This window comes from Cervus canadensis, chromosome 33, assembly GCF_019320065.1.
Source record: "Cervus canadensis isolate Bull #8, Minnesota chromosome 33, ASM1932006v1, whole genome shotgun sequence".
NCBI lineage: Eukaryota > Metazoa > Chordata > Mammalia > Artiodactyla > Cervidae > Cervus > Cervus canadensis.
Window position 1 is genome coordinate 30,011,161 of NC_057418.1, and position 113,641 is coordinate 30,124,801.

Genomic DNA, 113,641 nt, shown 5'->3' on the forward strand with positions numbered 1-113,641 from the left:
TCTGGGTGGAAGTTCTTGTGGGCATTTTTCATTCTGAAACGCTTGAGGTATCAAATGGACGAGTCATGCTGGCGGTTTAGACGTGTGTCTGGAGTTGGGTGGAAAGGTTGGAGCTAGAGGTAAGAATCTGGTACTGATGAGAGTTCAGAGGGCTTTAGAGACATTAAAACTAAAAAGGAAAGAGTGTGGTCTTGGTGAAACCAAAACTTTCAGGAGCGGTGGAGTCAGCCTGGTTATTACAAGAAGTTGTGTAAGATGAGAACTGAGAAGTAACCATTGGGTTTGCCAGCATGGAAGTTGTCTGTGAACTTCACAAAAATAGCAGTTTCTGTGAAGTGGTGGGAACTGAGCCCAAGTGGAACAAAGGGAGGACAGTTTTAGTTGTGAGATGCGGAGTCTGTAACCACAGATTATCCTTTCCAGATGTTTTGCTATTGTCTTAACTACTTAGTTCAGTGCATGAGGGCTTTGGATGGTCGTAGCTCATGAATTAATAAGTTTTTGCCACAAGGTGTCACTAATTCTTCATTAGCTTCTTCTGGCAAATAGAATAGTTGGAGCACAAGCATACCTGTATTAAGAAAATACTTTTTTTTAAAAATCACTTTAAAAATAGACTGACTAGAAGGTAATTGTTTACATTGTGGAAAGTTTTCTGTTTAAGTTCTCTCTAGAATATTTGAATAACTGACTCATTGGAAAAGACCCTAATGCTGGGAAAGATTGAAGGCAGGAGGAGAAGGGGATGACAGAGGATGAGATGGCTGGATGGCACCACAGATTGGATGAACATGAGTTTGAGCGAGCTCTGGGAGTTGGTGATGGACAGGGAAGCCTGGCGTGCTGCAGTCCATGGAGTTGCAAAGAGTTGGACATGACTGAGCAACTAACTGAAGCAAGAGTATTTTGACATCTGTGCACAGGCCTAAAAGAACATATTGAAACGCAAGGCTGGGAATCAGCAGGCTAGGGTTCTGGAGTTAGGGCTCTGGATTGGGAGTTAGAAGACTGGGATTCAACTCCAGTTTTACACTCACTAGCTGTGTGACCTCAGGCAAAATTTAGGTGATTCTTCATCTTACTGATTTTTTAAAATCTTTCATTATTATTTTAAAGTAACAGTAAATGCCACTTTACTCATCTCACTCAATTATTTTTGCATGTCAAAACAGATGTGTATAACAGAGATGTTTAGAAAATGGTGAAGTGCGATGTAAATACAAGATTTAAAACAACTTTTATAAAAATCACTTATGCCCAAGTTTGTAGCAGTATAATATTAAGCAGTTGTATTAGTGAAGATTATCATTTGCAATGGTAGGAATCCCAGTTTCTTGCTTGGCTAGAAGGACATGTTTTGAAGTTTATAAGGGGAGTTCAGGTGACTTCAGGAATGGCAGTGCTATAGGATGGAAGGGTTATGATTCAAATTTGATTCAAATCCCTGGGGGTTGAATGGTTGAATGACAGCAAAGTGTGCACCCCTACTTCCCTCTGTTCTTCCCTCTGATGTCTTTATCTCTTTGGTTCCAACTTGCTTCTTCCACCTAATAGGGAGCATTGTGATATTATAAAGGTTGTAGGACATCCACAATACAGCATCCTAGTAGCTTGAGAAGGTGAGAAGATGGAGCTGAAGAAGTAGATGCTATGAATTACCTTGATTTTGGTGAGGAGAATATGAATTTCAAATTGATGAAGACCATTGTCAACTAATACTGACTTTCAAATTAAAGAAAAAAAGCAAACGTTCTGGAACAGTCTAATCTTTGGATCTACATGTCTTTATTAAAAAAATTTAGTCTTGCATTGTTATTTTATCTTCAATAAGTTCACATTTTAAAGAGTTAAGATAGTGGGATCAATGTACCTAATTTAAAGAAATTGAAAAAAAATTTTGTTTTAATTACCAAAAAAAGAGATAGGTATAATTTTTAAAAAGAAATCTTCATTTTAAACATTTCAGAATGGTATTCTTTAAAAAGGCATTCTGATCTGGAATATATGTTAATGAAAACCTAGTTTTACTTAACTCTTCAGGAACATATGTATCAATATTATGAGGTGCATTTGCTAATCATAAAATATTTAATTTCTTTTAACCCCCCCAAATAAGTGAATTGTTTTTAACCAAAAAATCTTGAACAATTAATGAATTTTTCCTTGCACATGTATTCATTATCAGATATCTTTTAAATTATCTTTGAAATTTGATCTGGAAAAAATTATCCTGACCTGAGTTTTCTTAGAACCAGAAGCAAGTTTTATAAACTTTCCTATATAAAATGAATGGAATTTTATATATAATCTGTTTAGAAGAGCACAGTAGGTGTCAGTGAGGGGAGTGGGGTGAAAGTTGTGCAAAACACAGTCTGTTTCAGCTTGAGAAGGGGATTTAAAATGCACACAGGAGTGAGGCTGGGGGCAGTTATGATGTCGTTGGTTGGCAGACACCCAGTCTTAATTCCCTTATTGGAAGAGGAGCAGGAGGAAGAGGAGAAAGCTAAAGCCTCTGGAAAAAGTGCTGTCAAACAAGGGAAAGAAAATATGCCTTAGTTTTTTAAAATGTTTCTCTTTTATTTTTTAAATTATGAAAGTATGATAAGACATTTACAGGAGACTTGGAAAATACAGAACAAGGTTACATATAGTTCTACTATATATCACAATTATTTTTTAAGTAGATAAATTAAAATTTTAGTTGGGAGTTTCAATATCAAACTCCCCAAAATTAATAGAATGACCATATGGAGAAGTAGAAGGATATAGTAGACCTGAAAAGCACTATGAACCAACTCAACATAATTAAGATTTATACAGTTTTCACACAATAGTAGGATACAAATTCTATTCAAGTTCCCATAGACTATAAACTGAGAGACGCTGGACCATATCCAGGGTCATAAGGTGCAAGAATTTCATGGTCTAAAGGGCATAAACTGTTAACTTGGGACAAATTGTTAACTTGGAAGAAATCCAGTTCGTATAATAACTGTGGAAAGACTTGGGTTTTTCCACGTCGCATTGGAACTATGTGAGAACTCACAGTGGGTGAGAAAACGTGTATCTGAGGTGTGAGGAAGCCCATCAGTGTACACATAGCTCTCAACAAACGGGAACTTGGAGAGGGAACCCCTAACCTGGTATTTAATGTCAGAATGACTTTAGTACCACCTTGTACCTTCTGGGTACAAGAACAAGTTCATCCTGGAGGATCTCTGCAAATTCCATGACTGGACAAGCCTTTCCTGGTCTGACTGTATCCTTTATGAGAGAAATCACACTAAAGAGAAAAATCTATGAAATAAGGACCACGGGGAAGCCAGTAATAGGTTGGCAAGCTATAGCCAGCTGTCTTCGGAGAAGGCAATGGCAACCCACTCCAGTACTCTTGCCTGGAAAATCCCATGGACGGAGGAGCCTGGTAGGCTGCCATCCATGGGGTCATGAAGAGTCAGACACGACTGAGCGACTTCACTTTGACTTTTCACTTTCATGCGTTGGAGGAGGAAATGGCAACCCACTCCTGTGTTCTTGCCTGGAGAATCCCAGGGATGGGGGAGCCTGGTGGGCTGCTGTCTATGGGGTTGCACAGAGTCAGACACAATTGAAGCGATTTAGCAGCAGCAGCAAAGGTATTGAAATCATAGAGTCTGTTCTCTTATCACTGTGGAATTATGTTAGAAATAAATATCAAAAGATATTTGAAAATAACGCACATATTTTCAAGTGCAATGTGACATTTACTAAGATCTTTGACTTAACCATTGAAAGCCTCAATAAAGTTAGGAGATTGAAAAAATCCAGAGGGCGATTGCCAAGAAAGAAAGCATTTAAATGAGGAATTACTATCAAAATAAGAAAAAAATGAAAGATACTTTTAAATATCCCATGTATTGGAAATTAAATGTCCATTTTTAAATGATGGGTGTATCTAAGGGGCCATAACAGGGAAGATTAGAAAATGTAATAGAATAAAAATGGAAAGAGAATTTACCAGAATTTGTTGCACGCAGCTGAAGCTGCTCAATGCAATTAAATACAATGTGGAGTCTTGAATAAGACATGAAATCAAATAATGGACACTAGCATAAAATTTTGTGAAATTTAAAGTCTGTACTTTAGTTAATAATACTGCACCATGTTAATTTCCTGTCTTTTTTTTTTTTTAACAGCATAGTATTTCTTTATATTCTCAGAATTGGATTATATATGCCTTTGAACTATGCCTTTGAATAGTCAGAGGAAGCTGAATCTCTAGAAGTGAGACTGTTTGGCATCCTTAAAAATACTGGCACCACCTATGAATAAGACAGGAAACCACAAGAAAAAGAACACTTGAAAGACAGCCAGATGCGATTGAAAGGGAGTGATACTATAGGCAAAAATACTTTCTGAGTGCCAGTGATTGTGCTAGGGTGCTGAGAATAAGATGATGAATAGAACTGTCCTCACGGACCTAGTGGAGGTAATCAGGGGAATAGAAACTTAAACTCTTGTGTGAGATGTGTGATAACAGGGTGGGACAGGGTGCAATAGGAGCACAGGGACCCCTCACCCATGCTGGGGGGTCATGGCAAGCTTCCTGCGTGAAAGGACACTGGAGATCAGGTCATATGAACTTGCAGGAGTTTGCCGGATGAAATAAGGGGGGAAAGAATACCATGTGTGAAGCCCAAGAGGTGAGAGAAGCCTAGAACTTTGAGGATCTTGAGAGCTTGCTGTGTCTGAATCAACATGAAGTAGGGGGTATTAGGAAATATGTGATTCAAAGGAGAATGATGATGCAATAACAATTCATATCCACATTATGGAGAAGGTTGTTGAGTATCACATCAGTGATTTAGAGAACCATCCTGAAAAATGTTCCCAGAACTAGAGGAAAGGATTAAAAATATTGATCCTACTGGGGTTTCCCAGATGGCTCAGATGGTAAAGAACCAACCTGCAACACAGGAAACCTGGGTTTGATCCTGGGTCTGGAGGATCCCTTGGAGAAGGGAGTGGCTAGCCACTCCAGTATTCTTACCTGGGGAAATCCCATGGACAGAAGAGCCTGGTAGGCTATGGTCCATGGAGTCATAACTGAGTGACTACCACACACACGTTGAGATAGATGATTGGTATATGGCAGGGCAGATAATTCAAGACTCCTATTCCTATGGTGCAGTAGAAATAACAACTGGACTTAATTTAACAACTGTTTCCTGAGTTAAGTATTGGTACTTGAATACACAGATCAAGAGGGTTCTCCACAATCCAAGAAAAACTAATGGCAACGTTTTTACATTACAGGAATATAGAAGACAGATCTCGTGAAAATTCAGGCAAAAAGAAGCAAATCCTCTTGCGAGAATGAAAATCCCACTGACCTTAGGCTTTTCTGCAACACTCAAGATCAGAAGACAGTTAAACAACATCTATTAGAGTTTTCGGAAAATGTTGGGAACAACCTCACACTCCAAAAGTCCATTATTTTTCAAGGCAATGGCATTTACTTTCAAATTTGCAGCCTTGCACCAGACATTCCTGAAAGAAGTGAAAGTGAAAGTCGCTCAGTCGTGTCCGACTCTTTGCCACCCCATGGACTATACAGTGCATGGAATTCTCCAGGCCAGAATACTGGAGTGGGTGGCTTTTCCCCTCCCCAGGGGTTCCCCAACCCAGGGATCGAACCCAGGTCTCCTGCATTGCAGGCAGATTCTTTACCAACTGAGCTATCAGGTAAGCCCATTGATCATCCTGTCCCTCATTAAAAAAAAAAAAAAAACTTACAAAAATGCTAACAAAAGAGAAGTCAAAATGAAAGCTCAGTAATGAGGGAATCACGATTCAGAAGGACTCATGAGACCAGCCTTACTTTGGACCACAATGTAGCTACTTGGTTGACCTCCGTGTGGTCTGGTCAGTTCTGGGGCCTGAGGGTGAAACTTGGCCTGTGAAGCTTCCCTGAACTGTTCCTCCTGAGATAACTCCCATTTCCCAGAAAATGTATTTCTCTTCCCACATGCTTTACCCCTTGTTTCAGAAGGAATGTCAAGTTTGATGACTGCTTAAAACTGATTTGGTTTCCAACAGCTGGTAATATTGTCTTAGCTACTTACCTGGTTGAGATACAGTCTCGAGAGGAACTGAACACTCCTTTTCTCAGGACAGACCTGAATGCAACGTACTGATCAGTTTCATGTCCAAGAGCCTCTCATGCTTTCTGCATCTTTCAAACTTGGATGCTTGTCTGGCTTGTGGTACTCCGAATTGGGCAAGACTAGCAAAGGGTGTGTTAGCAGCCATCGCAGCCTGAAGCTTTGCTTTATCTCATCTGGGACTTGTGAATGTCCCCTTGTTACCTATGGTTGGAACCAGCACGTTCATCATATACATATGATGCTGATGTTTAGAAATGTAGCTTATCTCTTTTTCTATTTCTTAAAGAAAATCTCAGAAGCAGATACACAATTTATCATTTCCTTTTCATCAAGGAAGTGACTCAGTTCAGCAGGAGCCATATTCATAAAGGAACAGGAAAAAGGCTGAGAATCATAACATTTCTAGTTACTATTGCCGTGTAACCAGTTCCCCCAGAAACGAGTGGCTTCAATAATAACAATTTTCTCAGGCTTCCACATCCTGTGGGCTAGGAATTGGAACAGGGTGCAGTGGGGGTGGTTTGTCTTTATCCCGTGAAGCCTGGAACCCCTGTTGGTAAGACTCATATTGGGGATGATTTGATAGTAGAGGCTGGAAACTTCTGGAGGTTCTTCCACTCTCCTGTCTGGTGCCTGGTTTGTGATGACTTGGGCACTAGGGTCACTGCTCAAAGCAGTTGCTAACTTGCCCACACTCAAGGAAAGGGGCCATACATACCACTTTCAGTGGGAGGAGTGTCAAAAAAATTTGTGGTTGTATTTTAGAAACTGCTAAACTGCTTCCCTGGTGGCTCAGATGTCTGCCTGCAATGAGGGAGACCCAGGTTCGTTCCCTGGGTCAAGAAGATCCCCTGGAGAAGGAAATGGCAACCCACTCCAGTACTCTTGCCTGGAAAATTCCATGGATGGAGGAGCCTGGTAGGTTATAGTCCATGGGGTCGCAAAGAGTCGGACATGACTGAGAGACTTCACTTCAAACTGCTAACATTGGTTTTCTTTGGCTCATGGAATGGTGTTCTGGATTGAATTTTGTCCCCCCCAAAATTCATGTTAAAGTCCTAACCTTCAAAACCTTGGAGATAGGGTCTTTGCAGGTATAGTTAGTTGAATTAGAACTATGTCATATAGGAATATAGTGGACTCCTAGTCCAATATGATTGGTGTCATTTTAAGAAGGGGAATTTAGGCACAGACCCTCACAGGCAGGAAATCTCATGAAGATAAAGACAGTGGTGTGGTGTTTCTGCAAGCCTAGAGAGCTACCAGAAGCTAGGGGAGAAGCCGGAAGAGACTTCCTTACTGCCTCAGAAGGACCCAGCCTGAGTCACACCGTGATCTTGGACTTCTAGATCCCACAGCTAGGAGACCATCAATTTCTAGTGTGTAAGCCATCCGCTTTGTTATAGCAGTCCTAGAAAACTAATACAGATGTGGTTTAGTTTGTTTATAATTTTTAATATTTTTCATATTTTTGACAAGGAACATATGTTTCTTTAAAAATGGGGAAAATACATTTATTTAATATAATAATTTCAATTTCTAGGTTCCATAAAACAAGGAAATATACCAAAATCTTAACTATGGTTATATCTGTATAAGACAAGTATTGTTGTTGTTCAGTTGCCCAGTCATGTCCAACTCTTTGCAACCACAGGAACTGCAGCCCGCCAGCCTTCCCTGTCCTTCACGGTCTCCCAGAATTTGCTAAAACTCATGTCTATTGAATCAGTGATGCTATCTAACCATCTCATCCTCCGCCACCCTCTTCTCCTTTTGTCTTCAATCTTTCCCAGCATCAGGGTCTTTTCCAGTGAGTTGGGTCTTCGCATCATGTGGCCAAAGTACTGGAGCTTCAGCTTCAACATCAATCCCTCCAATGAATAGTCAGAGTTGATTTCCTTTAGGATTGATGAGTTCTATCTCTCTGAAGTCCAAGGGACTCTCAAGAGTCCCCTCTAGCACCACAGTTCAAAAGCATCAATTCTTCAGCACTCAGCCTTCTTTATGGCCCAGCTCTCACATCCATACCTGACTACTGGAAAAATCATAGCTTTGACTACATGGACCTTTGTCAGCAAAATGATGTCTCTGCTTTTTAATACACTGACTAGGTTTGTCATAGCTTTTCTTCCAAGGAGCAAGAGTCTTTTAATTTCATGGCTTCAGTCAACCGTAATTACAGTATAGGTATTTACAATTATAAACCATTACAAGTATAGGTAAATAAAAAAAGTTCCTTCTGTTTCTCTGTGCTGAAAATGTCTTCTGTTATAAGTGTGTGTCGCTTTATTGTGGGAGGGAAAAGAGACCTCAGGAGACGGCATTACAGTAGAAAGAGTAAGAGCTTCAGGGAGCTGGCCCTGGGCCCTGCTCTGCTACTTGGTAATTCTGAGCCTGCTTCCTAATCTGAACGTGGGAGGAGTATTTCTCAGTGTTGCTGTGATGTGTCGATGAATGAACATACCTGAAGCACCTGACCTGGTGCCTTATGAGCTCAGCCTTCACTCTCTATAACTTAACTGATGACTTCTGTGACTGTGATTATGGGGTGGGTGCAAGACTGAAGTAATTTAAGAGTCGTGAATGATTTTCCCTGATAGTGAAAGTCTAAAGGTGTGAAAAGCTAGGACACAGAGGGGTGGCCCTTACTGAGAAGCAAAGGCCGTTTGAGCTAAGAGCCTCTACTTACTCAGGTTCCCCCTAAGGTTTTTAGGAAAGGTCAGGGGCAAAAATGGATCAAATGGTCATGTGGCTTTGAAAAAATTTGCAAAAGATATTTTAAAATGCAATCAGTTAAGACTGCTGTCTCCTTCCACTCTGACCCCCACACTCTCCCTGCCCTTGGATGGCCGTGGAGTGGCCATGGGGCTTTGGGGGTTGGGATATGGGAAAGTTGACTATGGATACATTTACTTCGGGTTCAGTGAGATGTATTTATGCAGTGTGCGGTCACCTTCTTGAAGAGATCAGCCATTGATAGCTGATCCGGGGTACTAGGGCCTGGCAGAGAAATTCCCACTGGCCACTATGCCTGCTCACCCAGCTTGAGATGAATAAGAACACGTGTAAGAACAGTTAAAAAAAATTATTTATCCGGGTTTTGGCTATGCTGGGTCTTCATCCCTCTGCGCGGCCTTTCTCTAGTTGCGGCGAGGAGGGTCTGCTCTTGTCTGCCGTGGCTCGTCTTGCTGTGGAACAGGCTCTAGGCACTCGGGTTCAGTAGTTGCGGCTCGCAGGAGTGGTTGTGGTGAACAGGCTTAGTTGCTCTGTGGCATGTGGAATCTTCCTGGACCAGGGATTGAACCCGTGTCCCCTGCATTGGCAGGCAGAGTCTTATCCACTGGGCCACCAGGGAAGTCCCTGTAAGAACAGTTTTTACAGGGCCTTGTGCTGACAGTATGTGGGTACCTGAGGAGAGAAAAGGTTTGAAATATATGGAGCCAGAAAGTGTCTGTGGAGAGATTTTCCAGATTTTCCAACTTCTGTATGAAAGAAATCTCTCTAAATTTGACAAAAATCTTAAAAATGTATATGACATGACCGATAATGAGTTGGAGTGAAGTGAAGTCGCTCAGTCGTGTCCAACTCCTTGTGACCCCGTGGACTGTAACCTACCAGACTCCTCTGTCCATGGGATTCTCCAAGTAAGTGGGTTGCCATTTCCTTCTCCAGGGGATCTTCCTGACCCAGGGATTGAACCCGGGTCTCCCACATTGCAGGCAGACACTTTACCCTCTGAACCACCAGGGAAGTCTGATGATGAGTTGAGAAGCGGAAAAAAAAGTATTCTAAACTATAAATGTTGACGAGAACACCATTTTAATAAAGTAAGCTAAAAAAGAACCCAGATATAACTTTTATTCTTTCTTCAGAAAATGTTTATTTATTTTATATAAATGTGTATTTATTTTACAAAATCTTTCTTTATAGGAAGAAGCAATTTAAAAGGGTGTGTAGACAAAATCTTTTTAAAAAGTGATTAAAACGGGTATGCAGAAAAAGGAACAGTAATGAAATGTGTCTAGAGGTTGTTAATGAAAATATTACATAATTTTGAGGGGGGGATTTTGTTTGTTGTCAAACAAACCACTGCTTCATTCAACTGATAACTTGTCTAATGTGAACATTAAATTTATAATTTGTGATTTGTTTCTCTACATAAATATTTTTGTTTGCTTTTAAGTTTGTGTTTGTGAGTTTGCATCCTTGTTCTCCAAAATCACGGAAGGCCCCTCAATACACGGGTCCAACTTAAGAGAGCCCAGCTTTCAGATTAATCCTTGTTCTTCTCAGAAGTTGTTATTGAATCTGGTGCTAATACTGAGTATTGTAGCTTCTGCTTTTCCATCTCCTACAGAAGGACTGAAAAGTGGAGCAGCTGTTTACCGACCATTGCCTTTTGATCTGGAAGGTTTCAGTAGGTCTGTCTAGTAAGACCTTGGGGATGCTGTTCACCTAGTCAGAGTAAAACCATGAGTCAGAGTGTGAGAAAATGGCTCTCAGTTTCCTAGGAAGTTTTAAATATAAAAACATGCTGTGCTTTTGAATAAAAAAGTACAATTTAAAGCCAGTGGATGGAAATTTCCTATAAAAAGATACCAAAACCCCCTCACTCTTCCTATTCTTGAAAATAAAAGTTGTTTTTGTCAGAGGATCTGAGACCCAAATACATTTTTTGAAATGCATTTGGCAGACTGTGATAAGGCCCGTGGGTCCAGGTTTCTTGCCTTGGGGCAGCCCCTCCACCGTGCTCCTTCTGTAACCACGTGCTTGGGTGTCTTACAGTTTCAAAACACAGGGAAGAAAATAGACTTGCATGACAAAATCGCTTTTACATAGATGCGATTTTAATTTGAATCCAGGAATTACTCTGTGGTTCTAAAAATATTTCAGGTCTGTGAAGCTCTATTACAGATTATTTATAGCAGGTTTATGACAGAAAGAACATAAAACTAGTATCCAGCCTAGAGTATTTACTCCTCACACCTCCCCCCTCCCCCTGCCGGCCAATGCTGATATGAAGAAAAAGGGCATGTCTTCAGAATATCTGTGTTCAAATGCCGACTTCATTCTTCGGCAAGTAACTTAATTTTCTTATCTATAAAATATAGATGCTAATATTCACCACGAACTTCCCTGCTGGGTCAGCAGGTAATGGAACTACCCCCAATGGAGGAGATGCATGAGATGTAGGTTCAATCCCTGGGTCAGGAAGATTCCTTGGAGGAGGGCATGGCAACCCACTCTAGTATTCTTGTCTGGAGAATCTCCATGGACAGAGGAGCCTGGCGGGCTACAGTCCATGGGGTCTTAAAGAGTACTGGACATGACTTAGGGACTGAGCAATTTGAAAATTTAGCTCTCCAGGGCCAGTATCATGCTTTTCTCTACCTTAAATGCCTTCAGGGTGCATATTTGTGGGTGGCTGCTGGCTTGCTGGCCACAACATCCTTTGTTGAATGATATGGCAAGCAACATTTTTTCATCCACAGAGGCAAAGGTATTTAATAAGATGACATTTTTAAAGCCTGGGCATTTGATAATATGAGCAGGGGGCCAGCAGATGGTAGTTTAAATTTTGCCTCTTTTCTAACTCTTTAATCTCTGGGAATGGCCAGAAATTTTGAAAAATTACTATCTCCACTATGGGGTTGCATAGTCAGACATAAACGTTCATAAATTACACCAACATTCACAAATTAGATTTGAAACATGACTCAATTTGTTTAAATGCTAATGTAACAAGAGGAATTGCATACATGCAAATGAACACCTGTGAAAATTCTTAGGCAAGAGCTGCTAAGTTTAGCAACATTGGTTTAGCAGTTTGAGAGCGGGGATCTCTTTTGGGGCCAGATGTCCAATTTTGAAAGCTGCACTGTGTCGGACACTGGGAAAGCAAAGAGGCTTCCTGACTGCTCCTTGTATGAGCAGAAGAACCCAACGCAGTGAACAGTGGCCTAAAGCAGGTCAGGCTCCTTCGCCTGTGACTTGTGTGTGTGTGTACGTGTGTGTGCGCGTGGTCTGTTATGTCTGACTCTTTTCCACCCCATCGACTGTAGCCCATCAGACTCTTTTGTCCTTGGAATTTTCTAGGCAAGAATACTGGAGTGGGTTGCCATTTCCTCCTCTGGGGCATCTTCCCAAGCCAGGGATCAAACCTGTATCTCCTGCATTGGTAGGCAGATTCTTTACCATTGAGCCACCTGGCAAGACCAGTTTTGCAGATTGCATTATTGCTTGGCTCTGATGTAATGTTTGTTGAACAAACAATTCCTATCTTTAAAGGGGTTTTTGAACTTTATAATTAAAAATCCCAGAAGGAATACATTAAGGTCTCAGTATGTTTTGAGTACTGTGGATGTTTACTGTACTTTTCAGGATTTGCCATAGAATATGTTTCTTAAAAAAAAAAAAAAAAAGAAAATGTTTCTTAGCAATTAAATGCATGCTATCCAAGTGTTGTATCACCTACAATTCTGCCAGAAACCAAGCTATACTTTTTCTCATTTCCAGTTACAATGAAAACTCTGTCACTTTTTGAGAAAATAAAAGGGAATACCTTCATATCCATTAGGTGAGGACCTCCACTTGGTTCTGGTTCCTTAAGACTTTAACATATTTTTCTTAAAGTTTGTTTGGACTACATTGCCTTTTTACAGGCTGGTCAATTTTTATGTGTGTAAATATGTGCCTCCATATATTTTAAATATGGAACATGCTGAAAGATCACATCTTATCCCTTCAATAAGCCTACTGGGGGTGTGTTGTCAGGGACACCAGCCCAAGGCTGAGAGCTCTTTATTAGGTATGCACACACATTGGAGAAGACACATGCCCAGTTGTATGGTGGAGTGGGCGCTGAATGGGCCAAACCCCCCAGCATATTGCAACTCTAAACTCCAGACAATCCACAAAGATCAACAAAGGGATATGGAGAGTGAACAAAAGGATATGAAGGCAGAGGGGAGTTGAACGGCAGAGGAAGGTGTCTATTTCCTGGCATCCGCTCTGACTGGAGGATGGGACATGGTCACGTGTGTGACAGGCTGAAACTCCAATGGAAGGTCGATTGTATTCTGGCCCAAGGAAGCAGAGAGTGTAGCCTGGGGCAATCAGAGAAATGAGAAAGTGAGGGATTACCCAGAAGAGAGGTGACCTGAATTCTGTGTTTGAACACTGCACAAGGCAGACTTGGGTTTGGAGTACAGCTGGTTCTCCGTGGGTTACACCCTGAGAACAGGAGGGTCAACTAAGGGTTGTGAGCATCTAGGGGTCTTGATGGAGGAGGTGGGGATTCCAGAGTCAATCCCCCAAGGATCCTGAGGGACAACCTGATATCTGCATTGCCACCCACCACAGGTGAGACAGAGCTTGCCGTTTCAATTTAATCAAGTCAACTGCCTGTTAGAAAAAGTATCAACAATGTTGGGATGAATACAACAGAACTCAGTCTTGACTACAAAACATTCACAATGTCCAGGTTATAATCCCAAACTATTCAAGACAAGAAGAACCAGAAAAAAGTGGCCTGTTTGTTGTCAAGAGAGAAGACAAGGAAGTGGAGGAGAAGGAAGGAAGAGAAGAGGAGGAGGAGATGGAGAAAGAGAATAAAAACGTTCCAGAGAGCCGTCCGGGATGTGTGGGACAATATCAAAAAGGCTAACATATAGATAGTTGAAGTTCCAGAAGAAGAGGATAAAGAGAATGAGATGGAAAATATCTGAAGGAGTAACAACAGAAAACTTCCCAAGTTTAAAGGAATACTTAAATTTACTGATTCAACAGGCTTATGGGAAATCATATGAGAATTTGGAGAGAATTCCCTGGTTGTTCAGTGGTTAGGACTCTGCGCTTCCACTGCAGGGGGCACGAGTTTGATCCCTGGTTGGGGAAACTTGATAAACTGTGGGGCTCCTGGGCACAGAGCCTTTCTGTGTCCCCCGTTTCTTTGATTGTAGGAAACAGCCTTCATTCAGCCTCCATGACCCTCCCTGAGTTCCAGTGAGCAGATTCAGTGAAAGTGTTAGTCACTTGGCCATGTCCAACTCTTTGTGATCCCATGGACTGTAGCCCACCAGGCTTCTCTGTCCATGGGGATTCTGCAGGCAAGGATATGAGTTGGTTTACATTTTCTCCTCCAGGGGATCTTCCCAACCCAGGGATCGGGCAGAAGCATGCAGTTGTAAATTAAGGAAGGGAGGGGATGTGAGACTTGGGAGAAACTGTCAAGAGCAGCCTTGGGGCAAGGTCCTATTTCTCCATCAGCAGATGTGATAGTATCTTTGAGCTGTTTTGCAAATACTGAAACTCTCTCTAGATGGGAGAAGTTAATGATGGTAAGCTGCCCACAAGCATATAGACCCCAGACCAGTTGGACCTGAAGGCTGATGATGCTGACTCCTACTTACCTCACCACCAATCCGTCAGAAGAATGTCCACAAGCTGATCATGCCCTCTTTGAAAAGTACTATAAAACTTCTCCCTATCTTTCCCGAGTTGGGACACATGATTTTGAGGGCATGAGCCCGTTTTGCCCTCTGTGCCTGGCTAAGCAATAGAGCTATCTCCTTTTCTGCTTCACCCAGAACTCTGTCTCTGAAGATTTGATTCCGCATCTGTGTACAGAGAAGCTGGGCTTTCCACAACAAACCAAGGTCCCGATGCCACACAGTGTTGTTGTTGTCATCCAGTGGCTAAGTCTTTGTCTGACTCTTTGCGACCCCATGGACTGCAGCACGCCAGGCTTCCCTGTCCTTCACTATCTCCCAGAGTTTGCTCAAACTCATGTCCATTGAGTCAATGATGCCATCCAACATCTCATCCTCTGTCACTCCCTTCTCCTCTTGCTCTCAATCTTCCTCTGCATCAGGTCTTTACAGTAAGTCGGCTTTTCACATCTGGAGGCCAAAGTATTAGAGCTTTAGCTTCAACATCAGTCCTTCCAATGAATATTCAGGACTGATTTCCTTTAGGATGGACTGGTTGGATCTCCTTGTTGTCCAAGGGACTGTCAAGAGTTTTCTCCAGCACCACAGTTTGAAAGCATCGATTGTTTGGTGCTCAGCTTTCTTTATGGTCCAGCTCTCACATCCGTACAGTGTGGTACCCCCCCCAAAAAACCCCCCAAACTAGTTTCTCATTAGTCATCAAAAGTTTTTTTAAAAGTAGTCTTTCCATATGGAAAGAAATTACATTAATTTTTTCCTCACATCATACACAGAGATTAACTTATAATGGGTCATAGACTTAAATGCATTAATAAAATCTCTATTTTTACATTTAGATCTATAAATGCAGACTCTTAAAAAGGTATACAACTTACAGCAGATAACAGAATAAAAGATCTTTGTGACACTTGGAGAGGAAAAATTTTTTTAAACAGAACATTAAAAGCACTAAAACATATTAAAATGGACTGTCAATAAAATATATAAAGTATGCTGAAAACTTAGTACTTAAACACTTAATTAAAAAAAATAGGCATAGATTGAGTACTTCACAAATGGCCAATAAACATGTGAAAAGATTTTCAACACTGTTAGCCAATGTAAAATAAAAATTAAAGCCACAGTGAGATAACAGGGAGGCCTGGCGTGCTGCGGTTCATGGGGTTGCAAAGAGTCGGACATGACTGAGCGACTGAACTGAACTGAACTGAACTGAGATACTATTTCATACCCGCTAGAATGGGTAAAACAAAATGAACAAATATGACAATACCAATATTACCCATGTGTTTCATATTTTGATGATGGTGGTGGTTTCATGAGTATATGTATCAGGCAAAATTGATCAAATTGAACATTTTTGAGTGGATGCAGTTTACAATATGTGAATTATATCTCAGTGAAGCTGATTTTTAAAGAGGCTGATGGAAGAATAAAATTGTTTATCATCCTGATGAGGGACCAAAGATACAAAGATGCTCAGGCACTTGCTCAAGATGATATTCTTGTAGTAAGTGTAGCTAGGATCGGACTTTCATCCAGGTTATTTTCTCTTCCAATTAGATCATACTGCTGTGCATCGAATTTAGGAATGAAGAAGAGGGAAAATCAAGAAGAGAAACAAGAGTCCTGAGAATCGATCTGTTGTAACTCAGACCCTTAGTCTTGTCCCAACTGGTGGCGTCAAAACACTTCCCTACAGTAGTTAAGTCACGTCTTGTTTTCACCTGTGAGAAGTTTCAATCTTTCAAAATAGCTTCCTTGTTTTCCTTTCTCTTCCCTAATTGTAACAGGCTCAATTTGAATTATAGACATTGAAATAGAAAGTTCAAGTGACCTACACCATATACCGTTAGGATATGTGAACGAGGAACTTTGGGGGCATGCTTTCGATCAGTTTCTGAGATCACCAGTGAACATCCTTCAGAACGTTTAAGTTCTACTTAAGTTATGTAGATGCATCAAAAATGTGTAAAGGGGGCTTTCCGGGAGGCTTAGTGGTAAAGATTCCACCTATAGGAGACATGGGTTCCACCCCTGATCTGAGAAGATCCCACATGCCTTGGGGCAGCTAAGCCTATGCGCCACAACTGTTGAGTCTGTGTGCTAGAACCCAGGGAGCCTCATTTACTGAGCCCACGTGTTCCAACTACTGAAGCCCGCGCTCTGGAGCCTGCGCTCCACGACAAGAGAAGGCACCACAGTGAGACGCCCCGGCAACTCAACTAGAACCTAGCACACACACAACTCAACTCAACCTAGCACAGCCAAAAATAAAAATAGATAAGTAATTGAAAAGAAAAGTGTGTAAAGAATTTAGGAAGAATCAGCAAATGCAGGGAATGTGTTGAGTTAATGCTGTTTAGAATTAGTATGTAAGTTTGTCGTTATTTTTTGCTTATTATTATATTAATATATTCCAATCTATTAAATGTAATATCTTACTTTTTTCCTACATTTTTCTTGGGCATAAGAAGAAGTTCATTCTGTGATATTGTGATTTATGAGAAATATATTTGGGCACTCAGATGACCCACTAATATTTTTCTACATATTTGGTTTTCATCTACAGTTTCTGGCTCATAGCTGTTAAAACCCTCAGAATTTCCTAAGTGTTGAAGTGATAAGTGTGTCTTTTGTTATGTTAATGAGGTGAATTTTGGATCCCACCTTAAGGATAGGGGTTTGTTGGGAGGAGAATATACCAGGTGATGGAAGGAGGATGTGAAAAGTAGAAAGTGTTAGCTTCTCAGTCTTGCCCAACTCTTTGCAGCCCCATACACTGTAACCCACCAGGCTCTTCTGTCCATGGAATTCTCCAGGCAAGAATACTGGAGTGGGTAGCCATTCCTTCCTCCAGGGGGTCTTCTTGACCCAGGGATTGAACCTGGGTCTCCCGCATTGCAGGCAGATTCTTTACCATTTGAGCCACCAGATTAGAGAGAGGGCTGGAGGTCAAATCAGTTGTCAATGGCTAATGATTTATTGATAGTTAATCATGGCTATGTAATGAACCCTCATGAAAACCCGAAGGGAGAGGTTCAGAGAGCCTCTAGGTGGGTGACCATGTGGAGATGCTGGAAGAGTGGCCTTTGGACAGGACATGGGACAGAGGGGCCTTGTAGGGCTGAACCCTTAAACTATGGAATCTAGGTTATCTCCAGGTAAATAGTGTCAGAAGTCGTAGGACACTCAGCTGGTGTTCCAAGACTTGCTAGTAGGTGTGGGGGAGGCTCTACCACACACAGGTTGGAATTGGTTCTAGGAACACTTTTAACTGAAATTTGATAGTGTTCCTCAAAAGGTCAATTTCGTCATTTTGAACTTGCTGATATCCTAAATGATTGTTACACTAAGTTTGACATTAATGTTAAAATTTCACGGTAAGAAAAATGAAACTGCCATTTCAAAGGAAGAAGAAAGTATTGGTTGCTCTGTCATGTCTGACTTTTTGCAACCCTTTGGACTGTAGCCCACCAGGCTCCTCGGTCCATGGGATTTTCCAGGCAAGAATACTGGAGTGGGTTGCCTTTCCCTTCTCCAAGGGATCTTCCCGACACCAGGGATTGAACCCAGGTCTCCTGCATTGCAGGCGGATTCTTTACCATCTGAGCCACAAAGGAAGCCCAATTCAAAGGATGAGCCCTTACTCATACTTGAGCTCACCTGCATTATCTAAGCAAAGTTAAATGATGACCTTTCATGATTTCTGATACTTAACTATGTACACAAAGGGCTTGAACTGCATAGTTCAAACTACATTTCTAAAAAGCATTTGTTATCCAAACAGCAAAATTAATCACATTGTTTCAGAAGTCTAAAAATTTTCCCTGTGAATCTGAAGTTATATAGGGTTCTTCACTTGAGTTTATGGGAAACGAATAATATAACAAATGAGTTTATGGGAAATATTTGACAGAGGAGCCTGGTGGGCTATAGGCCATGGGATCACAGGGTTGGACATGACTGAGAGGCTGACACCCACACAATCTACAGTTTATGTTCACAGAGAAAACTAGTTGAGCACCAGATGGGCCTCTTAGGTGGCGCTAGGGGTAAAGAACCTGCCTGCCAAAGCGGGAGACCTAAGAGGTGCAGGTTTGATCCCTGGGTTGGGAAGATCCCCTGGAGATGGGAATGGCAACCCACTCCAGTATTCTTGCCTGGAGAATCTCATGAACAGAGGAGCCTGGTGGGCTACAGTCCACGGGGTCACAAAGAGTCAGACACAACTCAGTGACTTAGCAGCAGCAGCATTATTTTCTATTTAATATTTGAATAAGTAATAGAGTTATATCATTCAAACACCAAAAATATGGAAATGTATTATTGAAATGTCCTCTGCTTATTTTTGACTCCATCATCTCAGTTCCCATTCTCCACCCCAATGTGTAAGTTACTGCTGCTGCTGCTGCTGCTAAGTCACTGCAGTCGTGTCCGACTCTGTGCGACCCCATAGACAGCAGCCCAGCAGGCTCCCCCGTCCCTGGGATTCTCCAGGCAAGAACACTGGAGTGGGTTGCCATTTCCTTCTCCGATGCATGAAAGTGAAAAGCAAAAGTGAGGTCGCTCAGTCGTGTCCGACTCTTAGCGACCCCATGGACTGCAGCCTACCAGGCTCCTCCATCCATGGGATTTTCCAGGCAAGAGTGCTGGAGCGGAGGGCCATTGCCTTCTCCGATGTGTAAGCTACTATTATTAATTCCTTCTTTTAAAGATAAATTATAGCAGTGTACACATTGACCTGTTACATGTTGTTTTTTTCTACTGGATATATCTTGGAGATAGTTTTGTATCAGTAGGTGAAAGAAATTTTTATAGCTGTATGAATGTGCCATAAGTTAATTGTTCATAACTTATTCTCTGACCAAACATTTATATCATAAACAATGCTAAAAATATTCACATATAATTTTGCATGCCTAAGAACTTATTGATGAAGTATATCCCTAGAAGCAGAACTGGTCAGAAAAATGATTTATGCACTTGTAATTTTAATACTTACTGCCAAACTGTGCTCCATAGGGGTCAAGAATGTACTTCCAACAAGAAGGCAAGAATCACTAGTTCCCCTACAGCCTCACCAACATACTGTGTCATTAAACTTTTAGAGTTTTGCCTACCTGAGGAGAGAAAGTGTCTTAATGTAGCTTTTAGAAAAAGAGTGAGATTGAGCGTCTTTTCAAATGTCTAAAGGCCACTTGTTATTCTTTTTCTATGGTCATATCACTTTCACATTTTAAAACTGAATTTTAAATGTGTGCCATTTGCAGATGTGGATGGACTTGGAGTCTGTCAAACAGAGTGAAGGAAGTTAGAAAGAGAAAAACAAATATATATTAACACATACATGTGGAATCTAGGAAAATGGTATAGATGAACTTAATTGCAAAGTATAAATAGAGACACAGATGTAGAGGACAAACATATGGACCCCAAGAGGGAAAGGGAGTGTGGGATGAATTGCGAGATGGGGATTGGCACGTATAGAGTACTGCATATAAAATAGAGAAATGAAAACCTACTCCACAGCACAGGGAACTCTCCTCAGAGCTCTGTAATGACCTAAATGGGAAAGAAATCCAAGGAAGAGAGGGTATGCATATATACATACACATGTGGCTGATTCACTTTGCTGTACGGTAGAGACTCACACACTATTGTACAGCAAATATACACCAATAAAAAATAACTCAATTTTTTTTCTTATCAAACTATGGGAACTATTTTTATTATGGAAATTAGTTCTTCTTCCGTTATATAAGCTGCAAATATTTCCTCAAGTTTCTCCTTTGTCTTTTGATTTTGTTTATGGTGTTTTATTCATATAGACATTTTTTTATTTTGACAGTGTGAACTTGTCATTTGCTTTTACACCTTCTGGACTTTAAGCTGTGTTGTACAGACCTCTCCTATATTGTGATGTGGGTTTGCTGTGAGGTGCATTCCGAAACTGCTGCAGTGCTCTGACTGTCTTCATTTTACAGGTGGAGAAACTGATGCTCAGATAGTTTGGAAAGTGACCCATGGTCGCCCATTTGGGCTGTGGACTCAGGCTCTGTGAATCTGGCTCACATATTCTTGTGCCAACACAATTGTCTTTCTTTTCCTAGGGATATAATCGTTCTGTGTTTCCTTTTTCTGGCAAGCTGTTGCATTCTGCAGGTTTGTTAGTCTCATCTGGTCTCTCTTTGAAGCCTGTAATAGGAAGAGGGTAGCTCTTCATCCCATTGGTGGTTCCTCATTCACATTTCATTTGTCCAGAGGACATAATGCAGGCATTTACAATACCATGCCAAAAAGTGATTTACTTTTGTCTCTAGCGAAATGTTCATACTCTGATACCTCAGTAATTCTCCCTTTGTAAATAAAGCGTTACCATCTTACATAAGTCAATTAAAAAAGAAACTCAAAATATGTGAGATCTCATCTGATATGGGTTTCCATCACTTCCAGCACTTGACCCTTCAGGAGGAAAGCGTGTACTGGCGGTCCCCTGTGAGATCATGATCAGGAAACTTCAGCTAGAATGTATTCTTTTAATAGTGCATTAGGACAAACAGTGCTGACCGCCCTTTCGCTGTTTTCCTGCTCAGCCATGGGAAGCACTGTGGTCAATAACTATTATCTGCTTTATTAGCATACAAGCCATGGCTGCCACTTCAATGCTTTCAGACTCCGAGTGACATAGGTTATGTTTGCTGGGTTTGAGCTCGTAGGTGATTGTGCGTTCGCTCAGTTCCAGGGCCAGCCCTCAGCTTGGTTAACAACCACAGGTTCTGGACCAAGTCCTGGGTGGTGCTGGGCACAGGGCTTAATGGCAGGAAATGCATTCAGAATGCCTTCGGAAACCCACCCGTCCCCCTCTTTGTAGGAGGGGAGAAAACCTCCTACCTTCCCCAAGAGGAAGAAATTCTCCTGTCTGTTCAGCCAGATTCCAAGGCATGAATGCCAGTGTCTACCAGCAGGCACGTGAAATGTACGTGCTTCCCGCCTCTTCCCTTGCTAAGAGGGTCAGGATCCCTCCCAAGCTGATCCACACAGGGTTACCCTGGTGATGGAGAGGTCCCGTGGCTGGGAAGTGGGGATCAGACCTGCCTTTAGGTTGAAGGCCCCTATATAGGCCATGGCTTCCAACCTGGTTTTACCATTCACCTTGCATTAGCGTCTCAGACCCATGTGTGACTGTGTGGCCCTTACAGGGTCCATGGAGGGCAGCACTGTGCTGTTCTGGGGTCCTTGTCTATCGTATCATTTTTCAATAGCATCCAAATCTCAATGCAAGCACAGGCCCTCTGTTGACACCTTGATTTCAGGTCTGGGCTCTAGAACTGTGAGATTGTGCACTTCTGTTGTGTCAGCTACTCATCTGTGATACTTGGTTATGGCAGCCCTAACCTATGACCATGCTTGGAGACCAGGTTGGGTTCTCCTATTTTAAAAAGTGAGTGGACTTCATGGTTAGAAGTGGAATACCACACCATGCATTGGGTGGCTCAGTAAAAAATCTGCTTGCAATGTGGGAGACCCAGGTTCCATCCCTGGGTTGGGAAGATCTCCTGGAGGAGGAGATGGCAACCCACTCCAGTATTCTTGCCTGGAGAATTCCATGGACAGAGGAGCCTGGTGGGCTACAGTCCATGGGATCACAAAGAGTCAGACACGGCTGAGTGACTAACACACACATCATACCTTCTCCTCCACTATGCAAATACAGTAGCTTTTTGACTACAAGAAGCTCATCAATGTTTGTCAATAAACTAGACTGCTTACATGCAATAGAAGACTTTCAGTCTTACTTCTGCTTTGGTGAAATAAGGAAACTGGGGTAGAGTTTTCGTGATCTGAGTTGGGTCACGTGGAGGTTAGGTCAGTGGTAACACGGAATAGATAGGAGCTTACCTAGCTTACTGTGTTAGTCATCTATTGATGAAAATGTTGATTCTCAATGAGAAGTTGCTAAAAACACGATGGAGGATTTTCCTTTCAATCCTGAAATATTTAGCACAATGCTCAGAACTGAAAGGTGCTGAAAACTGCCTTTTCTGTCTGAGCCACCAGGCAAGTCCCAACTATCATTGTTAAGTGTCCAATTATGGGACAAGGATTGCTTTTCTTAAGTCAGCAGTCAAAAGGGGAATGTCTACCAGTTGAAATTTAGGCATGATTGGTGGTGCTTAATAAGGTATTTAAATGACATTAATAAATCTGAACATGATTAACAGATCTGAGCAGTCTGGATGAAAACATTGTAAACTGTATATCACGTTACTAATAAATCACTTCTCAAAAGGCTAGGTCTTCACCACCTGGTAGCTAGCCAGCACAAAAATCCTTCTTTAACATATCAAAAATATGCAGTGTTTTATGAAAGAAATTGATGAAATAAGGAAAATCAAAGTCCAGTATCCAAGATACTGGATAAATATCTTAATCATTGAGCATGAATGTTCTAATGTATGATGTTTTACCACTGTGTTTGCTAATAATCAAGCAAACTGAGCATTGTAAAAATAAGATTTTTGAAAGTACTGAAAACTTAAAGTCACTAAAACCAGGAAATACTGATATTATATTTGTACACTAAATTTTCTAGCCTCTGAGTGACTGCTTGCCCAAAAATAGCTTTAAAAAGGTACATCTTTATGGTTTTGCAAATTTGTGGAGAGAACAGGGCTTGTCCCTTTTTCTTATGCACAAGGTCCACATCTTGCCCTGCCTATCAGTCTAGAATAATGGAGTGGTCGTTCAGTCGCCCAGTTGTGTCTGACCCTGCAACCCCAGGGACTGCAGCCCGCCAGGTCTCTCTGCCCCTCACCATCTCCCAAAGTGTGCCCAATTTCATGTCCATTGCATCCGTGATGCCATCCAACCATCTCATCTTCTGTCTCCCCCTTCTCCTCTTGCCTTCAATCTTTCCCAGCACCAGGGTCTTTTCCTATGAGTCAGCTCTTCGCATCAGGAGGCCAAAGTATTGGAGCTTCAGCTTCAGCATCAGTCCTCCCAATGAATGTTCAGGGTTGATTTCCTTTAGCATTGACTGGTTTGATCTCCTTGTCTCATTATTCAAGGAGAAATAATGGATATGTAGTCAATAAATGCTTGTTTCTTTAAAATTTATTTATATTTATGTTTATGCACAAAGGCTTTCTCTGGTTGCAGAGAGTGGGGGCTACCTCCAGTTGCCGTGTGTGGGCTTCTCACTGTGCTGGCTTCTCTTGCAGAGCTTGGGCTCCAGAGTGCAGGCTCAGTAGTTGGGGTGCTTGGGCTTAGTTGCTTCGAAACATGTGGGATCTTCCCAGACCAGGGATAGAACCTGCGTCCCCTGCATTGGCAGGTGGACTCTTATCCACTGTATCACCCGGGACGTCCCAATAAATGCTGGTTGAATGAACCAACATGTAAAGGATTTTTCTGGTGGGTTTCTACGAACCGAGGGGAGCGGAGGCAACATATCAGTAAAGAATGAACACGTTTACTTTGAAATAAGGAAGGCAATTTATTGTAGTGAGATAATATTGAAGTTTTACATACGACCGCCCCGATGCGTATGAAGTAATTTCCTCCACACTATTGGAGAAGACACCATTGAACTACAAAGAAACTCAAAGTGCTTGACATCAGTTAATGATGCATAATATAATGCATTTTAACTAACTTACCCAAATTTCAAATTAGACAGTTAAAGGACACATTGAAGTATTTTTCATGCATTGTTAACAACCTTTTTTTTTTTTTTTTGTTGGAGTTTATAATGCCCTTTGATAACTCCAAACACTGAACTCTATTCCTTATAGTCTGTTCCTTTCATCCTACTGAGGTGATTAGTTATCACAAAGCGGCTTATTAGAGGAAACTCCTAACAGAGACTTAGACATTTTCTCCTAAATGGAGTTCGTGGAAAATATGAAACTTGGCATGCCCTTTGAAGCAATGCCAAGAAAAGAAAACATTATGTTTAGACACTAACCACTAAAACAAAACAAAACAAAAAAACTTCAGGAGGCAAAGAACAGCAATGCAGTTTGGCACAAGTTCAGAAACAAATATATACACACATATCTGCGTACATGTACCCAATGCCTTGTCTGGGATGCGTTTTATACATGTGCTACGTGTTGTACAAATCAGGCGCACGGAGTGCCGGTGTGAAGTTGTGTGGCTGTCCTCTTGGAGGAGGTCTCAAACACAACTTGCCAGAGCAGCTTATTCACGACTTTTTGGAAAACAAGAGTCTAAAGGCAGTTCTCATTGTGTACGGAAGGGCCTGGAGCGCTAGATGTAGGATTCCTTGGCAAATCGGAGCTGCTCAGCGTCAAACACGGGCTGGCTACACCGCCGGGCCAGCAGAGCCTGCCTGCCCTTCTGCTGCGACTCGGAGGCGCTTCTCAGCCTCTGCAGCTCGGGTGTCCTGGGGACCGTCACCTGTCCTGCCGCGGCCCCAGGGGCGCAGTCGATCCAGCTCTGCCTCCAGGGCTCGGTCCCTGGCCCCCGTCGAAGCCCGTCCAGGGGCTCCGGCCCGTGGCTGTTTGTCGAGTCCCCGCGGGGGCGGGTGGGGAGCGGAGGCAGCAGCCCCGCGTCCAGGCTCAGCACGCGGGCCCGCAGGCTGCCCACCGTCTGGCCCCCGCGCGGGGCGAGCTCCAGCGCCTGGAGCCGCACGGCCTCCTCGTAAGACGGGGGGCGGCCGGGGTGCCTCTGATCCACCAGCTGGAACACATCCTCCACCGAGAGGGTGTAGGCCCCCGAGTTAAAGCCCAGCGCGGCTCGGCCGGGGGCGTCCGACGAGCTTTCCTGGACGATCCGGCCGGCAAGCTGGCTTTCTTTCTTGGAACCTCGCTTCTCTGGGTCTCGGGGGCAGCCCTTGGGCTTCGCGGCTCCAAAGCTGCGCGTCTTGGTCAGCACTCTTTGGTGGGAGGCGAAGGAGAATGACATGGAGTGCTTTTTAATTTCTCGGTTGGGCTTGCTTTTCTCAGCCTTGCTGAAAGACTGGTGTCGCGTGAAGAAGTTTCTTTTGGGGCTGGAAGGAGAGGCCAGGGGCGAGCTGTCGGAGAAAGCGTCCAGGGAGCCACTGGAGGAGGCTTTGGGGACCCGTGCGCACGGTGACGCCGAGTCCTGAGTTGGGCTCCGCTCCCCCAGGTCCCGGGGCCTCTGCGCCCGGCCTTCGGCTGCAGGAAACACCTCCTCGGGAAACGGGTCCTCGGCTTCCTCGCCGGCAAAGCGGGAGGCGGCCTGGGCCACCGCGGTGAAGTCGTCCTCGCTTCGCGTGAGTTTCGGGTTTGCTCTTCTGACGTCGAGGCACTCCGGGGAGGATGCGGCGCTGGGATCCGAGTACCTCCTGTCCACTTGCCCGAGGAAGCCCTTCAGTCTGGCCGTGGTGCTGACCACGGGCTCCCAAGGGCGCAGTGGGGCTCTGGGCTCTGAGCGGCCAGCAGCCAGCTCTGGGAGCTCTGGGGGCTGCGAGCCTGGGGAGCCCGCAGGCTCCACGTCGTGGTCAGGGTCGTTGCTGTCGTAGGCCGAGTCATTCTGCAGGGTCGACATGTCTGGGGGAAGGTAAGGGACAGTTGAGTGTTTGTTCAGGTCCTTTTAGAAATTCACTTTAGCACCGTCCACCCTACTCACATCAAGTATGGCCCTAGGGAATTCGGTGAAGCTAATTTGGGGCTTGTTATGAAAGAAACTGGCCATGTTCAAGTTTCATTTCTTGCCATGCCTACTATTTTGAGGTGGAGAAGATAAGTAGGAAAATGAAGAGAGAGAAGTTGAGAGAGAGACAGGGAGGGAAGAAATGAGAAGAGAGAAAACAGCTCTCCACTGAAAATTTATTGATCTTAGATTTAAAAGCTGATCCTTTGGACGGCTCTTTTCATTGGATCCATTCCCATTTTGGTGGTTCAGACAGTAAAGAACCTGTCTGCAAGGCAGGAGACCTGGGTTCGATTCCTGAGTGGGGAAGATCCCCTGGAGAAGGGAATGGCAACTCACTCCAGTATTCTTGCCTGGAGAATTCCATGAACAGAGGAGCCTGGCGGGCTGCAGTCCATGGGGTCAAAGAGTTGGACAGGACTGAACAACTAACACTTTCACTTTCATCCCTATTTTAACAGACCCCCATTAGACCCATATTCCATTGTGTGGAAACAAAAGTTTCTTGCCCCAACCCTCTAGCCAAAGGTTACTTGGTAAAAGGAGCAGTTCTTCATGATTTAGAACAGGAAGGGGAAGGTGCCAGGCTGTAGCCCGAGGAAGTAGTGCAGGAAAATTCAAGAGAAAAGCTTCCCTGCTTGCTGACTTCTCAACAGACCTGCATCTACTCTGATTCCGTCATGTGTGTTGGTAACTTCTTCAGATCCCAGGGGTGTTTCACGTTACTGGGCTGGATTGGTAGCCAGACATGAACTTGACCCCACGGTCAGAGTCAGCTGAGAACATGTTCCATACCTGAACTGTCTGTGTGTTCCAGGGACTCATCAGAAGCAATTCTGGAATGTGCTGGAAAGTCTTCCCCAAATATTTCAAAGCAGTTATCGATGAGGAATTCCACCAGTGTCTTAACCTGTGAGGAGAAGTTAACAGCTTGTCAGCTTAATGAGATCTTATTTTTAAAGGAAGAAGGTTACCAAGGGAGATATAGGGAGGGTCAGCAGTTAGGGAGGTGCCAAAATGGGCTTCCCTGGTAGCTCAGATGGTAAAGAATCTGCCTGTAATGCAGAAGACCTGGGTTCAATCCCTGGGTTGGGAACAGCCGTTGGAGAAAGGAATGGCTACCCACTCCAGTGTTCTTGCCTGGAGAATTCCATGGACAGAGGAGCCTGGTGGGCTATAGTCCATGGGGTCGCAAAGAGTCAGACACGACTGAGCAACCAACATTTTTACTTTCAAAATCGACATAAGAGATGTTTAACCGTGTCTGAAAGGAGCATTCAGAAAATTGGTAACAATCACCTATATGAAAATTATTTTTGAGATATGCCTTTTAACTTTGTGAATTTAAAAGACCTATTACTTTAAAGTAACCAAAATGTTCACTAAAGGAGTTGCCCGGATTGGTAGCTGAACTGACAGAGTGTGATGCACAAAAAAGAGCAAAGTGAAAGGGCCTTTCCATTCTGGAAACAGCGGTGGAGACGGGCATCACTTGCCCTCTGTCTCGGAGGATGACCTGGCTTTACCGGGTCTCATCCAGTGGATGCACCCCAGAGAGTTGACCTGGGGCCACAGCAGACCTCACTGCTTGGCTTTGACAGGCAGATGTCGAGTTTCGCAGAAATAGCCGGGCACAAACCTTATCGTTCAGGTCTCTCCGGGCTTCCAGCGATAGGTTGTGCTCGTTTTCCGGGCTCAGCACGTTGGGCCCGATGCAGATGGCGAGATTGCTGGCGTCCATCCGGTTGACCTCAGAGTTCTTGCTGATCACGTGGAGCACGGACACCAGATGCTTGAGCAGCAGGTGGTTGGGCCGCGGGAGCTTGTCTGCAACACTGGAACGGAGGTGGGAAAAGCTGGTTTTAGGGGAGGTTCATGGCCTATCTAGCTTGAGGGGAGCAAGTTGAAAGTGGCTGCCTGACCCAGGCTTCCTTTAAAATGAGGAAGGTCTGTTTCACAAGAACCACTGTGAAACGTTCATTCAGATACCTGCAGTGGCAACTGACATGGAATGAATCACTGAACCACAAGAGCTTGAAGCCCTAGAAAACTGGCCTCTATGATCCTGACACCAGTAACACGGCCATTTACTCTTTACACAGATCTTAGATTACGAATCATTAACTCCTGCAATAAACTTTAACACATTTTGAAAATCATTTTGTTGAGAAACCATTTAGCCATATGGAATGTCTTCCTGCTTCTAACACTGCAAGGCTGGTTTTTCTAAAGAATACAATCTTCTTTTGAACTGTGCTCATCAAACAAAGAAGACACATTTTTATACCATTCTGAGAAAGCTTTATGAAGAATAAATCAGTTTAGAAGAGCATGTTCATAAAAATAATGAGGTCAGCACTAAAAGGGCAACATTGGTACAATGACTAATAAATTAGAATTGTAAAACCTCATTTTTTCAAAAAAAGAGATGGTGGTTCTAACATAAGGATCACTCATTTCTCATAAGATACTGTTAAGAAAGACCTTTGTGTCTGTAAGCAGAAGTTTATTGTGGTAATCTCAGGATTCTTATTTTGGGATAGACACACTAATGCCTTCAGTTCAATAAATATGCTATTGATAATACTTAGCCATGTGAGACAATCATCATATATAGACACAGTTTTATAGGATTTGGCAAAAGTGCTGATACTGTGAAGTTAGGTGTGTAAGATTTTCTAGGCACTAACAGGTCACACTTTGATTTATATATGGTACTTTTTCTGCTGCCGTTGGAATTTATTTTTATAGAGTTTTCATTTTGGTTGATTATAAGGATATGGAATAAATACACTATGGAATTTTGTCAACAAACAAGCCCTTGCAGACTGTTTACTGAGGGACATTTTATGGGAGAATTGTTGCTTTGCACCGCATCAGTGTGGACAGGTGAAGACCCCAGATTCCTACACGTGGCTGGTCAGCCTGCTCCGAGGCTTTCATCTGTGAGTTCATTTCATACCTTCTTGAACTACTTATATTTTTAGACTCCCTACCTGTTGGGATTTGTGAGTACTGAAGTTCACTTTCTACCTTTTGACAGAGGTGCCTCCTTTCATTTGGCTAAAAAACCCTACTTTTTAAACATTTCCAGGGGACCTTTAGATTTGTATTCTAGGAGCAGGTGAGCGAGTCCACGTGAATTCCTTCAATGTTGCAACATGAAACACTCTGACAGTTGGGTGAGGAACCCCGGGCGGAGACTGCATGGGTGACTTACTGTTTCAGCGCCTCGATCCGGTCCTCCTCGCTCTGCTTGGCCAGGGCGCCCATCCACTCCTCAAACAGGTCACAGGACAGGAGCTTCAGCGGAATACTTCTGAGGAAGTCCTGGCAGGAGGAAGGGGACCGTTCACGTTACATAACATGCTGCCAACCTAACTTCCGTCTCATTCGTCCCCTCTCAGGAGTCTCTGCTCATCACCCCTTCCTGCCTGCATCCAATGAGCCTGAAGTCTCCCCCCAGCTTGTCTCTCAGCAACTTTCCTAACAACGGGCACAGTTAAGGCCACCATCCAAGGGGCCACCAGACTCAGGACAACGGACTGGGTCGTGGGACAGTCCGAGCGCCTGTTCTCAGAGACATCTGGGGAGAACTGAATGCAGCACTTTTTGGTTGGAATCTGGGATCACAGAAACAGACATGCTGATACACATAAATGAAGGCTGAACTAAGACAGTTCGACTCCAGATCAGTCGCCTTTGCTGTGTGGGGCGAAGAGCCCGATTCTCATCCCCTGAGAGTCAGTGGGGCAGAGCCCGTCAGCTTGTTGTTTGGCACCGATGCTGGGGACTCACCTTGAGGACCACGGCCAGGAGGTGCACTGGGAGGCTTTTCAGGTCCACCACGCTTCCGGAGTTGAGCTCCTCCTTCAGCTCCTTGCGGGCTTTCTCATTGGCTGCTTTCCTGAATATTCCTTCAGTGGAAGGGCCTTTAAGGCATAGAATAGTGAGAATATCCTAAAAGGAAGAGGGGTACAGAAATAGGAAATGGTTACCCGGGGTTTGAAGTCACACTTTGCTGCTACAGATAGAGGAAAAAATCTGTATTTCGGTAGGAAAAAGAATTTAAATAGTGTACATGAACAGTAGCTAACTTTACCTGCTATACAATATCCTCTCCATAAAAGTTAGTTCTCCAGGATACTAAGATCATCTTAACAAGAGACTATTAATCCCAGTCCGGTTCCTTTCAGTCTGTTACTTTCAACTGTCTCTCTCAACCCTGCCATTTTTCTAAGAGCAGGTACATTGGGAAAGCTGGAATTTGCACAGCCTAAAATGATTTTGGGCCTCCCTCCTCTCGAGTCATTCCGTGTATGATCGCAAGCTCCATAAATCTGTTGGTTTTTCAGAAGCTACCCATTTTTAGCCTTCTTCACTCCATTAAGTCAGAAGGATGGAGGTACCATCGGCCTGAGCTCATTGGCAAATACGACTGATTTCTAGAATGTAAGCCGCTGTGTAAGTTCCCCTGACTGCATTCTTAGGTGGGAACACCATTTCCAAACATGGGAAAAAAACTGAAAATCCCACCCCAACAAGTTCAGCATGAGAAAGCCGCTCAGGTTTCCCGAGGACGTTTCATAGAAAACTGAAGGGTGAACGTGTGCGTACCTGAATGGGTCCCGGGAGCGTGTTGTCACTGCAGATGGCTGACAAGGGCTGCTCGAAAAGGGATGTCTTCAATTCTGGCTCCGAAGCTGCAGAAACATCTGATGAAGAAGAAAGCCTTCTCATGAGAAAGAGCCAGTTAGACACCTTCTTTCTCTTCTTGATTTCTATGGCCAAGAAAACAAGGCAAAGAGAAATTAGATTAACATACTGATAAGCAAGGAAGGATCCAGATAAGACAACAGATAGTGTCATTTATGGTTTGCCATGTGGGAGAAACAGTTTTGAAAAACTGAGGAAGCAAAGGGTGTGAACCTTAATCTAGTGTGAACCAAAAAACAACCACATGGTTACCAGGGCAACCAGCCCCTCAACAGCAACACCAAGGTTCCTCAAAGCCTCCACCTTTCCTGTTTTTACTCTTTACCAGCTGTTTGCTATAGAAAAGGAGCAAAACCTAACTAGGCAGGTCATAAACAATCATCCTAACATATTGACCTTAATAACCACGGTGGATAGTTGGTGGCTATTTCTGATGTGAAACAGATTATTTTAATTCCTCCTCTGACCAGTGAAGAAAACGAAACTTAACAGGAAGTGACTTGCTCAAAACCATTTTGAAGGCTCTAGGCTGGGCGGGCTGTTAAACCTCAGTGGCCGCGCTAGCACTCACCACTAGAGGGAGCTAGTCTGTCTGCAGTCAGCTGCAGGGTTTTCCCAGTGGATGCGTTAGGACCGGGCAGGGAGGTTAGAACCTAGACCTGGCAATTGGAAATGCTCAGGAAGAATTTTCCAGGATAATCGGTCCTTGCAAAATCCTGAAGATGTCTGCACAATGGGTATCACCACTCATGAGTTTACTTCTTTCTGTTTTCCTCTCTCTCCTTCCTTCTCCTTTTTTTTTTCTAATTAAAAAAAAAAAGCTATACTTTCTAAATGCATTAGCACATGTTTCTATACTTTTTATACCAGCAAGTGGAAGGGGGTGGATAGAGAATTGGCTTGTCCTTATAGTTCAAGAGAACTGGGTCAGGGTTACATTACAACACAATGAATTGTGGAAAAATTTGACTGAACGGTGGGTTCTTTGGGATTTAAGATAGCAACAGTGGCTTCATGTACTCTTAGAATCATTCTCCATTAGAGGAGGGAGAGAGTGGAAAAGGCAACTGTATATTTGTCACACGTATGCACACTTCAATTGTCGGAACCGAAGTGGCCAGGAGATCTGCAACCCCACTAAAACCCCTCTGGATGGGGGAAAGGTTGACTTGGGAAGGATGTTTTCTCTCAGAACACTTGCTGTCTAGTGAGCTGGAGCCTTCCTGCCAGGCAAGGGTTAATGTTCTGTGGTCTTTAAGAGAATACTTCGGAAAAAAAATCCCCAGTAAAGCACTGTGGTTTGGCAAACCAAGAACGCTGGTTGTTAGCATTTACATAAAAGATCAGTGTGTTTTCAAAACTCACCAATTAGCTGGCAAATATTATCTTCACTCTCACATGATGCCAACAGAGGATGTTCCTTGATATTACCCTAAAAATATATTTATTTTAATGAAAATTAATGGTTGAAGAAATCTGCCCAGTCTTTCCCCACAAAATATATTCAACATGTTATTCATATAAACAGTTAGTAGTCCATTAATTTTTTTCAGAATCAATATTAACGTCTTGCTTATCATGACATAAGATCTCAATTAACATTAGTGTTTACTACAACTTATCATGTTGATTTTCTATTCTGATAACTAAACAACATGCATGATATTTAATTAAAACAACGTTTTCCATCTCACAGTGCAGATAAAAAGTTTGAAAAACAGCTCTCTTACCTCTGATTGACATTCAATTAATGTCTCCATATCACAGGCATTTAGTGTTTTTGACTACAAGAGAGAAAAAGTCAAATTAAGTAAACATCTTTGACCCTTGCCAATGAGAAAATCTGAGGTAGTAAATGTAAGAAGGCACATACAGCATGGCAGCTGCTTGTCAGCTTCATTGGAGTTCGGGCTGACGGTTTAGTGGTGAATTTTGCTCCTGTGTGGCCTTGGCTCTGTCTATGAAAAATCATTCGGGAAAGAGTGAGGAGGGATACACGGAATGCAATAGCCAGTTTCAGCCCCACTCTGACAAAACAGAAAGTCTGAAACTACTAGTTAGAGAAGTGTTCATTTAAGGTCAGTTATGTGTTACCAGATGTCTCACGCTATTAAACACAGCATCTGAACACACTGCTTTCTAAAAGCTTTAAACGTGACATCTTCACAACGCCAAACTTTGCTTTTCATTTATTAAGCTCCCATCAGGAGATAATCTGAGTAACAGCTACAGTGACAACTAACGTTTTGGGAGGAGAGTTCACGATGTGCCAGGGCACTGTGTCAAGGGCTTTGCACAGATTTTCTCATGTAACCTGAGAAAGGAAAACAGTGGATCCCCAGGACGCTGCTTATGGCAGACATAAAACAAAGATAACACGTACAGAATTCCTAGAGCCCCTGAAGTGCAGGCTTCCCATGAAAGCGAAGCTGTCCGAGTTTACTCTTCATAACACTACGTGTTGCATATTGCATGGTGAAACCAGCTTTTGTTGGATACGACCTCAAAGCCCAGTGACCCCGCCAGGCAGCTGACTTGTCGTGTCAGGCCAATTTATGGTACTTACCCCCGGAGGGCCTCCAGCCAGACTTCTTTTACCTCCCGTGAACTGTGGAAAATTGGAAAAATAGCATGACACCCTGCTCCTACTAATCCAGGGGAGTGAGGAGACTGAATGGCTCTAACTTCACGTGCTCTGCGTTATAAGGGAGAGGGGGCGGGCAGGTGGAAATTCAGAATGCTGCTGAGACCGGAAAGAGCATCATGGGCTGTGGCCCAGGCCAGACACTGCAGAGCTCTCACTTCCTCATTTCTTTTAGGGCAGCTCTGCTTCTTTTTTTTTTTTTTTCTTCTTCTTCTTCTTCAACTTCAAAGTCAAACATCTGTAAACCACCGAGAGTGGAAAAGATGACATATGGCCCTAGGTGAAGGCTCTGATTCATGTCACAGGTGGGATGTGTGAATAAGAAATTGTGTTATTCTGTACGTAAACATCATCGTATTTTCTAAAGTGATCATTTCAGGTGCCCTTTTTTTTGGTATCCTGTTTGGGTGCAGTCTCCCCACCCACCCACCGTCTCCTGTGTTCATCGGTACATTGATAAGCTCCCTCTGGGTGTGGGATATGGCCCCTCCAAGAAAGCCAAGACGTGCTGTCTCTTTTGGAACGCAGTCATCATCCAAAGTCAGTCTTCTCTGGGACTACGATGAGTCCACCAGAGCAGGCTGTCTACATGTTAACCTTTCCCTTCCTTAACTCAGTACTAAGTCTTAGTCAGGTCAGCTCTAAATTCTGATGTGGGAGGTAAACAAACGATTTCCTTTGATCGGACATTTGAGAGTAGAAAGGAGACGGTGAGTTTCATCTGTAGATCCCACCTTCTGGATAAAAGAGAATCTCTTTCCTATGGTCCATCTCTTGACTCCAAGGGGGGTTCCATCTCTTGATCTGGTTGTTGTGGTTATTCAATTGCTAAGTCATGTCCGACTCTTTGCAACTCCATGGACTGCAGTCCCCCAGGCTCCTCTGACCAGGGAATTTCCCAGGCAAGAATACTGGAGTGGGTTGCCATTTCCTTCTCCAGGGGTTCTTCCCAACTTAAGGATCAAACTTGCGTCTCTTATGTCTCCTGCATTGGCAGGTGGGTCCTTCACCACTAGTGCCACCTGGGAAGCACCCGGGAAGCCCCTATCTCCAGGAATTTGCTCAAATTCTATCTACTAAGTCAGTGATGCCATCCAACCATCTCATCCTCTGTCTTCCCCTTCTCCTCCTGCCCTCAATCTTTCCCAGCATCAGGGTCTTTTCAAATGAGTCAGTTCTTTGCATCAGGTGGCCAAAGTATTAGAGCTTCAGCTTTAGCATCAGTCCTTCCAATTCAGGACTGATTTCTTTTAGGATTGACTGGTTTGGTCTCTTTGCAGTCCAAGGGACTCTCAAGAGTCTTCTCCAATACCACAATTCAAAAGCATCAATTCTTTGGTGCTCACTCTTCTTTACGGTCCAACTCTCACAGGTACATGTCTACTGGAAAAACTGTACCTTTGACTATACAGACCTTTGTTGGCAAAGTGATGTCTCTGCTTTTTAAGGTGCTGTCTAGGTTCGTCATAGCTTTCCTTCCAAGGAACAAGCATCTTTTAATTTCATGGCTGCAGTCACCATCTGCAATGATTTTGGAGCCCAAGAAAATAAAATCTGTCACTGCATCCACTTTTCCCCCTTCTATTTGCCATGAAGTGATGGGACTGGATGCCATGATCTCGGGTTTTTGAATGTTGAGTTTTAAGCCAGCTTTTCACTCTCCTCTTTCACCTTCATCAAGAGGCTCTTAAGTTCTTCTTCACTTTCTGCCATTAGACTGGCATCATCTGCATATCTGAGGTTCTTGATATTTTTCCTGGCAATTTTGATTCCAGCCTGTGATTCATCCAGCCTGGCATTTTGCATAATGTACTTTGCATATAAGTTAAATAAGCAGGGTGAAAATATACAGCCTTGATGTACTCCTTTCCCAATTTTGAACCAGGCAGTTATTCCACGTCTGGATCTAACTGTTGCTTCTTGACCTGCATACAAGTTTCTCAGCAGACAGATAAGGTGGTCTGGTATTCCCAGGTCTTTAAGAATTTTCCACAATTTGTTGTGATCTATACAGTCAAAGGCTTTAGGGTAGTCAATGCAGCAGAAATAGATGTTTTTCTGGAACAACTCATTTCTCCATGATCCAGTGAAAGTTGGCAATTTGATCTCTAGTTCCTCTGCCTTTTTGAAACCCAGCTTGTACTTTTGGAAGTTCTTGATTTACATACTACTGAAGCCTAACTTGAAGGATTTTGAGCATAACCTTGCTAACATGTGAAATAAGTGCAACTGTATGGTATCTGGAACATTCTTTGGCATTGCCCTTCTTTGGGATTAGAATGAAAACTGACCTTTTCCAGTCCTCTGGCCACTGCTGAGTTTTCCAAATTTGCTGCCATATTGAGTGCAGCACTTTAACAGCATCACCTTTAAGGACTGAACCTGGTGCTGCTAGTCTTAAGTGTACATTTCTGTATGTTTGTTATTCTTCAACAAAAAGTTGACAAGTACCTTGACTTAATTCATTATTAGCACCTGGAGTTCTACGCCTTTTTCATATGGATGGTACTATTGTCTTTACACTGAAAGGAGGTCATGATGAGGCACGCTTTGAGAAACTGAAGCACACAGCTGTTACAATTTGCCCCGTAACCCGGTGTCTCGGGGGGTGACCTCAGGATGGAGTTGGCGGCCAGGTTTCCAGCTGGAGGCACCCTCTCTTGAAACTGCCAGGGTTAACGCAGCACTCCTACCACAACTGCAGATGCTCTGCTGCTCTTTCAGCCTCCCTTTCCCCTTAGAAAACTCTGAAATGAACTCGCTGATTTCAATTTACTGTTACAAAAAAGGGCGTTATGGTGGCTTCGTGGCAAAGGATCCGCTTGCCGATGCAGGAGATACAACAGTCATGGGTCTGAACCCTGGGTCAGGAAGATCTCCTGGAGGAGGAAATGACAACCCACTCCAGTATTCTTGCCTGGAAAATTCCGTGGACAGAGGAGCCTGATGGGGGTCTACGGCCCATGGGGTCACAAGGAGTCAAACAGAATTAAGCACAGCACAGGATGCTATCCTATCCTAGAGTCAGGAAGTGGTAGGTGCACAATTAATAATTTCTATACAAATACATTCACTTATGAAGTAGTCACAATAGAGTATTACTACAATATATGTGTGTTTTATGAATTTTTCATTGGATACCTTTTTAAGTTATTCTAAGAAACTTAATGTTGACAATGCTCTTACAACTAAACCATCCAGTCTCAACTGACATATTTCCTTCTTTTTAATAAATGGAGACCATATTTTTTCCTCATCTGTACAGCAGCTTATGTTATGCCCTATGCCCCACATTCTACCTGTGATTTAAAACCTTTTTTTTTCTCTTTTGCCATGGGATTGTTGTTTTTTTTTTTGGCCACACTGCACAGCATGTGGGATTTTAGTTCCCCAACCAGGGATCAAACGCAGGCCCTCAGCAGTGGAAGTGCAGATTCTTAACCATTAGACCACCAGGGAAATCCCCATATTCACAGGCAGATGAATCTAGAATTCAGATATATAGAATTAAAAAAAAAAAAAGCATTTTTTAAAGTTGGTTGCTCTAGTGAGAGACAGGTGGGGGAATCGTGGACCCACCCATTTTGCCTTTTCTGAAAAGCACAAACAAACAAACAAACAAACATGTCGCTTAATCGTGTCCGACTCTTTTCGACCCCATGGACAGGCTCCTCCATCCATGGGATTCTCCAGGCAAGAGTACTGGAGTGGGGTGCCATTTCCTTCTCCAAGCTGGGGCTCAAAAACTCATGTTACCAGTGGTTCTCAAAGTGCATTCAGGGACCCCTGGAGCCCTCTCAGCAGAGTCCACAAGGTCAAACTATTTTGTAACAATACGGAGATGCTAGTTGCCTTTTTGACTCTATTCTCTCAAGAGTATACAGTGGAGTTTTCCAGAAGCCACACGATATGGGATGTTTTGACAGCTACGGGAATGTGGGCTTTCATTTTCCTGTGTTTTAAATTTTTCTCAGTTTTCCTTTCTCCTAAGATACGTACTGGTAGATATAACTTAGATAAATCAGAGAGCTTTAGAGTTGTCAGTAATTTTGTGAGGTTTTCCTGAGACTAACAGAGTTTGGGAACTGCCAATATCCATCATATCTTTCCATGTGAGAAAATTCCACATACGTGTCTTGTTTACCTATTATCTTTACTATGCTGTTGCTTCTGCTGAGTCGCTTCAGTCGTGTCTGACTCTGTGCGACCCCATGGACGGCAGCCCACCAGGCTCCCCCGTCCCTGGGATTCTCCAGGCAAGAACACTGGAGTGGGTTGCCATTTCCTTCTCCAATGCATGAAAGTGAAGAGTGAAAGTGAAGTCGCTCAGCCCTGTCCGACTCTTCGCGACCCCATGGACGGCAGCCTACCAGGCTCCCCCATCCATGGGATTTTCCAGGCAAGAGTACTGGAGTGGGGTGCCATTTCCTTCTCCGTAACCATTTTCAAATGCAAATCCTTGCCAAGGTGCGTTGTCTGACGGTCCATCACTCCTCTCTGCATGTCGTCTGTTAACAGCTTCGACAAGTCTTAGAGGGAAGACAGGATTCTCTCCTGCTCATTCACATCTGCTGCACTGTGATTTTCCACGTTTTCCATGATGACTCTGTATTAGCAGCTGCCCAGGGTGGTCCTCACCCGCTTTCCTCCACTTCCGAGGCTTGTGTCCAGTATGGTGGTCGCTTCACTACACTTATTCTCAGTTCTCCTGATGATACAAATGTCCTTCTGTATATAAACTCTAAACTCAGCCATCGCCATATGAAAAATGAGGAAGCTGGATATAGGAGAAGTGCTATTTCTCTTGGGATGTGTCATTCAAAACTTTGTGAATTTTTAAATGAAATTTGATTGTTGCTGGGGGGTTATAAATATATGTTTTCATGTAGAGGATCATGTCTTTTAAATTTACTATGAATTACTGAATCTATTATTATAAGAAACACATATGAGCATGTCCATTATGTGTTTCAGTAGCAACTCTTTTGAAAAAACAATAATATGTTTGTTAATTATGTTGTGATAACTTTGGGCCATTTCAAAAGGAAGAAAATGCTTAAAATGCAAATGCTATAAATTATATTCAGGTCTGTTTTTTCCTTCTTCTTCCTCTCCTTCTTCTCCTCTTTTTTTCTCTTCTTTTTTTGGAGACTGAATTATGGGACTAGACATGGATACTTACTGACCCTGAATCAGGGCTGAATGGGTTTTAAGTGAGCAATTAATTTAACGCCCTGTTCATATCCCGATGTTTTTATCTTTGCAGCACCCCCTCCAAATCGTCTCTTTGACATTGTTCTTGAAGTCTTCTCTTTCTCAGGGCCTTCCTACTCCTGAGGAAGCCATTCCCTGATTCAGCAGAAGGCTCCTGGCTATGTCAAAGTGAAACCTGTCCCCTGTCCTGTAAACCTTCCCTGTTTTAAATCCTATTCTCTCCTGGGATATAGGCTTCCAGCTTCTTCTATTTAACCCCTGCTGCCCCCACGCCTCCCACCCCCAAAACAGACCAAGACACGTCTCAGTAGGCAACATTCTTACATGACATCCATCATCAGCTCTGCATTCTAACAGTTCAAGGCTAAAGAGAGGGCTGGTGAGACACTTACTGAACACCTACTACATACACTGTATTGTCCTAGGCATTTTCAGATACCTCATCTGACATCATTTTTAGAACAACAGTGAGTAGTCACTCTCCTTGTCTTATAGCTGAGTCACTTGGGGCTCCACGTGTCAGTTCATTTACCCAAGTTCACTCTGTTGAACCTGAGTCTTTGGATACTAAGGCCAGTAGTCTTTCCATGATTTCTCTTAAGGATAATCCTTCAAGTGATTCATTTATTAGTGGAAATGCGATGTCTAAACCCAGTATACCAACATAGACCACACGAGTCCAGGTGGATCCTTATGGGGAGCTCTTACTTAACAGACAGAGTCAGATTTAGGACATTGTCCTGAAGCTTCACAATCTCCTTCTGTCAGTTTCATTAATAATAATCAATTGAATACAATTTGAGGGGCTTCCCTCATAGCTCAGTTGGTAAAGAATCTGCCTTCAATGCAGGAGACCTGGGTTTGATTCCTGGGCTGGGAAGATCCCTTGGAGAAGGAAATGGCGATCCACTCCAGTATTCTTGCCTGGAGAATCCCATGGACAGAGGAACCTGGTGGGCTACAGTCCATGGGGTCGCAAGAGTCGGACACGACTTAGCGGCTAAACCACCAGAATACAATTCACATCATCTTTAAAAAAATACACAGCACCAAAGACTCAGTGACCTACAGAAACAGTTCCATAGACAGATTAGCATTTTCCACTTGTCTATAATTCTTCCATCAGCCAACAACATTTAGTGAAGTTAGTAGTAAGTATGTCAAAAGAAGGGGCTTCCCAAGTGGCGCAGGGGTAAGGAATTCATCTGCTAATTCAGGAGACGCAAGAGATGCAGGTTTGATTCCTGAATCTGGAAAATTCCCTGAAGTAGGAAATGGCAATCTGCTTCAGTATCCTTGTCTGGAGAATCCCATGGACAGAGGAGCCTGGTGGGCCACAGTCCATGGGGCCGCAGAGAGTCAGACACGACTGAGCACACACACTCCCATATGCCAAAAGAAGAGTAAGTTAGAGCCCTGGCAAGTGCAGAGCAGTAATACCTTTTGGCTCTTCTTATAGACTGGACCATTGATGGGAGACCACTGCAGAACCAGTCTTTCCATTCTAAGCTCACTCTTCCTTTCTCTCTGTGACCCACAGCCCTGAGTTTCTTAATTAGAGTGATATCAACTACTTCCTAGGGCTTCCCAGGTGGTGCAGTGGTAAAGAATCTACCTGCAATGCAGGAGACACAGGAGATATGGGTTCGATCCCTGGGTTGGGAAGATCCCCTGGAGGAGGAAATGGCAACCCTCTCCAGTATTCTTCTTGCTTGGAGAGTCCCACGGACAGAGGAGCCTGGTGGGCCACAATCCACAGGGACGCAAAGAGTCAGACATGACTGAACATGCATGTAAAGCAACTACTTCCTGCATGGAGGAGTCTTTTCCCCAAGAGAGGTCACAATTTCCTCAAGGACTTTTGCATCATGGCAGTGCCTAATGACTGATGGATATCCTGGCCTTCTAGAAAGTTCTTCAAGTTACAAATAAAAAAATTTCAAAATAATTGAGCCTTTTCTCTGATTATGAGCCCCCCTCCCCAACCTGTCATGTTTTAGCCACAGAATCTTGTTATTCCCTAGAAAGTACACTGCACTTTTAGTCCCTTGGACTGCAGGGAGATCCAACCAGTCCATCCTAAAGGAAATCAACTCTGAATATTCACTGGAAGGACTGACGCTGAAGCCGAGGCTCCAATACTTTGGCCACTTACTTTGAAAAATCGACTCACTGGAAAAGATCCTGATGCTGGAAAAGACTGTAGGCAAAAGGAGAAGGGGACGACAGAGGATGAGATGGTTGGATGGCATCACTAACTCAATGGACATGAGTTTGAGTAAGCTCTGGGAGTTGATGGACAGGGAGGCCTGGTGTGCTGCAGTCCATGGGGTCACAGAGAGTCAGACATGATTGAGCGACTGAACAACAATAAAGGTGCACTCCTTCTCCTGCCGTCCTGTGGTGAAGCTGCTCCCCTCCCTGGAAGGCTGCTCACCACAGCCTAGTGGAATCCTCTCGCTCCCGCCCTCTGAGTCCAGCTCAAGCCCCATCTCCCTAAGACCGATCCCACAGACTCTTCCAGAAGGAATAAGCTCCCTTCCCTGGTTCTGCAGATGCTCACCCTGCATCTCCAGAAACCAGGGGCCAACCTCCACCTTCTGTCCTGACAAGTGCCCTGCACAGTACATGGTACAGAGTAGGCACTTACTACACTTCTATTACCTTCCACAACAAAATTCTGTTATTACATGAAAGCAATTAAATCTCGCTCTATGTTTATTGGGGTTGAAAGGTGTTACTCAGCCTCTTTCTCCCTCTGTCGTGAAGTGACAGTGATGGGGGAGTTCTTAATGCTTAAGACCTTAAGGACGTCTGCTCCTGGCAGGTCTGGCCATCATGATTGGCAGGTTGACGCTGACACCAGCCCTTTAGAATTAGGCCGACAGACTTTCTGGTTTTGGCTGAAGTAAGGAGGCCTCACCTGAGACAGGGTTGAGACAGCAGGGCTCAGCGCCTGGGTGCTGACTGTGTCGGTGAACTTGGAGGGCACAATCACGACTGTCTCATCACCTCCCGCCCTCCACCAACCGAAGCCTCGCTCCTCTGGGGGCAGGAAATCCTGTGATGTTTCCTCTCAGATCCTCTGGATTCACCTGCCCTGGGGCTGTCTAGTCAAGGCTATGGTTTTTCTGGGAGTCATGTATGGATGTGAGAGTTGAACTACAAAGAAAGCTGAGGGCCAAAGAATTGATGCTTTTGAACTGTGGTGTTGGAGAAGACTTTTGAGAGTCCCTTGGACTGCAAGGAGATCCAACCAGTCCATCCTAAAGGAGATCAGTCCTGGGTGTTCATTGGAAGGACTGATGCTCAAGCTGAAACTCCAATACTTTGACCATCTGATGTGCAGAACTGACCCATTGGAAAAGACCCTGATGCTGGGAAAGACTGAAGGTGGGAGGAGAAGGGGATGACAGAGAATGAGATGGTTGGATGGCATCACTGACTCAATGAACATGAATCTGAGTAAACTCCGGGAGTTGTAAAATGAGTTGAGTAAACTCAGAGAGACCTGGCGTGCTGCAGTCCATGAGGTCGCAAAGAGTCGGACACGACTGAGCGACTGACCTGAACCGACCCCGGGGATCAGGTTCCATTCTGTGCAGCTAAGGAGGCCTGGACACCAGGACTTAGAATCAAGGACCAGGGCCCGGTGGAGTCAGCCATGGTCCAAGGCTTTTCCTCTCTCTGCTGTGAATTCTCCACTGTCCTGAGTCCTCCAGCCAGGCTGGGCTCAGGTCTCACCTTTTAGTGAAGGCATGGGATTCACTGACTTGCAGAGCACTAAATTCCTTTTATTAGATGACTGCGGTTGTAGTGAATTAGCAGTAAAACTCCTTGCCTGCCTCTCCTCTAAGAACCATCCATCAAAGTCTGTGGGTGCCTGGATGGGGTGGGGAGAGACGTCCCAGCTTCTCCCAGCCCAGGGCTCGTGGATGGAGGGCATGTGGGGGCTTGGGCTGGGGCAGAGGAAATCCAGTCTATGTCCTTTAGGGTCATTCCTCTTCCTGGTAGGAAAAGGGCTGTCTTCCAGCCAGACTTTAACTCTGCTCCTGCACAACGGTTACCCGAACATCCTCGAGGTTTGCTGGGGCCACAGCGTCCCTAGTATTGCAGGTGTCATCGTGTCTTGCAGAACCATTTGCTGTGTCCACAAAATGCCTGCATTTTTGCGGTGGATACATATATATTTTAAATCTGCCTTCCAGATCTTTGTGATAATTAATCTTTGTACTGCAATACAAAATCGCCTCAGCATAAAATCACATTTGAAGAACTCAGTGTTTTCAGAAAGCTGGCTTGATAAATAAGAAAGGCTAGAACAGAATGTTCTTTTTAAACTGCCTTCCCCACTTATTGAGATCACAATAAAGAATTAGGAATAAACTATCTTGAGATTAGGAGATTAGAATCTGTGAATTGCTGATGATATAACCAGCTCAATGTCATAGGTAAGGCAACACTCCAACTTACTTGCATAGATCACTTTAAGAACTAAAGAAGCCTTCCTTTGTGATTGTATTTTGGCCCCCAAAATTGCACAAAGAAAACACGATGTCAAAAAAAGATAAGTCGGCAACCCTGAGCATCATTTAACTACAGAATAATTCAGCAGATTTTTTGAAGAAAAACAGAGAAAATTATGACAACTGAGGTTCTTTGTTAGCAGTCTACAAAATTCATGTGCGGCAGTTGTTAAAAAAAAAAAAAAAATCCGAACTAAAAAAGTAGTAACTGTGGAAAAATGTTTAGTTAGCCTAAGTTTCCAAAATACCTTTTAAAGAGATAGTTCTTCTAGTTTTCTTTTTTTTTTTTTTAAACTTAATGCTTTTTTCATTTGTCATGTGAAAAAAATTATCCAGGGTTTTTACCTCCCTGCTTAAATTTTTAAAAAGAGTAGTATTTGTCACTTTGAATCTGTGTGGTCCTTTTCTCAGACACTGTGCCTTATTTGGTGCCTCCCGAGAAAGTCTCCTGGGAATGGCCTCTGAAGGTGGCGTCGGCGCCCGGGGCTGGGGGTTGAGGATGCTGTGGCCGTATGTAGGGGAGTGTAGTCACAGCTCCCACAAGAGGCAGGGGTTTCTATGCGAGCTCCAACCTCGCCTGAGCGAGGTTGTCAGTGATGAGGGTTCTGTGATCGACGGATGGCTTGGTCTTCCCGTTTTCAGGTTCAGCCACCAACCACCCCTTAGTGGTGAGGACATTGAGTGCCTTTTTTCCCTTGGTAATGGGAGACTCTAGGATGCTCTAGTCCAGACTGGTTCTGATTTAGATCTCGGGATGTTGCTCAGATGGAGTAGGAAATGGCAATGCACTCCAGTATTCTTGCCTGGGAAATCTCAAGGACAGAGGAGCCTGGTGGGCTACAGTCCATGGGATCACAAAGAGTCGGACATGATTGAGTGACTGAACAGCAAGAGCCTTTCGGCAGAGGGGTCAAGGCGAATCCATGACGATTCTGGTAAGCCTGATAACCTCCCTTAGAGGAAGGGGTATGAGAAAATGGACCGAAAGAATAAGAACAAATTTACACTCAGCCATGGGAGAGTGTGTGGTCACCAGGACACACCATTGATATTCTTAATTCCTTAGCCCTCCCCTTCTGGGAGTGGATGAGCTGAACCAGGCCCCGCTGTGAATCTTTGAGGCCCGTGACTCCTGGGTTTTTCCTACATATAAAAGAATCACCAGGTTTTGCCTCCTCCCTTTGGGCCACAGAACATTATACAAAATGCTAATAACCACATATTAAAAAAAAAAAAAAACTGTTCTTGTATCTGTCTTAAATTTTGTAGATGTTGATGGCAAAACTGAGCCCAAATGCCATTTCTCTGAGATGTATCCTTTGTGAGAAGTTCAGTAAATCTCAAAACGCAACAGTTTCCCCTGCCGCCCCCCCGCGCAATTTGCCAAATAGTGTTGCTCAAATTTGAGCACCTCTCAGCATCACCCGGTGTGTGTCAGTCATGCCCGACTCTTTGGGATCCCATGGACTGTAGCCCGCCAGGAATTCTCCAGGAAAGAATACTGTAGTGGATTGCCATTTCCTTCTCCATGGCTTGCCATGACCTCCTCCGGAGGATCCTCCCAGCCCAGGGATCGAACCCAGGTGTCCTGCATTGCAGGCCGATTCTTTATTGTCTGAGCCACCAGGAAAGCCCAAGAATACTGGAGTGGGTAGCCTATCCCTTCTCCAAGGGATCCTCCTGACCCAGGAATCAAACCAGGATCTCCTGCTTTGCAGGCAGTTTCTTTATCAGCTGAGCTACCAGGGAAGCCCAGCATCACCTGGAGGACATGTTAAAACCCTGATGGTGGGCCTTGAAACCACTGCCTCTGACTCAGCAGGTCTGGGGAAAGGTCCAGGAACTGTATATCCCCCAAGAGTCCCAGCCTGGGCTGCAGACCATACTTGGGAAGCCTCCGAGAGAAGTGTCAGGAAAAAGTAACTGTGTTTACTCCTGCTTCCTCGGCACTGGGGTGGTTTACGTAGCGACATCTTTATAATCACTGGGTTATGCCACAATCCCAGCACTTTGCTGGCTTGCAAGCATTTGTCTTGCCCCTGAGATGAGCCTGCAGGCCCTTACAAGGGAGAAATTCATTCTGACACCCTGAGACAGCCCCGGGGGGCCCAGTAGGAAGTTCACAAATGTTCATCTGTAAGAATGAGAAAAATAACAGCTTCCCCAGTCAGAAGTGACACTTCTGCTTTATCAGGTAGTGAATGCATCTCAGATCCTGGTTGTTATGCTCGATGCTGTTTTTCCAGAAAAAAACTTTGGGGCAGGGGCTACTCCAAAGGAATTGTGCAACCTCTCGTGTCGAGAATAATCCCAAGAATCTTTAATAGTCAGCCAGAGAGATAACAGCCACTGTTGATTCACTTAGAGGCCTAAGATCTAATGAAACAGCTTTGCTGATTTTACTTTTTTTTCTGATAAATGTGGTAATCACCTGTTGGTGACTCACTTCCAGTGGCCCTGGGTTAAGGAAACCAAATGGACCGCAAGTTACACTGGCTCGTTCTGAAACTTGGAGTCGGCTGTTTGCCCACAGGGTGTCTGTTCCTCATTAGGAGGGCTGGGCTATCTACAAACGCCCTTCTGCAAATTCCTAAACACTTGAAGGAGAGCTTCCTTTACTGCTATCTACCAGAACATGCTGTGTCTGTGTGTGTGTGTATAACATTGTCCTTTCACTTACACATCACAAATGACCAGGTAGATAGAATACATAAGTGTTAGTTGAATCTTTCTTGCCATACAAGAAAAGGCAGTTTCAAGTTTAAACAGCAGTCCCTTGCACACTTAGCTGCATACTAGAATCCCATGGGGGAGCTTTTAGAAATCCCCAATACCCAACCCACTTCTTATACCAACCAGTGAAACTGTCATTTCTGAAGATGGGATCCAGACATCGGTATTAAAAAAAAAATTCTACAGAGAATTGCAATAGGCAGCCAAACTTGAGGTCCAGAGATCTTAGCAACAGCTTTTGGGGTAAACTGATCTGTTAGTTCTACACCTGGATCCTTTTCTGCAATCCCAGCCCTGGACGAGCTTCGAAGCAGCAGGTGCAGGGCGGGAGGCTGGGTCCATTTCCCTTCTCAGAATACCAGTCCCGGAGAACCACTGTCCTGACCCACCCTCTTCTGCTCACAGAGGGGAGGGAGCTGGAGTAATTTAGGATCTGCTGCAATCTTGCGGTTGATCAAAAGTGGCCACGGATTCTCTACAGCTGCTCCCAGCAAGCGATGGCATCTACTTCCCCACCCTCTGAAGCTGGGCTGCTTTCATGACTTGCTCTGCCCTGTCGGGTGTGACAAAAGGGATGTCGTGTGTGTTCTGAAGCCTGGGTCTGCAGTTGCCCAAAAGCTCCAACCTTTGCTCTCCTGCATGTGGCTCTGAGATGGCCGTGTGGGCAGCCACACTCGCCTCCCGGAGGATGAGAGGCTGCGTGGAGGAGCGGCCAGGCGCCCTGCCCAGCCAGCACCCGCTCACAGACCACAGGGACTCTCCGGCTAAAGGGTGTCATCTGAGTGAGGACACGTGAAACCAGCAGAGGAGCTCCAGCCAATAGAGTCAGGAAAATCAGAAACTGCTGTTGTGTAAGAGACTGTATTTTGGGGTGGTTGTTACTCAGGAGTAGAAGCCTGAAACCAACACGGACTCCAGCAACTGTTCTCGTGACTTCTACACAAGGGCCACAATCTGCACAATGCTCTGTGTTGCATTGCCAGTAATGATTTTAAAAAAGCACTGATTTAATCTCTTTCTCAGCGGGACTCTTCATTTTAAAGCAGCTTCATGACCTATTGGGACTTCTCTGGTAGCTCAGCAGTAAAGAACCTGCCTGCAATGCAGGAGATGCAAGGAGACATGAGTTCAATCCCTGGGTTGGGAAGGTCCCCTGGAGAAGGGGATGGCAACCCACTCCAGTATTCTTGCCTGGAGAATCCCATGGACAGAGGAGCCTGGCAGGCTATAGTCCCTGGGGTTGCCAAAGAGTCGACACTACTTAGCGACTAAGTAACAACAATAAACACAAACTATTGATATGGTATTTCTCACACTGAGTGTGGTGCATTTTTCATGATAACAAAATTTAAAGCAGACTGTAGAAATGTAAAATAAAAACCAACCAGTGAAGGATGCTAAAAAAAAAAAAAATCAGTACCCATGGATACAAATTATATATCAGGAAGCTTTCAGATGCAAAACTGAAAGCTAAAATAGCCAGAACTTTGAATAATACGTTGAAAACAAATTCCAGAAAAGAATGATTGTCTCTGAGCGCTCTGGGAATTGAACTACTTCTGTAAATTTACTTCTGATATTATTTATAGTCAGTCAGTGGGTGAAGTGCTTAACTGGGTGTTGAAAAGTTTGGGAAAAGGACATGGTCCCCAGGCTCAAGGAGCATGTATTGTGTTCCACTCCCATCACTTCGGTTTTCCAAGTCAGTAACTGCTGACAGCATTCATCATCTTGGTTCTGATGGTGGGAACTCAAACCTAGCTCTTATGGAGACGGTCTGTGGTTTTTCAGTGGAAGGAGGGGAGCCCCAGCTCCAGTTGGCTTTTGTGGACAGGAGGGTGGAGCTGGGCCAGGGTGGGGAATGGGACTTCTCACGCAGCAGTCTCGAAAGGGCCTCTACTGGGCAACATACTCGTGTGATTCAGCATCTAGAAATAATTAAACCAGAAGGCTGTGCCTCGGAACTAACCACTCACATTACACTCATGTGCCTGTGTGTGCATGAACACACACACACACTGGTTTGCTAGGGCTGCCACGACAAAACACCATAGACTAGGTGGTTTAAACAACTGAAACTTATTTTTCACAGTTCTAGAGGCTAGAACTTCCCTGGTGGCTCAGACGGTAAAGAATCCACCTGCGATGTGGGAGACCTGGGTTCAGTCCCTGGGTCAGGAAGATCCCCTGGAGGAGGACATGGCAACCCACTCCAGTATTCTTGCCTGGAGAATCCCAAGGACAGAGGAGCCTGGCGGGCTACAGTCCACAGGGTCGCAAAGAGTCAGCCACGACTGAGCCACTAAACTCAGAGCCTAGAAGGCCGAGGCCGAGGTGTCTGTGGCTGTGGCTTCTCCTGAGGCCTCTCTCCTTGGCTTGCAGAGCGGCCGCCTTCTCGCGGTGCCCTCACATGGCGTTTCCTCTGGGGTGCACATCCCCGGAGTCTCTCTGGGTGTCCTAACCTCCTCTTCTCATAAGGACACTGGCTCTTACTGCGTCACAGCACATCCCAACGGCCTCATTTTAGCTGCATCACCTCAGGCCAGGCCGCTCGAGACACCATCATGTTCTAAGGTACTTCATTCGAGTTAAGGATTTGGCATATGGATTCATGTGTGTGGGTAAATCCATATACATATATTTCACTGACAGGAAGTATGTCTGCATTTGTTTCCCTGTCAAGGAGTTAGCGTCAGCTCTCTGCCTGATGTTAAAATCTACAGATAAAGACAGAGGGAAGAGAAAAGCAAGTGGCTGTGAAGCAGCAGTCACTCCAGCCTGAGTTACTGGAGGTGAGGGCCTGGGAGAGGGGCAGGAAGAGGGGCAGGAAGTCTGGAGGGCCCGGGCCGGCGGGGTGGTGGGGTTCGTAAGCCGGCTCTGGCTCTCCAGAGGGGCGTCAGTTAGCTGGGACGAAAACCCCACCTTCTTGAGTGAGATTGCTCAAGTTCTGATTCAGAGATAATCGTCAAAGAGGAAATGTTGGCTGTTCTTCTCTTCCTTATCATTCTCAAACTCTCCTAAATGTGATTAGGCAGATGGGACTTACTTAAACCAAAGTCACTCAGTTCCCATTTTCTCTAATTGGAAGCATTTCACAGAAAAAGCCAGGCTGCCAGATAGATATGTGAGACATTTCTTAGCTGAAGGCGGGGGAATTCTGCAGATAACTAGGGACTCTGAGAGCAGGATTGAGGATGTTTGCTTAAATCCAACAACGGGAATTAATTTACAAACTCAACAGACCGTGCTATGGAATCTATTCAACACTCAAGTCTGAGGGAACGCCTCCCAAATTTGTCTAGCCGATCTTCGCTCATCCTCCACAGTGGAGTGCTTCTGGAGCCAGCCAGAGGAGCTCCCATGGCCTTCTCTTTGCTCCCGAGAAGGGCTGGAGCCATCGCTGCAGGAGGTCCCACCTTCCTGCTGGCCATGGAGGGAGGGGCAAACAGGGTTTCAAAAAGGAAGCAAGCAAAGTCCACCCAGGAACGAACAGTGGGACAACATGATGTGGAAATCCTGAAACTGGAAATGTCAACGAGAATGGCCAAAGATGGAAGACATCAACCCCTGTGGACAAGAGTCCTCCAGGCAGAGGTCGGCACGAGAAGCCTGGGTGCAGGCCCCCTGTGTCCTTCGAGTCCCGATTGGGATACCTCCCTTCCTGTGGGTTTTGATTTTGTGGTTTGTTTGCCTTCCTGCATTACTTTTGCTTGTTTGGTTGGTTTTAGTCATGATGGGTTGAAAGACGTTAAAGAAGGAAGGGAGCTTCTACGGTATCTCAGCAATCATCTCTGGACATGGAGATTACAAATTTTGCTCAGAATTCATTAAATGAGTAAAACATATAAATATTTCCTGTACTGCTTTGTTTCTCAAGAAAGGAATTTACTTCTTCCCCTAAAAAAGAAGCCAAATCTGGGACCCAGAGTCACACAGGAGCCTGAGTTTCCCCTGAGGAAGTACGGGGACCCATGTGGCATGGTCAAACAGCAGAGGGTCCCCTACTGTCTTCCTGGGGAGCCTGCCTGGTGTCTCTCAACGGGTCTCCAGGGGTCTGTGGCTCAACAGATGAATGGTGGTCATTTCCTGTTACACAGACTTTAAGTGAGAGATAACTTGTTTTAAGTTGTTCCGCCATATTTATTGGGCTTCCCAGGTGGCCCAGTGGTAAAGAGTCTGCCTGCCAATGCAGGAGCTGTGGGAGGTAGGGATTCGATCCCTGGGTCGGGAAGATCCCCTGGAGGAGGAAATGGAAACCTACTCCAGTATTCTTGCCTGGGAAATCCCATGGACAGAGAAGCCTGGCGGGCTACAGTCTGTGGGGTCATCGTAAGGGGTTGGACACAAATGAGTGACTGAACGCACATGCAGCCATATTTATTGGGAATTTGCCACCAACTCTTGTCTGTATTGTTAATCTACTCTGTGCTGCTATTTGACTTGGTACAACATTATAGTTATTCTAAAGTCAGCATAGTAACACTTCATAGTGATCAAAACCCTTCCTTCGGACTTTTAGGTGACTGATGCTCAAACAAGGCTGATGGGGAAGCCCTGGGGGGCATCTCAGGCAGTGCTTTGCTTCTGTCTCTGTCAGGGCAGGGGCTGTGTCTTAGTACAAAAGCAATACTCTCTCCACATTGCCTGGCGTGTAGGGGCATCCAGTTAAGGCTGGTTAAAGAAATGAATTCCTCTAGGGGACATCCGTGAGTATAGAGCACATGTGGCCTTGACTCTGCCGCTGAGGGTGACGGAGGTCCCCAAGTGGTGGCAGACTCACTAGCTGGGTTCATCCAAGTGTTGGCCTGGAGTCAGGAGGGAGGAGGAAGCGGGGTCATGTTCCCACCGGGGGGCCTTTATGGGAAGGGAGGTACTTCCTACACAGCACTGAGTCTGGTTTTCTCTGCGGTCTGCCTCGAAAGTCCCACTAATAGTGTGACCAGTGGAGAGAAGTCTATTTCGGCTGCCCCAGTAGAGGGACTCTATAGACAGTTTTTACAAGAGTTCAGGCAAAGGCCCTGAACAGAGGGAGGAAGTGGCCAGGAAGCCTTTTGGCTGGTCCCCCGGAGTCCTTCTCTTATTTACCGGTGTCCACAAGCCCGGAGAGAAATACCTTGTCTGAAGCTGCTCGGGGGATTCCTCACTGCTAGTGTTAGTGATGAGCCCGTCTCCCCCCAACCAACAGGAAGTGGGGTGCCGTGCCCGTGGTCATTAGTGATGCTATGGGGGAAAAGAAACGCTTTCACTCCTTCACGTCTTCCTCAGAGCTGTATGTTTCACATTGTATAACTAGCTTTTTCTTAACAGGAAGAAAACTACTCTGAGTGAGAACTGGTTCTCCCTTCTGGAATCTCCAGACCGCTGCATCCTTTTTCGAGGTTGCCTGTCAGGGTGGCTGTGTCCTAGTACGCACTGCTCAACGCTGCCTGGATGTCAGAGCCACCTAGGGGCCTTGAAATGATCCCAGGGCCCTGGTTGGACCCAGGCCAACTTCTCGAGAATCTTTGGACTCAGGTATCCATATCTTTAAAAGCCCCTCAAGGAGTTCTGAGGTGAAGCCAGTGTTGCGAACCACTGCTTAGAGTCTAATGGCAGTCCTCACAGGTAAAAGCTTTGATGAAGAAAAAGTCCAAAGATTTCTTTTAATTGGAAAAAGTAAATTTTTCATAGTCTTATAACTCAAAAGCTACTGAAGGGATTTCCCCCCACTCCCTGAACTTTCCATTAATGAAAAACAAAACAAATTTATACTGAAAACAATAATGAGAAGATTCAGCCCAAAGTAGAATTTTCCAGAAAGTTATGGGCAAGTGAAAAAAACCAAAGACTATCACTGAAGAAAAAAAAAAAAAAGCTTTTACAGGAATTTCCTTTTAAATTTGCTTGCAATGAGTGTCTTCTTTCAAAGGTGAATAAACAGCTTTTGCCAAAAAGCCCCACCTCTGGCTGTTGCTAAGAAGCTCATTGTTAAGGGATGGAAATGCCCAGGGCAGAGTTAACTCAATCTGACTCAACATGGGTTTTTTTTTTTTTACAAGTCTTTTTTTTTTTTTTTTAATTAAGAAATTAACAAAATTTTAACAGTAAGAGCGCAAGTGGGTTACAAAATGACTAGCAGCTAAATGACTGGTTGAAAAGAATTCTCTTGACAGCTAGGACGGATGGCTCATCTCACAAACACAACTTTCTAAAGACTATATCAACCCGATCTTCTGCTGGCAAAAGAAATGTCTCCAGTTAGTTAGATAATAACATTCTGGCTAGTCCTGAATTACCCTGATGGGAGCAGAAGAGAGACACAGGACCTAACACTCACCGAGCCTGCCCCAGAGCATCAGACAATTGTTCATCCTTTGCTTTGTTTTAATCTAGCACAAAACAGTGACCTTGCTGATGGTTAAGGACTAGCTTTCCCTTGGGCTTCCCCTATGGCTCAGCCGGTGAACACTCTGCCTAGCAATGCAGCAAACACAGGAGACGCATGTTCAATCCTTGGGTCAGGAAGATCCCTTGGAGGAGGAAATGGCAACCTGCTCCAGTATTCTTGCCTAGAAAAACTCCATGGACAGAGGAGCCTGGAGGGCTACAGTCCAACGGGTTGCAAAGAGTCGGACATGACTAAGCACGTAGCTTTCCCTTGCTGCTGCTGCTACTAAGTCGCTTCAGTCGTGTCCGACCCTGTGCAACCCCATAGATGGCAGCCCACCAGGCCCCTCCGTCCCTGGGATTCTCCAGGCAAGAATACTGGAGTGGGTTGCCATTTCCTTCTCCAATGCATGCATGCATGCTAAGTCACTTCAGTCATGTCCGACTCCATGCGACCCCACAGACGGCAGCCCACCAGGATCCTCTGTCCACAGGATTCTCTAGGCAAGAATACTGGAGTGGGGCTGCCATTTCCTTCTCCAGAGCTTCCCCTTAGCTGGAGGATAAAGCAATGATCCCTCAGGCTGACAGCTGAGCCCTTTCATAGTGAGGTCACATGGTGCCTTTCCCACCCAGCGCCCCACTCTGCCTCCTGCGGGGCCAGTGTCCCTAAAGCCTCTCTAGTGAACAGATTCAACAAGTGAGAGCCCGAAACAGTCTTCTGGACTCTTCCGGTGACTGTTTTTCTGCCGCCACCAGGGTCTTCCTACGGGCTAGGCATTTCGCAGACTGCCCAATCAGCGCCTTGCCACAATCACCAGGTGGGAATCATTACCCTCTTTTCCTTAAAATCTCATGGCGCTTTTGTAGTCTCCTCCTTCAGATACCAAGGCTTATTTTCCCAATACAAATAACACCTTTTCACTATCGAAGTACCTCCTCAGGTTGGGGTGTCGGGAGATGCTTATCCTGTGGGTCACCCTGGTTTCTTTGGACACTCATGACTGAGCACAAACGTTTGTGGGGGACCCGGAGCAGAGTGGTCCAGGGCCAGGCCAGGCAGGAACTGCCCCGTGGGGTGGGAGGAGGGGGCATTCCTCGACGATATCTCCGCCACATGGCTGAACTCAGTGTGGGGTCACGGCCATGGCCGTGATGGAGGGAACTTACGAAACAGCGAGAAAGACAGAGGCAGAACCCAGTTCACCCCCCTCTGACATGGCTGGTGTTCTGTACAGGACGGTGCTCTGTGCCTCTGAACGCTCACTTCTCTTCCCTCTGTTGAAACGCCCTTCCCTCCTCTCGAAGGTCCAACCTGCCTGTCCCTGCAAGGCTGAGCTCAGATGCTAGTGGCTCCCCAACCCAAATCCTCCCCCTGTTTCCACGGAGCTCTGCTCAATGTCATGGGACAGCCTGGGTGGGAGGGGAGTTTGCGGGAGAATGGATACCTGTATAGGTGTGGCTGAGTCCCTTCGCTGTTCACCTGAAACTATGACAACACTGTGTGTTAACTGGCTATATCCCAATACAAAATAAAAGGTTAAAAAAAAGCAACAGAAAAGCAAATCCTACCCCCTTTCTCTGGACTTGAGGTTAATTGCCTGCAGTGGGTTGAATTGTGGCCCCTCCCCCAACAGTCTAAGTCCTAACCCCCTGTACCTGTGCAGGTGACCTCGTACGGAAAACAGTCTCTGCAAATGTAACTCAGGTAAGGATTTTGGAGGTGAGATCACCCCAGAGTAGGGTGGGCCCCAAATCCAGTGAAGGGCGTCCTCATAAGAGAGGACCTGTGAGGACGGAGGCAGAGGCTGAACTCATGCCTGGAACACCAAGGACCGCCCGCGTCCCCAGAGTCAGGAGGGCAGCTGGAGCGGCTCTTCCTGAGTCTGCAGATGCAGTCGACCCTGCCGATGCTGCAGCTTTGGACTCTGACCTCCAGAACAGCGAGAAAATAAATATCTGTTGTTTCAAGCCATCCAGTCTGTGCCGATCTGTAACTGTAGCCTCAGGAAACCAAGATGCGCCCACCATCCCACCTGACTCTTTCTTTGTTGTTGTTCGGTCACTAAGTCACGTCCAACTCTTTGCAACTCCATGGATGGCAGCATGCCAGGCTTCCTTGTCCTTCACAATCTCCTGGAATTTGCTCAAACTCATGTCCATTGAATTGGGGATGCTGTCCAACCATCTCATCCTCTGTCATCCCCTTCTCCTCTTGTCTTCAATCTTTCCCAGCATCAGGGTCCTTTCCAGTGAGTCGGCTCTTCGTATCAGGTGGCTACAGTATTGGAGCTTCAGCTTCAGCATCAGTCCTTCCAATGAATATTCAGGACTTATTTCCTTTAGGATGGACTGGTTTGTGATCTCTTTCCTGTTCAAGGGACTCTCAAGAGTCTTCTCCAATACCACAGTTAAAAGCATCAATTCATCAGCATTCAGCTTTCTTTATGGCCCAACTCTCACATCCATACATGACTACTGGAAAAACCATAACTTTGACTAGATAGACCTTTGTTGACCAAGTGATGTCTCTGCTTTTTAATTCGCTGTCTAGGTTTTCTAGGATTCCTTCTTGAGACCCATCAATTGGCCTCCATGTTTCACCTCTCACATCCATGGCTGCGTTCTCCTACCGGATCCAGCTTGATTATCCCTGGGTGTCTGGGTGTGCCTCCAGCAGAGCTGGGGCAGGTGTGTGAGGGTATGAGCACAGAACAACTCACACTCCTGAAGGGGACCAGCACGGCATGCAGCAAAGCCTAGCCTCCATGGCTGCTCATCCCCCCCATGGCAGGGGGACAGCCCGATTCTGCCCCAGCCCTGAGGACTCTTTGTTGCTTCAGGACTTTGGGGTGTCCTCACCCCGTCTCTCTGGTCCACGCCAGGCAAGCACTGGGTGAGAAGCACCTTCCTGGTGCTCCCCGTCATCCTCACTGTCAACTCGACCCACCACTCGGGTGATCTCACCAGGGCCTGACTTCACCAGGCTTATAGCTCCCTGGGGTCAGAGGTCACACCTTATCCACCTGTGAATTTCCTTATCCTGGTACTGAGGACATATTGATAGTCACTGTGTATCTTCTAACGCCCTTAAGGATTTGGTCTCCGGTCATTTTGTCCTATCTGTTTGTTTGGCCTGCCCTGTCCCCATCAACTTTCCCACTGCAGACACTCAGCCCTCAGAAGGAGCCACTCTGCTAACACCTTGACCTTGACCTTCAAGCCTCCAGAACTGTGCAACAGTAGCTCGCTGTTGTTTGAGCCCTGCAGTCTGGGGCGCTTTGTGACACAGCCGGAGCTGACCAGTACCTCCCCGTAGTTCAGATCGCTCAGCCTCTCCCTTCACGTATGCTGTTTCCTTTGGTCGGAATGTCCCTCTATATTACTGGTGTGAAATCCTTGACTTTCACTAAGCACAACTATGTGGCAGGCTCTGGGCGAGGAGGTTTCTGGTATTTCCTCATTTAATTTTCATAACAGCATGGTATCTGGAAACTTCCTTTTCATAAAAAGAAGCATTGCATGTGCAGGTTGACCCACAGGGGTGTTATATCAATAAATAGAGTTCTTCTGGGCAAACGAAAGACAGCGGTGTAAGATTTCGTAACATCCCGGTGACCACACTGCAGGGGCTGGTCAAAGCGCATGTCCATCCTCGGGCACCTAGTCCAGTGTGACACGGAGGACCTAGTGGTCACCTGATAGAGGATGGCATGGGACTTCCAACGTTAGCAAGAGAAACAGTTTTGTGCATGACTTAGAGGAAGTTTCTGGAAAAAGAAAGTCTGTCTGTGAAGCCCGGTTTGAAAGACTCTTACCTCATCTGAGACTCGGGCTTGTGTGTCAGAAGGGAAGTGTATGTCAAGTGGTTACAACAGAGCTGGGCACGTAGTGAGTGATAAGTAATTGCTGGCGCTTAGTCTTCTTCGAAGACCCCTCCCAAGGTTGTGCACCAGAAACATTAACTTTGACTCCTACCTCATACATGTGAGCTGCTCCTATAAAGTTTATAGGGCTGCAGTTACCTCCTGCAAGCATAAAACATGAACCACTTTTCTAGAGGACTGTAGCAAGTAAAGGAGGCTGACGTAACACCAGCCATTTCCTGCCCAAGCCCTGAGCCTCTGGCTACAGAGTTGGCAGGACCCAGTACCCTGACAGAGGTGCCCAGTGAGCGTCTCTATCCTTACATGCCCCTACTTTTTAGGTGTAAACGGTCCCTTCCAAGGCTGCAAAGGGAACCCTCTTCTCGACCCCTTTGGAGGTGTGTACCTGTTCTATATCACACAACCGAACTCCACACTGGGCCGTGAAGTGGTTTGCCAGAACAAGCTGAAACAAGTAGGGAGGTTTGTTAGAAAGTTTCTGGAGTCACCCCCGAGTGGCTGAGATCAGACGCCTTGAGGAATGATTCCAATCTTATTAACCGTCCTGGCAACGAAGCCCACATTCCCTGACTCAGATTTTCCCCACCGAGAAAAAACAGTGAGAGGCTGGCGTAGGTATCCACGCGCCTGCCGAGTGTGCAGGATGTCATCTGAGCAGAATCATTTCTCAATCCTCCAAACTCCGTGTGTGGCAACCCCTGCCCATCCTCATAATTCCGTCCAGCAGCTAAGGTCACCTCCTGTCCAGGTGAGGGAACCGAGGCTGGGGAATGTGGGAGGATCTGCCATGGAAGATAGGCAGGAAAAGACTGGCCCGGGATCCTAACCTAGGTCTCCTCGGCTTGGGATTCCAGCCCCATAGAGCTTCTTGGGCTTCCCAGGTGGTGCAAGTGGTAAAGTACCCGCCTGCCCATGCAGGAGATGGTAACAGACGCAGGTTCGATCCCTGGGTCTGGAAGATCCCCTGGAGGAGGAATGGCAACCCGCTCCAGTATTCTTGCCTGGAGAATCCCCATGGACACAGCATCCTGGTGGGCTACCGTCCAAGGGGTCGCAGAGAGTCGGACACGACGGAAGCGACCGAGCACATGGGCAGGCTTCTCAGGCCGGCGAACCCGAGTCAGAACCTGAGTCAGAACCCGAGTCAGGCACCGTCCAGAGAAGGAAGGACAAGACTGATGGTGAGCACTGAGGGTCCCACACACACGCTCTCTCCAGCTGTCCGGAGTTCCTTGTTCGAAATCTGGTTTTGGTGCGGGTGTGTATAAAGCCTGAGACTTTACTTACCCCATGGGCTCTGAGTGCTATTCACCTGGGTCTCTAAGTCAGATGGTTCCTGCCAGCCAACCGAGGGCGCAGCTGAGTTCGGATGGTGAGCGCAGATGAAGATGGTGTTGAGGAATCCCCGGGGAAGAGCAGGACGATTCAGTTCACTTCAACACTAATTTTTTGAGTGCTATCATGTGCCAGGCGCAGTGGCCAACAGCAAACCCTGGGCTGGGCTGGGCTACCCGATTCCGTGCAGGGTGATGATTCAAGGACACCCAGCCCTGCGTGTGGATTGTGAGGGTCAACGGGGCGAAGAACGTGGGAGACAAAGTGGACCTTTTCTAGGTTACCTTCTAGTCCCACAGGAAGGAACAAGCCTTGCCCTTCCTGAGGCTTCAGTCTCTTGGACACAGCTGACATGGACACTCATTCCCAATGCCAAGAAGGAGAAGTTATAATAATGCTTATGTTTGTATCATCATTCTTGCAGCGCTTTTATATATGTGAGAATTCCGTGACGCATAAAGGCATTTGGAGAGGATGGTGTGTAAGAAGGAAATTAACACCCCCATCAACCCTGCTGTGAGCAGAAAACTAAGGTTGCTCTGAGTCTTCTCATGAAAGACTGGGACAGCAAGCCGCTTTTGTTCCCACACCGAACCTCCTATGTGATACTCTTACTCATGGGGTTCCCGGCTCACAAACGTGCTTTAAGGAAAAGAAGTACTATTATTTGTGTAATAAATCTTTTTGAGGGAAATAAACCTAACTGGTAGCCTGAGTCCTCGAATCGGTAGTGAATGACCAGCACTCAGCTGTCTCTCTTCCTTTCTCATCTTTGCTCACAACCTACGTATTTCTTTAAAAGCAACTGATTTGGATGAAATGCAGGAAAAAGCCAAAACAGACTCTGAGGCAGCCTGCTGCTAATAATAATGTAGATTCCCCCTGCTTGCTCCTGGAGGGGACAAATTTTCACTTTCTGATTTGCTGTAACAGCTGTGAGTTTATTAAAGGACCAGGCCTTCCTGTGGATCTTAGGGTTGAAAACCTGCTGCTGAACTTGGTGGTACTTACGGAAACTCGGTGACACAAGGCTTCGAGGCCATTGTAAAGAAGACGGTGTTTCCTCCCCTGGGGGTGAGGCGGGCAGCCTCATCTTTGTCCAGCTCTTCCTCGCTGTCACAGGAGACCACCCCCAGCTCAGACAGCGGCAGCTTCTGTTCGAATCTGTAGCTCGTGGAAGACCTGGATAAAAGCAAGTGAGAATCTGGTTTGTCTTCTCTGTTTGACTCGGGAGTGCTCCTGTGAACACGCGCCAGGTTAAGCCAGCGGCCTCGTAAGACCTGAGCATCCCCAGGTCAGAGGCGGGGTCCTCTTGCCTTCTTTGCTGTCCATCCCTGTCATCTGGTTAGCCGTCCATCCAGGATCCAGACAGTACTCAGAAAGAAAGATTGAGCACTAGCAAAACTTTCTGTGGATCATTTCTGAGGAAGCAGCTGTCAGTGGGTCTGATTCGACAAGGCGCCCACTGGCACAAATGCCTTGAGATTCCCCCAGGTCCCCAGTTCCAAGCGGAGACTAGGTCTGTGCTGGAGGTTTGGCACAGAAGCAGAGATACAGCGTCAGTAGAGTTGAGTGGGTGCCATCCCCATCTCAGCCCCCAACTCATACATTGACATTCTCAGTGGCCAAGGGTTTTGATCAATAAAAGCCATGATAATAGATGGGGCCTTTTGTCTTCATCGTTTTTCTGTGGTAAGTGCCAAAAGTCAGCAGGACATGTCAAAGGACATTTCCTCTTGCCTCATTTTAAAAGATTCCCAGCTTTATTGTAAGAACAAATAAAAAGCACCATATGGTAGATCAAAAGAAAAGCTTAAGGCCAGGCAGATAGTAGGCACTTAATAATGAAAAGAAAAAATTACAAAAAAGAATTGGAATTTAGCAGGCACTTTGAAGGATGAATAAAGTGCGGCTTAGTGTTGAGACATTCCCTCCTGACAAGAACAAACTTGAAAGTCTCCCCTTCAATCTTAGTGGCCACCCCCGTGTACCACAACATCGTTATTGTCAGGCAGGGGAGAAAAGACATTCTGGACATGCAGGAAACATTCACCCTAAAAGCAAGATATGTCTGGACTTCTGGACCCTTATCAAGCTCTTTCTTTCTATGAAGCTCCTAACTGCAATTCACCAGGAGAACTGGGGGCAGAAAAGAACCATGGCTTTGGCAGGGAGGGATGAAGTTGAGAGCCAAGGGTGGGGAGTGGTCCTCATCACTCCTGATTTAGGAGAGGAGGACCACTTTATCTGGATGTAGCTCTCAACTGAATATAAGAATAATAGCCAGTGCAAAACAGGGGCCCATAAATATCACTTAACCTCAGCATATTTTCAAAACATTTCAAGCATCTCAGAGGTACAGGGCAGTGCTAACACAGAACAGCAAACTTTGATGATAGCAGGCGTGGGGACGGCTTCTGATTGGTGGGGAGGGAGAGGTGGATGGCAGGGGAGAGGGTAGGGACAAGGTCACTGTAGCAATTCTCTCATTTTTCCAGAGATTAACATAAGGCCTTGTGCTGGCCATCTGGACAAAGTCCAGTTACTCTGTAGGGCAGGCTGACCTGTCAGTCTTAAATATATATATTTGTAACAACAATTTTCTGCTTGAAATAATAAACAAGTACTACAGTTGCATTTAGTTCCCGTCTCTCACATTGCCACCAGGGTACCTCTGGTTATTCGCAAGCTGAGATTTAGGGCAGGAGGCTGGCAGCACCCTCAGGTCCCAAGGAAGATGCTGCCCTACATTTTTCTGTGATTTTTTTTTTAATCATCGTGTAAATTCATTCTCCTTAAAGATGTCACCCTTACTGGGAGATCACAGACTGATCTTGGGGAGAAAACAGACATCGACGTCTTCCTCCTAAATCTATGTTTGTGAGAGCCGGAGCACACAAAGGACCAGACTTTGATATAACGGCTGTCTTCAGCATCTTCTCCCCCAGCATGTTTTTGTTGCCAAGGAAGACTGTCTTGGCATGCTCTTTGCAAGAAGCACAGGACTTCCCAGGTGGCGCTAGTGGTAAAGAACCTGCCTGCCAATGCAGGAGATGTAAAAAGATGCGGGTTCGGTCCCTGGGTCTGGAAGATCCCCTGGAGGAGGGAGGGCAAGGCAGTCCGCTCCAGTATTCTTGCCTGGAGAATCCCATGGACAGAGGAACCTGGCGGGCTACAGTCCATGGGGTCGCAGAGAGTCAGAAACAACTGAAGTGACTTAGCACGCACTGCAAGAAGCGCATCTCTGGCCTGTCAACAAGACACGCTGAGACAGCACTCACACCCCAGAGACGGCCCGATTCCTCTATGACCTGAAACTTTGAAAGATATGTTGTCAACACCTGCCAGATGCTCTCCCAGCTCCTGTTTTATTCCCAGCCCGTGTTTTCTGATTTCTTCACGATGGAGGCAGCCTGGCTTATTTTGTGTTTGTCTGCCTCGTTTTGGCTTCCCTGTAGGTGACTCTGCAAACTACAAGCCAAATATATGACTTCTCCCTTTTCTACAAACTCAGTTAACAGCAGGGGCCCAAGGACACATCAACCCAGAAAGATCTTACATTTTCCGTTCACACGAGGGAAAATGCAAATCAAGAAATGGTCAATGTCTTTTTCTCCTGGGAGACAGAGTCGGGTGTTTAATCCCCACCAAATCAGCCCTTGGCTTTATTTTTTTATTTTTTATTTTTGGACTTTGTTTCTATTTTTGCCAAGAGAGGAGATAAAAACATAAACTGTGAAATATGATTACAAAGTAGTGACATGGGTGTCAGAAGTGACCCAGGAGACTACCATCTTGTTTGCGGCTATACTTGCTATGTGGTTGTTAAAGCAATAGAGTCCAATCGGAGGAGTGCAAGGGGCAGGGCCTTTCTGCGAGGGGCTTATGCGCGCTGGGTGGTGTGGCCAAGCTCTCTGAAGTGCCCAAGCTCTTGTCTCACTCCGAGAGGGTGATGAAATCAGGTAGAGTGGACTCAATGTGTTGTGTTGTGTCTTCAACTGATAGGCAGCTCAGAGCCCTGGAAGAGCTGCTTTCATCATCTCCTGGAAGGACAGCCCTGCTACTCCTAGGACAAGCTTTTGTATCCTCAAGAGTAGGGGAGTGTGCCATGAGAGGTCCTCTCTCTGCCGAGACGAGCTGGTAGTGTGGGTGGCTACGCTGTCTGGTGAGAGGCTGAGAAATTCAGAGAAGTCAAAGCTCCCAGTCCCTCAGGCTAGGGAGATAAATTAAAAACATGGATCACCTACAAGGTCTCATTAGGTGAGGCTGGTGAAACAACATGGGGAATGCCTATGTAGCTGGGAAGAAAAGGAGAGCCAAGTGAACTGGGTTCACCTTCTCAATTAATGGATGTGATTGTGCTAGCCCATTGGGTTTCTTCAAGCCATGCTGTTTCTGCCTTAGCCAGTACCCATGGGTCAGGAATCTCAAGACTACGTCTGATAACACGTCTAGACTTTTTTGCTTCTTCCTCTTGCCCCGAAATTTAAAGTCTTCTAGGACATTGTTATAAGGGAGGAATGTGTCCCCAGGGGACCTGCTGAATTGGCACTTGAGATGGCCGTCTGACCAGTGGGGGTGCCAGGTGCCACAGAACCGAAAGGAAAAGAATCGTTGAAAATCCATCTCTAGGTCTCTGCCCCCGGTTCCTGGCACACAGCTTCTGACATCTTTGTAATTTCTTAAGTGCTAAGAGCATTTAGGAGAATGTTGTAACTTTTAGTCTCTGATCCTGACTCCTGACAGAGTTCCTTGGAATTTCTTGGGTGATAAGAACGTCATTTTGTTTTCAAGAAGTCACTCTGGGTGGACTCTAGGATAGCTTCTGGGGATATTGGTCACCAGAAGGACTAAGCCATAATCAGAAACACGAGCTTTCGGGCTCACACCTTCATCCTCTGAGAAGGGAAGGAAGATGGAGCTTGAGTCAGTGATTGATCATGCCTATATGATGAAGCCTCCACAAAACCCTCAAAAATATGGTGTCTGGAAAGTTTACAGGTTGGTGACCACACCCGCAAGCTGGGAGGATGGTGCATCCCAACCCCACGGAGATGGATGCTTCTGTGCCCAGGACTCGTTTGGACCTCATCCTGTGGACCTCCTCACCTGTGCATGTGTGTGCTTAGTCATGTCCGACCCTTTGCAACCCAGGCTCCTCTGTCCATGGGATTCTCCAGGCAAGAATACTGGAGTGGGTTGCTATTTCCTTCTCCATGGGATCTTCCTGACCCAGAGATCAAACCCGCATCTCCTGTGTCTCCTGCATTGCAGGTGAATTCTTTACCCACTGAGCTATCGGCAAAGTCCCTTTCTCACAACCTTTATTAGATAATAAGTCGATGAATGTAAATAACTTCCTTGGGTTCTGTGAGTTGTTATAGCAAATGACTGAACCCGAGGAGGGGTTGTTGGAACCCAGATTTAAAGCACAGGTGACAACCCAGGATTTGTGACTGGCATCTGAAGTCCGGGGGGCCAGTTGTCAGAACTGAGCCTTTAATCTGTGGATCAGTCGCTAAGTTGGGTCCGACTCTTTGCGACCCCATGGACTGTAGCCTGCCAGGCTCCTCTGTCCATGGGATGCTCCACGCAAGAATACTGAAGTGAGTCATTTCCTTCTCCAGGGGATCTTCCTGACCGAGGGATCAAACCCGGTCTTCTGCATTGCAGGCAGAGATTCTTTGCCAACTGAGCTTTAGTCTGCACTAATTCCAGTTAGTGTCAGGACTGAAGTGAACTGTAGGTGCCCAGCTGGTGGAAAAACTCCACACATCGGATGTCAGAAGTATCATGTGGTAGCCCCATTACCACTGCCAGGCTGGGCTGGGTCAGTCACTGAGAGGAAACTTGTTTGCTCAACACCATGTGGGTGGGGGGAGCTCTATTTGGAACCCAGAGCATTTGGAGTTGTTCTTTAGTACTTTTATGTCCAGCGGAAAACTGTAGCAACTAAAAAAAAAAGAAAGAAAGAGAGAGAGAGGGCAGTGAGGATTCAGAGACCCCTTTGGAATGAGGGGCTGAGTCACTGTACCAGATAGAGGACTTCAACCAGCTGAAGCCTGAAGGAAGCCTCGCTGAGGCTGAAGGAAGCACAGAAGGAGCTATAGGGGAAGGAAGTTAAGTGTCTCAACCAGTTAGAGGGAGGGGGTGCTGTTGGAACTATGTCTATTTTTTATGTGCTCCTTCTGCATGCATGTGTGTGCATATGCTAACATATTCCTTCTTCTCTGTCCTTCTCTTTGAACAGTGTTATTGGAAACCAACTTTACAATTCAGTCTTCAGGTAACATGATATTTGGGCGGGACTGTGACTGAATTTGAGGAATAATTACAGCTCTTGTCCGCATCTTATAGCTCTGCTTCTTTTGCTCCTCCCTTCCTGGCTGATGCTGAATGGACCAAATTTTCTTTTACTTCCTTATTTCCCTGTATAATTGTTTGGAAAGCATACATTAAAAAATTAGCCATCATCCACTACTTTTTAAAATTTAAACTTGACCTTATGTTTTTCTAACGAAATCTAGAGATGATTGGTATGTCTGTTCTTTTCTTGAACAAGTCAAGAATGACTTAACATCTGAGCTTCTCTTCCATCTTTTATGATATTATCATGTATTATACAGGGTCCCTCTTGATTTTAGTTTCACACACTCAGTTAGCTATTATAATTATCTGTACCAGTCAGTAACTATTTAGACTTGACAGTGCATTTGATGGACTTCTTTGGCCACTATTGTGTTTTGGGAGCTCCATCTTTCCTCTTGGATTCAATATCCTTCTTGCTAAAGTCTGCTGCTGCTGCTAAGTCGCTTCAGTCGTGTCAGACTCTGTGCGACCCCATAGACGGCAGCCCACCAGGCTCCCCAGTCCCTGGGATTGTCCAGGCAAGAACACTAGAGTGGATTGCCATTTCCTTCTCCAATGCAAGAAAGTGAAAAGTGAAAGTGAAGTTGCTCAGTGGTGTCCGACTCTTAACGACCCCATGGACTGTAGCCTACCAGGCTCCTCCATCCATGGGATTCTCCAGGCAAGAGTACTGGAGTGGGTTGCCAAATCCTTCTCCATTGCTGAAGTATACCTTTCAGTAATTTTTGTCAGCAAGACTCTGTGGGCGCTCGACTGTTAGACTTTATATGTCTGAAATTATCTGTATTTAACTTTTAACTTTGAATGGTAATTTAGCTAGAAATAAGATTCCTGTGACAATAACTGTTTTTCCCTGAGTATTTACTATAAAAGGTATTATTTATGGTCCTGGCATCTATTATTGCTTCTTAGAAATCCACTGTCAGCTAATTATTCCTTTGTAACTTGTCTGTTTTCTTCTAAAATAACTTTCTGATTTTTCTCTTTACCTTTACCTTTGATATTCTGCAGTTTTACTACCATATACTATCCTAGATTCATACAACTTGAAGATTCATATTTTTTCTCTCTTCTGGAAAAATTTCAGACACTTATTGGCTGACTATAGTCTCTAATTTTTTCAAAATTAATCTTCTTGTTCTAGAATTCTAATTAGGCAAGTTAGCCTTTCTCGTTCCACCCTTGTACCTTTTATACTTCACATTTTCTTTCTAAACCACATTCTAAGTGATTTCCTTAGTTCTATATTCTAATTCATTAATCTTTGTTTCAACTGTATGTAACTTTCTATTAAGCCTACCTTTTGAGGCTTCATATCCATTATTCTTGTTTCACTTGTATAAACTGAATTTTTAATCTATATTTTCCCTTCACACTCTTTCCTTGTATTTTAAATATGTTTAGATTGTTTTATGTCCTCCAGTTTTTGATGTGAAAATATTTTTATTTATATTTACTAACTGCCCCTTTTGGTAATTTGGTTCCTATCGTGATTTGGATTCTGAATATAGTTTTAGAAAAGGTTGTTTGCCATAGATGATACTGCTTATGGGAATATTCCTGTGGAGCTGTTTGGTGTTTTCTAGAAGCTTCTGGTAAAGCATCTACAGGTATCTTTAACCAGATGCCTCATTTCATAAAGCAAAATGGAGTCACATGCCTGTATGTCTATCCCAGGGCCAGTCACTCACAAAAAGGAGAGAAAGGCTTTAGACTGGTCAAGTCCGCCCCAATTAAACTGAGGGTGGTTCAGCTTCCTCTTAGACATATGGGCTTAGAACTTCCTTGGCAGCCCAGTGGTTAAGACTCTGTGCTTCCAATACAATGGGCATGAGTTCGACCCCTGGTCAGCGAACCCAGATTCTGCATGTGGCGTGGTGCAGCCAAAAATAAACAAATAGCTAAGTTTTTTTTTTTTTTTTTTAAGAAACATGGGCTTAGTGGGTGGAGCAGATTCCTGAACAAAATCAGAGTTCTAGTAGAAAGCAGGAAATGAGATATGTACACCTAAAACTAACACTCCCAAAGATTTCAAATTTTCAAAGACTCAAGAGTTAAGAATCCAGTACAGAAATTCCTCAAGGGCTGTTGAAAGGAAAGAGAGAGAAAGGATAATTAAAAACAAAACCAAACATGGTAAAGGGTGAATTTTGGTGAGACATATTTTGATGGAGCATCATTGATTATCTTCTCCACAACTGCCTCACATTTTCACAAAAGGCAAATTCTGTGTTTGTTGCCAGGTATGAGGCAGCTCTAACATTCCACGACGTGCTTTTCTGTTGCTTTATCCTTCTTTTCACCAGAGGAAAAAAAAATGAGAATAAAAGCAATTCAACAAAGAAAATGTAAATAAAATGATGTCTAAATTTAGATGATAAAAATTTAGTGCTAACAGTAATTTTAACTAATCTGTGAGTACACTGCGATCCTTTGAAGGGATCAAAGTCATCTGAAGAAAGGAAAAGCTACATCCACATTATTGATGCAGGGCTGTGCTTGGCCCCTGGTCACACACGTAGTAGTTAAGTGACATGAGAGGGGACAGACTGGCTGACTCCTGGCTCTAGCTTTATCGTCAGCCACTCAACTTTGGCATCAACTCTGCTGTGATTTCCTCGTGAAGCTAGGAAAAGAATAACAGAAGCAACTGGCCAAAGTGCCACAAAGTTTTGCTAAAACTGATCTACTTTCCTCTGTTCAATCAATTTTTGATAAGTGCCAGCCATATGTCAAAAACTATACTAAGTGTTGATGTGTCAGGGAATAAACAAAGCCTCTACCTTCAGTGGAGCCCACTGGAGATGAAAACACTGCATCAGACTTTTTTTTTTTAAATCTACGGGTATTTGAATTCTTCATTACTCATGAAGATATTTGCCACTTTGTTAAAAAGTAACAGCAACGCTGATCACAGTAGTAGGTGCTAAACTACCTGAAATTCAGCATCCTAGACCCCAGGCTCTCCATCTGCTTCTGCAACTTTTTCCTGCCATTCACTCATCCATTCAGTCAAGTGATGTCAGATAAAGTGGTAGAGGAGACATTTCTGCAAAAGAGACAATTCAGCCGAGAACTGAAGACTTAGTGGGGGAATGAAGGTATTGTTACGAGTGAGGGGAGTGGTTGGCTGAGGTTAGAAGAATATTCCAGAGAAAGGGAGGAGCAAATGCAAAGAAACTGAGATGGGAAAGATCTTACTGGGTTGAGGAACCACAGTTCCCTTGCTGTGTGAAGCCATCGGGCACCCCAGCCTCAACATCCCTCACTTTTTCTAGGTCCCCATCCTCCGCTCAGGGAGGCTGGCTTTCTCCCTGGCCTTTCTTCGGCCTACTACCCCTCCATTGCATCTTTTCTCAGGCTTCCCAGGTGTTGCTAGTGGTCCTGCCTGCTAATGCAGGAGACATAAGAGACGATCCCTGGGTCGGGAAGATCCCCTGGAGGAGGGCATGGCAACCCACTCCAGTATTCTTGCCTGGAGAATCCCAAGGACAGAGGATCCCAGTGGGCCACAGTCCATGGGGTCACAAAGAGTCAGATGCAACGACATATGCATCCTTTCTCTTGTCCCTCTGTCTCACATCCTTCCTTTTTTTTTTTGTTTTTATCATTTCCACATTTTTCCTAGCTTCTTATCAGTTCCCCCTTGAATTTTGGCTGCCCAGAATTTGGTTGTTTGGGTTGGAATGTTATTGTTCAACCTTGAAATCTACTGAGTCTGTGAACATGCTTGGAAGCATTGCCAGCTTTCCTATAAAACAACTTGTAAACATGACTCTGTAAAGTTTCAATGACCTCATGTGTAAACCCTATGAAAGAATCAGCCTGTGTTGAAGCTGAGTTTGCAAGGCACGCTTTGCACACATTGTCTCATTTAATTCCAGCTCTGACTCACCGAGGAGGTGCTCTCATGAGGAAACCAAGGGTGCGAGGACTTTGCTAAAACCTGACGGCTAACACACAGGTGAGCTGAGACAGAAACCCAGGTTTTCTGACGCCAAATCGATCCTTTGCCTTCTGCACAGACAATACCATCTCCCTGAATAAACACCGCAGTTTCAGTTTCAACAACTACAGGACACCTTTCAAAGCTCACACTGAATAGGATTCTGAGTCCAGCTGATTTTTGAGACCTGAACTCTTGTTATTTATTTAGATCAATTGCCCTTCGAGATGGAATGGACAGAGCACCCAGGGACTGGCATAGCGTCTGGCACAGGGCTAAGTTTAACAAAAGCTTGTTGATAATAAAAAACATTAATCCATTCCCAGCACCTCCAAGCCCATCCATGAGAATGAGTCATTAACTTATTTTCGATAGCAGCTTCTTGCTTTGGGAATCAAATTAAGCACTTTAAGTACTTTATGCCTCCAGCTCAAGTCAAATAAGGTCCTGACTGGTCCGTGGAACTATCACTGATCTCCATGGGAACTTCCTTTCAGGCCGGCGCTGGACAGGCAGAGAGGGGCGTGAAGAGCTGATTCCAGAAGAGCTGAGGAAGGGAAATGGACAGGATTCTAATGCTGAAACCTTCAGGGATCACTGCGCACAGCGATGCAGTTTATGGCCTGTGCTTAAAGGAAACGTTTCCCAGATCTATGGCTCTTAGGGCACCTTTTGGAGCTTTTCAAAGTCGGGCTGTAGTTCCTCTGAAGATGTGGCTATTGCGGGGAAATGATGCTGCCATGGGGGACTTTTCTCAAAAGCAATTGGAGGCGAGATTCCTGGACTCAGAAGAGAAGGGAGCGGTGCTGGGGGACACAGGAAATGTCTTGGCCTCTGCTGAGCCTCAGGGGCCCCGTCAGAGGCGCTGGCCTTGCAGGTTCTGCTGCCTGCGCGCTCCGAGGGAAGTGGTCCCTGAGCAACAGCAGCTCGGCCCACTCCACGGCGAGTGGGAGGGCCGGAAAAGCCAAACCGCAGAGTGGGCTTCCCGCCGCGGGCGCCGGGGGCCTCTGTCCTTTCACTCGAGGGGGCCCGGGGGGCCCCGGGGGAGGAAGGGAGGGCGGGTGTTAATCTAAAGTCCTGTCACGGTTTCCGTGGTAAACCATGGGTTTTCCAGGCCTTCAGAATCCAGAGCCCACCACACTGCGGCTGCCCACCCTCTGACCCTCCAGACCCAATGCCGGTCTCTCTGTCATTAAGACTCTTCCCCTGGCGGAAGCGGACATCTGGAGCCTTCCCAGGGAAAAGGGAAAGCACTTCTCAAGCTGGATTTTGATTTGAGAGAGATCAAGAGGAAATAAAGAAATAAAACGAGAGCCACATGGATCCAGGCGTTCTCCCCACGGTTCCTGTCACTGCCGTCTCTCCTAACCTTCCCATCACTCTGCGCTGCGGTTCTGTTACTTCCCCACACTCTGCGGAGGGCAGAGATGGGGCTGAACTCGGGTCCAGCTTCCGCCCGTGACCATAATGCTGCCCTTGATCATGGCATTGCCCTGTACTGCTGTTCTGAAATGTTCTGGCTGAAGAGACTTCGTGGGATAGGGACTTCCCTGTAGCTCAGATGGTAAAGAACCTGCCTGCCATGCAGAAGACCTGGGTTCGATCCCTGGGCGGGGAAGATCCCCTGGAGAAGGGCATGGCAACCCACTCCAGTATTCTTGCCTGGGAAATGCCATGGACGGAGGAGCCTGGCGGGCTACAGCCCATAGGGTCGCAAAGAGTTGGACATGACAGAGACTGACACTACTAAATCCTCCTATTGGGTGGGCACGTCTCCATTTATCCGGGGGGAGGCCTTCTGCCAAGCTCCTGCTTTGTGGGGGTCCAGGATGACTAAGGCTCACCCCAGCCAGGAGGTGCCTGTGGTCCAGCACAATTATAGGAAGACAGGGGGATTCGTGGTGGAGCAAGGATAAAGTCAGCAAGGATAAAGGCCCAGGAATGGGAGTTGCGGAGAGTTTTGGAAACTTAAGTATCCCAGCACAGTGGGGTAGGGGTGGACAGGCAAAGACCATCAGACCGGAGAGCAGAGTGCTCTCAAGGCCGCATGGAGGTGCTGGGCTTTCGGCAGGAGTGGTGAGATGTGATTGGTGGTTTAATTAGCTCAGATGTCTGACACTGAGGTTTGGAAATGATGGCAGAGAGGTGAGTGGGGAGGTGTGCTGGGATCAGTCTTAAAGGTTTGGAGGATGAGATGGGGTTGGGCAGGCAAGGGAGACCAGGCAGGGGTTGATTTCATGGTTCGGAGCACTGAATGGATTTGGGGGGAAGGAAGTGAAGAAGGGGGCATTCCAGGAGGCTCAGGGGTAAAGAATCTGCCTGTGATGCAGGAGACGTGGGTTCGATCCCTGGGAGGGGAGGATTCCTTGGAGGAGGAAATGGCAACCCACTCCAGTATTCTTGCCTGGAGAATCCCATGGACAGAGGAGCCTGGCGGGCTATAGACCATGGGGTCACAGAGTCAGATACAACTGAATGACTGAGCATGTGCATACACACACACACACATGCACACACACACACACACACACACACACAAAGGAAAGGAGGACATTTTGCTCTTGTCTGAGCCACACTGTTCAGTCCCTCCCTAAAGAGGAGCCTCTGTCTTGACATTGTGAGAATTGTTGTTTAGTCACTAGGTCGTGGGGGATTCTTCTGTGACCCCATGGGCTGTAGCCCGCCAGGCTCCTCTATCCATGGGATTCTCTAGGCACAAATACTGGAGTGGGTGGCCATTTCCTTTTTCAGGGGGTCTTCCCAACTCAGGGATAGGACTCGAGTCTCCTGCATTGGCATGTGGATTCTTTACCACTGAGTCAGCACACATACCCTAAATGAGTGTCCAGGAGAGGCATGATCTAAGTAGAGGATGAAGAATTTCAAGTTCCTCTATTATTTCGTTTGCTCACTTCTATTATTTGTCAGCCTGGTATAAATTTGCAAGTTAAACTTGCCCCAGTGAAAACTGTGGTGGAGGAAGTTGAAGTCCTTGCAGAGACAACGGGATTCAGCCGGCAAAGACAGCATGGCCTTCCTTTTGCCTTTCTCCTCCTCCTGGCCTTGCTCTGGGTCTTCCCTGGGGTTAGAGAGTACAGCATTCTGAGGCTCGTAGTTTGGCAGAAAATAAAAATACTTGGCACTTAGTAAAAATAAACAGAGACCTGCAGTGAATAAATATTAACCCAGGACAATTAAAAGATGAACTATCTTCCAGGACCTTTGAATTGCCAAGAATTCAACGATGCTCCTAGAGAACACGTGGGCTCTAGAATGAGGAGGAGGGGAAGGCAAGTTTAGATGGCCTCTGTGGCCAGAGTCCCTTGGTAAAACTGGGTTACAGCCTCCTGTGACCCAGTGTTTAGAGTTTCTCCTTAAAAATTTTGTTTTGCAATTTTTTTCGCTAGTATATCAAGAAAGCCTAAATTAACTAGTGACATCACCGACTCAATGGACATGGGTTTGGGTGAACTCCGGGAGTTGGTGATGGACAGGGAGGCCCGGCGTGCTGCAGTTCATGGGGTCGCAAAGAGTCGGACATGACTGAGCAACTGAACTGAACTGAACACACCTGGGCCCAGACCTATGCGGCCCCCATGGAGCCGTTCAGAGCACAGGTTTGGTTGTGGGCAAACCCTGCTTCAAATCCAGACTTCACTGCTTCCCCGAGCTGCCGTTTCAGGCAAGGAAGTCAGTCACCCAAGCATCAGCTACCCCACTTTCAAAGTGAGAATAAACGTGCCAGCAGTGGGCTTCTACGTGGATCAAATTACATAAATAATATAAAAGATGTTAGCCCAGTGCCTGGCAGAGAATAAAAACAGTAGAATGTTAGCTCTTATCGCATCCTTCAATCCACAGCGAGCGAGCTCATGGACAGTGGCATCTGGGCACCGGAAGGCACGTGGAAGCTTTCGTGGCCCAGCGGCAATTTCTCTCTGCGGGAGTTTGTCTGTTTCAGTTTCTCTCTGGAGAAGGAGGTGGGCAGCGAGTGTCCATTGTGTCAACAGAACAGAGGCTGGACCGGGGTCACTGCAGCACAGGACTGGACACCCGGCAGAGGCCATTCAGGTCACGCCTTGCCGGTACATGTGGGACACACCAAGCCCGCAAGACACTGTAAACAGCCCGTCTCCCTTCCCCACCCCTGCCCCACTCCATCTCAACTCGGGGCCCGTCCCACCCTGTGCATCACAGGAGGTGGTCCCTCTGTGACGCTGGGCTACGTAACTGCCCACATCCGCCAGTGGGAAGGTGGCCTGCCCAGGGGATTGGTCACGGGGAGTCCCCTCTGACCAAGTGCTGCGGTGCACACACAAAGGAAGAGACCTTCTGCCCTCTCTTCTGGCTCAAGTGGTTAGCTTAATGATCTCCATCAAACAGGAAGAAACACTCTTAAGGGTCTTGTTTTTTGTTCCTTTCCTTTTAAAAAACATAACATTCATGCCTCCTTCCTGTTGCCAACAGTACCACAGAGACTCGAGAAAGAGGGAAGGGGAGTGGGGGAGCCCTCAGCACTGACCCCCCGGGGCTGCTCTCCTGGTCCCCACTCTGTGATGGGGGTGTCCACCCTTCAGCTTTCTCTTATCCTTACATTCAGAAGTGAAGTGAAGTGAAGTGAAAGCCATTCAGTCGTGTCCAACTCTGTGCGACCCCATGGGCTATATAGTCCATGGAATTCTCCAGGCCAGAACACTGGAGTGGGTAGCCTTTCCCTTCCCCAGGGGATCTTCCCAATCCAGGGATCGAACCCAGGTCTCCCACTTTGCAGGCAGATTCTTTACCAGCTGAGCCACAAGGGAAGCCCAAGAATACTGGAGTGGGTAGCCCATCCCTTCTCCAGGGGGTCTTCCCGACCCAGGATCAAACCGGGGTCTCCTGCATTGCAGGCGGATTCTTTACCAACTGAGCTATCAGGGAAGCCCATATGACATTCGCAAATTCCTGTGAAAAATAGACCTGGGACAAGGGACTCCATGACTTAAGGAAAAAAAAAAAAAAACCCAAACTTAACAAGATTTCAGAAGTATTCACACTTAAATCCTCCGCACGCTATTTTACAGATTCATTCCATTTTTTATAGTTTTATTTATTCATGTTTGGCTGTGCTGGGTCTTTGCTGCTGCCTGGGCTTTTCGCTAGTTGTGGCGAGTGGGGGCTGCTCGCTAGTTTCGGGGCGTGGGTTTCTCGTTGTGGTGGTTTCTCCTGTTTGGAGCTTGGGCTCCAGGGCACGAGGGCTCAGTAGCTGTGGCTCCCGGGCTTCAGGGCACAGGCTGGATAAGTTGTGGCGCAAGGGCTTAGCTGCTCTGCAACACGTGGGATCTTCCCAGACCAGGCATTGAACCTGTGTCCCCTGCACTGGCAGTCAGATTCTTTACCACTGAGCCACCAGGGAAGTCCCATTTTTACAGCAACAGTTAAGGAAGAAAACCAGTATCTGTTGAGCGCCAAGGAGGTGACACAGTAGCATCACGTTTTTTACTAAGAGTCTACCAGGGAGCTTGATTATGTCATCTTGCAGGTGAGGGAACCCAGGACGACAGAGCCCAGAAATGACCCGAGAGGGACTGTCTCCAGAGCCCACACTTGCTTCAGGACTTCACACCACCTACCACCAAACCCAGCAGCCTCACCCAAAGGAGGCAAGCAAGCCCACACTGCTGGCTCAGCGCTCATCTCTCAAGAAAAGAGGACAAAGCGAATTATGTTGGATAATGACCTCCAAGCACCAGACTGAAACATGGTGAGGCTCCTGCAAAGAATTCACTGCACAGTGGCAGGAAAGAAAATAGCCTATTTTTTTTTTTACCGTATTAGCTATATACTTTACAGAAAGGGGTTTGACATTCCATGTAACATTAGAAAACAAAAAATTTTTAAGGACGGGATTTTTAGTAAAGTGGATTTCAACTGGATTCATTGTTAACTAGCACAGTTGAGGAAAATTTTATTTCTGTGAAAATGATAAAATTGGAAACTACTGATAGTAAATTTATACACACGTATCGGCATCAGGCATGATGGTCTGTGACGATGCAAAGCATTGCCAGGTAACTTGCAGAGATGGAAGCTTAGTGCCAAGATGGAGAAGACACACTCAGCTTGCTGAATCATATCACCATGTGGGCCCCATCAGAGCTGCCCGGGGCCCACATTTCTAAGCATGGGACCCATCACCCGAAGTGTCCACAGCTCCCCTCCCACCTCCACTTTGCTTCTGCAGTAACGGGTGTGTTTACTCATACATTTTCTTTCTCACAATCCCACCATCCAGAGCCTCCTGTTCTAATTTCTATGACTTCAAATCTTGTTCTGGTAGATGGTTGGGCCTGTTTCCTTTTTTTTTCTCGACAAACTTGTCTTTGCTGTTTTTGCACATTTAAGAACCAGTTCTATTAAAATTTCTGGGGATTTTTGATCAGTACACTTACACAGTAATTTGGGGGAGACAGGAGAGCATCACAATGGAGTCTTTTTATCAGTAAATATGGTACAACTCTCCAGGTTTCAAGTCTTTGCTTATTTCAAATTGTGGACAACATGAAATGACAGTAAAATACCGAAAAAATAAACTTTTGGATAACTAGCAGAATTTTGAAAAGATTTTGGGAGTAACTTCTCTATTTGGGGGTATAGATTTACCAATTTAATCAAAATTTTCTCTTGAGCATTTTTCTTAGATTTATTCCAATATTTTAATGCTTTTGTTTTCTATTGCAAGCCAGATATTTTAATACTTTTATTTTGACATTTAAAAATTTGTTTATTTCCAACTCAACTTTCTTTTTAATTCTGCTACTTATTTAGATGTTTTTAAATTTTGCTTTTCTACATTTTTGAGTTAAACGACTGATTGATGTATTCTAAGCATTATTTTTTAATAATAGCATTTAAGACGTAAAGGGGCTTCCATGGTGGCTCAGACGGTAAAGAATCTGCCTGCAATGCAGGAGACTGGGGTTTGATCCCTGGGTTGGGAAGATCCCCTGGAGAAGGGATTGCCAACCCATTCCAGTATTCTTGCCTGGAGAATTCCGTGGGCAGAGGAGCCTGGCGGGCTACAGTCCACGGGGTCACAAACAGTCGGACAAGACTGAAGCGACTAAAGCACACACACAAGATGTAAAATATTATATAACAAGAACTAGTTTAAAAATTTTATATCTAATAATGAAACAAGAAATCCCATTTTTAAATAGCAAATTTATCTTAATAATATGGTTGGAAATTTTACTACAGTTATATTTAAAGGTTTTGAAAACAAAATGAGTACATGCAATTATCTGCAGCTGGATAGAAATTAAGGTAGACTTTTCACAATGAACGAGAGGCGTATGCACCAACTGTGCAACGACATCAGTCATAAGAACCCCTCGTTTCCATGAAAGCAGTAGTGTTGCATCACCTCTATATTAAGGAATTACAACTTGATCTATTTTGGGGTTAAAACAGCATTGTCATTTCTCCTTTGATGGTACTTTCTTAGAATCACTGTTTCATAATCTATCAGCCTCTTATGGTTTGGTCAGATTATTTCTGACCAAAGGCAATTGATAAAAGAACACAACTGACTGTATTTCACTGAAACTTTAAGAAATATTGCCCCAAATTGGAACCACTTTGCTGTAACAGAAAACCAAAATGTTAAAAAGTTTAGGTGGGAAAAAACTCCTCTCACCAATCTTGATACTTACCTTGTTCTTGTTATAAGCAGTTATTAAACATTAAAAAATAAGTTATATTGAATTTATTACTTTCTAACCCAACTTGTTGCTGAGTCACTACGTCATGTCTCTGACTCTTTGCAACCCCGTGGACTGTAGCCTTCCGGGCTCCTCTGTCCATGAGACTTCCCAGGCAAGAATACTGGAGTGGGTCGCCATTTCCTATTCCAGAGGACCTTCCCCACCCAGGGACTGAACCCGCATCTCCTGCATTGCAGGTGGATTCTTTATCACTGAGCCACCAGGGATAAACACAGTTATTAAACATTAAAAAATAAGCTATATTGAATTTATCATTTTCTGACCCAATACATACAATAATTGGTTACAATAGTAGAAAACAGTTTTTAAAATAACTGAAATTTATTCCTATCTTAGACACGGGAATAGGGTAGATTTTTAGCTTCTGATCAAAATTCTCGCAGTTTAAATTTGCTTTTTGGAAAAGGAAAAAATTTTGGAATTCAATGAATATATATATCTATATAGATATAGATATGTACTTAAAAATAAATTCAAACATATCCAAAGTGTAACAGAAAACTTCCCATAAACCAATTCTCAAGCTCTAGGAGGAAGATACTATAGTTATATTTTTAAACTTTTATTTATATATCAACCTGTTTATTTATAAAGGGGTGCTTTTGTTTTACTCATCGCATACAATTTTAAATGACAGAAAAATATAAGGAGATGTAGCTACTGGAATTCCGAAACGATTTGGGGAGTATCTTATTTGGGGGTATAAGCGTGCCAATTTGTGATCCCACCCCCTGGCCTAGAGGAGACACCTCTACGAACAAGCCTATGGGAAGCGATCTGTACTGGTGGATACAAGACGGGCATGAGCAGGAGTCCTCTTAGGCTGATCCTAGCCTGCTCCTTCCCTTGGACTTTCCCACCCTGTGTCTGACCTTTAATGTGTCCTTTCTGGCCCACAGGAGCGTCTGCCTGGTCCCCTTTGAGCTGTCCTGAGTAACTGTGGGCTCTGGGGTTTGTCTGCTTGGATTTAAATGTCAGTGTCTCCACTTAACATTAGCGGGCCACTGGGCAAGCCTTCTACCCTCTCCTGGTACATCCTCATCCCTAAGATGACTGTAACAACAGCACTCATGCTGGATCTGGTTATGGGTCCCAGTCTTCATGCTCCCACAGTAGTGCTACACATCCGCACTCCTGACGTGGCCTCCTGGCGAGCAGAGCATCTTGTCCCTGACCCTCGACTTTGGCCTTGGCCGCTGGACCTACTGGGACAGGTTGTTAGTGTACAAGAGGCAAGCAAAGGCCTGAAGCATGCCTGTGAGGTTGAGTGTGCCCTCTTGTACCTCCATCACCATCAGAAGCACAAGCCCTGAGTGTCCCGGAAGAAGAGACACTGGGGAACGTGTGACCCTAACCTGTGGTGGGCACCCACACCCAGCTGAACCTGGCTGCATCCGTCAGATGCTAGGTGACTTACAGCTGTGTAAACAAGAAGCAAACACTTGTTTTTGTAAGCTACTGCATTTTGAGATGATCTGTTCTGTGTCATTTCTGTGACATTAGCTGACTAATATAGCTCTGATGTATAGGGTGACTGTAAAGATAAAATTAGATGCTCTTTGTAAAGGCTGTAGAGTTCATCTCACCATAACTGCTCAGCCAGGGTTGGGTTTTTGGTCTGTTTCCAACCCTCTGGGTCATGCCCGGGCTCCCTAACTGTCTCTTCCCAGCGGGCAGACTTTTTTTCAGCTTGGGACTGACCCTCTTGTGAAAAGAAACCCAGACACCCTGTACTGGTCATGAACCCAGACCAGTTCCTCAGACAGAGCCCCTCAATCAGAGATGGAGACTACCTGGTAGGATCCTTTATGAAAACAGTCATGTCAGAGTTTCTGACAGTTAAAATGAGAACGCTACTCATACCAGAAACACTTAGAAAGATTTTATAAACAATCTTCCTCTCTAACATTTTTTTTTTTCTCTAACCAGGCGTCACTTAAGCCATGAGGATCATTTCCTCTTCCTATGGATGGAACTCTCTCTTTCAATGAAGCCGAAGACCCAAGAAAAAAATGATCTCAGACCAAATTAGTAAAATGAAACTTCACGTCAGCTCTCCTTTTCAGAAACGCGCCAGAAATAAGCCAGAGTTTATTTTTCAACAAGGTTAATAAGAGTCATCTTCCACTTGACAAATGGTCCCTGTGAGGTAGTATTTGAACCCTGTGACCCGAGCAGGTCTGAAGGTGCAGGCATGGACCACACGCACGCACACAGCTGTGGCAGGTGACTAAACCCATCAAGAGGTGCAAAGTGATGAGCAAGTAAATGCCAGATGTTGATTAAATTTGGCCCAGGCCGAGTGGAGACGGGTGCAATACGGGGACGAGGGTCAACTCTTCAGAAGGAGCCAGCAGGGAGACTGAGAGCCAGGGCAACCAGGAGAGTCAGCCTTGCTGACTCTTGTGACCCTAAGGACTGTAGCCTGTGAGGCTCCGTTGTCCTGGAGTGGGTTGCCACTTTCCTCCTTCAGGGGATCTTCCCGACACAGGATTGAATCTGAGTCTCTTTCATCTCCTGCATTGGCAGGTGGAGTCTTTATTGCTGAGCTGTTGGGGAAGCCCCGCACCAGCCGTAACTAAAGCCTTTATGTACTCACACATGCTCAGTCACTCAGTCGTGTCCAACTCTTTGCAACCCCATGGACTGTGGCCCTCCAGGCTCCTCTGTCCATGGGATTCTCCAGGCAAGAATACTGGGGTGGGTTGCCATGCCCTCCTCCAGGGGATATTCCCAACCCAGGGGTCAAACCCGGGTCTCCCATATTGCAGCAGATTCTTTACCATCTGAGCCACCATGGAAGCCCAAGAATACTGGGGTGGATAGCCTACCCCTTCCCCAGGGGATCTGCCCAAACCAGGAATCGAACCGGGGTCTCCTGAATTGCAGGGGGATTCTTTACCAGCTGAGCTACCAGGGAAGCCCCCATAGCCTTTATGCATTTTATCAAATGAAAAGCATTTCATGAATAAACACAAATCCTGGGGTGTCTGTTTCTACTTTATCTACTTGTGTTACACTGAAAAGGCTCTTTTTGGCCAGTTGGTCAAATTCTTTCATTTCAACGACAAGAAGAACCTATCAATTCTGCAGCATTGTTAATAGTCACAATTTTTCAAGATCCCAAACTCATAATGTGAGTTTGGGTTAAAGCTGACTCAAACGTCAGTGTAACTGTGATTACACCAAATGATGACTGAGAAGAGTTAAAATCTAGTGAACTAACTCCATTTGTGGTTTTTCAAATCTTATAACATGAAATAACATACCAAACTTATGTTAATGCTATTAATAGCTAATAGTCTGCTTAATGATAACTTTAATAACTCTGAGATAATATTTATTTTTATTTATTTACTTGGCTGTGCTGAGTTTTAGTTGTGGCACATCAGATCTTTGCTCTTCATTGCGGCATGTGGGATCTATTAATAGTCCCCTGACCAAGGATTGAAGGCTCCCTGAATTGGGAGCGTGGAGTCTTAGCCACTGGACCACCAGGGACGTCCCATTAATAGCTTCTAATAGAAAAGTACTTTGAATGAAAAGGACGCTGATACACGTGTCACAGTAAACCACTAATCAGATCGTCTCCCCTGGTTACCAATGATCTCTGCGTTTCCGGATCCAATTCACAAATCTCACAGTTCACGTTACTTCTGTTTGGGATGTGCATATAATTCATTGTCAAACTGGGCTGCTCTTAAGAGTGAAAGGGGCAGGGGTTACTGTTAGTAATGATGTCAGGACAAAAGCAGGTGCGAGCTGGGCGTGTCCTGGGCCAGGAGGGTTACCCTGCTGACGGCCGTATTTGACAGAGCTGACCAGTCTCCTCCTTGACACCCTTTCTTCATTTAGCTCCAAAGCACCACACTCTCTTAGTTTTCTTCCCATTTCACAAATTTCTCATTCCTGACCTCCTTGGGTAGTCTTCATCTTCCTCTCAACCTTTTAATGTTGATACATCCTGGGGTTCAGCCCTTGGTCCCCCTTTCTTTTTCTGGTGATCTTATCCAATCTCATGCTGTTAAATATAATCCCCATGTCGATGTGATGGTTTTAAAAACATGACCCCGCAGCTTTTTGTACACCTTTCTTCAGGATGTGAATCTTAATTTCACTCCGAGTGTGATCTGAACTTCCTGACCGACTTCCACTGAACAGATTATGGCAGAAGAACTCGAATGCCGTTTTTGAAATTAGGTTACAAACAGGCTGCGGCTTCCATATGGGGCAATCCCTCTCTCCCCTGGATCACGCATCCCCAGGTGAGCCCGATCCTTCTCTCTGCCCTGGGTTCCACCCTTACCCTTGGCCATTTCCCACAAAGCAGCCAGTGCAATCCTGCTCCATCCCTTCAGGGGCTCCTATCTCACTCAACAAAGAGAAAAAGCCAGAGTCCGGCCTCCTGCGAGCCCACTGGGGTGTCTGATTGGGCACTTGTTACCTGCTGCCACGTCGCCCATTCTCCTGCCCTTGTTCCTTCTGCTCCGGCCCCCATGGCCACCGTGTTGCCCTTCATCATGCCAGGCACACACCAGCCTCCAGCCTTTGCTCTTGATGTTTTCCGGGCCAGGAATACTGATATCCACTCTGCTTTCATTTCCTTCATGTTTGCTCAAAACTCCCCTTTGCAATGAGGACCCCTCCTTTGCTATGAATTGCTGATTCTTTTTTTTTTTTTCTTATTTTTTTTTTTTTTTTATTAGTTGGAGGCTAATTACTTCACATTTCAGTGGGTTTTGTCATACATTGATATGAATCAGCCATAGATTTACACTATTCCCCATCCCGATCCCCCCTCCCACCTCCCTCTCCACCCGATTCCTCTGGGTCTTCCCAGTGCACCAGGCCCGAGCACTTGTCTCATGCATCCCACCTGGGCTGGTGATCTGTTTCACCATAGATAGTATACATGCTGTTCTTTTGAAACATCCCACCCTCACCTTCTCCCACAGAGTTCAAAAGTCTGTTCTGTATTTCTGTGTCTCTTTTTCTGTTTTGCATATAGGGTTATCGTTACCCTCTTTCTAAATTCCATATATATGTGTTAGTATGCTGTAATGTTCTTTATCTTTCTGGCTTACTTCACTCTGTATAATGGGCTCCAGTTTCATCCATCTCATTAGGACTGGTTCAAATGAATTCTTTTTAATGGCTGAGTAATATTCCATGGTGTATATGTACCACAGCTTCCTTATCCATTCATCTGCTGATGGGCATCTAGGTTGCTTCCATGTCCTGGCTATTATAAACAGTGCTGCGATGAACATTGGGGTGCACGTGTCTCTTTCAGATCTGGTTTCCTCAGTGTGTATGCCCAGAAGTGGGATTGCTGGGTCATATGGCAGTTCTATTTCCAGTTTTTTAAGAAATCTCCACACTGTTTTCCATAGTGGCTGTACTAGTTTGCATTCCCACCAACAGTGTAAGAGGGTTCCCTTTTCTCCACACCCTCTCCAGCATTTATTGCTTGTAGTCTTTTGGATAGCAGCCATCCTGACTGGCGTGTAATGGTACCTCATTGTGGTTTTGATTTGCATTTCTCTAATAATGAGTGATGTTGAGCACCTTTTCATGTGTTTGTTAGCCATCTGTATGTCTTCTTTGGAGAAATGTCTGTTTAGTTCTTTGGCCCATTTTTTGATTGGGTCATTTATTTTTCTGGAATTGAGCTGCAGGAGTTGCTTGTATATTTTTGAGATTAATCCTTTGTCTGTTTCTTCATTTGCTATTATTTTCTCCCAATCTGAGGGCTGTCTTTTCACCTTACTTATAGTTTCCTTTGTAGTGCAAAAGCTTTTAAGTTTCATTAGGTCCCATTTGTTTAGTTTTGCTTTTATTTCCAATATTCTGGGAGGTGGGTCATAGAGGATCTTGCTGTGATTTATGTCGGAGAGTGTCTTGCCTATGTTCTCCTCTAGGAGTTTTATAGTTTCTGGTCTTACATTTAGATCTTTAATCCATTTTAACTCAGAATTGATGATTCTTTTACCCAATTCTAATTTTTCCCCCATGACACACACCACTTTCCAACATACTGAAAGTGAAGGTGCTCAGTTGTGTCCAACTCTTTGTGACCCCATGGACTGTAGCCTGCCAGGCTCCTCCAGCCATGGGCTTTTCCAGGCAAGAATACTGGAGTGGGTAGCCATTTCCTTCTTCAGGGGATCTTCCTGCCCAGGGATTGAACCTGGGTCTCCCGCGGTGCATGCAGACTCTTTACTGTCTGAGCCACCAAGGAATCTCTAGATCATTTATTATGTTTCTTGTCTACTTTCTGTCTGCCTTTGCTACAATATAAGCCCCACAAGAGCAGGGCTTTTTGTCTATTTTATCTTAAGTGCCTGGAATGGTGTCTGATATAGAGAGATGCTCAGCAAAGAAACATATCGACCAATGAGTGGTTCCATGATGGGTACCATCATCTGGGGACAGGCACATCAAGGCCAAGAACCCAAGAAGAAATGATAATTTTCATGGATATCATAACACCAGATCAAATGGCAAATATCAGTTTACAGATCTCCATTTGTCTGTTTATTTACTGAACTTGGGCCTTTGTGGTTTTCCTTCAGAGCAGCCGAGCAGTGAAGAGTGCAGGCTCTGAGACCTGAGTGCCTGGGGCCTGGGTCCAGCTCCACTACCCATGGACTTGTTGACCTTGGGAAATGCCTGGCTTCCTATCTAGAGAGCAGAAAAGGAACCTTTGCATGTTGTAGCATAGCAGGGCTCAGTCCTGAGTCCCCTTCTCTTTTTTTCTGGACACTCACTACTATGGTGATTTGTTGGAGAAGACTCTTGAGAGTCCCTTGGACTGCAAAGAGATCCAACCAGTCCATCCTAAAGGAGATCAATTCTGGGTGTTCATTGGCGGGTCTGATGTTAAAGCTGAAGCTCCAATACTTTGGCCACCTGATGCGAAGAGCTGACTCATTTGAAAAGACCCTGATGCTGGGAAAGATTGAAGGCAGGAGGAGAAGGGGACGACAGAGGATGAGATGGTTTGATGGCATCACCGACTCAGTGGACATAAGTTTGGGTGGGCTCCAGGAGTTGGTGTTGGACAGGGAGGCCTGGCGTGCTGCAGCTCATGGATTCGCAAAGAGTCAGACATGACTGAGCGACTGAACTGAACTGAACTGGACCAGTCTCATGGTTTTAAACACAACCTATCTATCTATCTCACTGAAGAAGCTGAAGTTGAATGGTTCTATGAAGATCTATAAGACCTTGTATAACTAACACCCCAAAAATACATCCTTTTCATTATAAGGGACTAGAATGCAAAAGTAGGAAGTCATGCTGTGGTTCATGGGGTCGCAAAGAGTTGGACACGACTGAGCAACTGAACTGAACTGAACTGATCTATCCATCTATTTGCTTTAAATATTTATTTATTTACTTGGCTGTGTCGAGTCTTAGTTGTGGGATTGTCGATGTGGCACGCGGGCTGTTGCTCAGAAGCCTGTGGGATCTTAGTTACCTAGACAGGGATCGAACCCACATCCCCTGTTTTGCAAGGTGGATCCTTAACCACTGGACCAGCAGGGAAGTCCCCACAACCTGTATGTTGATATGACGCTCATGAACAGGCCCGTGAATCCTTTAGCATATCCTCCTCCAAAAGGTGAAGTTTAATTTTTCTCCTTTCAGGTGCAGGCTGGACTTGTGGACTCCCTTCTAAGAACAGACAATGATGAGTGACAAGATGTCCTTTCCTATCTGATAGGAATTTTTCGAGAATGAAGTGAGTTACTAGAAGTGAAGGATTTAGTACAATGACTGGCAGGAAGTGAAAGTCGCTCAGCTGGGTCTGACTCTTTGCAACCCCATGGACTATACAGTCCATGAAATTCTCCTAGCCAGAATACTGGAGTGGGTAGCCTTTCCCTTCTCCAGGGGATCTTCCCAACCCAGGAATCGAACCCAGGTCTCCCGCACTGCAGGCAGATTCTTTACCAGCTGAGCCACAAAGGAAGCCCCAAATCAAGCACGTACTATGTTTGCAATATTCAGCAGGCTGGGTCCTTGTGTGCTAAGCCCTTTCAGTCCTGTCTGACTCTTTGCCACCCCATGGACTGTAGCCCACCAGGCTCCTCTATCCATGGGCTTCTTCAGGCAAAAAGACTGGAGTGGGTTGCCATAACCTTCTCCAGAGGATCTTCCCAACCCAGGGATTGAACCCCGGTCTCCTGCATTGCAGGCAGATTCTTTATGGTTTGAGCTACAGGGAAGTCCTGTTAAGTATTGGTAACTGCTGGTAAATATGTCAAGTAAACGCCTTAGGCTTGGAAGTTCCTTAAGTATGTTAATACATTAATGTCAGTACTAAAATATACATCAACTCCATAAGGGGGATAGCCAGAACCAGACCCACGAACAAACATTTGACCTGCACGGTGACCCCATGCTCAGAAGACCCCTGGGCTAGGTTTCATTTTCTGCTCTTTGAACCAAGCACCCCACATTTTCATTTCACCCCAGGCTCTGCAGCCAGTCCTGGGGGTGGTTATTATCACCCATGAACTGCTACTGCTTGGGGTAAAAGGACATTTCAAAAGAACTGGGCATGTTATGAAATACACTTAACTTCTTTGTGTCTCATGCTATTTATAGTAAAATGCAACTGAAGACATTTCCCTTTGGCTGTGGAGGCAAAGGGCGTGTTCTTGTCAATATGCTGCTGAGACTGTCATAGATTTTCACTCACTGATGCTAATCACACTGATCGGAAAGTAACCATGCAGCTCACGGTTCTAAAAATCAGATATCGAACACTGTAAAAGTATAGCAAAATTTCTTTAAAATAGCTCATTATGCACAGTTGAACATGGTACCGACTAAATCCTAAAAACACAGTAGAACATTCTAAACTAAATTAGATAAGTTGACTATACTTTCCAAACATATAGGAGTTGCACTCTTTGAATTAAAAACAACAATCCAAACTAAAGTAGACTCAAGAATCAGTCATCATTCCTTCCCTTCTGTCCACCGTACCTTTCCTATCAGATTATAAAGAGTCTGAGAGCTTGGACTCTATCACCACCAGACATAGCAGAATGACTCGGGCAGAGCAGACCTTCTACAATAACAGTAGCGACTAGTTAATTAATTATTAACAATTAACTTCCAGGCTAGTGAGGGCTATGACCTTTCTTCTCTGCTCTCTTTGGGCCAAGGGTAGGACCTCAGAATCCTTCCTGGAAAGCACTTGAGAAAATGACTGTTCCTCATAGCAAATGCTTCACACAGGGGTCCCCGTCCCCTGGGTCATGGACCACTACCGGTCCATGGCCACACGGCAGGAGGTGAGTGGCGGGCAATTAAAGCTGCATCTGTATTTACAGCTGCTTCCCATTGCTCGCATGAGCGCCTGAGCCCCACCTCCTGTCAAATCAGCGGGGGCATTAGATTCTCAAAGGAGCGCAAACCCAACTGTAAGCTGGGCTTACGAGCGATCCAGGTTGTGTGCGCTCCTTATGAGAATCATCCTGAAACCAGTCCCCACTCCCTAGCCCGTGGGAAAACTGTCTTCCACAAAATCAGTCCCTGGTGCCAAAAAGATTGGGGACTCCTGGCTTAACATGAGTGCCAGACCCATTCTAAGCTCTGTACATGTAGCCACCCTTTTCATTCCCACCCAAAGCCACTCTATGAGGGAGGTGTTGTTTTTATTGCCACTTTACAGATGAGAAAACTGAGGCATATAGAACAGTGCAGTTTCAGAGTGTATGCTTTGAGCTGTGTCCCTAAGCCTGGGCTAGAGCTGGCCATTGGAAGAGGGGTGCAGCCTTCCAGGTGGCAGGAACAGTCAGGACAGAAGTACAAGGTCCATTAGAGGAGATGCGGTGGGTTCGAGGGCTGGGCCATGGGAGTGTGTGGACATCTGATCCACCTACTCAGAAAGTGCTGTCAGCCTGACTCCTTTGGGAAGAGGAAGAGGGCTCCTGTGTTATCCTTTCTAAGTGGTGTGTGAAGGCTCAGGTCTGGGCTTGGCTGCAGCCCTGAAGCTGGGGAAGCCACGTGGTCGGGTTTGGCAAGGTCTCTGGGATGCTGTGACCAGGTGCCTGCAGCCGATCCACAGCACCCCCCTTGGTGCAGAGCCTGTGTGGCTGACTGTCCTTCTGAACAGATGCCCACTTCGGGGTTTCTCCCCTGACTGCGGGCAGGAGCGAGCCTTTTGAGGAAGGACTCGGGGTGTTTGTTTGAATGAAAGCGAGGAATGATTCAGCAGCCTGCACGGAGCTCTGTGCTCACCAGGCAGGAAGGGGCCGCTTCACTTTCTCGGGATGTGCTGGGCAGGACTTCCCCAGCTGCTGTTTGTGCCTCGGGGGATTTCTCAGGGCTCTGAAAACAATACTTCCCTGGCTGGGAGGAATATGAGGGGAGGATGCCAGATACGTTTTGAATTCTTTGAAATCTCTAAGCATCTAAGAAAATTAATCACGGTGGGTAGGTGTGAGAAGCTCTTTAAAACGGGCACGTTTTCCCCCAAAGCTTAAAATAGAACTTTTCAAGGGAAATTAAATGAAAGTATAAAAAATTTGCAAATGCTTTCCTTCCTATAAGACAGAAGTACAATGCCCCCACCCCCCTCAGTCATCATCCATGCAAAGGAGGGTCTTTCCCTCCACTGCTGCCCAGACGACCCCGGGTCTCTCAAATCTTTTTCACGACTCTGGCCTGCACTTTGCATGAAGACCCTGCACTGATTGTGGACATCAGGACTTCCCCCTGGGGGCCCACACGTTCCCTGGAGAATCGATCCCACAAGTTCTCGAAGGTCTATATGCAGTAACCCCATCCCAGCTTTCCTTTGCCAGTGTGGAATTTGTGGAAGGCTGTCACACATCCCCTGAGCCCTTTTCTTTCTGAAAAATCCGCGGAATCCTATTTGATGTGCACATGCCCCTGGGAAGTGCAGCTCAAGTCAGAGAGCTTCCCTCCAGGATCCGGGTGCTGCCCTCTGAGAAACGGGGTGCAAGTGTTAGGCTTGCTTCTGCTACTTCCTCTCGGGGGACTTGCGACAAGCACTCAGCCTCTCTGAGCTTTACCTTCCTCATCTGTGAAATGGGTTGGGAGGATTCAGCCAGCTGACACGTGTGATGTGCCTGGCAGGTGCTCAGTTCCGAAAGTGAGGTGGGTGTTCCCCAGGCACTCAGGCCCAGTAACACACTTGAGTCTAGTGCTCTCTGAATTCTGCTGTGGCAATAAAAGACTCAGAAGCCGGCAGGCACAGCTCATTTCCAGAAGACAAACCCGACCAGGCTCCGAGGTGACTTTCTTCTGGGTAGTCACTGCCCTGGGCTTCGAACTGGAGCTCAGGTTCGTTCGTGGTCAGGGGGTCACGCCCCAGGTGCCCTGGGTCCCGTACTCAGGGCCACTGTGTCCCTCATTCAGAATCGGACATCCTCTTGCAGTCAAAGCCAACTGGTGGCCTGGCCTGGTGGCTCCTGTCACCGCTCCCCTTGCCCCTACGCAGGAGAGGTTGTTTTTCATTCCCTTTAAGCTTTAAGGGCCCCCTGGAAGGAGGAGAGGAACCCCCACAAACCAAAGGACAGGAGGGTAGGGCAGGGAGGTGGCAAGGTGGGGCAGGGTGCTGCCCACTGGGTGGTTTATCCCCACTGGTCCAGGCCATCTCCCTGGCTCTGCTGGGGGTATTCTTCACCCACTACCAGCCTCTTGGGCACTCTCCTCCCCCTTCCCAGAGGAGATGAAGAGAGTTACTTAGTTGCTGGGTGACCATTGGTCCCATTTCTCACTTGGGTGCAGCTAATCTATCAGACACTGTGGCGGGGGAAGGAAAGAAGGGACAGGCTCCTTGTGAGGAGTTGGGTAGACGGACCTGGTCTTTCTCCTTCTCTCTCTGCCCAGAGCAGGTTGAGGCAAAGGAGCATACAGACGCGTGTTCCTTCCGGGGAATGGGAAAGAAATCAAGAGACATTGCTGATACACAGTCAGCCTACAAACCAGAAAATTAATACTGCACTTCTTTTGATGTAGCCTCTCCTGATCTAATACAAATGTTGAAGACGTATAATTGCATATTTTCCCCCAAAGAGAAAAATGATTATCACGGTAATTAACATTAACTTAATTACTGAGTTTCTAAATTTCTGATTTCAAATTTGTTGCTGTGAACACTTTATGCACTTCTTAGCAACCCAAAAGAGCAAGTTCACTAAGAGTTTTTTTTAAATGATGACCCTCCTATACTTTAACTGGCCTAGCTTTCTACCTGCTACACCTGTGATGTTTCCCGAGGCAGGCAGCCTCTCCGGTCTCTTGGTCTCACTTGTCAAACGAAGGGCGAGCTCTCTTTGAGATGCCTTCAGGCAGTGGGGACTTGGAAAGAAAGTGCCTTTTCACAGACAGGAAGATGGTGCCGGTCGTGTGACTTACCTCTGCTTGGCGACGACCAGCCAGTCCCTGAAGAGGAAGAAGTGCCTCTCCTTGGTCTTGGGGCCCTGAATCAGTACCACGGGGCTCTGGAGGATAGACTCTCTCTGCTGGGTGGGCAGGTCCAGCTGCTGGAGGGACATGGCGGACGCCAGGCCTTTCCTGGGTGGAAGAGAGTAGGAATGAGTCTCCTAGGGACAGTGGTCGGTAGACAGATAGGATGTGAGGAGTCACAGCTCAGAACAGCAAGTCACCAGGAGTATGGCTTAACTGGGGTGGAAATTAGGAGGGAAAACAGTGAAGAGGCTAACTGCAAGTTGTTTGTTTTTTTCTTCAAAACTGGATTTACAATAAAGCATCATCAGTCAAGAAATGTTGGTCCTGTGTCAGTGAATAGTGAGTACATGTTGATAATGTAACTGTTTAGAATTTCTGCGAGAATTTTAACCTAAGGCAACGCTTCCCAAACCTCTTTGTGTCCCCATGAGGTGAACTAAGGCTGCAAACAGGTTGGCTGTGCCCCCAGGCGCGGGGCAGCCGAGTGGAGCAGTGAGGTGGCATCGCTGTCACTCATTTGTGGCACACGGGTGGGAAGCTCGGACTTATTTACTTGGGAAAAGTTTTCCCTAAAGGTTGTAGCAGTCAGGTTTAGCCTGCAGTGAAATCTAAATGTATGACTCCAAATCAGTGGTTTTCCTGCACAGCATGATTCTGCAGCGTGGGGAGTAAACACCAGCTGCAAGGCGCAGGCCGTGGAAACTTATTACTTGATTCCAGCATCTTCTTGTGATTCTTACAAAGTTGGGACCACTCAGTTCCTGTTGGTTGTTCACTTCCTGGTCATTCACTCGGTTTCCGGCAGACATGGATGACCTCAGTGTGCGTGCGTGCGTGCGTGCCTACGTGAGTGCATACGTGCCTACGTGCGTGCTTGGAAGGCGAGAAGGGGAGGTGGGCAACTCTTCTGTTTTACTCTGAAATTAGTCAACCAAGATGGCTGTCTGCTTGGCCTGTTTTCCGGTTGCTTTAATTTTATGCTCACATTCCTTCCATCCTAAAGGCGGCACTACTGACTCTTGGAGGAAGATCTTTTATACAGGGAACCTTCTGTTTAATTCAGGTGTGTTGTTTGAATAAAGCTGTGCTGGGGCTTAAGGACCCATTTCTGTTATTTAAAACAAACGTGAACATTTTCAATACTCAGTATTCTCCAGAAATCAATGATGTGGCACGAATCTTTGACGGAGCGCCCTGATGAAGAGTTCCCACTGGTTAGCACCATTCTGCCTCCTGACCTTTCCACCCACCCGACACCTCCCACTGCCTCCACTTAGTTACGCTCAGCACAAGCTCCAGTCCAGAAATGATGGGGCCCCGGGTGAAGCCTGGGGGTGTGTGCAGTAGAGCCTTTCCAGCTCTTGGTTGATGGCTACTTAACTATTCAGGGAGGGAACCAGTGTAGAGAAGTGTTAGTCACTCAGTCTGTCTGTGTCTGACTCTTTGCCACCCTATAGACTAGCCCGCAGGATCCTCTATCCATGGAATGCTCCAGGCAAGAATACCGGAATGGGTAGCCATCCCCTCCTTCAGGGGCTCTTTCGCAGCCAGGGAATCGAACTGATGTCTCCTGCATTGTAGGTGGATTCTCTACCATCTGAGCCAGCAGGGAAGCCCCTAGATAGAGAGACCCTGGAAGCCTCAGGGTAGAGAAATTGGTACTCAAACCACAGGACCCAGGAACTAGAACTCCCTACTGTGTTTATTAACTGACACATACTACTTTATATATAGAGAAGGAAATGGCAACCCACTCCAGTACTCTTGCCTGAAAAATCCCATGGAAGGAGGTGCCTGGTAAGCTACAGTCCATGGGGCTGCTTTGCAACTTCCCTTTCTTTCACTTTCACCACTTCATATAAAATAAATAACAAGGATTTACTGTATAGCACAGGGTACTATATTCAGTATCTTGTAATAACCTATAATGGAAAAGAATCTGAAACTGTATACCTAAAACTAACACAACATTGTAAATCAACTATGGTTAAATAAATTTGAAAAAACTCACCTTGTTTAAAAATAGATAAATAAATGTCTTTTGGTTGTCTCTGAGTTTATTTGGAAATGCCTCATTATTTCCATATGTTGGAGGAACAAAAGCTCACGAGTACAAAGGACTTTGACTACACCCACCCAGCAGAGCCTGCCTCACTGCCGACCCAGAAACTGCACCCTCAAATGCCTGAGGGGCCAGGGGGAAAAGTGAATGATTGTGGCATGTAATAGGGAGTGGTGGGGGTCTGTGGAAAAATGGCAGAAGCCTTGCTGTGTTCAAAGGGATGGCCCACCGGCACCATACAGAAATGTGGGCCCAGAGTCCCTGCCAGCTATTTAAAAAGCCAGAAAGCCGACATCTTATTAAATGTCAACTGATTCTAAGCATTTATTTAAACACAGGACGGCAATGCTCTGACTGCTGGCCTCATTTCAACCTTAGTCACCTGCAGCTTTAGAGCACATAAATACATTAATACAGAGCCTCTGATGACTTGAGCAAAATATTTGAATATTTAAAATCTGATGTTATAAGCTATATTGAGAGTATATAGCTGAGAGTTACTCTCAACTATATTGAGAGTAACAGATCTAAACCTGTCAGATATTTAGTCATTTCAGCTTTAAAATCTATGGACACATAGATAAGCCATGACCAGCAAGAGGAAGTAGGTAGGTTTCTTTTTTTAGAATGCTGCCCCTGCCAAGTGCTTTTCAACATTTTGATCTTGGTCTAGACACTGTTTTTTCTTTCCCCTCACATTTCACTGCTCTTCCCCTTAACCATCCCTTCCCTCTTCTCTGCATTTCTTTGACATCCCAGGGGACTGTACAGTCACAGAGGCTTTAGTTTTCCTATACACAGAGACCCAGTCTGAGTGACGTCGTGAAAAAAAAAAAAGCACCTTGTGTTAACCATATTTCACAACAAAGGTGCCTCAGCACTCTCCCCTGAAGGGAAATTTTTTTAAACGTGCTGAAATAGGAAACCAGTGATGTAGCAAATACATGGTGAATGGAAATAACATTGCCCTTTGCCTTTCCACGTAGTGATGAGTTTCCAGCCTAGAGTGGGGCCGGATGGCGGCTTCTCACAGTGAAAGTGCTGGCTGCCCGCGCTTTTTGAGACCTGAGCCACTGCCCTAGACCCTGACCTGGGGACTTATATAGTATATTGAGGGCCCCCACTGGGCTCAGAGTCAGCTCCCGGCCTGAGCAAGCTTGCAAGCATGCTTCAAGTCAGTGAGTTCAGTCGTGTCCAACTCTTTGTGACCCCATGGACTGCAGCACACCAGGCCTCCCTGTCCATCACCAACTCCTGGAGCTTGCTCAAACTCATGTCCATCGAGTCAGTCATGCCATCCAACCACCTCATCCTCTGTTGTTCCCATCTCCTCCTGCCTTCAATCCTTCCCAGCATCAGGGTCTTTTCCAATGAGTCAGTTCTTTGCATCAGGTGGCCAAAGTATTGGAGTTTCAGCTTCAGCATCAGTCCTTCCAATGAATATTCAGGACTGGTTTCCTTTAGGATGGACTGGTTTGATCTCCTTGCAGTCCAAGGGACTCTCAAGAGTCTTCTTCAGCACCACTTTGCTTCAGGTAGGGGAAGAAAGAAGTTTTCTCATGGAAGCAGAGTGAGTATGCTCAAAGGGACCGCTCACTGGAAGGGCCGGGAACCAGGTTACTCTGGTCCAACTCTCTGACCTGAACTCCATCTCTGTCTAGACCTGGCATAAGGAATGGAGAACGAGGAAGCATTTAGGGGTCCTCCGAGTGACTGGTGGTTTTTCAAAAGAAACAAAGTGCTCTTAAACTGATCTCAGCAGTAGGAAGCCTGAGCTTGAGGTCACGTGTCGCAGGGGGCTGGGGTTTAGAGGCAGCCGAGATGCGGGTCCTCTTTTTCCTAGGACCCTGGGGTGGCCTGCTTTAGGAGCCGCTCTGAGTAAAGACATAGACACATCTCTCTCTTTCCAAGCACTTCGTTGCAGCGTGTTTTCCCCTGAAGTCTGGGTGTAAGCCTTTTCCTGCGTAACTCAATAGTTTCTCAGCGTTTCCTTGTCTCAGACCTGAATTCCCCTGACTCTCCGAACCCCTCCATCCTCCACATAACTCTCTGGGGATTTTTTGAAGTGTATGAGCTTGATCTAGTCCCAGACTTAAAATCCTGCAGAGCTGCCACTGCCTTTGAGATTCTCAGGGCTGTTGTGGGCTGAGCCTCTTTTCCTCCTGTGATGTTATCATTGTGTGAAAGTGTGAAAGTCGCTCAGTCGTGTCCGACTCTTTGCGACCCCTTTGGAATTCTCCAGGCCATAATACTGGAGAGGGAAGCCTTTCCCTTCTACAGAGGATCTTCCCAACCCAGGGATCGAACCCAGGTCTCCCACATTGCAGGCAGATTCTTTACCAGCTGAGCCACAAAGGAAGCCCTTGTGTTATCATTGTGTTATCATTGTGTTATCATTAGTTCTCTAATATTTTCTCTAAAATTCATACATGGCTTTCAGAAGGTTTAGAGTTTAGAATACTCTTTACCTACATGGCCTCACTTGATTTTAATTCTCATCTGCCTTGTGAATTAGGCGGGAATCCATGAGCCCTATTTACAGATGGGCAACCCAAGGTTCAGAGAAGTGAAGAACCAAAGATAAATGTTGACAGAGGAGGAGATAAAGCCAGGTTTCTAGACTCTAAATCTTTATATCCTACAGGAGGATTTTCTAAACAGGAGTCCAAGGGTGGCTTCGTGGGGGCTGGGGACATCATTTTAAAAAATTAGACTCTCAAAGGACTTTATGTCTCCTAACTAGGATTCATGATTCCATAGGAATTTCATGAGTGTATAAATGACACTCTACTACTAGCCCTTTAGGACATGTCACTCTGTATCTGCAGTCGTCCCTTCCAGCTTGGCCAATTCCCTCTTGTCTATCAGAATCCATTCCCCATCCAACTGAAACCAGCTCTGACTCTCCGGCACACGTGGGTGCTTCCTTGGAGTTGGCCAGCACCTTGCTCTGTCTCTAACGCCTGTCTTGTTCTCCTGTGGTTACATGTTCACCTGTCACCATGCTGGGACCATGTCGAGAGCAGGGCCTTTGTTTTATCCATCGCGGCCTCCCTAGCATCCAGCTCTGTGCCAGGTACCCAGAAGGGGCTCAGTACATCTGTTGTTTGATTGACAGCCTGGAAGCTAGGCTATTAAGATTAGACACAAAAACCAATTCCGAGCTAAATCAGGTCAGAAGATGTGGTTAGCCTGATTCACACAGGACTTGGTAAATGTCATATGAAAATTGTCACTTGCATTTGAATGGTGCGGTCACCACCCTGATAAGCAGGGCGGATATTTCAGCCACTTATGGATCTCCTACTGTATGCAAAGCACTCTACTGCATTCCCTGCTGAGAGGATGGGTAAATTCTGTTTGATTTGGCCAAGCTCATATCAAGTTTGAGGTCTGGAGGTGGTTCCACAACCAGACCATCCAGCGTGCTTGTGCTTAGATACTCTTAGAGGTATCTGCATCTCCTAAATCTAAACATCTGGTCTCAGGGGTCAACTGGCAAGATAACCTGGAAGCCTTAATAGTTATAATTGTTATCTGTGTTGAGGTTTGAGCAAACAGTATAGCTACAGGCGTGGCCTTCCCTTGTGGCTCAGATGGTAAAGAATCTACCAGCAGTGCAGGAGACCAGGTTTGATCCCTGGGTCAGGAAGATCCCCTGGAGAAGGGAATGGCAACCCACTCCAGTATTCTTGCTTGGAGAATCCCGTGGACAAGGGGTCGCAAAGAGTCAGACATGACTGAGCAACTAACACTTTCAGGTGCTGCTCTCTGTGATCAATAAACAACCTGACTCATTAGTCAAATCACGCTGCTTCCAGTGACTTACCAAAGAAACACGGTTATCTCGCCCTGTGACCAGATGTTTAGGTTTAAGAGACAGAGGTACCTCTAAGAAGTATCTAAGCAAGAGCACGCTGGGTGGTCTGGCTATGGGACTACCTCCAGACCTCAAGCTTGATATGAGCTTGGCTGAGTCAAACAGAATTTATCCATACTCTCAGAAGGAAACGCAGGAGAGTGCCTTGCATATCGTAGATGATCTGTAAGTGGAAGAAAGAAACCGCTCTCTTTCCTGAAAGCAGCACCTGAAAGCACTGGGTGAAACAGGTGCTAACGTGGAGGCAAAGGTACGTAATCGGTCTTCATTAGTGAAGTCAGACACACTTTACTTTCACTTATCTTCTGGAATATGCTTAACCACGAGAGAGTTTTACTCAACACCCACCATCATTGTCTCTTCTCTTAACCAGATTTTCAGTCCTGATTTTTCTCATCCTTCCCTGTTGTGGATATTACCTTATGAGAGACCATTATAGTCCCTATATTCTTAGAAACCTTCATGCTAAGTTTCAACCACTAAGGATGATGATCAAAACCATAGTACATGGATTCAAATATTTGGTACCCAGCTAGCAGATTTTAACCATCTCCAGCCGTAGTCTCAAAGGGCTTCTGCTGACCTCCCTCCACCCTGTGAGGTTCGGGCTTCTTCTCTCAAGTGGGTGGAGGGGTAAGGAGTGGCCTTCCCAGGCAACACGTGCTGTGTGGGATGCCATGGTCCCCCCTACTCGGCCCCCCCCACAGGCATCCTTGCCCTCTTGTAGGCCAAGAGCATCACCTATGATTTCAGTCCATTCTCCCTCACGTTTGGAGAGCCTGGGAAAGTCGTCTTCATCTGCCTGATGGAGACAGTGAGTTCCCATCACTTTACCAGAGAATCTGCCATCACCTGTGGTGTCTTTGTGGAAAAGACCCTGATGATGGGAAAGACTGAAGGCAGAAGGAGAAGAGGGTGACAGAGGATGAGATGGTTGGATGGCATCACCGACTCAATGGACATGAACTTGGGCAAACTCCAGGAGACGGTGAGGGACAAAGAAGCCTGGCGTGCTGCAGTCTGTGGGGTCGGGAAGAGTTGGACACCACTTGGCAACTGAACAAGGACAACGTGGTGTCTCATCCGTGAGTCCACCTGTTTGTGACTCAGGGCTGCTGACCCAGCTCAGTGACCCTCAGGCAAGCCCCCTAAGTGTTCTGCTCTGCTCCCAGCCCCTTCTGGGCCGCCTCCCCTCCCCTCCTGGGATCCTGATCACGCCACAGCTGGCTCTGTTGCCAGGGCAACCTCCTCCAGGTGATGCTGAGTGGATAGAGGCGGGGGCTGTGTGTGCGGTGTCCCCTCAGGCCTCTCCTGCCCTCTGATCCCCGCCCCCCAACCATCCTTTCACAAAAGTCATATCAAAACCTAATGACTCAAAGGCTCCCATCAGGATGACAGCTGTATGACCTTCACTCTTAAACGACAGGAGATAGTGAGGGATTTTAGAAACAGATGGAAAATCTTATCTTCCATCAAGTGCTATGGCTTCTGTCCAAAAGCTTCCAAGAGATGTGTGAAAGCAGTAACTACCTGTCTGCAAGAACCAAGCTTTCACATTCAGGGAGGCGGTCTATGGGCTCTGAGGGAGGGAGGGAGCACTCTACAGGGGTCCCGGGGGCTCTCAAGTGCAGCCTGGCCCCCAGCATGAGTTGGGAACCTTCTCCACGTGTCTGAGTAAGTGTGAGTTCTGTGTCCATGGCATCCTGGAATGGGGGCTCTGTGCCCAAGCGTGGGGTCTGGGGATAAAGGAGGGGCCACTGTGGGATCACAGGGGTGGCCTCCTTTCTCCAAGGGTGCTCTGGCTTGGCCACGTGCTGTCCACTGCCTGGAGCGGGCTCTGTTTGGTCATCCTCCCAGGGTCCTGCCATGATGCTTTAGGTCCCTGTAAACTCACTCCAAGCAGAGAGTTTTAGGGAAGCCCTGAGACTCTGGCGTCACTCAGATCTGAACTGGGCTCCCAGTCCTTGTCATCCTGTGACAAGCTACTCAACCTCCTCCACTTTTGTAGGGATAAAAATTGGGCCCATTCCCAAGGCAAGCTGGAAGGTAAATGGTGGTGACGAGGAGCGGCATCGTATGGGAAATGACCGAGAATAGGCGCTCTTCCATGCTGCTGTTCTGCCCTGGTTACCTCCTGGTGTGAGCTCCCAGGAGGGACATGGACACTCATCCAACTTGGACCAATTCAGCAAAAAAAAAAGATTGAATTTGAACATCAGTCTTAGATCCACCTTTCACTTTGGTGAACTGTTTCTTTCCTGCTCTTTGGTTCTTTTTGGAGGGTACCCACATGATGCCAAGACCCCCAGGGGTGAGCCAATGAGCACCCCAACAACACTCTGCCCCCATGGTGCCTGGTACCTGGGGGTAAACTGAGGCCTCTGCTTGGTCCACCTTCACGTGGACCAGCCGACCCTTCTGCTGTGGGAGGACCATGCCCTGGAGACAGAGACCCCCTAGTGACGGGCTACGAAATGAGAAGAGAACCAGGCAGCACCTCCGCTCAGAGAGGCTCCCCACCCGTATCCTCCGGTCACCTGCGGGGTGCGGGGAGGTCTTCACTTACCTGGCGGGTAGCCATGCCTTGCTGAAAATCTTGCCCAGTCCGGTTGCTGGCACTGAGGGGCAGTGCTGGGCCAGGCTCCCGAGCTGCAGAAACAAAGCAGAGTGTGGTTGTCTTTTTATTTTTTTCAATTATATTTTCACTTGTATTCATTTTAATTTCCACATACAGTTGCATGGTGGAGATTACACCAACATAATCCCTAACCCTAACCCTTGGAAGGAAAGCTATAACAAACCTAGGCAGCGTATTAAAAATCAGAGACATCACTTTGCTGACAAAGGTCCATATAGTCAAAGCTATGGTTTTTTTCAGTAGTATAGATGTGAGAGTTGGACCACAAAGAAGGCTGAGCGCCAAAGAATTGATACTTTCAAACTGTACCACTGGAGAAGATTCTTGAGAGTCCCTTGGATAGCAAGATCAAACCAGTCCATCCTAAAGGAAATCAACCCTGAATATTCCTTAGAAGGACTGATGCTGAAGCTCCAATACCTGATGAGAAGAGCTGACTCATTGGAAAAGACTCTGATGCTGGGAGAGATTGAAAGCAGGAGGAGAAGGGGACAACAGAGGATGAGGTAGTTGGATGGCGTCACTGACTCAGTGGACATGAATTTGAGCAAACTCTGGGAGGACAGAGGAGCCTGGTGTGCTGTAGTCCATCGGGTTGCAAAGAGTTGGATGCAACCTAGCAACAACATCAACAATTCTTTCTTCACTCTTAATACCTTCACATTAATAGCTACGTGTTCCCTTAATTTCTCAGCCATTGTGTAGCTAGGCAAGTCCTTGAGATCAGTTTTGCCAAACAGGGTGTGAGTGGAAGTCCTGTATTACTCATCTGAATGACAAAACCTACATGTCATAAATCTCAACCTCATAATCAGAACTTCCACTCGTACAAATATACTCGAGAGAAGGGAAAACAGGCATCCACAAAGCCTTCTTGCAAAAGATGTCCATAGAAGTATCTTTCATTAAAGCCAAAATGTGCAAAGAACCCAGAGAGAGGGGGCTGCCCTGGTCTGCCCCTTCGTAAGGAAAGCACCATCTTCAGGAAACACCAAGTCCTCTGGGAGGAGGGGGGATGAGGAGGCTGCACCTCCACACACGGACCGTCGGGCGGAGCTGGCCTGAGCATCCTCTCCTGTGGCACAGCAGGTGCAGGGGGGCTTCTCACCAGTCCCCCCCACCTCCCCACCATCCCCTCTGTGCAGTCAGGTCGGGTCTCTGAGTCCCGGCCTAGGCTCTGCCCACAATGCCCCCTCCAGTCATCTCCTGCCCATTTGGTACAGTCAAGAGCCTTGATTTCTGGGCTCAATTTAGCGACTCAGATGCTGAACTGAAGTTGGAAACGCGGCCCCTTTTGGGTGTGGCAATTCAACAACCCGTAAGCAGCCCTTTGGTTTTATTTCTGCAAAATACTGATCCACTGATCCCCAGGGTTTTCTCAATGATACCCAGCTGCACGTGTGTGAATGAGTCTTGTTTTGCACTTTATTCAGAAAGGCCACAGATTTCTGCCACATTGCTGTCGTTGTCCAGTCACTAAGTCATGTCTGACTCTTTGCAACCCACGGTCTGTGGCACACCAGGCTTCTCTGTTCTTCACCATCTCCATCTCAAATTCAACCCACTCCATTCTTCTTGTCTGGAAAATCCCATGGACAGAGGAGAAGGCGACAGTCCAGCAGGGTTGCAAAGAGTTGGACATGACTAAGCACACACGCACGCATGTCCATTGAGCTGGTGATGCTATCCAACCATCTGCTGATGACCCCTTCTGTGAATTTTCCAGTTTGTTGTGATCCACACAGTTAAAGGCTTTAGCCACATTTCAGCTTTAATTGGAGAGGGGGGGCTTCTATTCCAATCTATTGTGCTTTATAGATATCTCACACCCTCTGTTGGGGGTTTCCCAGACAGTGCTAGCAGAAAAGAACCCACCTGCCAATGCAGGAGATGTGGGTTTGATCCCTGGGTCGGGAAGGTCCCCTAGTGGAGGAAATGGCAACCCACTCCAGTATTCTTCCCTGGAGAATCCCATGGACAGAGGAGCCTGGCGGGCTACAGTCCATGAGGTCAAAAAGAGTAGGACATGCCTGAAGCGACAGCATGCACTCACGCACACCCTCTGTTGCCTCCCACTGTGTAGGCATTGAGGAATTTCCGGCAGGGAAAAGGGGACCTGCCCATTCCCGGAGTTCAGGCGGCTAGTGCAGGAGCAGAGGGGACCGCGTGTCTTCCTGGTGTCCGGGGACCAGGCCTTCCCGGCCTCGGCTCAGCATTAAGTGCTGTGGTTCTTTCTAGGCGTGTCATGAGATCTCACTGCAGGTAGAAATCTAAATATTGGACCCAGCCCCTGATAATCAAATGCAAAAACTCATTCCAAGGTCAAACAGAAAGTTCATGGTCGTCAACCACACTGATAGAGTGATGGGGGTAGGGGATGGCTTCTAACTTTGGGTGAACTTACGGGGACGATGAGGAGTTCACATGTGTATGAACAAAGGGAGGCAGATGGCAAAATCGAGGTGAATGGTCCCCAGGAAGATATGCTGGTGGGCTGGGCCACCTCTCCCTAGAGTACCATGTGGCAGGTACGTGAAGAACCATCCGACTGAACTGGAACAAGGACAAAGGAAGTTTCTTCTAGGCAGCCTGGTGTTGGGAGTGAAGAGGAGCTCTCTTCTCTGAGGTTACTGTTCTGTGTCCCAGCTATGCCTAAACGCCACCCCTGTAGAGTCATTCCCGTCCAAAAGGTTTTCTGCCCCCCTGATAAAAGATAACATTACAAGACACTCGTACTCATTTAAACCTCCAGGCTGTGATTTATTCTTTTCGTAAAAGCAGGTTTTCCTAAGAGGGGGAAAAGGGGGTGAATCTGAAGATGCTGAAACCTGCTCTGAAAACCAAGAAGGTCCGACCTCACATCTCTGTCTGCTCTATCCAGCTCTGGGGGTCAGGCAAGGGCTTTTTGGAAGATTCCCCCAAGTCTTGTCATTCTTTCCCTGCTGCCCTTTCTGGAAAGGCAAAGTAGCGGCAGAGGGAAACTCGGCTTCGTTAGGGAAGCTGTGAGCAGGAGAAACACGCTCGCTGGGGCTGGTGGGACCTACAGAGGCCAGTGGGAAGCTCTTGTAGCATCCCAGGCACCGTCTGGGCCGGGCACACTCCACACTGCCCACTCTCCAGGCCGCTGCGGAGCCAGCCACTGCCCCCGGTGGGCGGGTCGCCTTCTGAGTCCTCAGCCAGAGGGGGTCACGATATTTGTTTCCTTCGCACCGCCTCCCTGAAGCATGGGCTGAGCTCCCTGGCTCCAGACACGGTGGGTCTGTGGCTTCCAGCAGGTTCTGCAGGAGTAGGGGTTGGTGCCGCACACGGGCTGGGGGGCTGGTGGGGTCCTGGGAGCCTGCCTGGAGGTGGCCTCACACCAGTGTTCCCCCTCAGCCTCTCTCCACCTGGCTTCACGACAGTTGATCCTGCTGGGATCCCCTGAGGCAGCAGAGGGCCCCAAATACCCTGTAACTCGGGCCCTGAGTTGGCAGGCAGAAGGAAGTGAAGAGCAGGAGAGAGGGATGTCTGAACCCAGGAGGTCTCGGCTGGTGTGCTGCCACCTGCCCTGTGAGCTGAGCCAAGCTGCTGAGTCTTCTGTACAGAGCCTCAGTCTCCTCATCTGTAAAATGGGCATGCCCCGGGTTCTCTCCTGCTTTTCCTTACCCCTCCATCAGGAATAGGATATTCGTTTAAGTCAGTTCTCTAAGCCTCATTTCTGTGAAATGAAATATTTTATTTTCTTATGAAAGGAAATGAAAATATGAGACAGCAGGTAGGAGATCTGGGAGGTGGAGGTAGGTGTAAAGGATTATTGTTCCCTCAAAACATTCCTACAACTTTGTTCTTTATTTTTTAAAAGTTTATTTACTGACTTATTTTTTGCTGTGCCACCACACAGCTTGTGGGACCTTGGTTCCCCAAACAGGGACTGAACCTGGGCCATGGTAGTGAAAGCCTGGAATCCTAACCACGAGGCCACCAGGGAACTGTTACTACTCCGTGCTTCAAAGTGTTCTTGTCTCAGAACAGCATCAAATAAAGCCTGTTATCTAAGCCCTTCATCAGATCCTCTGAGAAGCTGATGACCTGAGTGCCTTGAACCTGGTTTAGTTGCGTCCCCATCAGATAGTAAGTCCCCAAGACAGAGACGGTATCCTATTATTCTGTTTTCTTTCCCCAGAGTCTTGCAGCCCAGGGTCAGGTGTGTATAAGTGAGAGAAGATGTTGGTGTGTGAGCTGATGGTGAGCTGTAAGTCCCCGGTGGGCAGGGTACATCGGCTCCCCTCCCTGTCTTCCTGGCACAAGGCTGACAGCAGTGTGGGGGCCAACAATCTAACGTCTAATGAGTTGACTCACCAAACGCTAAATGCATAAAGCCAACCACAAGTGAAAAAAACATCAATACATACTGATAGTGTGGAATTGATCTGGACCCAGGTAATGTACCATACCTACATAAGACAACTGCAGTGGCTTTCATGTGTATATTTTGACTAGAGAGTTGGAGGAGATGGGGTTTTTTCTCTGTTTATGGTGTAGGTTAACGAGCCATCCCTTCGTTCTCGCACACCTGGAAGACACCTGGCCCTCCTCCAGTCGTTCCAGTTGTGGTGCTCCGTGCAAGATCCTGCCTTGACTACTGGCAGGGCACACACGAGGCGTGTCCTGTCTTCGGGGAGCTTCTGACAGGCAGCCCTGGGGACAGTGTCTGACTGCATGGAAACGCCAGTGGGAGATGCTTAGCAGAGGAGGAGTTTGTAGAATTACAGCTGTGAGAGCAGGCTTCCTGGAGGAGGTGGCTTATGAGCTGGACCTAGAAAGTAGGATTGGGGCAGGTCAGGGGGAAGAATTGATGCTTTCCAACTATGGTGCTGGAGAAGACTCTTGAGAGTCCCTTGGACTGCAAGATCAAACCAGTCAGTCCTAATGGACATTAACCCTGAATATTCCTTGGAAAGACTGATGCTGAAGCTCCAATACTCTGGCCACATGATGTGAAGAGCTGACTCATTGGAAAAGACCCTGATGATGGGAAAGACTGAAGGCCAAAGGAGAAGGGGGTTAGCAGAGGATGAGATGGTTGGATGGCATCACCGACTCAATGGACATGAACCTGGGAAAACTCTGGTGGGAGATCCTGAAGGACAGGAGAACCTGGCATGCTGCAGTCCATGGGGTCGCAAAGAGTCGGACAGGACTTAGCTACTGAATGATAAAAATGGGCACGTGGGACTTGGGAGTGGGCAGCGATGCTCAGGGCCAGGGCACAGATGAACAGCCTGTCTGGAGGAGGAAACGGGGGAACGAGAGGACAGGAAAGAGATTTCACGTGGCCCGTTGTATCCCACGTTCAGGAGGTGACCACACGAGCGAGGCTGGATGGATACACTTTAGCTAATCCTGGAAGAAATCATGATCTTAAAACCAGTATATGTGTCCCCAGCTTCAGACCCAGCTTCTTCCTTGCGAGTCCGTGGGCCCACACCTCAGCACCACTGCCCTTTCTAAACAGGTGGTGGGTGGAGATGGAGGCGCAGTGGGACTTGCCAAACGCCCTTGTGGTGACCTTTAAAATCCGAGGTTTTCTTGATGTTTCTCAACACACCTCTGCCCGCCACCCCCAGACGGAATTCTCTATTGCAGGGTTCTAGCTGGCAGCAGCAGCAGCAGCTGGACGCTAAATGATCACAGCCCTGGAGGCCGGGCGCCTCCTTCTGGTCAGAGTTGGTAACTGCGTCACCTAAAGGGTCCTTTTTCAGGCTTTTCTAGGCAGAGTCAGGTGGAAATTACCCTTGGGATGAGTAACAGTTAATAGTTACTGAAGACTTCTTGCAGGTCAGGCACCTTCCCAGTGGATTGTGTAGATGGTCTTATTTGTTTTCCTCCTAGCAGTTCTCGGAGGTTGGTAGTTATTATTCCCATCTTTACCAAAAGGACATCAAAACACCGAGAATTCAGAATGTGCCCAAGTTTACATAACCAGCAATCAACCAAGGTATGCCTGCTGACATGAGCTGACTCTTAACAACAGAATGCAGGACTTACAGTTCTTATTTTTACAGATTTGTAGCATGGTGATACTTGTTATTTAAGGACATACTATGAAAACCCCATTGTTTTGAAGGGTACAAATTGTTCAATTCGAAAAACTTTAAATATCTACTATCTGCAAGGCCCTAGCAATGCTACATCATGAAGGACAATGTTACAATAACAAACTCACAGTGTGGTAACAAGACATGTATTCAAATAGCCCCAAGACAGAGAGAATGTTCTAGAAGAATGCTGTGAATGCTATGGGAACACAGGGAGGAAACGTGATTTCTGGCATGGAGCTGGGGCTGGTGAGAGCAGATCTGATAGAACCTGCTGGAAGGGTGACCTTTGATCTGGGCTGGTGTTGGGGCAGATGATGCAGATAGTGGCAGGCGTGGGTGGGGAGAGGCATGTGCTGGTAGGGGGAGAAGTTCTAGCAAAGGCGGTGGGGCAGGAAATCGGAGGGTGTCCAGGAGTCAGTGGGTGAGTGAGAAAGTAGGTATGAATGGAAAGTAAGGATGGCCAGATCACTAAGGGGTTAAGGATTCAAACTATATTATACACATGGAAAGTTCTGGATCAGGAGAGTGATGGAAGCAAGAAATATGTTAGTGCAACAAAATTGTGAGCAAGACCAGCTTTAGGGAGAGGCAGAAGGCACCTAAACATCTGTAACACTGGCAAAGACCCTCAAAGGGCGCTATAAAGAAACCATCCCCTGATGTGCTGACCCTCACACCCTTAGCCCTCTTCCGTTCTTGCAGCTGGACTAATGATAAAATAGATACGAGACAGTTTAACAGGAGAAAATAAAAACCCATTTTAATTCACGGGCATGGAGGTCCCACAGAAATGAGAGCAGGTTTAGTTTTTATACTTTTTAGACCAAGAAACAATGCATTTGTGAGGAGTTGGCAGGACAAAGAAACACAGGTTTGGGTCTCTGTCTTGCACTGTCCATTTCTTAAGTAACTTTAATTCAAAATAACCGATATGCCATTGAGGCACATTTTGGGGCTGCCAGCCCTGATTCCCAACACCAGCATGCAGAATGGTTCATGTCGATGGCCACCCCTGCCTGACATGGACTGTGGTCATAATAGCTCAGGAACCTCGCACCGCACTGTTTATAGACACTTTTATGTATATGTCCTAGTTTATCTACACAACTGAGAGGCACATGTGTTTTCAAAGACACTTAACATACAAAACAACAATAACAGTAAAGACAAAACAAAACAACTGCCTGAAATTTGGAGAGGTCATTTGCTTTGCCTGAGGTCCCACAGCTGTAAGCGGTGGGATGGCTGTGGGCAGTCACCAACATACTATGATTTAATAGGTTCTTCTAAATTTCCCATTTTAAATACTACATTCCATCATCCTATGATCCAGCAGCTCTGCCCCTAGGTATCTACCCAAGAGAAATGAAAATCTACGTCCACACAAAAACTTGTATGTGAATGTACACAGAAGCATTATTCCCCATCACCAAAAAATGAGAACAACCCAATGTCTATCAATCGATGAGTGGATAAACAATATGTGGTCTATTCCTACAATGAAATAGTATTCAGCCATAAAAAGGAACAAAGTACTGATGATAGCTACAACATGCATGGAAAACATGCTAAGAGAAAGAAGCCAGTCACAAAAGACCACGTATCATATGATTCCATTTATAGGAAGTGGCTGTGAAGTGAAGTCCGCTTAGTCGTGTCTGACTCTATGCGACCCCATAGACGGCAGCCCACCAGGCTCTCCCGTCCCTGGGATTCTCCAGGCAAGAACACTGGAGTGGGGTGCCATTGCCTTCTCCGATAGGAAGTGTCTAGAACAGACAAATCTCTAGAGGCAGGAAGTAGATTAATGGTTGCCAGGAGGTGGGAAGAATGGGATGGGGGGTTTCCTGCTAATGTCTGGGGATTCTGATTTGGGTGATGGAAATGTTCTGGAGTTAGTGGCAATGGCTGAACAACCAAGTATGTGCATGATAACGCAATTAAAATACTTGTTTTAAAACGATGTCCCAAATTCAATTCTTAATTCTCTTCGCTACATAGCCTGTATTTCTACCCATCAGAGAAGCTCCTCTTTAAAAAGGCAAACACTCTACCAAAGCCTTCACAGTCAACTGTGCCTTAGAGAGATTCTTCTAACCTCCCACAAGGGTCAACACTGAGAGCACGGCTGTTTGGAAAAGGAGTTAGGGCACAGAGAAGGAACTCTGCTGTGGGAGGTGTGGATTTGGCTAATGGGGGAACCTCGAGGCGGGCTGGTGCCTGGGAGACTGGGGTCGGGTCTGTGAGGTGGGGTGGAGGACCCTTACTGCAGGACCCATGGGGGCCACTCCAGAGGACACTGGCTGAGACGTTTTGAGCTGCCTCTGTTTTTCCTCTGCTGAGTCACAAAGTGATTTACCATAGACAGGGAACTAAGATATGCCTCATGCATGCATGCTAAGTCGCTTCCGTCCTGTCCGACTCTTTTGGACCCTATGGATCGTAGCCTGCCAGGCCCCTCTGTCCTTGGGGTTCGCCAGGCAAGAATACTGGAGTGGGTTGCCGTGCCCTCCTCCAGGGGACCTTTTGTTATTTACCATTAAAAGAGGACCAGGATCGTAGAGCAGAGCCTGTGCTTTAATGGGTTCATATCCAGCTCTTCTCGGACTAGCCATGACCTTCGGCAAGTTACTTCACCTCCATGCCTCTCTCATTTGTAAAATGGCAATAATGATAATTATTATTGAATTATGAAATGATTCATATGTAAATGTAAAATGAAATAATGATAACTATCCCCACAGCATTATTATGGGTATTGGATTAGTTTTTTTTTTTTTTTTCCGCTGCACCTGAGTCATATCTTGGGCTTCCCAGGAGGCGCTAGTGATAAAGAACCTACCAATGCAGGAGACACGAGATGCAGGTTCTATCCCTGGCTCAGGAAGGTCCCTTGGAGGAGGGCACGACACCCCACTCCAGTACTCTTGCCAGAAAAATCCCATGGATGGAGGAGCCTGGTAGGCTGCAGTCCATGGGGTTGCTAAGAGTCGGACATGACTGAGCAACTTCACTTTCACTTTTCACTTTCATGCGTTGGAGGAGAAAATGGCAACCCACTCCAGTGTTCTTGCCTGGAGAATCCCACGGACGGGGGAGCCTGGTGGGCTGCCGTCTATGGGGTTGCACAGGGTCAGACACGACTGAAACGACTTAGTAGCTGCAGCAGCACCCATGTTTGTCTGTTAGGAAGAGCCGGGAGCATGTTTGTTACAAGTTAATAAAAGGACTGTTACACTTTGAATATTATCTTGATTCTGTGCCCCACTGGAAATAAAGTTTCCAAACGGGCAAAAATTTTGTAATTTTAAATACATCTGAAGGAAATGGGTTGCAGGGGTGGAGGGTACAGAGATGAGATTTTGCTGAGCAAGGCTGCCATTCTCACACAGCCTGTTTCTATGAAGTTACAGTTTGGGCGTGAGAACCAGGCTGACCCTTAGATTTGAGCAGATAATTCAGAATCCGTGAATACGGGCCAGCTCCCTAAAGAAGAGGTGGAAGTGAGGGTGGTTTAGGCAGCTCAGCAGGTCTTCAGGCCCAGATGCATCACTACCTTTGTAGGACTGTAACTGTGCAGGGGCATGTCTTGGGCTTTCCAGGTGGTTCAGTGGTAAAGAATCCGCCTGCCAGTGCAGGAGACCCGGGTTTGATCCCTGGGTTGGGAAGATCCCCTGGAGAAGGAAATGGCAATCCACTCCAGTATTCTTGCTGGGAATTCCCATGGACAGAGGAGCCTGGTGGGCTACAGTCCGTGGGCTTGCAAAGAACCAGGCACATCTGAGAGACTGAACAACAAACGGCATGTCCCACACCCACGAGGGTCCTGCCGACTGAAGTCCACCCTCCCAGGAATCCCAGGGCTCTCTGTGTTTGGAGAATGGGCAAGGAGAAGGGAGCAGAGACGTTCCTGCAGGTCGCTCAGCAACACCTCCCTGATGGCACATGGCTCTGCTATGAAGTCAGTTAGGATCACAAGTTAGAAAGCCTTTGATGAAATATGGCTTCTTTTCTAAGACACAGCCTGAGGGCTCTTCCCTTTCCGGATCTGCAAAGCGATCCATCTGAAGCACCATAGCCTGACTCTGAGTTCCCACCACCATGCGTGGATGTCAGACAACCCGCCCAGCAACACTGCTCACTGCCATCTCAGGCCTTCACTCCTACGGAAGTGATGTTTCAGTGGCTGTGATGTGTGCTAACAGGAAGTCAGGTCCTGGCAGGACCACCAGCATGCCTCTGTAGGTGATCATCACTGACAACATGGAATCTGGGGTCATGGGCTGGGCGGCAAGCCACCAAAGGTCGGAGGAGGTGAGGGAGGTGCTGGACCTGGGTGTCCCCAAAGGACTACACACTCAAGCTCCCAGGAGCCAGTTCCCAGAGTCCAGTCAATGGGGCGGCTGCGAGAAGCAGAGACAGATGGCTGAGGTCAGCCCCTCTTTGGTGGAATGTTGGCTGATGAAGCTGGAAATGGGATCCAGGGCCAGGCGCAGCCCTAGACCCAGCGTTGGGAGGGTGGCCTTCGCTTGTGGTGAAGCCTAACGGGTGTGTCACAGCCTGATCCAAAGTGGTTGGCTACAACCAGTGAGGGCACCAGGTGGCGCTGGGAGGGCAGCTCACGCTCCCTGGGAGGGCCCCAGCCCCTCGGGTGATGACAGAGCATCAGACCTTTTCCTTGGTGGCTTCCACTGGCCTTCCCTGTGGCCATCGTGGCCTTTGTTTTTAATAACGACTACACACAGTGGAAAGAAACTAGGCAACAAAGAGAAAAGCCAGAGTGGATCATTACAGAGAAACAGCAGAAAGGGCAAGGCTCCCTCCTCCACCCCATGCCAGCCCCCAGGCAGCGGAGAATGGAGGGTGGGGGGTGAGGGCAGGGCTGGGTACACCAGCCGCTGCTGCAGGTTGGGGACCTGAATGAGCTCTTTCAAATCAAACAGGCTTCCCTGTGTCCCTGGCATCCCCCTGTCTTTTCTTCCAGAATCTGATACTGTTGCAATTTTGAGGTCATTATCCTCAGCAAGGAACACACCACCATTTAGAGATAAAGAAGGAAAAGCAAAAATTTAGCTCGCTTTTGCTTCCACTCAAATATTGGGACCACAGCGTCCAGAAGGTTCTTAACAGAAGCCTGTCTGAACTAATGCTCCTGAAATTATAGGTCCTAGACTACTTTTGCTTTATGATTTAAAAAGTTGAACTCTAACCAGTCTTTCTTTTCTTGCAAATGAGAAGTTTTGTTATTAACTAATATTCAATTTATCAACCTTTTCCCCCCCAAAAGGTTTGTGCATGTACAGTGGCCCATTTCCCACATCCACTCCTCCTCACCTGACAGCAAGCCATGTTGATTTCTGCCTCCAGAAGGTCCCACAAACTGCCCCATCTTCTGGGCTCCCACCCAGACCCTCGTTTTTCTTGCCCCTCTTCTTGCAGGAACAAGACCAGGAGGTGTTCCTGCCATTGATCTCCTCCCCCTCCAACTCACACTCTCTATTGTTGCCAGATTGTTACTTAAAAAAAAAAATTTTTTTTTTTGATGTGGACTATGTTTAAAGGCTGTATTGAATGTTTTTATAATATCTTTTCTGCTTCCTGTTTTGTTGTTTTGGCCGAGAGAGGCAGGTAGGATCTTAGATCCTAGACCAGGGATTGAACTCACACCCCTTGCATTGGAAGGTGAAGTCCTGACCACTGGCCTGCAGAGAAATCCCTCAGGTTGTCACTTAAACCACAGATCTGATCACGTGACGTTCCTGCAGGAGAGCTGTGAGTCCTCACCGGGAGCACAGGCCCTGCATCCCAACAGCACATCCTGGACACACCTTCCATCCGTCCGTGGCTGGATGCTCCCTTGCCTGCAAGTCCTGTTTCTGCCTGGCAAACTCCTATGCTTCCTGCAAGACCTGGCTCAGGGCATCTCTTCTAGAAGCTCCCCTGTCTCCCCATGGGAAAGCCTCCTCTCCGTACTCCCCTGACACCTGTGACCTCACTGCACTGTCCAGAGTCTGCGCTGGGCTTCTCCACCAGCCGTGGGCTCCTCCCTTTCGTCAGCCCAGGGTCCTCCACATGCCTGCATTTGATCTGTGCTTGTCACCGGCACGAGTGTCTACGTGGAGAGGGCAGTTGCTAAGTGCAGTTACAAAGAAGAAACAACCCCTAAAGCTTCGTTTCCAAGAACACTGGCCAGCTGAGATGGAAGATTCCCGGTGGGTCTACTTCAGACGGAGTCACGCTCTTGCTGTCCCAAGAGGTGACACAAACCCTCAGCCTTGTCTCTTGTGGGGTGGTTGAGTTTCTCCCTAACGACTTCTGCCCTGAATCTGGGCCAAGGTCAAGTGCTCCTGCGGCCCCTTTAAATTTGGCTGAGGAGGTCTAAATTTAAACCTCTTGTCCCTTCTCCTTCCCTTTGCTCCGAGATATACCATATCATGTGAACGCTACAGAGTCATCTTTAAGAAAGAAATCCACTCCTTAAATAAACAGACGTTTCATTTCACTTAACAAGTGTTAAACTGATCTAGCATCAACAAGCAACTGTTGATTTCAATTTAACGTCATTTGTAAACGAATTAACAAATCACAATAATTTAACATCATGCCTACTGCCTGGGCTGGTGCTCTGTACGCAGAATTATGACTGTTCTTGACTGTAAGCTAAATTCAGAGATTTGTGTTCCTGAAAATGTGAAGACTTGCTTTTTCTCTTCTATGCTAAATGTTTCTTTTAAAGTGAATTTAAAAAATCACTTTGAGAGCTCTTTATCACAATATCTAGTGCAACCTACCGCCAGTACTTCGAGGAAGAACTAAAAACAATAAAGGGCAGAAGACCCCAACAACAGAAGGAGGAGAGGTGTAGATTTGGGGGTTAGGATATGCAATGCCAACCCTGAGCCTCAACAAATGGCCCCCTCCTCCCCCTAGAGTTTTAGTTTGAGATTTCTAAGTAAGTATGTCTCTAAAAAATAAAATAAGAAATACACGCTCACTGTAGAAAAACAGAAAATATGGGTAATAGGTAAACAGCAAAAATGCACAATCGACAAAAATTCTTACATCTAAACTAACCAGGGTTAACATTCCAGTAGAGATTATTTCAGACCTTCATATGAACATATTCTAGATAGCTACATAAACCAATATTGAGTCAACCAATATATACTGTTCTGAATAATGACCTTTAAGTTGGAGTCTATTTTTAGTCCCCTTTGGCGGGGGCGGGGGGGAAGACTTGCTATATTCACTCCCCTTAGTATCTGAGTACCCAGTGGACCCTCAGGCTTAAGCCTCCCTACTCACCATGCTTTTTGCAGCGGGGACCCCATCACGGCTTTTCCCTGGGGGTGCTCTCGGAGCCTGGGGACCGGGCATGCTGGGGCAGCTCAGGACAGCCAGGAGCGGAGCTCAGACTCTCACGACCACACTGGACCTGAGCAGCCCGGACCCACGCTGGCCATTCCGGGCGGCGGTGCGGTCAGAAGCGCTGTTCCCAGCCGAGGGCTCCGGCGCTTCACGCATGCGCCCGCCCTCTGTCTCGGGGACTCGCTCTATCTGCCAACTGGCTAGAAAGTTGCGAGTTCTCTCTCCTTCCTCCTCTCTCTGTGTCTCTTTCACCCTGCACTTGGTCTGACCTGTCGAATTCTAAAGAGCTTCATGCCACCAGGGTCTGTTTTCAGCAAATGTGACTTGTAGGGTTATCCTTGCACAAAACGGGTCGCCCAGCACCTCTCATCGCAGAAGCTTCCATCAACTGTTGGCCACTCTTACCCAAGAGAACAGTGCGGGCCAGTGAATGGAAAGCAGCGCACGGGTCCCCTGAGTGTCCAGTAGGAAGTGGCTCCGGAGCGATTGCTTTTTATAGCGCGCACAGGTGGCGTGGAAAGCCCCTTGCGTCCGGACCTTTAAGACCATCTTTGCTGAGCATATCAGCGAAACAAAAGACGCTTCTTGGCATAAATCTAAGAAGAAGGCCTTCACCAAATACTGCAAGAAGTGGCAGGACGTAGATGGCAAGAAGCAACTGGAGAGGGACTGCAGCATGAAGAAGTATGCAGGTCATCCGTGTCATTGCCCACACCCAGATGCGCCTGCTTCCTCTGCGCCAGAAGAAGGCTCATGGAGATCCAGGTGAACGGAGGCACTGTGGCTGAGAAACTGGACTGGGCCCGCGAGAGGCTTGAGCAGCAGGTCCCTGTCAACCAAGTATTTGGCCAGGATGAGATGATTGATGTCATTGGGGTGACCAAGGGCAAAGGCTACAAAGGGGTCACCAGCCGTTGGCACACCAAGAAGCTACCCCGTAAGACCCACCGAGGGCTGCGCAGGGTTGCCTGTATTGGGGCTTGGCATCCCGCCCGGGTGGCCTTCTCTGTGGCTCGGGCTGGGCAAAAAGGCTACCATCACCGCACTGAGATCAACAAGAAGATCTACAAGATTGGTCAGGGCTACCTCATCAAGGACGGCAAACTGATCAAGAACAATGCCTCTACTGATTACGATCTGTCTGACAAGAGCATCAACCCTCTGGGCGGCTTTGTCCACTACGGTGAGGTGACCAATGACTTCGTCATGCTCAAAGGCTGTGTGGTGGGAACCAAGAAGCGAGTGCTCACTCTGCGCAAGTCCTTGCTGGTGCAGACCAAACGCCGGGCCCTGGAGAAGATTGACCTCAAATTTATTGACACCACTTCCAAATTTGGTCACGGTCGCTTCCAGACTGTGGAGGAGAAGAAAGCCTTTATGGGACCACTTAAGAAGGACCGAATTGCCAAGGAAGAAGGGGCCTAATAGAACAGATTGTACAGCTGGTAGAATCTCAATAAAATTATTTTCCAGTGGAAAAAAAAAAAAATTTAAAATGAAACCCCTGTTTTAAGGTTGCGTATTGAAAGCATCATGCCTCATCCATCTGAAAGTGAAAGTTGCTCAGTTGTGTCCGACTCCTTGCGACCCCATGGATTATACAGTCCATGGAATTCTCCAGACCAGAATACTGCAGTGGGTAGCCTTTACCTCCTCCAGGGGATCTTCCCAACTCAGGGATCGAACCCAGGTCTCCTGCATTGCAGGCGGATTCTTTACCAGCTCAGTCACAAGGGAAGCCCAAGAATAATGGAGTGGATAGCCTATCTTTTCTAACTTTATTTAAATGATGTGGGAGGAACAGAGCGATGTCAGTTCAGAAAAGAGAAACTGAAGTGAACTAGGATTGGTTCTCAGCTCTGAGAATTAAACAGCTTCGCTTCCAGCCTTTTCCGCACAGCAGTATTAATGAGATTATCAATTGAAAGGTGAGGTCATCTGAAATACATGCAGCCTCTGGCCAATTAGTCTGTGTCGGCGTCTATTCTGGGATAGCATTTCCACCCCGTTCTTTGGGGCTTGTCCCCCAGGTTGGGGGGAGCAGCTGTTCTCCGACCTGGCTGCCGCTGTGGCTGGTCGGGTCTGGCTGGGCCAAAAGTTTTTCCACACGGCTCCTGGCCACAGTCAATTCTTGCTCCAGGAATAACCACCAGACCCAAAATAGGACCGAGTTGTTTCCCAGGAAATTTGCAAATGGTCTGAGGAGAAGACACCACCTCGTGGGCCTAGGGACTTTGAGAGGGAAAACTGGGGGGGTTTCAAGGGACCACTGACGCCCATGTGTTCTGGGGAAGAGGAGGGAGCCAGTCTGCAAAGGGGAAAGCAGAGTGAGGCAGACACAGAGGGTGGGCGGGAGGTGGGGGACCCTCACGGCCGCGGCTGGTCCCAGGGGGCCATGTGCTTTCTGATTCGGGGTTTTGTGAGTCTCCCCAGAATCCTCCCGCCAAATTGACATCTCTAACTCCCATAAATCATCATACAAGTAGAGGGGTTAGGGCTGATTTCTGCAAAATTATCTCGTTTGTACAAGGAATTCTCTGCCAAAGGAGATGTGGAAGACAAAACAAATCAAAAACTTTTCTTTGTGAGTTTAAACAACAACAACAACAACAAAAGGCATAACCTACAGATGGCATTTACTCAGGCAGCGGTTAATCACTTTTTACAACCTTTTCCTAAGGGTGCACAGTTTGGTGAATGTGAATTCACAGGGAGAAAGCGGCCACCTACACCCCAAGGAGAGAGGTCATTGTGAGAAAGCAAGTAGGCACCTTGATCTTGGACTTCGAGACTCTGGAATCAAGAGAAAACAAATGTCTGTTGTCTGGGGTAGTCTGTTGTGGCAGATTAGCAGATCAGCCCACCATCCAATCTGATCTGCTTCCTGGGCCATCTTTCTGCAGGGGAGCCAGGCTGTCGGCTTTGCGGGTTCTTGAACACGCCTTGCTTATCCCTAGGCCCGATTTATGAGCCGGGTCTGTTATTTATACCATCCGTTCCCTGGCATGTTTTGTCATTTGGTTAGGCACGACTTTTCCCCCTTCCCCTGACTGCTAAACAAAGATGCAGGAGGTTTGACAAGCAGCCCCTGGTCCCTTTGGGTCCCGGCTGGGTTTCCTCGGGCATCACAGCTGTTATTCACAACTCACTTGTGTGTGGTCCTTCGGTCTATTGTCTGTCCTTGAATGTTTCTTATCTGAACCCTCAGGGTGCTGTCTCCATTTCTAGTGGCCCCTGCATGCATACTTAGTGGCTCAGTCTTGTCTGACTCTTTTGTGACCCCAGGGACAGGAGCCTGGTGGGCTACAGCCCATGAGGTTGCAAAAAGTAGGACACAACTGAGCGACTAACACATTCACCGCCTCCTTGACCTGCGCATTTCCCAGGACGGGGACCACGCTGTATTTCTCCCT

General features: G+C 46.3%; 1 protein-coding gene and 1 pseudogene across 2 annotated transcripts; one reads left to right on the forward strand and one right to left on the reverse strand.

The window, feature by feature from the left end:
- Positions 1–24,070: 24,070 nt before the first annotated feature.
- LOC122434151 (T cell activation RhoGTPase activating protein) lies at positions 24,071–110,666 on the reverse strand. The gene is made up of 14 exons (XM_043457357.1): positions 110,166–110,666; positions 96,709–96,791; positions 88,147–88,305; positions 58,672–58,842; positions 33,522–33,563; positions 32,829–32,913; positions 32,686–32,739; positions 32,321–32,387; positions 30,857–31,020; positions 30,038–30,199; positions 29,460–29,569; positions 27,879–28,074; positions 27,035–27,149; positions 24,071–26,136 (listed from the first exon to the last, which is right to left on the reverse strand). The coding sequence occupies exons 1-14, from the start codon at positions 110,235–110,237 to the stop codon at positions 24,872–24,874; spliced, it is 2,745 nt and encodes a 914-aa protein (XP_043313292.1). The 5' UTR covers positions 110,238–110,666; the 3' UTR covers positions 24,071–24,871.
- Positions 110,236–111,703, forward strand: LOC122433992 (annotated as a pseudogene). Its single transcript, XR_006267215.1, has 2 exons — positions 110,236–110,397; positions 110,728–111,703. The product of XR_006267215.1 is annotated as a 60S ribosomal protein L3-like (transcript).
- The last annotated feature ends 1,938 nt before the right edge of the window (positions 111,704–113,641 follow it).

Coding starts and splice junctions, on each gene's coding strand:
- LOC122434151 (XM_043457357.1), bottom strand. CDS start 110,237: ATGCCCGGTCCCCAGGCTCCGAGAGCACCCCCAGGGAAAAGCCGTGAT. Junction 30,200..30,856: donor CGCTCCCGGGACCCATTCAG/GTACGCACACGT, acceptor TCTTCCTTTTAG/GATATTCTCACTATTCTATG. Junction 28,075..29,459: donor CGGATCGAGGCGCTGAAACA/GTAAGTCACCCA, acceptor CCTCCGTTCCAG/TGTTGCAGACAAGCTCCCGC.